Genomic DNA, 144,179 nt, shown 5'->3' on the forward strand with positions numbered 1-144,179 from the left:
CTTTAAAAGACTAAATATTTTATCATTTATATTTCTCATAAACAACCAGATCTTAGGTGTAACCTTTAATTACATAGCGCAAAAAACACATGAGAACCTTAAATAAATTCTACAAATAAACATAAAGAGCCATGGATATGTTCTTTTATATACCCTTCTAAAGAGGAAATATTTCTCAATTATAGAAATCCATAAAACACTTTTAAAGTATACTACAACTTGAAACCACATAACCTAACAATAAATAGGAAAAAAGAGCTCAATAGACCTCCATAAATTGATAAAATGACAATAAGAATCATATTGTTATCTATCTCTTAAAAATTTTAACCTTATCACACACAACAAAAAAGTATTGATAACATTAAATAAAGCAACATTATAGATGTAGGGAGTAAAATTAACAAAGTCCTCAATTATTTCAAACTATCTATTCTACATGAAGAAGGATGGAGTATTCATGAGATACTTAAGAGTTTCAATATTTCCATAGATGATATCATGAGCATTCTTCATTTGCATTCTAAAATTTGAGTTGACTAGTAATCTAATAACCATCGCATTAATGTAAGCATTTACTTGCTCAAATATTCAAAAATCACATGGAATAATCAAACTTGCTACTAAAAGTCTTGCAAAGTCATGCATTCAACCTTATGTTCTTTCAATCCCCATGTACATTTGATGGCCAAGTGTATTTGAAGTAAAAAGCATGAACTCATGGTGGAAGTTTTGAAAGATTCCTTTTCAATGAGATAATTAGCAAATTGCTTTGGATTGTCATAGGTGTGCACAATTAAAGAGAAGCTAGGAGTTGTCATCTAGCATATGTATAGACAATCTATATGATTTCTTGATTAGCATAGGAATCAAAGATAAGGTACATATTGTACTTGGAGGCAAGGTAATTTGTGTCCTTTGCATAGAATTGAAGTGATCAACAATTTGAATCCCTAGAACTAGAGTAGAAAAGAAGTATTAGGACTTGAACTACATGCAAATACCCAAAACCAAACTAGACCAAACAAATTGCATGCATACCTAGCATAGAAATAAAACATGCTTCCCATCTCAGCAAAAAAAAGTGATTGTATAACTTCAAAAGGATGTCCCTATAGAGATAGTTGAGGAGATGTATAATAACAAGCTCGAATATCTTCAACATTTGAACACTTTGTCCAAAGAGGACATAGTTATGAGAAAGTATAATTTCGTTTGACAAAAACTAATCTACTTGTTTCAATTTGAGAATTTCAAGTCTAATAGTACTCCAAATTGCCAGTGAGTAGTATCCAAGGCAACAAATAAGAATAAAATTAAAGATAGATACATAGAGGCACTCAACAATCTTTCAATTTAATTGGGGAGATTTGTTGCAGCATTTGTAGTTGCAATAGCAACCTCCGGCACTTCTTCCACATCAAAAATTCATTGAGTAACAACTATGATTAATTCTTCACAAAATTTAAAAAATTTCACACAAGTGGATTCCTAGAATTGCAACATCATCACATATATCAGCACAATAGGATGAGTTAGCAAGTATAACTTGTCAATAACAACACAATCCATTCATCTGAATTTGTGGTTCTGTAAGAATATGGACCAACATGTACTCCATAAGGAGAATTGCATTCGTTATGGCATCACAAATTTTTCTACCTTGAATAAAGCCATATTGTCATTGATGAACTTAGGAACTAAATTTGAGTTGTCATGATTTCGAAATAATTTTGTACACCACATTCAATATAGTCAAAAACACCACATAAGAAATAGTCCTTTAACATGAATAAGCTTGTAAATATCATCTCAAGTCTTCCTCTTTATTTGAAAAAACTCTATCAATATGCAATCTAGTCCAAGTGACTTTCCTTTCTTCATGCTCTTCATCACTGAGTCTAGCTTATCCTTAGAAAAGGGTCTATCTAGGAGCAATGGTTTATCTAAGAGAAGAGTCTCTTCATCACCGAGGCTAGCTCATCCTTGGAGAGGGGCCTATCTAGGAGCAATGCTTTATTGGCATGATCTTTTTCATGGAGCACATTGAGGAAGTTCACATTGATTTGACTTTGAACCCACAATCACAAATAGATGTTGGGTAAAGTCTTGTGGGTAAAGTCTTGACTAATAGACATGTCATCAAAGTCTAGTTATCCACCGTCCCTTGAGATAATATCCCTTTGATGTTTGGTTCTCAAGGATCTAAAAGAGAGAATGTCAAGAGGGCTTCTTCAATCATTTTACCTTCAATTGTAATTTTGTAGCTTCAATTTGATGTTAATTAATCTAATTGAACTGCTCAATTTCCTAGAGGAGATAGAATTCTTGTTCTGAGTGACCATAAGAAGCAATGGTAAAACAAAATGTTCTCTTGACACCCATAGCCAAAGCATAGGAAAATTGCCTATGCTTCTTGGTAAAGTTAGTGATAGACACAATGCACAACTCCGAAGTTTAGCAAAGGATCTAAGCTAGAACTCAACAAAAAGGTATTCTATCTCTGGTGCAAGATACATTAGTGCTTCCTTCTATAAATAAATATATCAAGGTTTAACCACCATATTCACAATGTTTTTGTCTCATATGTCTGACTAATAGGGTTTTCTAAAAGATTGTATCAACATCACAAGTCTCCCTAATTGTTTGAGAAACTCTATCAATACCACTACTGAGCAACAATGCACCGTTAGCACCCTTTGAGATGATCCTACATATCATTCTAATGTCTCACTCCATGCTATCATTTTGGCTTGTAATCTAGAAGTGCCCTCCAATCTGCAAAACCATCCCTTATTTAATAAGATTCTTATAGAGGAGGAACTACATGTGGCTAGCTATTTTGCTAGTCCTTGGTTACTCATAGATATTACCACTTATTTGTATGGTTTGGCTATGCGACCATTTGACCTAGATGCATTTGCAGAATTGGAGTATAACCCCACCTTTTATACTTGGTGGCTGTCCCCCCTTTCTCTGTCTTTACCCGCCATTTAGTTGTCTTTGTTGAACAATCACTTAAGATGATCCTGTCCAAGTGACTTGCCTTTTTCTCATGCCCTTCCCAACAACTCATTTTTGGAAAGATCTATCTAGGAACAATGCTTTATTAGTAGGAGCTTTTTAATGAAGCACATTGAGAAAGTTGACGTTGAGTAGGGACTTCACTAATGGATATTTGTTCCTCGGTATCATTTAATAAAACGTTGAGAGGGGGCTATTGGAAATAGGCCTCTCTAATAGGCTCCTACAAATCCTCCTCTAATTGGTAGAAAAAGGAGGAGATGTATTTAGACTCTTTTGAGAGAACTAGTTGACCCAGGTGATCTTGACATCATTGATGATGTAAGCAACCCTTGCCTCGGCCTATATAAAAGGCCTATTCTCATTGTAACAAAAACACTTTGGATATGAATACATTTCTACTTTGCAGCTAGCTTGTGTCTTGCTCTCTCTTTTTCTTCTTCACACACACACAACCATGAGCAGTTTCCACTATCTCTATGTCCTCAAGGTCATGATCATGTATGGAAGCACCAAATTCCAACATGGTATCAGAGCACACGACTCTAGGCTTGTGCATGCTTAGTTCACTATTATATTTTCATTAGTCACATGCTTAGGTACTGATCACTCATTTGTACTCTTAGCATTTAATCTTCTTCTTATCATTTTGGATACCACAAGCTTCTCTCCAACTATCACTTCTCTATCCTTAGCATTTGATATTATCTCATATTATTTATTTCACCTACTACCACTAGTGGAATCCATTAATTTCCTTTCTACCTAGCCCTCATCTACTCTCTCCTCTTTTTTTTCTTACCTATATCTCTCCTTCTTTTCTCGCCTACTCACTTACTTTATTAAGAGATAGAGATATCCAATACACAATCAACACACAAGCAACAAAAGCTATGATCTCTATGCCTTCTATTCTTCCGCTTTACATTTATCTGCTCTACATCATAAACTTTATCATTCGATGCTTAGCTCCATATCATCATTGATAGCTCACTTGCTACAAATCCAATAGTAGTCAACCTCCTCATCAACTACCAAAGGTGCCTACTCAGATCAACACCATTATTGTCGATGTCAATCTTCAAACTTAATAAATCAAGGAAGCCCACAAATGCTACATCACACCACCATCTCATGCAACATATAGTTCAGTATAGTAGCAAACTCTACGGCATCAGTCTCAAGCCCAACATCACAAGCACGAATCTTGGCAGGAAGATTTGAATAAAAATAGTGCTCACTATTTTGGTGTAAGGTTTTTAAAGCTTATATAAAGGTTATGAAACCTTAATATCTTTAGTGGCTCCCATTCACACCAAGAAGCTCGCAAAGCTTTTTTTCACATTGGGTTTCATTTCCTTAATGCATATGCTCCTTACCATCAAGAGCAATGATGCAGAAGAGGTTTATGTATCATCAGAGTCTTCAATGAAGTTGTCCAACAAAGAAAACCTTCATTGACAAACTACTCTCATCAGGATCAACAAATTTTGGTTCTTCTATACTCAAGTTCTCTCTTTCATTGAGAGCCACACTATGTGCTTTGCCATTAAGCATAATTAATGATGCTTGGCCTCTTACTTAGATAATTTGAAGACCATTAAAATTTATTTTATAGAGGCTAGGTTTTTATATTGGTAACTCCTCCATACTTTGTATCCTTGGACTTTGTAAGTCCTAGAAGTATTTTCCTTTCTTAATAATCCTTGTAGAAATTACATGGCATAATAGATAGAATCTAAGCAAGCAGTAGAGTCCACACAATAAATATGAGAAGAATAGAGATTGCTTCAATTTAAAAAAAATTGATACAAAGATGGCTCTGTGCACCTGTGCACTTCCACACTTCCACTATGAAGCTTAGATGGCAATCCAAAGAAATGATAGGCAAAGAGCTTAACGGTACCTAAAAGAACTATGACTACATAAAAGTTAGATTAACGATGGCTTTACCATATTCTCTTTACCGTCTCGGGCTAGGGGCATTGCCCCTGGACCCCCATTAGTGGGGCCATTAGCCCTCTTAGACCCCCTAGTTGAGGGCTGCTTCCATGGCCCCTAAACCCCAAAATAGGGGCCCCTGATAGCTCCCACACCCCGCAACTTGATGCATTGTACCTCGAGTTGCTACCAAAATAACTCCTCTATCTAACCCAAAGGCTAGATCCATAAAGGTTACCTTTTTGCCATGTAGTTACTTAGACCTCATCTAACATACAAGTCAGGACCCACCCAATGTTCATGCCCACACATGGCTTCTCCTCATAATGGGGGCCTTACAAATTAGAGCATCATGGATCATTGGTGGCATGTCAACAGGGTGATTGTGGAATTTGACAAGATAACGAGGATAAGTATTTCCAGTTCTAGTGGTCATATAGTCAACATCAATAATTGTTTCAAGGATTAGGATTTCATGGTCATTTGCAATCAAGGGTGATGAGTCATAAATAGGGTGAATAGGAAGAGAACCTTTGAAGGGACGTAAAAGACAAATGTGAAAAGTGTTGTGGATTTTCCAATGATGAGGTAACTCTAATTTATAAGCATTAGGATTAATACAATGGAGAATTTTAAAAGGTCCATAGAAACGAGGAGCTAATTTTACATTCGGGTTCTTTTCTACACTATGGAGTCTACGTTTTTCAACAAGTAACCAAACATAATCTCCTTCTTTATAAATCATGGCTTACCTCTTTTTATTTGCTTGTTTCACATATGATTGTTGGGCCTTTGCTACATCCCAACCCTCAACCCTATGTCAAACTACATGTCAATACTCTTTTAGGAGGGAATGGAAATGCATGTAGTCCTCCCCATCTCGCATTGACGGAGAACCATTTAAGGTGCTCATCCCTTTGCGTAGGTGCCACCTGGCAATATACCCATGGGGTGGGATAGCAATTGTTCTCAATTGCTATTGGCTGGATGTGGAGACAATAAATTGGAAAAAGGTCGCAAATCACGAGCATACATCCATACCCAGTGTGGCAAACATGTTATCTCAAGCACGCTACGAGAATGAAGATGGGATGATGGATGAGGAGGAAGAAGATGACTTTCTTGCAGTTGAAAATGATGTTGTAAGAGTGAATTTAGCAATGCAAGATGTTGCTACAGCTTTAATAGAAGCTTGGACAACAAAGAAAAGGCACTTTAGATGTTTTGCATCTGTTTCAGCTTTGAGTCGTTGCTTGAGTCTCTTGTCAAGTTGGATATGTCCCTCTACCCACTCCTTCAGTGCTTCCCAAAGCAGGGCGAATTTGTTTTAGTAGGTATTTGGGTAGTAAAGAGACTAGAGTTGAGGTTAGAGTGGCTAGCAATTTGACATCCAATGTTTTATACTTGTGCCCACTAATGTCTTGTCTCCATTGTTCATGATTTTGCTATTGCTAAGTTGCATCATTGCTTGGCTCTTGATTAGATTCATCAAGTACTTGATTCCCTCTGATTCAATGTAGGTGGGAGAGGCAGGTGGACTCATACTCAAGAGATTCTGAAACTCATTTTCGATTGTCGATTCCACATATTGGAGATATACTTGCGCTTCTCTTACCTAGCTTCTATCTTTCTCCACTATTTTCAACTATTGCTTGGGTTTAGGGTACTCTTTGACTTTAGCACTTCTTTTTTCTTCATTTTTGGTGCTAGTGGTTTTAGTTCTGTGTCATGGACCTATCTAGTTGTAGTCAACATTGTGACACCATTCGTTTCAAAGGTGAGCTTTGCTTTGGCTCTCCTTTTCCTCTTCTTTTGGTTCTTTTTTCCTATCAGTGATGGATCTAAGTTGCTAGGCCCAAGCATTGAGATGCCAACTTGCTTTGCTTGAGCTCTAGTCATCATGCTCAATGGTACTGGGGTGGCATCATCATCTAGTGTTTCCACATTGAATAGTTCAAGCGGGATTGAAGGCACATCTGTCGAACTAGTGGATGGTTTCCATCTAGGGCAATTGACATATAAATGTGCGACTCCACACTCTAAACACCATGAATCAACCTTGTCTCTGTTCATGTGCTCCTTCTCTAGACATCTCGATGAAATGTGTCTTGGATAACTACAAGTCCAATAGGTGAAGGGTTTTTGAGCTCCCCCAATAGCTTAATCTCTTCCTCTTCACGAAGCCATCACCTGAATTGGACTAAAATCCATAATGATTGGATACCCTTCCTCACCATAGGTGCCATAAGGATTCATGTGAGCTTTCTCCTCCAATGGTTCCTCTAGGTGGGTAGGTGATCATGGGCCATGCAATCTGGGTATTTTTGTTGAATTTATATCAATCCTAGGTGTTGTAGATCATTGCTCCTTGGGTGCTGGTAGTGCCAATAGAGCTCCCCCTTTTGTACTTCAATTGCCTATATTGGATATAACCATTGTGGTCAGGCTAAGGTTATGGTAACCTCCTAAGCAATGCATGGCCTCCCTCTTGGTTCTTATATATAGGGTGGATTGGGTGCCCCGTTTTTTTGGCCCAAAACCAAGACTCCTTTCATGCATGCTTTCTTTGTTTAGTTGGTCTTTTCCCATCTAAAGAGAATTGAAGCTCCATGGCCCCATATCTCATGTTTGCTATGGATGATTGTTCTAACTCAAAAATATTCTACAACTTACATGAGAGCGAGACCACCTCTCTTTCAAAAGTGTAAATAGAATATAATGTCCTTCCAAAACTTATAAGCACTAAAAAATAAAGATCTTGACTCGAAAATAATCTTGGCGTAGGAGAAAATTTGCTTCTGGTGCTTGCACTTTTGTTTCCTCAATTTCTTAAAATTTTGAATTCTTGTTTGCTCGATTTCCATAATTCTTAGAAAGTTGCCTTCCTTTAAAAGAGGTTAATAGTGTATATGTGAGTACTTATGCTTAAAGGTTACCGATGTTTTAAGGTTTCTTATAAGATGCATATTGAAGCTCTTGAAGCGTAGTGATTATTGTTTTTTCATTGTCTTCTATAAGAAGGTTGATGGTAGTTGTAGTATCTTTGTCCAAGTATGGAGATATCATTTTGACATTTTTGTCATCACTAGTACAAGGTGGTCCTTTTGCAATTTAAAAGCTTTACCAAATGATGATCCCATAAATATCTTTGATATGGCAATGATCCCATTATTTGATTAAGGTGTACTACCTTAAAGTGAGGTTTTTGTAGATTTAAAGGTATACTACCTTAATTTGATCTTTTTGCATGTTTTAAATCTTTATGAAGCACAATTCTATAAATACATTTGAGATGGTATCATGAAATAGCCATTAGAAAAAAGGATGCAATACCATTGTTTGATCAAGGTATGATCATTTTTATAAAAAACCATGATTTAGTAGCACATGCCCTTTTCAATAGTAAGTTGGGTTTGATAGAACTACAACCTCAATGAAGACCAACATCAATATTTGCTAGAAAACCAACGTAGATTTGGAAGGAGAAAATGGGCTTTTTACCCCATATCTATTCAATAGAGTCCACTACTATATGCTTATTCTCAAGAATAACTTAACTCTTGAAATAATAAACTAAGATGCCTCTAGTTTAAGAGATCATATAATTGAAAAGTCATCTAATTTTGAGGGAGATTAGTGGATGCCATCTCATTTGCATAGGTTTTTATCTTCGTTTCCATATATTGCAATGGAATGGTGCAAGAAGACCCCTCTATTAATCCAATATATGTGACAAAAAGCTATATCACAAGTAAATGTGTAAGTGTCCATCTTAGAAAAGATGTGAACAACCAAGGTGATAGGTGTGGAATGGTGCAAGAAGACCCCTCTATTAATCCAATATATGTGACAAAAAGCTATATCACAAGTAAATGTGTAAGTGTCCATCTTAGAAAAGATGTGAACAACCAAGGCGATAGGTGTTTATGTTGAATATGTGGTAGTGTGAAATATGGTTAACAAGCATGTTGGCCAATAATTTTGTGATTATTGTAATGGATACCAATGTCCTAAATGACCACTAGACTATCAAGCTCGACCAAAGATATGAATGCCCTATATATTTGTAAGAATGTCATCTCACTATAAATGCATTTGAAGGTCATTTCATGGAGTACTCTTGGATACAATCTTCATGTGTCTCATTTTATTAAATATATAAATCCTTTCTTTGAGAGAGAGAGAGAGAGAGAGAGAGAGAGAGAGAGAGAGAGAGAGAGAGAGAGAGAGAGAGAGAGAGAGAGAGAGAGAGAGAGAGAGAGAGAGAGAGAGAGAGAGAGAGAGAGAGAGAGAGAGAGAGAGAGAGAGAGTTTATGGTGAAGAACTCACAAGGTGTGTTCTAAATGCTTTGGTATTAATGAACTTAATTGGCAAGCACCTAACACAAAAACTATCATATACTTAGAAATTACAAGACATACATAGCCTACTTTACACCATCCAACTAAAAAACAAAATTATCATTTTGCTTCTTTTTTTTTGGATACTATGGCAGAGTATACTAACAAACTAATTATGGACATCCAAAAGTAAGATTTCCATACTCATTAAGATCTCTTACTTGTTTCAAACAATATTAGTAGCATGATTGTTCTTAACAAAGTTATCTCTTATGAGGTTCACATTAGAGATAAATTGATAAGAGTTTATAGGCCAACTTGCAAGTGTTACACCAAACCCAACTTCCAAGCTCACTTTCATTCCTTTTCACTAAGAAACTTGTTTTCCAAATCAAGGCTGGCTGCTTCTTTTTTCTTTTTTGGAACACTTATCCATATGCAAACTACAAAAGAAATTGATTTTCACTTTTCTTATTCATATAATAAAAAAGGCCAATTACATATTCCCCTTATTTCTCTATACATAATCTTTTTTTTTTCATGCCATTTGTGAGGTAGGTATTTTGGTAAAAAATGCTTCACTAGACTTTTGTAGGATGACTTCAATCATTCCACTTTCCTTCCACTTGTTATGTTGAAGGCACAAAATTTTCTAGAGAGTCAATTGGAGTGGATTCTCAAAGTATCCCTCTTTTGGAAGAAGTTCCCTAGAAATTCTCTTGGACTAGATAAGAAGGATCATAAAGTCATAGCAGACAACCCCTTAAACAAGGTTGTTATTATGGAGACTTCTAATGAATAAGTTATATGTTGAGTTAACATTACCATACAAGTTGGTCTCTCCTTTATACCCTTTGTGTAAGCAAAATAAGGAAGATGTGATGCATATGTTTTGGACGTGCTCTGAGGTTAAGCCACTATTGTCTAAGTTCCAAAAGATTGAGTTTTGTTGGCTTGTCTTGTACCTTTGGTGTTAAGCAAATCCTTCCAGCAAGTGACCAAGGTAAATTCAATGGAGAAGAATTGGAAGTCTCGCACATTCTTATGAATATTATTTGGTCGACTTAAAAATGGCTATGGTGTTCTATCCACTTTGCTTCAAAGTTGTTTGATGAACTTTGTAGGGCCTAGGTTGTAAGCCTTAATGAACTAGTTGCCTTAAAGGCAACACTTTTAGATCTACGGTTGCTAATATAAGTTTTTTTTTTTTGGTGACGTAGTTAATACATTAAAATGGTAAAAATTTACATCTACCTACTATATGAGTAAGCAACATGTCATAACATAGATATGCGGTCAATCTAGACTATTTTGCCAAAGCCTTCCAAAAAGCCTTAAAGAGAGTATTTTTCCTACACATCCCTGCAAGGGCTACCAAAATGCCCTTTTTGCATTGACTACATAGAATCTTCTACACCTTCCAACAGCTCTACTATTTCTAAAGGACCACACATAGTGGATGACCACAACTCTTAGAGTGTTTCAAGGCATTAACGAACCTTCATTAAGCTTGGCAAGATCCCCAAATAAAGCTATCATAGGACAAATCTCTACATGAAAAGCAACCTCATTCACTTGTCTAATGTTGTTCCACAATTGCCATGTCTCCATGCAACTCTAGAACATGTGGTGTAGAGTCTCTTAGACTCTCCACACAATGTATAGATCAATGAATGGATCTTGACTTGGCAAGTCTCTCCTTCCTAGGGAAATTATTCTCTACTATTCTCCACATCAAAATTTGATCCTTTTGGAAGGGGTGCTCCTCAACACCTCCAAACTCTCCTCTTCCATGTAGGGCCTAGGCTATAGCTTTGATGAGCTAGTTGGCTTAAAGATAGGCCCTTTATATTTGCAAGCAAAATGCTAATTGAGAGCTTTGTAATGACGTTGAAGATGCACCTTTTTTGTTAATAGAGTATTCATATGCATTTACACATTAAACACATGTTTCATTTTTCCATGTATTTCCATTTTATACAAGATTTATGAGGGGTTTCACATGGGCTCCACTTAGAGTATTAACCACGATTTTAGAAACTTTGTTCCCTTTTGCAAATTGCACCCAAACAGGAAATCATTCGAGGCATCGGGCATAGTGTACAATGTGAAGATGGAAAAACGTTTTGCATTAATTGCAGATATATGGTGGCACTGTCTATGTGCGAAAGGCCTCTCTTCGCATGAATTTTATTCCACCTGCTAATTCTTTGGTTTGCATTAATTGCAGATATATGGTGGCACTGTCTATGTGCGAAAGGCCTCTCTTCGCATGAATTTTATTCCACCTGCTAATTCTTTGGGTTTGGTTCGTATTACATCAGTTTTCCTTTTTCTCTAGGTCTGGCAGGAGTCTTTGAGCGCTCGGTCGTATTACACTACTGCTACTCTTTATTTCCATTTTGTAATCCGCCTACGGGAGCCGGCGCCAGGCCCTGGGCCCTCACCGCAAGACCGTAGCCAATCTTTGTAAATTGTAAGTTAGGTAGGCTCCATGGATGCAACCTCACGTGGGAGAGTCGCAAAAGGTCACAGATTGAGATTAATAGGACCCCGACGTGCTGCTGTCAAAAGCGTCTCCAGGTCTCCGCTTATTCGTCAGAGAAGCGCGCTGCATCAATCGGACCAAGGACTGAACCACCTCTGACATGAGTGGTCGGAACTCGGGCTCAGGCTGGCAACAACAAAACAAACGAGGTTAGAAATGATATTCTCGACCACCTTTCTTATGCTCAAACCATTCCTGCTGGCAAACCTGCACGCATGATGCTATGATGTCTGCAAATCGAGACAAGGACTTCATAGGGCACAGGCCATGGAGAGCTGGGTCCGCCATACTGTGTAGTGCATCTATGTCATGCAGCTGCGGAGTAGCCCACCTCACAAGCGACTTCTCACCTTTCGGCTTGGTGCTGCACTTGTCAGTTAAAGAATGTCAGTCTTTAGGCTCACCATTCTGCTCTTCTCACCCACAATTCGGCAATTGGCAGAAGGCCATTGGCAGACAATCCACTTAACCTGTCATAAGGCTTGCGGCCTGTCATGAGTTCGAGCATGATCACTCCTAAACTGTATACATCGCTTTTTGTGCTGTAGTCCCCTGACGTGGCGCACTCTGGAGCACTGTATGTGAAAGTCTCTGTCATCTGTGGAGTTACCTGGCATGACAACAAGAACACAATTTCTATTCCCTTCTAGGAAAACGGCAAACAGAGCAGATTTTTGCCTTTGCGCAGACAGTTTCAATATTAGACCTGTCTTGCATGAGATGGGGATAAAGCTGCAACACCACTGTCACATAGGTGAGGATTCAAGTCATCATCTAGTAGGACATTGGCCGACTTCAAGTTTTTATGGACTATCGGAGGCGAGCTCACTTCATGTAAATATCTGCGAAGTTGTTAACGAGTATCACAGAAAGTTGGCCACTTGGCTCAAAAATGCAGTGGTAATTTCAATTTTATGGAAATTGACTTACTCGAGTGCTCTCCCGATTCCCAGGGCTATTTTCATCCGAACATTCCATGTCAATCCCTTTCTACTCAAATCATCGACCGTGTGCAAAACATCATGCAGCGTGCCGTTACCAAAGTAATCATAAACAAGCAAACATTGGCCATATTCCACACAGTAACCAACTAGTTGAACTATATTGGCATGACGAAGTCTTGCTATGTCAGAGATAATCTGGATGGCATTTCCTTTTGTGGAGCAAATTATTCTCTCATTGATCTTCTTCACAGCAACTACCTGCAAACCGATACATGAATAACCTGTGAAATAAATTGACAATGGCAGCAAGCATATAGCACGAGTGGGTAGATCTCTGTCTCTCCATCCACACACACTCACACACACGTGTTAAATAATCTGACCATGGCAGCAAGTATATATCACGAGTGGGCAGCTCCCCCTTTCTTTCTCTACACACGCGCACACACGCATGCGTACACACGTGTGTGTGCATGCATGATAAGCAAGGCTAAATTAGGCGACAAATAATGTTAACTATTGACGGATTAATGGCTTAACTGATTCCTTTGAAGAAAGGGCCAAATTTAATCAACTTTAAAAGGTTCTTGACGGGCCATTCTTCATCCCCATGATTCCACGTCATTTATCATCACCTTACTCTGCGGTGACAGACCTCCATGTCAGCTCATGCTGTCCCACCCAACTCCTACTTTTGCCATATGTGCTGTGGCTACTGCCACATCATCCTCTACATCAGTGACTGCTGCCACAACATCTTCATCAACTTCCATGACTAGTGCAGGCACTAGGTGGCATCATGCACATCTGGCTGCTGTCAAAAATGCAGGTTCTACTGCCCTGGCCTAATACAGTGTCATAACTGCCCAGACTGCTGCTTCTGTTTGAAACATAGCAGCATACACCCAAACAACGGCCCTCTGCTGTCAAAGTGCAGCATCTGCTGGTCATGCTGTTGCCCAAAAGCCAAAACACAGATTTCCCTCATCACTGGCACACAAATGCAGATCTTTCCTCATGGTCTAGTAGGCTGTACCCTTACCTTGGTACCAGTGATGACCACCCTTGCTGCTTGTGACATCATCCCACTCTACATTCAGCAGCACACAGCCCAGACCACCTCTTTGAGGATCATTGACCCTTTTGTGTGAACCTAACTACTGCCCTGCTTCAGGCCTTCATACCCATTCCAGCTTCTATAGCAGCTGGCACCTTTACCATCGCTCCTTGTAGTATGTTGTATCTTATCCTACAAGCTGATGACGGAGAGTGCAAAGAATGATGGAGAGAATGCTGAATCTGCGAGTGCTTGAAGAGAGAATGACCAGACAAGTGTGGGGAGGGGCTGCTTAAACAGCATGCACCCCAAAAACTGGATGACCAGCATTCGATGCTGGTCACCTGCACAAACTGTGCAAAATGCTGACTGGGCGGGAACTGAAACCTAATCACCAGTTCATAGTGTGAACGCGCCAGTGGGCAGCATAAATTAAAATGCCCTGGCTGGAAATAAAGGCCAGCATTTGTCTCTGTCAGACTTTGACATACCTCACAACCAACAGATGATAGCATGAAATAAAACAGGCTAGCAACCCCTCTCAGATCTTGGGGAGTATTTGAAGGCCCAACAACCTCATACAATGAAGCATAGAAGCTTGAGAAGCTTGAGACAAATGCTTCGTGAAGATATTTGTTGCATTGTCCATGGTGGGACAATAGACCACTACTAGATCAGAATACATGATCCACTCCCAAACATAATGGTACTAAAGCTCTATATGTATTGTGTGGGCATGAAACATGGGGTTCTTCACTAGAGCTAGAACACTTTGATTATCCATGCATAGCTCTGTGGGTCTTGTTTGTGGAAAGACGATTGTGGAAAGCCAATCTCCACGAACATCCAACAAAGCCAAATTGCCTCTTGAGCAATAGAATAGGGAGCACAATACACAACCTCCATAGAAGTTACAGCTACGATAGGCTACTTATTGCTGCTTCATGAGATAAATGCCCAATCCAAGGGAGAAGGCAAAACCTGTAGTGAAGCGTCGAATGTCGACATCTTCAGCCCAATTTGAGTCACTCCAATGAGCTAGAGTGGCTCCCTCTTTGTACATGATCCCATAGGATCTTGTCCCCCATAAATAGTGGAAGATATTGTAAAGAAATACTCGAACACAGAATACGAACACAATTATACAACAACGCACAAACTGATAAAATAGCTTAGTAGGGTTAGGGTAACTGAGAGACAATGAACATAGAAGATGAATGAAGAATAATCAATGATAAATAAAATGCTCAATGTAATAAACACACTATGCAAGGTGAATACTGAACCTTGAACTCTTGTGTCTTTGAAAGACTAAGGCATAGGGTATGAATTGAAATGTGTGTCGTACTTTGTAAAGATCCCAAAATGCAACAGATAACCTCGAAATATATACAACAACAGCAAACACAGATCCAGGGAGTCTAGATCAAGTTCAACACTATAGGTGCACCTCAACCAGTAGGCTGCCGGCTGAAAGACACAGTGAAGTGGGAGATTCCTATAATCTGAAAACGTAGCTGCAGATGGTAAGAGGTTGAAGCTCTTCACTATCTCCTCTTCTCTTCTTCTCTTATCTTCTCTTATCTTCTCTCGCACGTGTGCGGCTATGGTGGATGCAGCTCGATGGAGGAGGCTTGAGCTAGTATCTAGGATCGTGGAGCTACCGGTATGTGTGAGGGAGGAGGCAACTCATTTCGGCATCGAGGTAAGCTCACTACACTTGTAGGTTTGAAGGCATTGTTTGAAATGATTAATGTCAGCAAGTGAGTGATTGGGGATAGCAAGACCTTGCCCGGAAAGGGATTTAAGGGCCAGGAGACCATAGAAGAGCTCATTTTTCACCCTAGCATTGAGAGAAATGAAATAAAATTAAATGATATATTAACGTTTACAAAAGGCCACAATGACCTATGAGACCATGAGTTACAATCATCTGTATGATGGTACAACTGTCTAGGCAAAATATGTGGCACAAAGCAAAATAAGAAAGGAAACTAACTATGGCTGTGTAAAACATAGAGCTCTATCTAGTAACAATGAGCTCCAAATGGTACAATCTCATGTGGGTATGGAGGGCCTAGTTCTAGCCCGCCGAGCAATTATCCCCTGTATCCGCCTATGAAGGTGTCGTCGGTGTTTGTGTCGAGGCCTAGGACGTTTGGATCGGCTAAGCTGAACGGCTCGATCAATTAGTACTTCTTGTTTGTGTGTGGACTGTGGCAGTGAGAGAGGCTCTCATGTAGACTGTGGCTGTAACTGTATTGAAGTCTTCTGAGTCTCCTTTGCAAAGAAGTCTGTGAGCTGCCTCTGTGAAGAGCCTCGATGTCCTGGAGTAGCTGTACTCTTGAGGCGCATGTCACAAAGCCATCGTATCTCAAGAAGGAAGAGACAAAGGCATTGCTGATCGGTAAAATCCATGACTCTGGATAGTGGTTCAAATCCGTCTCTAAAGAGATAGTGGAAACGACCACGGACCTCATAATACATTGGGTAGCAGCATATATAATGCTCCTCTGTCTCTAGCTCTAATTGGCATATTTGACATACGCGCTCCTTTGGTGGGATGGATCTATATTTGCCAGTCTCAATCTCTAGCTGATGTGAGGAGGTGTGCAACTGGCCAAGAGTACATTTGATCCCATGGGAAAGGTGGGTGTCCATGTATCTCGGGCGAACAATAAATCCATCATCTATAGTATGAAGGAAATGCTTGCGGTAGAAAGCCATCTTTGTCCCTAGCTCCTGCCCTGGTATCAACCATGTCCGCCTGATATCCAACTAGGTAAGATCCATCCTGATGATCTTGCAGATCTCTAACTTGCTCAGATCAAGAGATGGTGCATCAAGGGGAGTACTGAAAGGGGGGTAACTTGTCCATGCTAAAGCCATGCAGCTCAAACCAGGCCGACATCTGTGCAAACCAACATGAAGTATCACCCTCTCTGGCAAGCTGCCTAGAGGACTCAAGGGCCAACCGTGCATATCTATGTCTGGGTAAGTCCCATGTATGTATGCGACCGATCAGGTGAGGGTCTCTACCACAATCGGTGTAGTTGCTAGCTCGGCTCTGATGATCTCATGTGGCATTGAGGCCTCTCATTTGATCATCCTGGATATCATGGACACTAGGGGTTTCTCCATCGACCTCCATCCGTCATAAGTGCGCCCTGATCTACTATGGTGGTCAAGACTGGGCCCCCATATCTGTACTCCATAAAGTAGTGTGGATGTGACCAGTGTTTCGAAGAGCCATAGCTTGGTGCGGGATTCTTGGAATTGCACCTGTGAGCACATCCTCTCCAAACCACCTAGTGCTGTGTATCCGCGAGTCAGTCTAGTGTCTGCTGCCTCTCACATAGAAAAGGTGGGCCCTGTGAATAAGACTCCCAGGTATATATAAGAATCCACATACTCCAGCTCCTCAGATCCATATGTGAATTTAAGTGCTGATCTCTTGACCCACTGTGGTGTAGTATTAAATACCATCACCTTGGTTTTACCAAGGTTCATTGAAAGCCCATTGGTGATTCGATTGGTGATTTGATTCGATCTTGCCATCGGGGAGTTCTTCGCACGCGTCAGGTATATCAAACCCTTCCTCCTATATCCTTGTTGCGATCTGGAAGTTTGTGCGCATTGTGAGTGCTTGGATCACTGGATTTAATGAAATCATCATTGGCGCTACCGTCATCCCGCGCAACTCGGCCTGTCCGAGTGGCTTGGTTTTGGGCCGAGTCCCAGAATCGGCCCTTGGCCCTCCGTCCTCTTGCAATTGGCCAATTCGGTCCGTTCGAACGGACAACTTAGCCAACACCTTTAAATTCAGCCCTCGGCTCTCATGCTTTTGCCCGTCCGAACGTATCATTCGGTCCTCGGCCAACTTGATTCGGCCCAAACCAACTTGGCCATTGTCACTCGGCCCTTTTTGACTCGGCCCGTCTATCCGAATGATCGACTTGGCCCACTAACCTGACTCCGCCCTTAGCCACATCCATTCAGCTGTCCAAGCCGCAAATTCGGCCACTATTCCTATTCAACCCTCGGCCCGTCCGAATCTAGCACTTGGCCCTTGCAATTCAGACAAGTTGGTTCGAGTCAGATTTTTGCAAATTTTTTGGAAAATTGCACTAGACCCAGCTAGATTTCAACTGCGCAAACCTTTGTGAGCCATCCCGACGCCTAGAACTCGATTCTGGCGCAAGGAATAGGTGAATTCGCAAGACACGGCTGCTTAGCAGCTTGAGTAGGTTGTTGAGAGAGTCAGCACCTTAACGGCAGCTAGTGGAGTCATAGACCCCGAAACGAACTTAAAACGAGTAAGATGACGCAACAGGAAAAACCTATCAAGATGGCCGGAAATTGATCAAACAAGCCTATCAAGCCTAAGATGAAATGAGAGTGCATAAGCCGCTTAGACACTTGTTCTTCGCACTCACCTTGATTTCCAGTACTTGAAGTATACCTAAGAATAGCCGAAAGCCTGATTGAGCACAAGTGCAAGGAAAAGAACACCCACATACACACACACACACACACACACACTGAGTGGAGGTAATTTGAGGATTGTATACAATAATTAAGGAACTCACTCAGATAAAAGAACTTGAAGGAACCCACCAATAGGAGAAGATCCCAAGATATAGATAGGCAATCGGAGCCTAGCGTAGGACCAAGCGAACAACGACAGAGACGTGGATCTAGCCGAATTGCTTGACCTTATCGACAGTTTGGTGGAGCACGAGAACGCAACCATATCAAAAGAAAGCTCAGACTGCAGGTAGAACGAGGAATTCAATTTAGGAGTTTTCCCAGAAGCGATCCAACAGTTGGTGAACAACTATGATTTTCACGCTCAGTATGAGCATTGCGGTAGAATGGCAGAAGCCATCATAGTTGACCTAGAGGAGGAAAGGAAGCTAGCCCATAAAGCACTGCAAGGGATAGTAGAACTAACCATGAGAGAGCGCTAGAAGGAGACTTGACACTAAGTGAGCTTCTCATGAAGCGATTGCTAGACAACACAGCAACAGAGCAGAGCGCTGTAGCATTAGCGACGTCACTACTAGCAGGGTTAGGGGTAAACCAAGGCTCCAAGAGCCAATCTAAGATACCAGTTGTCGCTAAGCAACTCGATAAGTACCAGCCCCACAATGATCCATGCAGCTTCATAGAGCAGTTCGAGCAGGTCTGCGAGGCCAACAGTCTCACCAACTTGACTTAGCGCTCTTAAGCATTCGGGCTTTGCTTAGGCGACAAGGGTCAGACTTGGTACACAAGTCTAGATGCCGCAGATTGAGCGAACTTCAATGGCCTAAAAAATCTTTTCATTAAGAGATTTTCTGAGCCTGGATACTTCGACAACCTGCTAGTACGACTTATGAATGTCAAGTAGAAAGAAAAAAAGGACATCCGTGACTATGTGACCCACGTGAGGAGTCTCTTCAAGAGAATCCCGATGGGCGAACGACCGATCGAAAGAGCAGTGTCGACGGTATTCATCAGTGGAATACGAAATGAGAAGCTTTATAAAGCCTTGGCAGGCAACTCGAGCTTGCAGCGAGACACGCTAGCTAGGGTGTTCGAAGAAGTCATTCAAGTAGACGACCAACTGAAGGAGAGGAGCTCTAGGAACTCAAACCAAGAAGAGACCAATTCTAGAAGTTCGGAGAGAGCTTCAGCATCTAGCGAGCGATCAGGCACAAGTACCCAAGATAAGAAAAAGGCCACAGACAACAACCAAGAATTGAGTGACATGAAAATGGAAATAGCTAAGATGCAGGAGATGCTAAGATGCCCAACGTGCCCACACATCCAATGCATGTATTGTGGCGGAAACCACTTGCCAGCTGAGTGTCAAGACCTTAGGTCATGACCTTGTGCTAATTGCGGTAGGTTTGGTCATGACGTTGTGCATTGTAGATTACCTAGAAGACTTCCGTACTCACAACCATACGGTCAACCTTACCTAGCGAATAGGCCGCAACAATTCTTCGGAAGGGGAGCTCCATTGGCTCTTCCCACGCTAAATGACGTTAAGCCGGTTGTTCCTAGAATGGACATAAATCCTACTGGAATACCTAGACTGCATGGTCCCTATGTGACCCATTCACCGAGCAATGCTTCAATCCACTACGTGGAAGAGCCAAATGAGGAAGAGACTTACGTATATCCTTACGTCTCGCACGACGATGAGGGCAACGTAGTCCTTATGGACTATCGACCAGTACCGGTGATGGCATTAGGTAGGGAACGAGGTAGAGGCCTAGGAGGGCAGACCCGAGAACCAATCATATGTTGGACTTGCGGTCACCCGGGAAATGTCTCATTATGCTATCCTGAAAGGGAGCAACAAAATAGAGACAAGGCTGACCTAAGATGCTTTGAGTGTGGAATCACTCATCTCTTCGTTGACTATCCAAAGCGAAAACCATCCTTAAGTTCTGCTAATGTGCCATCCGTCCCATTGGGGCTATTCGGTGTCGAGAATCTTGATGGGGAGGCTACACCTATCCCATTACATGTCATGACCCGTGCACAAACGAAGCAGGCCGACATATCACTGCCAGATTCTAGCAATCTTGACGCGGCCTTGATAGGAAAGAAGAGCCGCAGATGAAGGAAGAAGAGATTCGAAGCTAAAGTCACACTCAAAACTGAGAGTGCCACAATGCTACCTGCTGGAAAGAAAGTCATTGGCGCTGAGGCAAAGACATCAGCCCCAAAGACAACTGAAAAGGGAAGTACTAAGATCGGGGAGTACCCCGATCCGAAGCACCAACTAGAGGCCATCGAGAAGGTGAAGGAGTAGGTAAAGGATGCCCAAGAACACCTGAAAGATGTTGAGCCCATCTTAGAGAACGAGATCAAGGATCTCTTCAGCATAAGCACTAGTCTCACCCCCTCGACCAAAATCGAGAGATGCGATTGCGCCACAAGCAATATCGCTTAGGCAAAGCCTTAATGCTATGGGCCAGCAAATCAATCACAGCCATTGGCTAGGATAATCCGGAATAGGAGAAAGACAAGCAGCCAACGACCTCCTCACCACTCTAGTGACTACCCCTGTGATGCTAAACTTGGGAAATCTGCTCAGGCAGCGTCCGACCCTATGGCAAGACTTGAAGTAGTGGGTTGAAGGATTATGAGAGCAAGCTGCTGCAGACCTATAAGCACATGATGTAGAGATGCAGATACAAGTTTGACGTTGCACTTCGTGCCTAAGTCGTTGCACGTTAATGCTTTTTGGGAAGGCACTGAGATGCATGCGGTCTTTACCGGTCTTAGCCCTAGGCAACACAACAAGAAAAGGGATTGTAGACACAGGGGCGGGAGTTAGTGTACTGAGCCACGCAGTGCTCCAAACTTGGGGCAACCCACCTGTCGAGACTGCTAGGTTCAATGTCACATTAGCTAACAGAATGAAAGCGAATCCATTCGGGGTGCTAAAAAACTGGCCACTGAAAATCTCAAGAGTTTAATTCTCAGTTGACTTAATAGTCATGAAGGGAGTGGACTACGATATCCTATTGGACTGACCCGGATACGCAATGCCAGAGTGATTGAAGATTGGGGGAATGGTCTCATCTTCCTAGGCAGTAGAACAGAAGCCGTAAGGGTAGAAATGGACTCTTGGAAGACTATACCAGTCGACCTCGACTCCATTTCCACGATGCTTAAGGGTGATGCTCAAATCAAGAAATCCTGTGGGCCCCTGACTAAGTATATCCCATGTCCTGAAGACGAGCGAGATTGGATGCATGTCCTTGCTACCATCGACTTGCCATTCTCGGACAATGAGGAGTACAAACATGCCATTAAAATGATCGGCAAGCCCAAGGGTACACCCTCAGTACGGTTTGCATGATGGCAGGAAATCTTCGTAGAAGACCTAACCCTTTCACTTTTTAAGTACCAAACAACAAGAGGAAATTTTAGGAGATTTTGGAGTATTTGACCAACAAGCTAGCAGGCAATCCAGCAGCAAATTTCAAGTCACTTCAAGATCTTAGATGAACCAAGGTGGCAATGGACCAAGGTACATGACCTAAACCTCATGTACAATTGAGCCCTAGTCCTCCCCGATCAAAGACACGAGACATACCAAGACCTAGGAGACGGCGAGCAGTCAGACGAAGATGCTTCCGATGACGAATACAAAAACTGCCGCTCCTTCAATGACGAGAGTGAGGGTGAGATAGATACCATAGAATACGACACTGAAGGACGAGAGATAGAACAGATATGAGCAGACTCCAAGCCATAGAGAAAGAACACCTCCAGGATAGAGTGAGGAGTCATGTGCGTGGATTGTGACCACGCTCGGTTGGAACATATAGGAGCCATAGACTTTGAACAAGTAGGCCTAACCCAACCAGGTACCACGCCAGTGCTTAGAACAATGTCGCCCTCTGAGCTGCGACCACCGGGAGAGACTACCTCTTCTAGCGAAGACGGGGAGTTCGATTCTGGGTCGGAAGTGAGTACAGAGAGTGACTCAGAAATACCTAGGTCTTTCAAGACTAGACATACCAAGGGGGACCTACCCGTCCACCTGAGGCGCAGACGGTTAAAGGAAGAGAGGGCAAAACAGCCTAAGGACGCATGAGTAGATGAACAATGAAAACCGTAGGACCTCCCTAAGAAATTTACGAAGTTCAAGAAGGATGATAGGATAGTGATCCTGTTGGGTGCCAAACGTCAAGGGCAAGCAAGTGAACCCATCGAGGAACTTGCCAAAGTCAAAGAGGTGAACCTAGCCCAAGAAGGGGAGACACCCTGACCTGTCTTTATTGCCGATGACTTGACAGAGGAAGAGGAGACAAGTCTCGTTGCTCTCTTGCGAGAGTATATAGACGTATTCACTTGGTCCTTAGAAGAGCTTAAGAGGGTAGATCCGAGTGTAGTGACTCATAGCATACCCATGACGCCAAACACAACGCCGGTCAAGCAACGACCGTACCCTAAGAATCCAAAACATGCTCACGCGGTCAATGAAGAGATTGACAAGCTGACGAGAGTGGGATTCATCTATGAAATTGAGCACACAGACTGGGTGTCACCCATAGTCATTGTAATGAAGAAAAACGAAAAGATTAGAGTGTGCGTCAATTACAAGAAGGTGAATGTTGCCACTAAGAGGGACAACTACCCATTGCCATATACCGAGCACATGCTCGAGAGGGTGGCGAGCAAAGAGGCCTACAGTTTTCTAGACGGCTTCTCTGGATACACAAGTGTAGGTGCATCCTGACGATAGGCATAAGACTGCATTTGCCACTGAGTGGGATGCCTTTGCCTACATAGTCATGCCCTTTAAGTTGACCAACACTCTAGCCATCTTTCAACGCCTTATGTGTCTCAGGAAAGAGTTAAAAGTCTTCGTAGACGACTTGTGTGTTCACTCGACCTGGAGAGAACACTTAGACAAACTCCGAGCAGTCTTTGAACGATGTCGCCTATATTGTCTCTCTGAATCCCTTAAAGTGCCAGTTCTGGGTAAAGCACGGATGCATCCTAGGGCACGTGGTGTCGAAGAACAGCATTGCCACAGACTTTTCAAAAGTCAGAGTCATTGTTGATCTTCCACTCCCAACCAACTATAAGGGAGTTCAATGTTTCTTAGGATATACAGGATATTATCGGCGGTTTGTGCTGAATTATGCATTGATTGCTAGACCTCTGTACAAATTGTTGATTATATTCAAATGGACTAAAGAATGCCAGCGCGCATATGAGGAATTGAAAAAGGCTCTGACCACAACACCAATTCTATGAGCCCCAGATTGGACCATTACCTTCCACGTGCATATTGATGCTTTAAAATTCGCTGTGGGGGTAGTGTTGTGCCAACCTGGCAAACACAATCTCGACTATCCAGTAAACTTTACTAGTAGACAACTCACTGAGACCGAGATGAACTACTCGACGACAGAAAGAGAAGGTCTGGCCATGGTATTTGCCATGAAGAAATTTCGGTATTATTTATTAGCCATGCCTTTCACTTTCTTTGTGGACCATCAAGCCTTGCTATATTTAGTAAACAAACCTTGTGCTACAGGATGCATAGCTCGATGGCTCCTGCTTTTAGAATTCGACTTCTTCGTGGTTGTACGAAAAGGAAAGCAACACTACATGGCCGACTACATGTCACACATTCCCACGGGAGAGGCCGCTGGACAAGGCATTGCCGATGTGTTGCTAGATGCACACTTGTTTAGCCTATCCAGCGAGAGAGATTTATTTCGAGCCGACTTGACGCCATATTGGGCAGACAACATAGTCCAAGTGCTTGAGCATGGACTACTTGAACGACTGATAGAGAAAGCCGGACTTAGGCGACTTATCCTCAAGATCCAACCCTATCAGTTGATAGCAAGCCAGCTATATTGGCTAGGGCAAGATAGATTGTTGTGTAGATGTGTATGCGAGCATGAGATGCACGATGCACTCTCAAAGGCGCACAGTGAAATTGCTGGAGGACACTTTAGCAGAGATACGACAGCCCCCAAGGTGCTGCAATCTCAATTGTGGTGGCCCATGCTTTTTCGCGATGCGGCATGATTCGTTAAGCACTGTGACGACTGTCAGCGGACAAAGGTCCCGATTTGCAAGGATTAGATGGAGCTAACCCTAATAATTGCATGACAATCCTTCGAAAAATGGGAAATTGACTTCATAGGACCCATTAGTCCTGCGGCACAATACTCGCAAACCATGTATATCATTATAGCCACTGACTATCTAACGAAATGGACAGAAGCAAGAGCTACGAGAAAGAATGACGCTAGAACGTCTGCCAAGTTCCTATGGGAGCAGGTAATCTCACGATTTAACTGCCCCATCGAACTGGTTAGCGACCAGGGTACACACTTCATTAATGAAGTGATTGCGCATCTTCTATCTACCGGAATCCTCGCCATACTACCCTCAAGCAAATGGCCAAGTGGAATCCATAAATAAAATTCTAGTAAACATCTTGACCAAGGTAGTCTCTGCTTCGCGCAGTGACTGGGATAACAAGTTGATGGCAGCCTTGTGGACTTACCGCACAGCCTATAAAACGGCTGTAGGCCAAACGCCTTTTCGGTTGACCTATGGAATTGAAGCAATTCTACCTGTAGAGTTCTTCGTTCCTAGCCTGAGGATCGCACTTCACGAACGATGGGAAGGGAAGGAGGCATAGACGGAACATCTAGTTGAACTCGAACGCCTCTCGGAAACTCGACTTCTAGCTACCCATGCACTCATATGCAAGAAAGCATGACGCAAAAGCTGGTTTGACAAGCATGTTAAGCAGCGCGACTTTGAACAGGGAGACTTAGTGCTCTTGTACTCTGTTAAAGGGCATAAACAAAAAATGAAATTTAAAGGTCTAGGGCCTTTCAAGGTTCGTACCATCGACTGAATTGGTAATGTCAAACTTGAGACTCTGGAAGGCGAGGCATAGGCTTCTTCAATGGCAGTCGCATCAAGAAGTACTACCCTCCCACACATCCTTTGCATGAACCACCAATGTTAAAACCCCCTGTCAAGGTACGAGTAGCCACAATCACGGAGATTGACAATGAAAATGAGGAAGTCGTAGAACCTGCTTACCTCTGCATCACGGGCACTGCCAAGCAGACATGCACTTTCAATGCCTTGATCAATGAGGGAGCAGACTTCAATGGCTTAACCCACGATCATTGGACCCACATTGGCAAACCACAATTATAGCCCAAAAACTAAGCCCATATGGGGGCCGATCATACGCACTCCTAGGGAAGTGTAGGGCCGCAGTTTCTATCTAGTCTGACAGCATACCAATGATCTTTTATGTGTTGCCAAACTCTAAAGATGCAGGCCGGAGTTGCTGCTAGGTCGAACCTTTAAAAAGCAAGCTCATTGCAATGTCGATTATGAGTCACAGTATATCCACCTAGCCATTGGCAATGCTTGCATAGTAGCAGCCTTCAGCAAGGGTTGTGCGACTCCTACGAGATCCGCAAAGCCACCGGTAGAAACACCTGCAGTTAAGTCTAAGGAGGGGGGTTGTGACTTGTTACAACCCACCAAGCCTCTATGCCAGCAACCCGCTAAGGCCAAAGTCAATGCCCATGAACCCCTGTTCAGATGGGTACCTAAACATCAGAGCCTGCCACCGAGGAGCAATCGACCACGCCTTTGCAAGGCTAAGATTGTAACCTCAAAACCTAGGAGGCCAAGACAAAGCTACAGACAACGACGTACGGTCAAGCTGTGATGGGTTCCTAAAACCCTATTGCAAGCGCAAGGCTCTTATGAGGATAATGCCTGGATATGGATCCCTAAGGCTAAAACAGCCAACGACACTAATCAAACGCCGCCCTCACGCTTAACCATATCCAGCCATACGTGTCAAGGCCTAAAGCCGCATAAGCCTCGAGATACCAAGCCCATAGACTCACAACTAATTATGCCCATGAAGACCGACCAAGTCTATCGATCCAAATCTCAGCCTGCTATTCCCAAACAAGAACCACGAAACTCTACCAAGACTCAGGAAGCCGTATTTGCAAGTAGCAGTGCCCCATTAGCAGTCCAGTCCCAGCCCCCGTTGTGCAAGGGACTCAACCGCAATCTCAAGAACAACCGAAATCGCAACCATTTGCTGCCAAACTCTCTAGTTCTATCAAACCCCAACCACCTGCAAGCCTTGGACCCTCCTATGAGCAGAAATCATTCTTGACACTGGCCGCAGATCTAGCCGAAGACATAGGGGATGACGTGATTGCTTGCCTTAGACGCTTAGATGCCACATTCATGTCGCTGGCTTTGAGCTATGACCGCTTGGACTTGGACCTGTTGCAAGAGCCCTTAGCAACCGAAGTTCGTATGATGCCTTGTTCATGGAACACATTCGAATTCACATTCGTCAAAGCACCCCACTCAGCTGCAGAGTTGCTCAACACTGAGATGTTTAAGCCATCAAATAGCATCTCATCACATCATACGATAAGCGAGCTACTTCTGCTATCACCGACCAAGAAATCGAGGAGTTGAAACAGCTTACTGAAACCGAATCTCCGTTCTTATAGAACTGGTACGCTCTTCGATTACAATGGAAACTCGAAGGATGCCAAATAATGACCAACACTGGGCAGTGACGCACAATCAAGACATCAGAGTATGACCCAGTCGCTCCAACCTGGTATAGGGTGTTAACAACTATTTGTGACCGACCCATGGAAGAGCACATCAAAGGACACCCTCAACTTGATCGCCTCTTGACTGAGGAAGAGTTACATATTGCTAGCCGTGTTGATTCCGGTGACTTTCTAACGGATGTCCTTACTTACATTACACACTTAGGCAGCCGACCCCTCAATCTAGAATGCGAAGCTCAGTTGGAGTACAATCCAGGCCTCTATGCTTGGCTCATGCGAAGATAAACACTCGACCCGTACGCTAAATACCCTTGGCCCGCTAACCTTCAATCCTAGGAAGGATTTTTCTCAAATTCGGAAGGGGAGGGAGTAAGGTGAGTCAAATCAGAACCAATTAAAATCAAGCAAACGCATAAACACATAGAGAAAAAACACACCGTCGTGAAAATCCGATTTTACACTTAAACGTAGAAAGGAAAGAAACATGTTAACTTGTGATTGAGGAAAAATGTCACAAAAATTTTGAAATAAAGAGTGAAAAGTCTGAAAGGAAAGTTTATTTTGGAGCTTAAATGTTTTCATTCAATAAACATGAAGTCTTTCTTTTCAACAAATACTTGTTTTGAAAGCACTAACGGAAATCATGGTTCATGATAGGAACGAAAGATGTCGCAGTAAGATCGTACTCACCGACTCCCTTTCACGGAGGAGGAGAGGATACAGTACGGCATCAGCGTAGAAAACCGTGCTTATAATCAGGTGAAATTCCGTAGTATCCACAATCTCGAGGAGGTGGTAGCCAAGGAGGAGGCTGCAAGGAGAGTGGTGAAACAATGTAACCTCTCGAAGTACCTACAGAAGTTTACGCATGAGCCTGACCACACAAAGTGTGTAGAATTTCTGAGAACGTACAACCCCGATCAAGAATGCAGAACGGTGACTGTGGGAAGAGGGGAGAATGTGCAGGTGTCATTGAACCAGGCCTTGGTGGAGAAGGCATTGGGGTTGGAACCTAAGGTGGAGAATAAGCATAAGAGAGATATGCATGCTATGCTAAAGATGAAGAGGGAGGATGTTTTGACAAATGACGGTATCAGCATATAGGATATCCCCAATGCTGAGGCCCGCATACATGTAAAATTGGTACACTCACTCTTCTCCAGCTAGTGCTATAACTCCCTCATGCACCGAATTAGTGTACTTGTGTTGGAGAGTATGGCAGTCCACATCTTGGATGAGGTAGATTGGAACGGCTATGTGTGCAAGACTATAGACCAAGCAGCCAAAGCACTAGCCCTGGGCAGCAGACCAGCAGGCGGAGAGTCCCTAGCCTCTAAAAGTACCGAGAGAAAGAAACCTTCCTTGAAAGCCTCTTTCATCGGATATGAAAGTGTGCTGACAGCCATCATCCAGGCGGCTATAAAAGAAGCTCAGCAAGGAGAAGAAGGAGAGGATGAGACTCTAGATAGGTTGCCGATCCACCAAGAGAAAGAGCTATTGAGCGATAGGACAGAAACTGAGACAGAGAAGGAGGATCAAGAGGCTCAATCCAGAAGGAAAAAAGCAAAGAAGCCCACTAAAAAGGCAGCTCAAAAGAAGAAAAAAAATGAGGAGAGGAAAAAGGAAAAAGAAGATCTAGAGAGAGTCAAAAGAGAATCCCTAAAAGAGGCTGAAGAGAGGAAGAAGAAATAGAAGAAAGAAGCTGAAAATCTAGCAGAAGAATCAAGGAAAACAGAGGAAGAGAGGGAGAGAAGAGTTGCAGAAAAGGAGGCGAAGTTGAGGAGAAAGGAGGAAGACATGGCCGAAGCAACTTGCCCGTTCATAGAACAACCAAGCCGACTCGATGACCTAGGGGCTTTAAGTCCGCCCAGGGGTGAGGGACCTGGCTCAAGTACTCATGTACCGGAAGTCATACCGCTTGTGGTCATCGAAGGCAAGGGCAAGGCTCCCATCCATCCCATCCTGCCCCTCTTGGTGCCCACCAACGAAGTAACCACTCTCACTCCAAGCACCCCGGCCAACGCCGATGTAAACAATTTTGTGGCCTGGATATCATTAATAAGGAACTAGCCCAAGGAAAGAGTGTGGAGACTACAGCCACTAGGTAGAAAAGACCGGCCACAGATGCCAAGTCTAGGTAGGATCCGAAACGCCAAAAGGTGGAAGCTTCGACCACTCCAATCCCTGCTCCTATGACGCCACCAGCAAACTATGATGAATATGTTGCTGAACTACTCTCTCAACTAGAGAAAGCAAAGGAGGAAAGAAAGATAGCAGTGGCCGAGTTGGAAATGGAAAAGGAGTCGGTGGCAATCTTCTAGCTTGAAAAGACGAGGCAAACAACTATGCAACAAAAGGAGATCTTTGATCTAAAACAAAAACAAGGAGGAAAGCTAGCGGCAACGTCTCGAAGATGAAAATCAAGAGCTAGTGAAAATGCAGAGAGAGTATAGACTTTTAATCATGCAATATGAGGATTTAGCAACAAAAACAGATCGGATCAAATGAGGCACGAAAGAATTTGCCACAAGAAGGGAAGAAGAAAGGAAGCAAGAAGAGGAGCAACACCAGAGAGAGATGGAAACCATGACCGAAAAGTTGAGTCTTGAAAGAAAAGAGTAGGAGAGAATGAGCAGGGAATTAGAAGACCAGGAAGAGAGACTCATGGCCCTGGTACAAAGACAAGGAGAAAGTATGGAGAAGATGAAAAAGAGAGTCGACGAGTGGGCAGGCCAAAATGAACGAAGAGTAAACATCTTGGCGCGTCGCCTGGCTCTCGTGGAAAAAGAGAAAGTCCTAGCAGAAAGCAGAGCAGAGGCAGCCCAAGTGGGCTTTAATACTCAACAACAAGCTTTCCTAAATACTCTGATGGATGCTACTCACACGGAGGAAGGGGAGTACCTTGAGGTGGTAAAGAAGAAGCTGAGCATAGCACGCAGAGCTCTGCAAGCAAGGCTATACATGCCACTACAACCTGTTGCAGTTGGGTTGAGCCTTGATGAACAACGCAAGTACTTGTTGGCCAGCCTAACCCCCCAGGAGATTGATGCACTGGGGTTTGTAGAGGAGGTATAGCAAGAAGATCGCCAAAGGGGTAAAGTTGAACTGCAATTTGACATGGGCAGGGCAGATTCGAAGAAGAAGTGATTCCACAATCCCCTTCACCCCACTCTGAAGAACAGCAGCAGTCAACAGACATATCTGCGGAAAGAAAAACCACCCTGGGGGAAAAGAGCAAGAAAATGGTGGAAGAAGCCAGACAGAGATTGAGGGCCAAACCTATGGCATAGCAGTCTGCACCTCTTCCACCATGCTCAGGTGACTTGCCGGCTAGCTTCCATGCAGAACTTGTAGTTTGGGAGAGATAAGAAAAAAAGAAACAGTCTTTTAACTTCAGCTTTCTCCTCCCCAACGGCCTGCACAGAGTCCTTCCCCTCAAAGTAGTGAAAGAGGTGATGGGCATTGGAAGCCGGCTAGACCAACAATGACTGGAAGAAAGAGAGAAGAATCCCATCCTCTCGGGCATCGAGGATGCGGAGTATTGGCAAAATAAGGTTTTTGAAGTGCCTCGATCTGTGCCCGGATACGAGTGCCAGCCACTGTGGCGGAGACGCATTTGTGACGATAATGTGTTCTCTTGGATGGCATTTAGTAATACCCTCAGAGAAACAATCCCACCTTCATGGTGTATCCTCATAGGGTAGGAGTAGATTTTGATACAAACATTCATGGTTGCTACGATTTCCCCATCATATATAACCCCTGTACCTACTACCTTAGCACAAGCCCTCACTTTTACCTCGGATAGCCTAGATGCTACCACGACCAGCTTTATTGCTGACTTCTCCTCCTATCCCAATCCCGCCTTCATTACCACATGCAACTACCTTAGGCTATTAAAAATCTTACTTAAGCAGATCCCACCCCGGCAGAACATGGTCTTCCCTCGCTCTTTTTTTATCCTAATGCCATAGATAGCTGTGCAATGACTTGCCTAATGATGTGAGCCAGCCTTCTACCCTTCCTTTTGTCTAGCTATTCTCGAGGATATGAGTGACAACCAATGCACCCGCTGTAACTGCCCATTTCTCTCCACCATCTCTCTCCATGTCTGCTTGAACCTTAAGGGTTACATGCAGAGCTGGAAATTTTTGAGTCACTCCTTTAAATTCCCTTTTCCACCACGTTCTGATGATTACTAGCAACTAGCTACTGCTCGAATCATGTAATTCAGCAAGCAAAAAAAAAACAAAGAAAATAAAAAAGAATGCAAAATACAAAGACAGTAAACAAATAACAATGAAAGGAGCATACGACATGTCCACATAGCTCACAGTCACTGCATCTAGGGGTCCTCAAGTTAGGCACGTCCGGTGGCCTCAATCGGCCGGCTTCGTTTCTAATCCCCTAGCCCTTTTTGACTCCCCACTTCACGCTTTGGGCACCTCAAGGGCAAGACATACCTAGGGAGGTAACACTCGCCTATGGTTAGACCTGTCACCCTAAGCTACATACCCTGCACCGCCCTTCGCACGAATGAGGTCCTCAAGTGTGGGACATCACCCAGACTTGCCTGTGGTTAGACCCAGCTCCCCGTTTCCACCAGTACAAGCACAAAGCATTGCACAATGAGGTAGACACTCCCCTTAGATAGAGCACTTTCTCCTTTCAGGTACAACAAGATGCTGCAACCACCAACTTCGGAGGCCCCCATCATCCACTCGACATACCTTGGGTTCTCCATCCAAATCATTACCAAAGCTTCCCAATCAACGGAGTTCACATGTGCCATGAGACTGGCATCCGTCTCGAAGGGGGGTTAATGTTAATCTCAATTCGAGATGATGGAAATATGAAACAAAGAGTGAAAAAATGACAGAAAAAGAGCAAAGGCGCAGAGACGGCCCCTAAAGCTAAGTTGAGGCAAAAAGCACAATTTTAAATGGAAGGCGCCTCAAAAAACTCTAAATACTCTTGTAAAAGAATGTCAGGCTCCCTCCTGTGCCATTTGTAAAAGAATAGACGGGTATAGGCTTAAGGCATGAGGCAAGAAGAGAGAAATAGGAAAAAGGACCTTGCCACAACAGCTAGTCATGTAAAAAGGGATGGGTGCCCATGGGATTTTAGGGCATGTATATAAAGTTCAAAAAGTGAATGGAAGCTTATTCTTTGGTGTGTGGCTAACAAAAGTCCTCTCTTCTTCTCTTCTTCTCTTCACCTTGCTTGTGTGTGTGCTCTTGAGAGAGGGAGTGCAAGAGTGTGAGGGAGTGAGTGTGTGGGAGTGGGGGATCAAGAGGGTGAAGCTCTTCACCATCTCCTCTTCTCTTCTCTTTTCTCGCGTGCGCGCGGCTATGGTGGATGGAGCTCCATGGAGGAGGCTTGAGGATGCTTGAGCTAGCATCTAGGATCGTGGAGCTACCTGTGTATGCGAGGAAGGAGGCAACTCATTTTGGCATCAAGGTAAGCTCACTACACTTGTAGGTTTGAAGGCACATCGGCTAGATGAGAGATAGCCATTAGAGCTCGCTTAAAACGCTTGAAACAATAAGTGGTCCGTGGGTCTTGGCGGTTGAGCGTGAGCTCCCTCCACACCTAGCAGGCTGGCGACAACAGTAATCGTGCAAATGCAGGCTGTGGATGCCTGGCTGCAGCAAAATGCAGATATAGATCACTCACAAGCAGCAAATGAAGGCTGAAAATTGCTGCCTGATAGCTAAGGAACAGTCACTAGCAGCAAGCACAAGTATGGAGGGCTGAGAACTGATGCCATGAAGGTTGGTAGTAGGCTCCTAGCTAACAAACAACAAACTTGAAGTGAGATATCCATTGGGAAGGGGTGTGGACAGCAGAGAATAGGGTGCCAACAATTCGCAAACAAGATAGGGCTGAGTGATGGGCAGCCTGTCTATTTATAGATGAGTGGATCTTCCCAAATTAACGTTTGGGTTATGGGACAAGGACTCTCTAGGAAAGCCTTCATTTAATGATAAATTATATTTTGGGGTTATAATAAAGAGCTAATTAGTATATAATGCATTTTTAAGCTCAACAGTGCCTTTCAAGCCCCAGATTGAAACTAGGAAGGGACTACAAAGCATAGCTCAACCCACAATCATCCCAAGATATTCCACTCCAAAGCAGCCAAAGCATTAAGCCAAGGGTGCAAGTCAGCTACCTAAGGTCCTATCAAGACTATAGAGGCAATAGCTACCTTACCAAGGAAGTCCAAAGGGTCACCCCAAAGAGGCCAATGCGTTGGATAAATGATGCTTGTTAGTTGCCAAGTGGCCCACTAGGACTTGCAAAAGTGATGGAACCACTTTGAACCTTTTTTTTTGGTAATTGCTATGATCATATTAAGTATCTTACCCCAAGGGAAATAAAAGGAACGGTTAGATTCAACACACCACAAACAAACAAGCTATCCCAACTACCCATGTGTATCGGTGAAGAAGAAAGATATGGGGAGTATGAATGTAGTGTTGCCATAGAGACTACCTAGGGAGATTGTCATGTGAGTTGTCATGAATATGGTGGATCCAAAGTTGACCACTCTCTAACTGAAAAATTTTGATTGAGAAGGGATAAATATGCACAAATGCATGTTGATAAGAATAGAATACCAATGCATAGGGTAATGCAAAGGGCAATGAAGTATGTCATGCTTAAGCAAAATGCTACAGAAGAGTGCCACTTGGACAGTGCTCTTGGAAAGGAATTGTTCACTTGTCTTAGTACCCATTTACAATCATAATTATCCTGGTCATACAGATATGACACAAAGTACAAAAATAATGTCTCCGCTTAGAAAAACCATTAGGGCAAAACTCACAGCCTGGTTTGTCCAAATGCATCGAACCTTGAAAGATATTTGCGTCTCCACAAACGTCTTCCAATTGTAGAAGTTGGAGTATGCCTTGCTCTTGTATTTCATAAAATAAAGCCACACATAATGGCTGAAGTCATTAACAATCAACATCAAATACTTGCTCTTCCCAATGGAGGCTATGCCCATAGGATTGCATAGATTGGTGTGGACCAACTCCAGTGGTGTAGAAGGCATGCATGAGGCACCAAGTGGATGGGGCTGGCTATGCTAATTGCCCCTCAAGCAGCTAGGGCAAAGAGTATGAATGGAAGGGAAATCGCGAAGTCCCTCCACGACCTGCTTTTGAGAAGCTTGCCTATTAGCATCAAAGTTGAGGTGCCCTCTCAAATTTTGGGAGAGTTTAAAGACCCAACAATCTCATGTGATAAAGCATAGAAGCCTTGGGCAAAGGCTTTGTGAAGAGATCTACCACATTGTCTCACAGTAGGATAGTAAACTACCACTAAGTTGGAATCCATGAGCCGCTTGGTACATAATGGCATTGAACCTCGATGTGCTTCGTGCAAGCATAAAACATGGGTTCTTTGCTAGAGCTAAGGCACTCTGATTATCAACGCATAGCTGAGTGGAACTTGTCTGTGGAAAGCTGATCTCTACCAATATCCAATGAAGTCAAACTACCTCCATAGTTGTGGAACAAAGGGCATGGTACTCAACCTTTGTAGAAGAAAGTGCCATAGTATGTTGCTTCTTATTGCTTCACAAGATAGCATCTGATCCAAGGGAGAAATAATAAGTTATAGTGAATTGTCTTGAATCTATATGACTTGTCTAATCTGAGTCACTCCTTTTGAAAAGTCAAGGCTCCCTATGAATAGGAAAATTGGGGTTTCTTATGAAATTGATTGAACAATCAAGCGTAACGTAGTAGTTGACACTCAAACTCATAAAAGGTGGGTAACTATGACTGTGAGATAACTTGGACGAAATTGAAATATTTTTGTGGCAATTTATTCATGAACAAAGTGACTTGATGATTAGTCGACTTGGGTAACTCCTTTTGAAAAGTCAAGGCCCCCTATGAATAGGAAATTGGGGTTTCTTATGAAATTGACTGAACAATCAAGCATAACGCAATAAACTCATAGAAGGTGGGCAACTAGGACTGTGAGATAACTTGTTGGGAAAAATTGAAATATTTTATGGCAATTTATTCATGAACAAAGTGACTTGATCATTAGTCGACTTGGGTAAGCCAGCAGTGGTGAATTCAACAAACAACCACTGATACTCAACCACTAGTGCACCTGCTACCTTCACCACCTAGATGTGCAAAAGCAAACAACTGAAAGGGATATGATGTGCCTATGTTTGAAGATTCCCCTTGAGTGTGGTTTGTAGTTGTATTGGTGGAATGGTTAATGATGATGTGAAAAAATTGTGGATGCAGATATAGTAGAAGAATGGGAATGGATGGGATTGGAAATTGTGGTGTGGAAGGAATAGAAGTAAATGGAGATGCATTATTTTGTGCAAAGTGATAAGTAGATGATGATAGAAATGATGGGATATCAACTTCAGACTAACTTTTTGAAACAAAACTTGAAGGAAAATTGGAAGAAGGAAAATTTGAGTTTTTCCTATAAGCATCTCTTCTTGTGTTTATGTAAAAGTATTTGTCCTCTTTAGAACTTAGATTGTTATGAATGAGTAAAGAGTATTTTTTTTCTTTAATATCACCGACATCTTGCAAGGAAGTTGAAACATAAGGAATGGGAGCAGATGTAAACACTTGTGTACATGACACTGTAGTGATAAGAGGGGAAGTAAATGAAGGTTTGTATCTCATATTTGTCTCTCCCAATCCCATAAGGAGGTTTCGTCCTTCCTACAAAATCATTAGACTTGCATACAAAATCTAAGGGTGAATAATCAATATTACCTTCCAGTTGTTGTTGGGCTTGATGCATAAGGATCAAATTGTGCTCAACCCATAAAATCTTATAGGGTGTGTGGATACCATAGTAGTTAGAATTGGAATCTCGTAGAGCAAGCTGAGAGACCCACTCTTACTAGCAAGCTAAGAGACCCACTCTTGCTTGATTCTCGGCAAATGTTGTTTGGGAGACTGAAGTGGTGAGGAAGTATTCGAAGTCATCTTCCCTTTGAAATTTCTTGTTTTTGAGGAAGAACTTTTCGATCTAGGGCCTAGGTTTCTCCAAAGAGCAACTAGCTTTGATACCATATAAATAAATAATCAAACACATAATACAAACACATTCATATAACAAAGCACTAACTAATAAAAGAACTTAGTAAGGTTAGGGCAACTTTGCGACAATAAACACAGAAGATGAATAAAGAATAATAAATGATAAATACCATGCTCAAGGTAGTAAACACACTATGCAAAGTGAATGCTGAACCTTGAACTCTCTTGTCTTTGAAGGATTGAGGCAGAGGGTATGAGGTAGAGAGTGTGTCATACCTTATATGGACCTCACAATACAGCAGACACCTCCTAATGTTTACAGCAGCAGTAAATGCAGACCTCATGAGTTTGGATCAAGCTGAACATGACAAGAGCACCCAATGGGCAGCTGGCTGGAAACTGACAGAGTGAAGAGGGTGAAAATGCAACTACAGATGATATCTTGGCAGTTTGGCGACAGGAGCAAAAACACACTATGGATGCGTGGCTTCAGCAAAATGCAGATATAGTTCACTCACAAAGCAGCAGATGAAGGCTGAAAACTGCTGCCTGATGGCTGAGGGACAGTTGTTGGGAGAAACGGAGACCTTGAGGGCTGAGAACTGATGCCACTGGCTGATGGAAGGCTGGTAGAAGGCACCTAAAATGTGAACTGAGATATCTGCTAGGAAAAGGTGTGGACAGCAGCAGAGAACAGGGCACCAACAATGTACAAATAAGATAGGGTTGAGTGGTGGGTAGCTTGCCTATTTATAGATGAGTGGATCCTCCCTTGTTGCATACAACATGGAAAGCAAAGGTTACAGGTTGTATAACCCTTCCATATGCAAGGATTTTGTGAGTAGAGATGTCATATTCTCTGAAAATTCAGCACATATATATGTTGAATTTGATATGTCAGCCACATCAGACTTTTTGGATGTACTTGAAGGTCTTCCATATGCTATTGGTCTGGGGAATGATTGTGATGCAGAAATTTAGCAATGACAGCAAGCTGAACCTACTTCACTTGCCCCAAATCAGCCTCAAGTTGATCCAATTTCTCCTAGGGTAGTGGATGATGTAGTTGTGCAAGAAAAGGCTGCTATACATATAGCCAAAACAGTCCCTAGATCATAGATGGCTGTTATAGACTCTTAAAGAGAGTCATATTGATACTTCTTTCCCTCAGCATACATGTTCAGGTACCGGAAATGCAAGGGGGATACTTCATTGATACATGCCATCTTCTTGATGATGAGGAAGCATATGCTTTTGCTAGTACTCTTTTGGATGAGGATGAGTCTACATGTTTTGAGGATGTACAATTGACATGCATTGGGTGCAAGCCATGACTAATGAGATGAGCTCTATTGAGTAGAACCATGCCCAGAGTCTTGTTGACTTGCTGTTTGGCAAAAAGGCCATTCACTGTATCTCTCTTCCCCCTCCATTTCCAACATGGACTAGGAGAGAGGATCTATGTTTGGGTGTCGATAATGAGGGAGATTTTGTGATTTGGCTTTGGGCAGCAAGGTGAGTAGTAAGGGCTTTTGTTCTAACAACAAACGGTTGTGTTTTGGGTGTAGACTGTTGAGCTTCAAGTACCAACAATAGTTCGTGCAGTATTGACAATGTTTGCAGCAAGCAGAGGTACAAGGATTTGCGTCCTTTACAACAGCTACTAATTGATGATGTCGCTTGATGTTTGGAGGAGTCATGGGGGTTGTTGAGGATGTCATGGTGACAGCCTCTGATTGAGAAGATGACATGGTAGCAATATGATTTGGCCATAAATAGTTCGAGTATGTATATAATTGCACGATAATAACTTTTTAAAGTGACCCTTTGTGGGGCTTTTCTCAAACAAATACATTTGACCATTAACTTATCATAAATTAACATCTTTTGTGGTCTAAAATTGGCTTGCTCTTATTTTTGGCCTAATTTAGCCTTGCTGAACATCCCATCTCAAGCCCAAAAAGGATTCTAAGAGAAGATGGCAACAAGGAAATGATCTCTTTTCGTTTTGTTCTTTGTTCTACCTTGGAAGCTACACAGAAAACCACCCTCAAGGGTCTCGATGAAGATATAGGTAGGAAAGGGAATATGCTTATTTTTAGAAGTCTGTGAAATGTGTTTTGGACCATTCCAAGGGCTCAAATCATCACAAATACAAATGCAAATCCAAGGACATTGCAAAATGAGGTACGTTGTGCAATGGGTTTTCACATGGTAAGGGCCTCAATGGGTTTTCACTTACTCAAATCCCTTTATAACATTCATGGACAGAAATGAAAGTAGAAAAGGAAAGGTTTCCATTTTAGACAAAAAAAAACAAAATGTTGTATGTATGAGGAGGATAAAGTACCTCTCTCCATCAAGCCAATATCAAAGGAGGAGGAGCAAGGCTAATGCTGCTGTGGAGTCACTAAAGCATCAGCTAGTTGAACATCTTTTTGAGAAGACCTGGATGGTTCTTTTCTGTGGGGACATTGTTAAAGATATGGTCATTTGGTCATCCGCTGGACATTTGTCCATGCAGCAATTTGAACAGCCTGTACAGTCATTGCATTTATTGCAGAATGCCATGCCAGTAGTCAGCCAAATTTCCTGCAGTCAGCCAGATCTGGCACAGTTCGCAGTCAGATTTGACAGGCTGACTGCTATTTTGGCTGGCCCCTACTTTTTGCTTTGTATAGTAGATTTCCAGCACACTTTCATATATATTCTGATCGCAGATTCCAGGCTCAGTTCAGGGCATAGATCGTGCTGACTGCTGCAGACTTCGAGGTGTACAGCAGGGTGACATCATCAAAGGTGGAGGTACACAAACATACGAACTGCGCCCCTCCCTGTGTACATATTTGTATTCCTTATTTAGCATTCTTCATATTGCAGATCTGCATTCTTCTATTTCTTTCTCTCTCTCTCTCTCTCTCTCTCTCTCTCTCTCTCTCTCTCTCTCTTCTTTGCATATTCGCTCTATCTCTCAGTCTCGGTCATATGCATCCGCACAGTTGCACTCTAACATGGTATCAGAGCAATGCAAAGATTGATTGATCGTGGGCAGACTTGAAGAGGAGTTTTAAGTGCGACACAAGGCTGCATTTTCAGCATTCAAGGGCGAGCAAGAGGGCTACGTATTGGAATAAGGCTGAGATGAGTGTGGACGTGTAGAAAAAGAGCACAGTTGCTGATTTTTTGTGGATTTTGTTGTTCGGAAAGGAGGAAGGTTGTGTTTTAACTCTTCAATATTACCTTTTCATCACCTCCAACGGGTGAAGAAGTTGTGGGACAAGTGGAGAAGAGCCCCAACAAGCTGCATTCTCGCCTCAGAGGGGGTTGCTTTTGTGTTTTTGCAGGCATTTCAGGCAAAGATGTATTTTGAGGCTGACATGGAGTTTCATGTGATTATGGAACAGAAGGTGCCTATTCTACCAGCTCTTCCATCAGATCAGAAGGTCGATGGCGAGAACTACCACGTTTGGCACGTTATGATGCTTGCCATCTTGGAGTCCTATGACTTGGCAGTGCTTGTTACGGAGGCCATTGACCATCCTGCATTGAGAGACGAGTCCAAACTTTTTGTAGATGATCGTGCGGATTTGGCAAAGGCTCAGGCACATTGGGACAAATTGAATGCTTGTATCCGCTTATTTCTCTTCCTTTCATGTACTACAGCCGTGATTGTCCATATTGAGCACTTGACGGTGGCTAGGGACATATGGCTAGAACTCGATCAGTTGTATAACTGAATGACCGTTATGAAACGGATGTCTTTGGAGGTGTAGATGAGGACATTGAACCCTAACAAGTCATCTTCTATGTGGGACCATGTGAACAAGCTATGACAACTTCAAATGTAGGTTTAGAATGTAGGGAAGGTGATCACATCCAAAAACATGGTGATAACTCTTTTGTCACAATTACTGCCTAGGTTTTGTGCTTTTTACTTTGCCTTAATTCCTTCAGGGTGGGAGTCAACTCTTCTGTGTAAGGAGTTGGTTCCTATGGTCTTAGACCAATAGGAACAATTTAAAGGACAGAATGCTTCCAAGTTGGAGGCATTGTCAAGTCAGTCCTCTTAGAAGAAGGGGAAGGACAAGAAGAAGAAGAAGAAGGATGATAAACCAAAGAAGGACAAAGAGAAGGATGCTACTTGTCACATCTGTGGCAAGACAAGTCACTGGAAGGATTTCCCCAACAAGGATAAGAAGGACACCAAGAAGGAGAAGGCTTCAAAGGATTTCAGAGTAGTGGTTGCTCCCTCATGAGCTGCTTTCCTCCATTTGGAGGTGGTTTAGGCATTGATCCCCCGAAGGCTTTTGATGCTACGTTGATGGCCCCACACCCCCGTGAATGGATTGTTGACAGTGGTGCCTCTCGGCACATGATCCCTTCTTCTGCAAGGTGTTGCCTATTTGTGGCCTTTTCATGGGCAAATTTTCATAAGAGATATCTCTTCTATTTTCATACAAGGTAGGGGTGATATGCATAATGCAGCTGGTTCTAGAAGGACGCAGTGGTACTCACACTTCTGAGGTGCTTTATGTGCCAAATTTGGGTTACCATTTGCTTTCCGTGCACAAGATTTATGCCCTTAGCCTGTTGGTTGAGTTTGATACAGATTCTCTCAAGATTCTTGAGTGTGGCTCGAGAAAGGTGCTTTCTACAGGTTATGAGGAGAATGGAGTCTACAAGTTGAGGTCTCCTTCTGCCTTAACTTCTCTTCTTCTTACTTCACAAACATAGTCCGAGCTTTGGCATGCTCAGTTTAGCCACTTGAATTATGACTACCTTCGGAAGGTGCCTAGGGGACAATTTGTCTGCTGGACATAGTGGTGAGCTAGCAGCCTTGTGTATCTTGCATTGGTGAAAAACAATATCATGATGTCATTCCCGGCAAGGCTTCGAGGCGGTCTTCAGCACCCTTGGAGCCTATTTGGATGGAGTCCCTTAAGGGGAGTTTGCATTTCATGTTTATTGTTGACATCGGACGATTTTAGTAGGATGATATGGGTGTCTTTCTTGACACTAAAGTTAGAGGCCTTCTTCAACTTCAAGAATTGGTTGCTCTTCAAGGAGAACCAATCGAGACGGAAGGTGAAGACCTTCTGGTTAGACAAGGGTGGAGAGTTTGTCTCTAACGAGCTTGCTAGATTTTGTGCAAATCGTGGTATTCACTAGGAGTTTGCAAACACAAACACACCTTAGGAGAACGGCATATTGGAGCAAAAGAACAGAAGCATAACCAAGTACATGCAATCAACTATAGACATTAGTGTAGCATGCCAAGTAGTTGGTAAGCATCAACAAGCATAGGCATGAAGTTTCTCTGACAAAATAGCATTCAGCCCTGCCTATTACAGCAGTAAAAAACCTTTGTAAAACTGAGCAAATGAGTGCTCAAATCAATCCAACGACATCTCACATCAGTGACATATCATCCCCCAAGTATCTGGGCATCCCGAGAAGCATATACAAGCTCCAATGTTTGAGAAAACTCTATTCAAACCTGTATAACAAGAGGTCTGCTATATATGACATCAATGAATGGAGGTTGGGAGCTCCAAAACTCAAGTGACCAATGCCGAGGAGTGTCAAAGATGATTGCCCAAGTGCCCAATGACCATACGGGAGCTCGAGGAGTAGCTGGACTAAGCAGGAATTCAGGCCAACAAATTGGCGCAAATCATGCTGATTTGCTAGTCTTGTTGGCTGCCTTGCTGCCCACAGTAGGGCCCCAAAACAATGCTGAATGTATCAAGAAGAAGGCTTGGAACAAGCATTTGATTACCAGGAAGGAGAAATGTATCAACTCATACCTCTCCAAGATAAGTCATGGTTGCCATTAAAACTGTGAACTGAAGGCATCCCACAAGCTAAAGCAATGCCGGGTAAAGCTAAGCTCTTAGGGAAGATGGCTTTGATACCAGTTGAAGGGAGTGAGCCCTGAAGTGGAAGCACGGAGCGGACGCTAGAGCTATGGTGGAAGGAGCAAGAGAAAGAGAGAGAGACACAAGATGTGGGAACTCCATTAGACACAATGTGTGACTAGCCTTCCCTTTAATGAAATGTCATTGAAAGAATAAAGAATGATATGACAGTGATTGGTGCCCGCCACCTACAATGTACAAGTGTGCGGTTAACTAATACACGGTGCGGGTATTGTCAGTGTAACTAATACACGGGCAGCTAGGCACATGCGCCTTTACCCCCAACAATATATAAGTTGAAGAAGACCCTCTATGGCCTCAAACAGACTCCATTACTTGAAACAAGAAGATAGACTCGTCCTCTAGTAGAGATTGGGGTATCGGTGCTCCACGGCCAATCCATAGCTTTATGTCCACATTTTAGGGGGGACACGTGCTTTGTTTGTGCTCTATATGGATGATTTGATGGCCGTATGGTACCCAAGTCAACTTGCTCTCTAGAAAAATGAGTGGACCTTGGATGCTTCATTTGGTGGGAGAAGCTCCTAGCAAGGGTGTGTTAAGGTACCAAAAAATTAAGCAATAAATTAGTTAAATTCAAGTGACTAATTTATTTGGCTTTGTCATCCCCAAAAGAGTCACAATTTAGAATTAAATTGTTTTGCCAAAAACCTGATTTTGGTAGGACACTAACTCAAAAATCTCTATAAAAGGGGATCACGGGCAGGCTACTTTCCATCCCACACTTTGTCACTTGCCAGATTGTCATCTTATTCGCCTTGATCGCCTACCTACCTTGGTGCTTGCGTTCATCATCCTACATCATGACAGCCCCTAGAGTGAAAGAAATTTTTGTTGCTGCAGTCATCGGTGGCATCTCCCTCTGCTGCCATAATCTGCTACGCTTGGGTATCCTTGTTTTGGAGGGTTGCTGCTGGTTACCATCAAAATACAACTGATCTGCTAGAGTAATGGTTGTTCAACAGACAGAGGTTTGAGTGAATCTCTCTCCTCTCCTTCTCTGTTGTCAACTTGTATCTCATACCGACTATGACAGCAGAATAGCAAATGAGACAGTGAACAACTTGTACAGGAACAAGAATCCACTATGATAGTCAAAGAGCACAATACTCAAATGGCAGCTCATACACTCCATATACTCCCTCTCTCTACACCAATAGTCAACAAGTACAAGGCAATGAACATTAGGGAAAATTTGGACTCACTTTTGGGCCTTTTAAGAATTGCCGTATTATCATCCTATTAAAAGAAGGGGGCCCATGGATTACTATATCCAATGTATCTCAAAACTATATCATCTAATATATCATTGGAAAGATCTTGATGAGAGGATTCTAATGCACTAACCTTTGACAAATTTGGGGTTTACATGCTCAAATTGTAGCCTCCCGTTCAAAAAGTAAACTCAAAATTTTTGTTATGGAAGCCTCACCCTCATTTATCATTATGGAATATTCCCTAGAATCCCAAAGGGCTTACAAGGCCCAAAAGGGAGTCCAAATTTTTCCTAATGTGTAGCCATACACCCTTTTGTAGACGAAAAGGTGGAATGACCTACAAGAAGTAGGTTGATTGAGACTTGAGAAGAGCCACCTACGAACTAGGGCTTGGGAAATTATGAACCTATGGAATGACCACTCTCAATGCCCTCTTGCATAGCATAGTTAAATAGGCAAGGAACAAGAAAATGCACCACCATAATCCCTCTTTGAAGTCAAGGTAGTCAAGCTAGCCAAGTGCATCTATTATAGCCACACAAGCTCCATGGATAGCTTGTTGTGACACCAAGATTCCTCCACTAAAGCATAAGTATGCCCTTTGGGTCTCCTCATGAGACCTTAACACATGCCTCTTTGCTGGCTAGGAGCATAATAACCTTGCCTTGAGCCATTGGTAGGATCAAAGAGAACCAAGATGATAAACCTCCCTGTAAATTATGACAATAGGGACACCACTAGAGGATCAGGACAGAATGGGGGTGGTGGGATTTGAGAATGTGATGCACTAAAAGTATGCTTATGTGAAGTAGAAGGAGAAACAACAGATTACTTGATCAAGAACTTTTGCTTTAAGAACCTCTGCTATCTAACATACTAGTTCCTGCGCATCAAAAGGAACAATAAAGGAAGAAGTGGCTAGTACAAATCAAAATGCATATACAAACGTGCCACTGGACCTGGCTTAGGTTAAGAGATTGGATCACCAATTGTCCCAAAAGTGGTCTGTCCTTCCCCAACTAAGAGCTCTGGAGTTTTACCAGCCAGGAGATGCACCTTTCTCTGACCTTGTTAACAGGTGGGTCAATGATACTAGTGTGAAGAGGGTAGATGGAAGAATGAATATGTGGAGTAGGCCTTATAAGTGAAGTAGTTGGAGACATGGGCCTTCTCATGTGGTAAACTGGGGGTGAGAGTCAATGTCAATACTTGTCCTGCAGTTGCTGATACCATTCCTGATGTTCAGCTACATAATTGTGGCAATATCTTCTGTGCTTACTAAAACTATTGTGCTGCTGACAGCTTTCATGGAAACAGCTTCAAAATTGTGTACGAACATTTGGTTACCACGGTAACTGAATTTTTCCTATCATGATCATTGATTAGTAGTCATCTATTATATGCAAGATGTATTTGCAAATGCAATCTTGTTGAACTCGTAAGCGTGCAACTTCCATCTACAGATGGATCCAAAAGCTAATCAGCGAATTCCAGGTAGGTGTGGAGCATGTGGCATGTGATAAATTCTATGCTTTTATCAGCCTGAAGCTTTAAACATTCCTCATTATTTCTGGCCAAATGACTTGTTGAGATTGAAAACATAACGTGAAAGTTGACACGGTGGTTTACAAATGCTTTGCCTCCTAAGTCACTACACAGCCAGTTGAAATGCAAGGCTGGGCCCTACAGCACACACATTTCTACAATTAAAAATTCTTGTATCAAAATCAAGAGTGAGATTAAAAAATGTTGAGCTTTGGAAATTAACATATGTTAATATACAAGGCCAATTGGGATGCAAGGCTAGGCTCTGCAGCACAAATATACATTTCTAGAGTAAATAAAGTTTCTTAAAGTAGAATTGAGCCTTTATGTTATTGCATTGATAAAGCATTAGTAATCTATACAATATGCTTCTAATAATCTGTAATAATTCAGACACTTGCACAGCATCTGCATAGTTTTCTCCTCAGCTTGTGATCTGAGATGCAAATATCAAAACATGGGTATGTTTGGTTGCACACACGCACTAGCAACTGCACAGATTTCGGACATGAAGCCTATGGAACTCAATTAAAATAACAAAAGTTCTATTTCCTTCAGCTGTTTATTTGAAAGGGAATGCGAAGTGTTACCATTCCGTCAGGCAGCTCACCCCTGTACACTGTGCCCAAAGAACCTTCACCAATCAGATTGTCATGTGTGAAACTGTTGGTCGCTATTTGCAGGTCAGCAATCGTGTAAGCAACAGCAGCAATGTAACTCCTTTGTGCTGGAGATTTTCTTCCTATATTCCTGTCACTTGGAACTCTACATAGTTCTGATGGTGGAGGTTTTAAAGGGACGTCATGAAGAGAGATTTTGACCTTGTTCTCCTCACTGCTCAATGATGCTGTGCACATGATTAACATTCATAGAAATTTTAGTCTGCCTTCCCTACTACCAACCTGCCACCTCCCTTCTCTCCCCCCCTCCCCCAGGGTGCACCCTGACCATCCCTTTTCCCAAACAAACATTCTTACAGTTTTAGTAGCAAATTAAGGCAAAGGTTGAAGCTCAAGAACAAATCATCAATTAGCAAACAAGGGGCAAATACAGCTACATCTCCAAAATGAACAGCAATAAAGAAAGAACACTGAAATACTCTCTGAGCAGAAGTCACTGCCTATAATGTGTTTGCTACACAAGGTCTGTGCTTGCCACCTCCATCACTAAACCAAGCATATCAAGGTCAAGGCCAACAAATAAGATATCTCCACCAAGACATTCTCGAAGGCCATAGGACAGTGCAAAGGCTCTTGTCTGGTTGACATTGAGAGCATGTGCTTTAAGTTTTGTGCAGGCTCTCACGGGCTAAATCATGATGTCTCAGTCACCTTCAACCTGAGAGCTGCTAGTTTCCCAATGTCTTCATCATCGCTAGGCTCAATGGTAGGTTCATATCAAGATGTGACTAGTACTGGTATGTAAGTTTCAATAGAGGAAGCGCTAGAAGCCCAAGAAGTCAAACATGTATAATGTACTGCTACTCAAAGTTTACCTTCTATTTCATATGAGAATAGTTTTGATTCCTTGAATTCTCAGCTCCTGCCCATCCCTTCCTTCTCTAGCTTGTGTCTAGGTTGTACTCTCCTCATTCTAGCAATCTAGGTTTAGACCCTTCTTCTTCTTCTCTGGTTTTTCCTTCTCTTTTCCTCAGGCTAGCTTAGATCCTCTAGTAGCTTCTAGGCCCTCTTTAGCCACTCCTTACTCTCCTCAAGTGTCTTCTACACCCTAGTGCTTTATTGCCACGTGTGCACTATGCACCTCTCATTTTCCTGGTCCAGCATGTAGTACCACTTTGATTCTTGATGCTACTGTGTTGGGAATCCCACTCATGCATTTTGCATGTCGATCACTGGCCACTAAAATGTAGGGATATCCATATCTTGTGCTTATGATGTGCCATCCTCTTAGCCTTAGCCTACTTAAATAGTCAAACACCCTTGTCTAGTCAGCCACTATACACAATTGCTAGATCACTTTGAATGTTTCCCCTTTGCATGGTGGTCACTTTGGGGAAAATTCCCCAAGTATATCCCACTCCTCTATCCACCCTATCCTACATTTAGCACTCACAATCTGGATAGCAATGGCCAAGAATGCCTTTAGTGATCCAATTGGTCAAACTTCATGAATTAGTCAAACCTCACACAACAAGTGCTTGAGTTTTAGGGGCTTTGGGAACTAGTTGTTGGGTTAGAGATTATAGACTATGCCTAATCCTTGACTTGCCTACCCCATTCTAGTCCATCAATAGAAGGCTCAAAATGCTATGGCTAATGTCATGTTGATGCTAGGGCTTTTACCCATGTTCCATTCTCAATTACAACATTTGTCCTTGCTTCAAATCGTTGAAGTCATCTCATTGACAGATATGTAGCTCAAGTATGATCTTGACGTATCAAACTTGCTTGTGACCCTAAGGAGTTTCCCTTGAAGGGGATGATCTAAAAGTTAAGTTGGCTGAATATATCCATTTACTCACTCAATTTGCCACCATTGCCTCACCCAAGCCAAATGACAATCATGTTTTCTCAATAAAATGTCCCCTATCTACTTCAATTTTATCCAGCAAGTTATCTCGTTGCCCACCTTGCCGACCTTCTATGAATGCGATTGACATCAATTGCATTACATAATGGTTACATAACAAAGTCTATAAGATGATTGCTTTTCCAACTTTGTTATCTTCAAAGGGGGATCTAGTTTCCTCTTCTTCAAAGTGGAATTTAGGGGGGGACAATAACTCTCAAGATTAGAAGGCAAGTCCTAAAAAGGGCAACTCCCTCTCCTCAAATAGGAACATATATGGATATTGCACTCACTACTAGCAGTGCACCCTAATCATGTGAAACCTCCTCCAATCCTTCTTAGATCTCCAGCACACCCATAGATAGCCAAGCTAGTACCCTTGGGCAGCTGTGGTCTTGCTCCCACACCTTACTCCACCCCACCTCTATCTCCTAGTGCTCACATGACCTAGTGGAGACTATAGAGTAGGTATGCATGGTGTGGGTGGGTTACTCAAAGCAATATGTTGACTCTATTGTATAGCCACAAAGTCTCTAGAAATGGTTCAAAAATGTTTCGGGAAATGCTGCAAAAACGTTCTTAAACATGATTCAAGAAGCTTCTAGACATAAATGTCTTAGAGAATCCTATAGAAATGTCTCTAGAAACTTGAGAAGTCTTTGGAATGTTATAGGAATATCTTGGAAAATGGTATAGAAACGTCTTAAGAAATGCTATAGTAGTGTTTGAGGAAAAAAAGTACTGTGAAGTCTAGAAATGCTATAGAAATGTTCGAGGAAAATACTATGAGGCCCTAGAAATGCTGCCAAATTGTTTGAGAAAACTTTGGAAATGCTACAAAAACATGTCTTAGAAAGTGCTATGAAGTCTAAAGGTAATCACCAGTCCAAAGAGAAGTTTGGAGAGAAATGGAGGAGAATGGTAATTGAGAAATACTAGATCGAGGAGAGAACGAAATGCTGGAGAGAAAAGTTAGAGTGAGGAGAGGGAAAGAACGCCAAAGAGAGAAGAGAGGGAGCAGAGAGAAAGAAATGCTAGAGAAAGGAGACAGAAAGAGTAGAGAGAGAATGTTGAAGAGAAGAGACAAGAGACAAGAGACAAGAGAGAGAAAGTATAGGAGAAAGAAAGAGGATACTAAAGAGAAGATAGAAGATGCCCACATAGAATATCACAAGAGAGGTGACCGAGAGTGGAGTGAAGTGGATTGAAGTGCAAGCTTAAGTGAGGTGAAGTGGAGTGGGGTGGTACTAAGGGGAGTGGAGTGAGGAGCACGGCAAGGCCAGAGTGAGTAGTAGAAAGAAATCAGACTTTTATTAATCAACTTTACACTTTACAATGGTGTTGCTCGTATTTATATGAAGAAGAGGGCAAGAGAAAATCCCATTTTCTCTATGCAATCTTTCTTCCTCACAAGATATATTGGGAAAAAACCTTGTGGAAAAATGCTCAATCTCCAAAATCTTTGGAGATATCATGTGTGCTAGGAGAAGTAGGTGGGGTAACGGGGGAGGGGAGGAGACATAACTCCACCCAAATGTCCAAGGGGAGTGGAGGCAATCACGGCTTGCTATGGTTTCTTAGTTGGGAGACCTTGGGCATTAGTATGACACTCTTTATCTACATGGTCTGATCTTTGGTAGTGTATGCAAAACCTATTCCTGTTAGGGAGCTGCAACTAGACAAGTTTAGTTTCTTTGGTATCACCCTTGTTTTGAGTTTCCTTCCCAGCTTAAGAGTTCTTGCCACCTCCAGTGTTCCTCTTTGTAGAAGTGGTTACTAGAGCCCCCTCTAAATAGGAAAATGGGGAGGACTTCTTGTGGACTTGATCATGTAGCATCGCAGAGTGCAAGAATTGGCATTCAAACTCATAGAAGATCGGCAATTAGGGCAACGGAATGTTATGTTGCATAAAGTGGAAGTATTTGGAAGGCAGCTTGTTAAAAAGAATGTAACTTGATCGTCATTTGACTTTGGTCAACCAGTAGTGGCAAACTTGGTGAGTAACGGCCTATATTTTGCCAACTTGACTTTTAGATTATCCCTTCCTTAATAGAAAACTCTTGCAGCTTATAATCGAGATTGATGTGTCAAGTTTGGTCTCTCACTACGTAGGACTCAAGGACATGACTCCAATGATCGGATGCTAGGGAGAAGTGTTATAATTGTGTTGTAATTGAGAGTGGAACTCAGGAAGTAACCCCTCCATTAACTCGACATTTGCTATAGCATTGTGAGCTCTCCATTGAAGAATGTGGTTAGGGTGGGTCAGTTGATGATTTAGCCTAGGCTCTAAACCAACTACAAGATTCAAGTACTTGTTGCATTAGCTTAACCATTAGACCATGTGGTGAAATTTGACCAGTTAAAACCAGTCTTAGCCACAAAGGCAAACGAGTCTTAGCCACAAAGGCATTCTTGGCTGTAGCAACAAGAGTGGTAGTGCTGAGGGAGGAATAGTATAGGTAGGGTGGGCAAGGTGAATTTGGGGGGGTGTGGAAGTATAATTGGGAATGAACCCGATAGTGCCCACCATGCATGGGGGATGTGTGCATGGATCCAAAAGTGGGTATGGGCTAATTGGGCATTTGCATGGTAGCAGCATGAGTAGCCCAAGGCAGAGGGATAGGGACCCTGTAGGCAGAGAATGTAAATCCCTGTGTGGGAGTGACCCATGGAGTGTGTGATGATGCACCATAAGTAAAGGATGGATATCCTTGCGTTTGAGAGGACAATGGAAAGGGTGGTGAAGGTCCAAGGGGAGTGAGGGGAATACCCATCACAGACGTCCCACAGTGGACAAGTGTGCTTACTTGTAGGTGTGGGTAAGGGACAATGTCGATGGGTGGGATTTTTGTTAACGATGTACTAGGGTGCAAAGCGGCATTCACCTATGGATAGCTAACATAGGGTGCTAGAAAAAGAAAAAGTGCTAGGAATAGAAATAGAGGTTTCTAATCCTAGTGTACTTAATGCAATGGTGGAATTTAATCCTAGCTACTGAAAGTAAATGAAAGAGAATCAGTAGAAGAGGGTGGGATGGGAGGGAATTGTGAACCAAAAATGCCAACCCCATGCTCAAAAGAAACAGAGGATACAATTCCAAGTATACTTGTAGATGTATGTCTACGTCTAGAGTCTCCTCGATTGAAGTTTACATAATCAAACCTTTCATGATTAGGATCTTACATAACAAAAGAAGCAGGGAAAGGGTTTTGATTCATACAACTCAAAAGGGTTTACGATTCATACAACTCAAAAGGGTTATACGAACTTGACGGGCTTGGCTATGATGAAGAAGATGGGTCACCAGTCATCTTGAATGCAAATTGCAATATGTCCTCCCTGAGAGGAGAGGTGGCTAGCCTCACCCACTGATCCTATTTGATGCGCAAGGCTCCTAGAAGTGTAGCAAGAATCTTTGATGTGCAAGACTTCGTTGAACTCGTCTTTTGTCATGAGCTCTACATCTAGCCAACAAGAAGAAATTGAAGATGTAATGTCTTCCTCATTGAGTCCATAATACCGCCCCCTTAACGCCTCCAAAGATAGAGAAGCCTGATAAGGCATTGTGGGATCCCAAAAGAAAGGAGTCTAAGACATCGTGGATTAGTTACATGTTTCACGTGTATCTCACACAAACCAAGCTCTCCATGATAACAACATGATACTCTTTAAAAGAGCACCAGCTCTAATACCATGTGAAGTGATGCTAGGGTTTGCACTGAGAAAACACAAAATGTATGAACACGACTAAGACACAAGAACTCAAACAAGATTGCAATAAATGCAAAAACATAAAACACAAACAAAGAAGAGAGAGAACTCTGAAGGAATGAATCAATGCTGTAAATGAATGTAAGGATGTAGAGAATGCTCAAAGGTGGAGCAATGGGAGTAGTTTGAGAGTAATGCCCACTGGAAAAGGATCCCAAGGTCAATGACCACAAGTCAGAGCTGAATGTGGAAGGTGCAGGAGGCCGGAAACCAAATCTTAGCGTCTAGAGGGTTGGAACTGCTAAACACAGCAATGTGCTACCTAGAAGAGTGCATAATTGGGCACCTGCAGCAGTGTGAAGCTAGACGATAGCTAGCACAGACTAGTTAGCTGCTCGGTGGCATGTGCAGCAGCCAAACATAGGCTGGAGATTGTTGCCTAGGATGTTGGACAGCAAGGCAGCCTGTTGCAGCAATCAGAGGAAGCAGCAAGGTAGGCACCAACTGAGGGGGACATGGCAGTAGTCGTGAGGGCTGGACATCCACTAAATGATGTGGGCTGATGGCTGGAACCTGCAAAGGAGTGATAACCACAAAAAAGGGATGAACTGATTGGTAGGGCAGCCTCCTATTTATAGATGTAGATCCTCTTGAAATTAGAGCTTTGGTTTATGGGACATAGCAACTTTGGTAATCTTTGAGTTTTGGGGCTGTTTTAATGAGCTAATGAAGATTTGATGTGTAATGTATCTTTTTTTCGCTTAACACCCCCTATATGCATGCCTAACTAGTCATCTCCCTCTAGTGTCTATCTGCCTAGCCATCTCTTGCCGGCCTCCCGCACTAGTAATGGCTTCTATGCCTCCGCCTTAGCAGCATTGTTTTACGTGATGGTCTCTGGCCTTTCCTCCTCACTCCCTCACAAGTGGTGGCACAAGACCAACAAAGCATAGAATACTTAGAAACATAGAAACCCGCACACAATAGCAAGAAGAAAACTAGCCATCTCTTGCCGGCCTCCCACACTAGTAATGGCTTCTATCCCTCCGCTTTAGCAGCATTTTTTCACGTGTGATGGTCTCTGGCCTTTCCTCCTCACTCCCTCACAAGAGGTGGCACAAGACCAACAAAGCATAGAAGACTTAGAAACATAGAAACAAAGCATAGAAGACTTAGAAACATAGAAACCCGCACACAATAGCAAGGAGAAAACTTGACTCATGAGGCAATTGCTGGTCCCTCTTCTACCTCAAGGGACTTCAATGGAGCCTCCATAGCTTTTATGGCCAATACTATCCCACTTATCAAGTTCGATCCGGAGATAGAGTGGCGGCCTTGGAGGCGTTATCTGTAGCATGCTAGTTGGTTTTGGTGGCAGACCACCGGTACACCTATTGAAAGATTGATTATAGGCGGCTCTCACATGCGGCCTGCGAGGTTTGTGAAAGTAACCTCCCTAGGGAAGGCGTGTTTCAGCGTCAGCTTTAGCATATCAGAGTAGTGTGAGGTGGTGCTTGCCACCAGCCCGTTGGATGCTCAAATGACAATTGCCTCCTAGGTGGATGGAGGGCAAGGATACCTCCATGCTTGGGGATGGCATAGCTATCATAGTTCATCTTGTTGGCCTTACGAGTTTTTCTTATCACACATCGCCTAGATTGATAGATCATTAGGTGCATTATTCAAAGATATAGGACCTTTGCAAAGCCGCTTACATGGGGGGACTCTTAGCGCCCATCTTTTAGGTTTTTGGTCACCACTTCTTCACTAGACTCTCCTCCTTAAGCCATCTGGATCCCCTCGTGCAGTACGCTTGCCTCCCAGGGCTGTGTTTCGCCTGTAAAATTGTGGGCCATCTTGTAACAAACTATTGTAGGACACGTCAGAGGGATCGAGCTACCCAACCATTCTGGAGACAAAGACGAGAAAGATTGGGACAGGTGCAACACACCTAGAGAGATGACAGTTACAAGGGATCCCATGCTTATTGCCTATAGAGACGTATCAGCGGCTGTGCCATGGGCATTGTCGGCAAAGACACGTGTGCTTAAGCCCCCCCTCTCCTAGGCCATCGGCCAAGATTGAGGGACAACTTCCTCAGCCACGTGAGATGGCAATAGTGACTATATTGATCAGGTCGTCTATTGCTGATTGACCTTCAGCTGCTGTGGCTGCCTCTAGAAATGCCCCCTTCAGGCCCTTTCCAGCCTTGCATGGCTGATTGCCATGTGGCAACCGGCCCATGCAAACTCAGCCTCAATTATTAATTCCTTACCTTTTTGAGCTTGAAAATTTTAAAGCTTTTAGAAACCTCAGTCCAAGAATTGAATAATCTGATTCTCTAGCACCATCTTCCATGACACCAAAAGTCATTCATAAGGGGATATTCAATGTCTCTAACCAAGATCTTTCCCAGGTACCCACTGGCACCTATCCGCCATAATCTCTACAAATGCCCATTGCCTAAGCTACGGTCGTGTGTCATTGTGACATACATTCAACTTAATTTCACATGTGCACAACACATGCACAACTTAATTATCCCAAGAGCACTAAGTCAAAAATTCACAGCCCTATGACAAACCTTCCCCTTGAATTTTGCATTCACCTTGGATTGTGTTGCAGTGCGACAAAGGTGTCAATTACCATTGGAAATATATGCAGCATCACAATTAAACATCTATAGCTATTGTTTAACCATGCTTATGCCTTCTACGTGCTAAAATTCAGGCACTAAATTCAAGTTACAATCCACACATATGAATCCTAACTACCGACAAAACCAAAGGCAGTAAACTAACATGCCTAAGACCCAAAGGTGTTTTGACTAGTCTAAGACAAAGTAATGCAAACACCTAGCATAAACGATACCTCAATCCAAGACGTGTTTCATGCATCTCTTGTAGCCCATTAATACACCTTATGTGTCCTATGCAAATGTACATCACATACACATCTCATGGATCTCATGCTACCCATGCAAATGTATAGTTTCAAAGCCATGGTACAATCTATACACATTTGCATACCATACCATAGTGACTAAAACACAAAAATAGTGACCCTCCAAGCAAAAATACTATCAGCATGTAGTACCTTAAATGATACCAAAGTACATCATAGACCACTACATACCCAAACTAGTCCACCCTATAGGAGGTGCTATCTCCCCCTTGAGTACCATGCAGTACTTTGGAACCTTTTCTCTGGTGAGCCTAATTCAATATTAACTCTAATTGGTATGCATCAAAGGAAAGGTGCAACATTTGAGCATGATCTAGCATGTCACCCTTCTCCACCCATTTGCATCCATAGGTGAATAATTCTTAAATTTCAGCAATTAGCACTTGGAAACTTTACCTCTAATGTTCCTGGAAACCAATTCTAGGGCTTCTGCCCTTAGAATCAGCCATATCCTTAGAATTTTCAGATTGTTGTGTGTCAACACAATCCCTTGCCTTATGCCCTTCTTATTCACATACAAAGCATTTATTTGCAGTGAACAATTCTTTGGGTTCAGCATCACCTCTCCAAGTTTTGAACTGCGGAAATGCATACCGTGGTTTTTTTGACCCATTCCTCCTCTTTTTAGAATCAACCTTGCTGTCTTTTCTTATGAATTCCCCTTAGAATTCTTAAAGCCGGTAGTCTTTCCACACAACAAAGCATCTACTATACATGCTGTCTCTATCAACAGAGAGATACTACCTACCATTGTCTTTGTGCAAAAATGTCTAATTTCCTAAACCGCAACAATACTTCTCAATTCACTTAGAAAGAGGCATAGATATATAAGAAATGACTGGCAACAATGCTTCTTGAAATTTCTTTTATGTCCTCTTCCAAAGTAGTACATTGTGAAGTATACAATTTGTACCACCACATGGTCATGACATCCACCTCAAAAGTGCTTGTCAATCAAGTTGGAGCAAATACTTGCTTGAACTAAACCCAAGTGCATGATAGTGCAAAGCATTACCCTTGAGGAAAGTTGTGGCCTTTCACACTTTTGATGACTTAGTGAAGTTTATCCCCCGAGTAAGTTGCATCATACTCCTAAATGGAAGTCGTTGCTTTCAAGTTATCTTGAGTACTACCGAAATTGTCAATTTAATAGCTTTGCCGCCATTTCTAAAATCTTTTTCTTTGCCCTTAGGTGCCAAATTATCATTAGGAAGTGTTGAGCTAAAACTTCATTACCCACTGATTAGCTCTTTAAATAGCCCCAAAATTAAACAGGGAGTGGTTCTAGAGAGTTTCTGTGTCCCACATATAAAACCTTTATCTGGGAGGATCCTTCGATGTCTATAAATAGATAGGCTGCCCACCATTCATTCATATTCTTATGTGCACGTTTGTCACTTCCAAGTGTAGAATTCAACCATCAACCTTCCACTCAATGGCTCTCCAACCTTAGCGACAAATGCCACCTCTCCATCAACCCTCCCAGCACCTGACGATTGCCCTCCGGCTACTGCCTTGCTGCTTGGTGACTTCCATCTATTGTGTTTGGTGTCCTGCCAACCATGGCCAGCTCCTCTAGCACCTATTTTTGCTTGCGTTTGCTGCCCCAACACCTAGTATCAGGTTTCCCTCTCCAATGACTTTGTCCACAACTATGTTTTGCAGTCTAGGTTGCTGCCTACATTGTCTTCCATCACCTCTGTTGTCGCCTGGTGCTCCACAGCCTCTAGTGATTAGCATTTTCATTTTCTCTATACTTTGAAAGCTTCGACTGCTGGTTAAAACATTGGGGATTGTCTTTGGTGGACGTCACACTTTGACACTCATTGCTCTACCCTTGAGCAATCTGTACACTCTTACATTCATTTACTGCATTGATTCATTCAGTTCAGAGTTCTCTTCTTTTTTGTCTGTGTTTATGCTTTTGCGCTTTGAGTGTCGTGTTTTGCGTTTAGGGTTTGAGTTTTGCATGTCACTATGAGTCTTTGTGTTTTAGTCATGGTCATACATTTCGTGTTTCATCAGTGCAAACCCTAGCATTCATTCACATGGTATCAAAGCTAATGCTCTTACTGCTGGAGTTGGTGCACACCGACCTTTGCGAATCTATGGGCATGCCCCCCTTGGGAAGGGCAAGTATCTGATGTTGCCAAGTGCAATCTTTCACCACATAGCGGTCAATGAGATGACTCCAACACTCAAATGCAAATTAAAAATGCTGAAAATAAGAGTGGAACTTAAGAAGCAACCCCTATACAAGCTCAACATTGGTTGTGGCATTGTGGGCTCTCCATTGATGAATGTGATTAGGGGGAGCTAATTGAGGGTCTAGCATAGGCTCTAGACCAAAGATGAGGTCCCAAAGTTCTTTAGATTCAAGCATTTGTTGCATAAAGTTCGACCCATTAAAATAAGTCTTATCTTTGAATTCATTCTTGGTTGTTGCAACCAAAGTAGTAGTACTATAAGAAGGATAACGTGGGTACGGGGGATACGATGGGTAGGGTGGTGGAGTGGAGTACACTTGGGAATTAATGCCAAAATGCCCCACAATGGATCCAAAGGTAGAAATAGGCTGATTAGGCATGGGCACGGTGACCACGTGAGTAGCCCATGGATGAGAGATAGAAACACGAGTGGAAGATGGAAATCCTTGCATAGAAGTGACCCATGGAGTGTGTGATGGCACACCAGAGGATGGAAATCCCTCCACCTGAGAGGGCCATAGATGATGAGGTGAGTGTTCAGGGGGGAGGGGATGCCCATCACAACTATCCCAAGGTAAAAAGAAGCGCTCCCTTGTGGATATGTGGAAGGCATATCAATCTCATTTTTGAGTTTCAGTAGTTTTCCATTAAGGAAGGAATGGTCTAAAAGTCAAGTTGGTCGAATATCCGTGGTTCTTTACTGAGTTTGTCACTATTGGCTCACCAAAGTAAGATGATGGTCAAATTACATTCTTTTTTAACAAGTTCCCTAAAAAATACTTCCATTTCATTCAACACATTATCAAAGTAAGATGATGGTCAAATTACATTCTTTTTTAACAAGTTCCCTAAAAAATACTTCCATTTCATTCAACACATTATCTCATTGCCCCAATTGCCGAGATCTTCTACGAGTTCGAGTGTCAATTCTTGCATTACACAAGGTTACACGATCAAGTCCACAAGAAGTCCTCCACACACTCTATTCAAAGAGAGGTCTGGTTGTCTCTTCTTCGCAAGGGAAAACCAGCACTGGCAAGAACTTAGAAGATGCAAAGGCAAGTCAAAATAAGGGTGATACCCCTTTCTCTGACCGAAGCAAAGAACCAAACCCCATCTACCACCAACTCCCTAAGAAAATTTGATTTTGTATATGTTGTCAGAGATTGGGCCATGTGAGCGAGGATTGCCATACCAAGGCCCAAGGTCTCCCACCTAAGAAACCATAGCAAATTGCTGTGAGAGTGCGTAATGAAAAGGAACAGAAACATAAAGACAAAGGAACAGAGAGAGAAACCGCAAGGAAAGAAGAATGAACTCTGTACTGAACAAGAAAGAATACTATATAAACAAAAAAGCGAAAGGAGACTAATCAGTCCTTACACACAGCCCACAACGTCGGTGAGGGCACCATATCAGGCTAATGATGATAGTAGCACCGGAGATGGAGGAAGACGATGGAGTCAGAGTGTGCACCTGCTAGGGAAGAAGGAAGATGAGATGAATGATCTACCAACTGAGTGGGGGAGGCTATAAATAGCAAAATATCCCCAGATCTAACCCACCTAAAATCTAGGGCCAAAATATGGCCGACCAGCATTTGGTAAAAATGCAAAAAAAGCTCATCGTTTAGTATTTCAATGCAGAGCCAACATGTAGGTTTGCATTGGTCTTTCCTAGACTAGAGACATGGGATGTGCACCATTCCTTTCGTGGTTTCATCTTCTTAGGAAATTTGCTCTTCTACTAGCATGGAGGCTTCCCCTCTTGAGGCGGATCATGCAACATCTTTCTTGATGCTAACATGGCAGCGACTTCTACCTTGCTCTTTCACCTGGGGTCCTTCATTATCATCTTCATCTACTATCACCATGTTTCTTGGTATCACATGAAGACTAACATCTTGAGTTGGGCAACCAAATCCTCTTTTTCTTGCTGATTTTCAGCATTTTGGGGCATTGAACTTCCAACTTCATGAACAATGTTGCATTACTTGTTGCCCATGCTGAAGGTCCATTCCATGGTCTGGCAATGCATTATTTCCATTGTCATCTAATTCCTGAAACAATGAGGCATCATTCTTACGAGATTCTTCATTGCTTGAAGACATGCTTGCTGAATTTTGTGGCAGCTGAGAGCAATTTCAACAATTTGCTTGTAATTTGTCTTGCACTCAAAACAAATTAAATGAAATTTCAGTACTTCACCAACTTTGGGCTAGATTTCCCTCATGAAAATAGATGAGCTGAAACCTGAAAGTGCCCAAACAGCAGTCACTTAATAGCAGTTGTCTGCCCAGTTTGGAGCATCAGGAGCTGTCATCTGCAGGAAATCAGTGAATAACTTCTGTCATCTGCAGCAAATTAGGGCCCTGCTGCTGTTTCTGCCCTAGATGAGTGCACAGATCAGGTTGCTTGTTGCTGATTGACCTTCAGCTACTGTCTTTGCCTCCAAAACTTCCCTCTCCAACCCCTTTTCAGCCTTTGCATGGCGCTAATCATGGTTGATTGCCATTGCGGCAAACCTGCCCATGCAAACTCAGCCTCTAGAACTCAATTTCAACAAATTAAAAAATACTTGGCCATACCCGAGTTTTGGCCACTATCCAGCCTCAATTTAAATTCCTAATCTATTTGAACCTAAAAGTGTTGAAACTTTTAGAAACCTTGGTCCAAGACATTAAATGATTTAATTCTCGAACCCCAGAACACCAAAATTCATTCACAGGGGTCTATTCAATGTATCTGTCCCAAGTACACACATGGTCGTGTCCACCACAACTTTGCCAACGTCCCCCACCAGGGTTTTTTAAAGGGTTGTAGAGCCCTTCTAGAGGCATTTTGACCTTCAAAAGAAGTCAAATATTTTTAAAACCTTGTTATCGAAGGGCAAGTAAAAAAAAATTCCCTTCCTAGAGAAGGGCATGATTTACAAACCTTGTCATGGAAGGGTAGTTATGGCATGCATGCTTGGTCATTGTTGCAAGCACAGTTGATTGTGAGAGAGGTTTCTCCAAAATGAATCATATCAAGTCCAATGATCGCAATAGATTCTCACTCGAGAGCTTGAATCAATTCACGTTCCTTTCATACAATGGTGCTAAGGACCCTACATATGTTGATTGGGATGCCATCTATGCAACGTGGGATGGATTAAAAGCTCATCGCAATGTTAATGTGGTAGCAACAGAGTTGATATAAGAAAGTATATAATGATGTGCTTTGATTGTATTGCTATTTCATTTGAGACTATGGATGATTGTAGAGCTATCTTGTTGCCTTTCTAGACTATCTTAATTGATTGAGCTTTAGCCTCAACCTAGCATTGCAATTTTATTTTTGGTGATAGCATTATAATTTTTTAAATGCTTAAATAATTACTCATATGTTGTACTAAGTTTTAAATATTCTATCATCATATCATGTCGGTATTTAATTTTTATAAATTAATGGACACGAAAAACCAACAAGATGGCTTATATAAATATCATAGTTATTTTATTTTTTTCTCAAATACTATTCTATTAGCTAGAAATGCAAATTTTAGAATACATGTCTATCGAATGTCAAAATTTTGAAAAAACCCTTCCACAAGAAAGACACTTGTTCAAGAGCAAGCTAGGGTTCTGTCTCATCGTGACTGAAATTCAACTTAATCTGGCATGTGTGCAAAACCCATGTGCACAACTTAATTATCCCAAGAGCATTAAATTAAAAATTCATGACCCCCTAACGGGGCATTCAATGATATGTTGATTTCTTTGGTCCCTAGAACCTCAACTAAGGGGAGGCATTCTTCTCAAGACGAGAGAGGAGGATTCATAGATCTCGACTACCCACCACCAAGTGCAGGGAGGGAGTGAGGAGGAGATGGATGCAGATTCAGATGATGCCCTTGACTCCACTCATTCCCCCCTCTCTTCATGGAGTTGTAGAGATTGTAATGAGGAGACATGATAGTTTATATTAAGCAGTAGAAGAGCCAAGAATGGGTTGTGGAGCCACATTGGTTGGAGAGACTTAGATGCTTCTCATGAGGATTCTATGATGGGGCATTCAGGGCTTTGGTGAATGATTGTTTCACCAAGGACGGAGCCTCATGAGGGAGGATCTTCATAGAGCATTGCTTGGAGGGTTAGTTGATTTTCTTAAGCTACAAGAGCACCAAATCTTAGAAGAGAGGATTTGCCACAAGAGCACCAGCTCTCAGAGTGGGAAGTTGTTGCCAAGGAGGAGTTTCACCTACTAGGCTCTTACTATGGGCATCTTAGAGTTCAAGCAAGGGCTTGTATTTGTGTGAGCGGGTTCTGGTTACATAATATCCAAGATTGGTGCATCCTAGTCTCAGGGAGGGCCCTATCTATGTTCACGAGGGTAGATGAGGTACTCATTGGACTACTGGTCATCTATGCCCTTGATGGTGAGCAGGAGAGGAGACAATTTTGGACCACCCTTATTTAGTCTCTGCCTCAAGTTGCTCATGGTGGAGGATAGAAGGGGCAAATGCATCAACATTATTAGGGGAGGGGGAAAGCGGGCTACATGGGAAGAATTTTGAATTCCACATTAGGGATAGAGCCCTGGTTTATGGTAGAGTTTGGTAGAATAGTTGGATTCCTTCATTTCTCTAGGAGAGAGAGGGCATTTGGGATTGTGAATTCTCCTTGATTGATAGGTTCTATGTGGATGAATAGGTGTGCAATAGAGGAGGCTTAGTTGGGGTTGTTCCCAAGGCCACTTTATTAGATCATGCATTGGTGCAGTTGGTTCTTTTGAATGGAGTTAGGGAAGCTGCTACCAATATCAGAGTCCCTATTCACTTGTATTACAATCAGGATCTCAAAGAGGCCATTACCATGACTTGGGGACTAGGCTCTTTCAATTAGCAAGGCAGCTAGGACTTGGATTGGAGCCTGTGAGGGATAAATTTTTTCTTCAAAGAGGAGATCAGGAAGAGAAAGGGACCCTTGGAGAGAGAGGCTTGCCAAACCTTCTTTTGTAGCACTTCACAGAATGGAGGAGAAGCAGCCATGTTGCACGTGCATGGCTGAGAGCATGCATGCCGCCAAAGTAGAGATAGATGCTATGATAGAGGCTAGATTAGCACACAAGTACCATGCAAGGGCTTCCTTATCAACACTTGCAAGGAAAAAGGTATTAAAGGACTCTGGAAAGTAGAGGGGTCTAAAGCCAACCTTCCTTCTCAGCAAGGGTGGTTAATAACCTAATTAAGCACTAATTACGGCAATCATAAAATTCACATAAACTGAAAATGCACTAATTACAGCAAGCATAAAATTCACGTAAACTGAAAATGCAAATGTTACCAATCAATCTTGGACATTGGACACTTGGTTGGTCCCAAAACTAGTGCCCCTTGCGGTATTTCTTTAACTTGTATTGCAAAAGGTTGAAGCACAATGAACTAGTGTGATCTCTTTCAATCTTCAATACATCTTGCTTTCCATAGCAACTAGCAAGCCTTCAAACCAAATTGCTCCTTGTTTTGTTTGGTGATTGGCTTTAAATTTGCAACTTGGAAGACAAATTTTGCGCCAAACTTAATGTTGACTGGCTGCCTCTTAAAATTCTCTAAACTCCCCAAATTTCAGTTGTTGAATTTCAAGTAGTAGGCCCCAGTTTCTGAGCACTCTTCCCAAGGTGCCTAGTAATTTTTGCTGTAAATTATGGTTTAACAACAGAAATTCTTCAACTGTACCCTCCTAGGACCGAATTTGGCTAAGATCTCTTAAGGAAAGGTGTGAATTGGCTGAGAGAATAGAGAGGAAGCTAGAGAGGGAGAAGATTTAGAGTTTCATCACCAAAATTGGCTGAAATTTAATTTTGCCCTGCTGTGAATGGCTGATTTCCTGCAGCCCACCATCAATAGGAGCCCCACACGAAGTTACTTGCCCTTGTGGGCCCCAAAATTGTTGTCACTTGCTTGTAGAAAATCCACATGGGCTGTCAACTATTGCTGCCACCAATGGACTCCTGATCAGCCAAGGGAAGCTCTTTGACAACCTCCAATGGTTGGGCTAACCAACAACGACTGGAAAATTGCAGCAGCAGCTCTCTCTCATTCTCTCCCAACCTCTACAATGTTGGAATAATGCTCCACCAGCCTCTAACAGCCTTTCCCTCACTTGCATGGGCAAGTTTTGCGAAGTGGAAACCTTCCAAATGCATTTTTCAGCAATTTTCAGCTCAATTAATTTAATTTTCAGAATTTTAATCCTTATTTATTGCTCAAAAAATAACTATACTAGCAGCCAACAATTGAAGTGGCTAGGCCAATTTGTCATCCAAGTAATCTTGAGCATTTATTAGTCCTTGAATTGGCATTAATTAATTAATTAATGCCTAGTTCATAATGTTACCATTGATATTAATAGACTAATAAAATATTTTAAGCCAAAATATATCACTAAGGTACCACCTAGTACTTGAACTAACATAATTTGTTACAACTTTTGTCTTTGACACCCCACTAACTTCTTTAGGTCATTGGCCCATCATTGTGAAATAACTAACTTACACAACCTTGCATATCACATATGCACTTCACATTTGCACATTTGATTAACTCTTAATCAAACGCTAAGCAAAGCAATAAAATTTCATATCCTTATGATAGGGTCTCTCCATAGAAGCCCCAAGAAGTTGGGCAAAGTCCTAGACACTCCAAACAAGGTGTCAAGTTACTCAAGAGAGTAGATGGATCTCTAGCCCATGGGGCCCAAGAGGTTGGGCTAGTAGTTGTTGACTATTACACTGCCCTGTAGGGGCTCCATGACTAGATCCCCAAGTTGAGAGAGAGACTATTTGGAAAAGATGGGTGATCATAGAGAGTATGAGTAGGCACTTGATGGCCCCTTCTTTATTTGAGGACCTTGCGGTGGCTTTATAAGCCTTGCCCTTAGTGAAGTGTCAAGGGGGGGATGGATTGGACATGGCCTTTCTTTTGAGCTACTAGGACTTGGTCAGCACACGACTCCTTGCAACAATTTAGGATATCATGGCTTCAAGAGATGTGCTAGAGAGGCAATCTGAGGATTTATTCACCTCGTCCTAAAAGTCAACGGAGATAGATTGGAGATTACTTAGTGGAGACCAATCACTTCGCTAGGATTAGCATATAAGATCCTAGCTAAACTGATTGGTCTCAAGACTATCTCTTCTTATGTTAGACCTTATTCACCCCACCCAAACAGGTTTTGTTTGGTAATGTAGCATTTTGGACAAAATCTTTACATCGTGGGAATCCACAAACATAGCACCTCTCCCTCTTCATCAGCTGCCCACGTGTTTCCTTCAATAGGTGACGAGTTTGAGGTGCTCCCTCATGGTGGACATCATCTACATCATGCTGCCTCACTGATCGTTGCACCTCTCCATCATAGCGACGTGATTTCACATCATCTTCAGCTCTGTCCAGCAGTCTGGGAGGTCGTTTGAATATACCTGTGTTTCCTGTTCTGCATGTGTGAGGCAGCCAATCTGCCGCCTGGTGGTCTTTCTACTGCTGCCGATACCTTCCTTCAGTTGTTGACAGGCCACCCAGCATCCCTCAACACTCGTCCTGCTGTCAGCTACTTCTCCAGATCTGTGTTTTGTAGTTTAGAGCCTTCTTCGGGCACCAACTCTTGTGTTTTGCCTTCAGCAGGCCTTTCCAGCAGTCACACAGCCTCGATCCCCTTCCCAAATTGCTGACATCATTCCAACTTTGGTGAGATCTGCATTATGGTTCCGATCACCCTGCATTGCTGCCATCTTCATCAGAGCAGGTTCTCTGAGTTTGCAGATGACACAGCAGTCTTCTTGGATGGGTTGAAGAGAACTTCAAGGCCTTTGTGGCTTCGATGGAGGTTTTTGTAGAGCCTCACGGTTTCTTATCAATTGGCACAAATCCTATGGATTTTGGATTTGTAACTCTCAATAGCCAAATTGGAGGCCACATGAGCATTTCAATTTGGTTCCTCATGTGGCACTTTAATGAGATGCCTTGGTTGGTATTCATTTCACCTTGGAGTAGTAGTTGTCACCCCTACCCTTGAACATAAGGCAAAATCTCTATGTACTGGAGCACAATGAGATGATCTCTAGTAGGTAGGATGGTAGTCTTTAACTAGGTGCTACTTGCCACCGTGTGGCATATTACCTCTTGTTGAGCCTTCTCTAGGTCATGTATTGGCCAGCTAAGGCACCTCGTTAAGAATTTCATTTGATTACATGGAAGCCCGACAAGAGCTAAAGTAGCATGAGATGTTATTATTGAGCTCAGGTCCAGTGGTGCTTTCAGGATTATTGACCTAGATGGTCAAAACTAAGTGCTGATGGTCAATCTCATTGTGAGAGGCCTTCTTGTAGGCAAGGAGGTGTGGAAGAAGTTATTACTATGGAGATTAGAAACTGTAGTTCCGGTTGATGAAGGATTATGGCAAGCTAGCATCCATTGGGTATTTCAACACATTCGTGCTACTGGACTAGGGAATGGTTTTGAGGTCAGATTTGATGTAGCTATTATCTGGGGCTTAGAGGTCAATATCTACAAGTCTTCACTAGATGGGGCTTAGAGGTCAATATCTACAAGTCTTCACTAGATTGGCCTAGCTGTTGTTGAAGAAAAGTTGAGGCAGCCACTTTTCTTTCAACCAAATACTCAAGATGGAGAGAGACCACACCATTAGAGAGAGGATATTCCCTTGGGGGAGGTTCTCCCTACAGATAGCTTCTACACTACGAGAGTGATTTATTCTTATTGAGATTTTGGGTCAATCACAAAAATAGAGGCTTTGCAACATTAGAAGGGCTAGAGAGATGATGGTGAGTATTTGGAAAATGGTGCCCCTAGAGCGGAGGATTACCTAGACACTTCTTAGACATGGATTGGACCCTTCATCAGAGAGGAGATTCCTTAGGATGGGGGCTACTAGTAGAGAGAGTGCGTGTTTATAGGATTCTCCCACAAAAGAATTAGGGTTGTGGAGTGAAAGACCTCTAACATCATATTACATATGGCAGTGACAAGTATAGAGAACTATGGATAATGAACAACAATAGTCGAGAAGTGTGAAAGACCTCTAACATCATATAACATATGGCAGCGACAGTATAGAGAACTATGGATAATGAACTCGTGTGTGATCAAGCCACTACTAAGGTGCCTTGGAAAGATACTAATGTCAATGGTGATCACATTCTCTAGCGTTGACCATAGAAAGTGGAAATAGTCGAATCTCATTGCCTATCACAAACAGCTCCACAAAAAGCATGCCATGAACACGGATTCCTTGTGTTTAGCCATCTTGCTGAAGGGGTCTCCCACGTGACAATAAACTAGGAGCAATCACCAACTCGTTTGTCAACCATCCCATCATGGACTCATCCATGCTCAAGATCCACCACACCTAGATATAGATGAGGCCAACAAGCCCCACCACCACTACCACCTTTTAGCAATGTACATTTTGTGGGTGTTGGGCTCTTGTTAGGCTTGTTATTGGGCCCCTTTTTGGTAGTTAGATAACTTACTTGGGGCTAGTCTATTTGTCTGGAGTTATAGAATACATCTCATGTCTTGTGTTATGGATTCAATTGTCTATTTGTTCATTTTTTGAGTTCTTGTGTTGTCTCTTTCACTATTTATTCTTGTTAGTGTTCAACTGTTGTGATTGTTCCAATTTTGTTGCTCATTCTCACACGGTATCAAATGACCAATGTTGTTGGTTTTGGTGCTATGTGCTCAGATTCTTGCTGTCTTAGATCTTCTACTTAGTCTACTACAAAAGGGCTGTCATTCCTTGTGTTTCGCTGCTAATGTCATCACTCCAGCTGCGTGACCTGCTGTCCATGGTGCATTTTAAGCTGAGTGATCTGATGAGTGCTCTGTTTTCAGCTTGGTGACTCTTCTCATTGCTTGGATGAGCTACATACCCTGCATTTTCTGCTTCTAATGCATGGTATGTACTTCAGCTACTTTGCTTGAGTGCCAGCTCTCTTTGTTTTGCTTCCTCTGCAGTCACCTACGTGTTTGAAACAGCCATCGACATTGCATTTCTACCATGCATGATGAGGTCACTATGTTAGTACTCTAGTCAGCTCATGTGTAAGTTTGGGTCATGCTGGACCTTATTAGGTTATTTAGGCATTTTATTGTGGCCTTTATGATACTTATTTGGGCATTTACTGCTGGCCAACCAGCATTAAATGTTGGTTGCCCTGCTGCCATTTATGGAAATTTTTGCCCTATTTATTCGCTCCCTCCTCAGTTAGTCATTTATCACCTCAGGTTCTGTTGGAGAGAGGGAGCTTGTCCCATTGCCTAGGCAGCCAATGACTCACTATTGTACACGACTATCTCGTGTTTGGTATATGGATTCCATTTCTTGAGAATTCTTTTGAGTTCTCTTCTTTGAATGTTCCTTTGTGTTTTTCTCTTTTGTCGCTGTGTTTGGCAGTCTATTTCAGCACCTGTTTATGCTTCCATTGCTGCATCCACTTCTCACATGCTATCTAACTTTAGGATCTATGCACCTAGTGCTATGTTCTGTTGATTATAGGTCTGCCCTTGCTGATCGTTGACTTTCCCTGACTGCTGCACACTGTTTACAGCCTAACAACAGCTGCCTATTGCCCATCGCCCTGTTTAGAGCCTTTTGCAGGCTGCATTTTTTATCCAACAGGCTGCATTCTCAGTTCTACATTATTTTATTGTTGATAACTTTGTGTTTTGCTGTACGACTGCTGCATTTACTGTATTCAATGCCTTTGTAGGCTGGGTGACAGCATTCTCTGGCTCTGTACAATGTTCGTTGGCTGTACTTCATCTCTTCTCTCTCTTTTTGCAGTTGGTTTCTGTGATCAGCTTGTGACACTATGTGTGAACTTTGTTTAGTGGAATATGTATTGTTGGTTTGGTCGTACTATCTCTCTCCTTCTCTTCGTTCCTTTATTTTCTCTCCACATCCTCTCTAGATAGCTCTCCCTCATTCCATTGATGACAAATTACATAGCCTTGATTACCTAACCTGGAGTGCTATTATGAAACCATGGTTTGCACAAAAGCAGTTACGGTACATTGTGTCAATAGCTTGTGAGTGTTTTAAGCATTCTACTCCTCTTCCAGCTGATTTTGATGAGAACAATTATGAAGAAGTTATGCTCACATGGGATACTAATGACGCCCATGCATATATTGCTCTTCTTTGCTGCATCCCTAAAGTTCGGTCATCTCCTATAGGACCTCTCCAGCGATTTGGGTGAAGCTTCAAATGTTGTACGAGGCTCCTTCACCTATGTGTGCTATCACTCTTTATGGACAGCTCTAGTAGATGAAACTCAAGGTGAAGGACACTATTCAATCTTTCTTACTTTGTGTCGCACAAGTACAGGATCAGCTTCGACACATGCAATCCGCTCTTCCAAAGGCTCATCTTGTGGGGAATGTGCTCTACAAGCTCCCTCTGGAGTTTGATGGAGTAGCCAATGCTTTGAGGGCTCAGATGTCATCAACACTCATCTATTTTCTATAAATATCCTCGATGTTGCTCGAGTATGATACGTTTGTGGTTACAAGGGAGGCTTCCATCGCAATCTGGTGGATCCAGTGAGGCCTTTACACCTTCAAAGAGGGGTGATAGGAAGAAAAACTCAAAGGCCCAATGCTATCACTATGCTAAGAAGGGACATTTGCACAAGAATTACAAATAGTTAACGGCTTCGAGGAAGGAGGAGGAGAAAAAGAAGTAGCAAGATACAGACTCCTCCTCTGAGTCATGCACCTCTTTTGATTTTGACTCAAATCCTCCGGCCAAGGCCAAGGCCAGGGTACAAAAGGTTCATCTTCTTGAGACCGAGGAAAGGGCTTGGCAGCCCCTCCTGCTTTCTAGTATAGGTGATGTGGTCATGCCTTGGAACTCTTCAGTGCCAGAGAGGGAGTGTGAGAGGGTAGTGAGATGGGGCAAGTGAGTCTCATTTGCACAAGAATTACAAATAGTTAGCCGCTTCGAGGAAGAAGGAGGAGAAAAAGAAGTAGCAAGATTCAGACTCCTCCGAGTCATGCACCTCTTTTGATTTTGACTTAAATACTCCGGCCAAGGCCAAGGCCAGGGTACAGAAGGTTCATCTTCTTCAGACCAAGGAAAGGGCTTGGCAGCCCCTCATGCTTTCGAGTATAGGTGATGCAGTCATGCCTTGGAACTCTCCAGTGCCAGAGAGGGAGTGTGAGAGGGTGGTGAGATGGGGCAAGTGAGCCTCATCTATATAGGTATAGAAGTGCATAGGTTCCAAAGAGGGATGTCCTTGACGCATCGACTGAAGTCTGGTAGGTTCAAATCCTGGAGTTGGGATTGACATCCAAGTTCATGACAGGCTGTTATTTGACAGAGAGCAGGATTGGTCTGAGCTTACATAAGGGGATACTTTTGCGGTCTTGGTTAAAGGTGAGGAATCCATGTTCATGTATGTTCAAAGGCATTTTTGACAAGATAATCATGTATGCTACTATGAGACATTGATGATAGACTCAAAGATCTGCTATGTTTTTTCTCTATATTCAAGTTCTAGTACGATTGACTTTGACACTCAAGTTCTTTCCGAGGCACCTTGGTGGTGGCTTGATCACCCATTGCTTGGGTATCCATGATCCTATTCTAGTGGTCTTTGTTGTGTATGGACTATGATGAGTCATTATCATTATATCATTGTATTGTATCAAATCATCCATGATCTAAGAGAGGGTGTTAGTAATCTAGTCAGCTCATGTGTGAGTTTGGGTCATGCTAGATATTACTAGGTCATTTAGGCATTTTAGTGTGGCCTTTATGATGCTTATTTGGGCATTTATTGCTGGCCGACCTATTGTCATTTATGGCATTGTTTTGTCCTATTTATTTTGGGCTCCCTACTCAATTAGTCATTTATCACCTACAGGTTCTGTTGGAGAGAGGGAGCTGATTGCCTACACAACTTGTGACACACTGTTGTATGCGATTGTCTCATGTTTGGATTTCATTTCCCGAGTATTCTTCTAAGTTCTCTTCTTTGCAATGTTCCTTTGTGTTTTTCTTTTTTATCCTTGTGTTCAAGTGTAATTTCAACATCTATTTATGCTTCCATTGTTGCATCCACTTCTGACACAATCACTGCTATTTTGACTTCGTTTGTGTAGTTGCCTGCAAGTCTTATGACTTTTTCATTGATGTTTTTGTCGTTTATGCTACCACCTATGCATTCTTCCATGTGATTATTATGGATGGTGGTAACTTTGATTATAGTTGAGCTTTAGAGAGGGTTTGTGTGTGTCAGTTGTCATGCTCATGAATTGCATTTTCTACATTGTTGTTTCCATCTTCGTGTGCTTTGATTGAAGTGTATGATTGAACTATTGAACTGTTATGATTGTTAGGGCTGGTTGACCATGAGTACCCTAGGTATCTTTTGCTATGTCTATTCTCCATAATCAACTTGCATATCATGGATATTTGTTATGATTTTTTGTTTGAGTGGGTCTGAGCAGGATAGGTTGTGGGTCTAATGCTTGAATGAGCTCCCAAAGTCCTTGGGGCTCTAGGGCCTCCTGTATGAGATCCCACTAAGTGGTAAAATTCAACCGTTTGAAGAAGTCTTATCACTAAATGCATTCTCGGTCATAAAAGCAAGAATGTGAGAGTTAGGAATAGGATAACAAGGAGGCATTGAGTACACTTGGGGAATGGCTCCAAAGTTCCCACCATAAACAGGAATACCTTGCGCATTGGATCTAGTAGAAGCAACATAAAAAGCACGAGTAATGATTAATGGGGGTAGTTGCCAAGTAGATTAATAAGCCGACTTGAGTATTGGAATTTGTGCAAATTGAGTGACCAAGTGAGAGATGAAAGGGGACACAAAGGCATGGGAACAAAATCCATGTGTTTGGTGTAGTGTGCATAAATAGGATGCCCCAACATATAAGATGCAAAGTGTGTGAGTGGTATTTCCAATAAGAACGCACCATATAGCAAATGGGTGTTGGGTGTAAAGTCCCTTCGTCTCCGTGTATATAGTCATAGGGGTGTGAACACACTCTTATTGTACCCTAACATATTAATACATTCTTTCATTCTTTGTGTACCATCACAATCTGGTACACCTATCTCTCGCACTCCATTGTGCACTTTCTCCCCTTCAAACTGGTATCAGAGCTGCGGATAAGGTGTGCCACGCTTCTTGAACCCCGTGCAAGACATCGCCAACGCTTTGCTCACGAGAAATCAGCAAGCCGTCATCTCTACTGGTTAAGCGCAAGAGCATGCGTGAGACAGGCGACAGTGCTTCAGGCTCGTTTTTACTCAGATTGTCACCAGACAAGTCATGCGCAGCCTTTGCAGGCCAATACAGGTCAGGTCGTCACTGTTTTGACACACATGTGTGGCCAAGACAAACAATCGACAGTTCCTAGCCATGCAACAGCACGTGCAAGCTCGTTTTAGCAGGCGACAGCTGATTCTGGTCAGCGCAGTAGTTTTCGCCACTTCCAGCAGTTTTCGCCACTTTCAGCATGCGCAGTCACGAACAGTAGGCAACAACTCACGAGGACAAGCACAGGCAGATTCCTTAGGTGACAGACACACAAAACAGACAATTGGTCAACGACTGATCAACGGCTACTGTTTCATCACATTATCAGCAATTTTCGTCAGTTTTTCATTAATTTTTGCAAGCAGGCCCCTTGCTCACTGACAGGGGTTCGCCCGCGCTTGCACAGTGCTCAGATTTGTGCAGATTTACGCCCAGAAATTTGGGGCTTTTCCAGATTTAGTGTTGTTTATGCATAATTAAAACATCTGCGTCAGAATTTGCAAACATTGTGCGCATTTAAATTGGGGATTTCGCCAAATTTAGTGAAATTTTGCTCATTTCAGTAAAATTTCTCAACATTGGACCGATAAAATTTGGGGCTGGCCAAGAGCTGATCTTGTAGGATGTCAGATTTGTACCTGGCATAAAGAAAAGTCTACAATTAGTTGGGCAGCCTGATGCTAGAGGGTATTTTGCTACCTTTGGTGGTGGATCTTGGAAGGTCCATAAGGGCTCTATGCTGATTATTAAAGGCAGCAAAAGGGGGACTTTATATTACTTGCATTGTAAAGCATTACCTGGCAAGTTCTTGGCTGTGGCTGAAGTCCATTCACAGATGAAGTTTTGGCACAAAAGACTTGTTCATATGATGAAAGGCCTTCAGGTTCTCTCCTCTTTAGGGAGATTTGATGTAAAAGGCTCTAGTCTCGAATTTTGTAATGATTGCTTATATGGAAAACATGTGAAGTCTCCTTATTACTCTAGTGTCATTAAGAAGTCCAATGCTCTTGACTTAGTACACTCTGATGTGTGCACTATGCTTGTTAATTCGTATGGGGGTGTACGGTACTTTGTTACTTTCATTGATGATTTCAGTAGAAATTCATGGGTGTATGTACTTAAGAGCAAAAAGGAAGTGTTGGATGCTTTTAAAAAGTTTCATGCTTTTGTTACCACATAGAAAGGGCTTAAGTTGAAAGCCATAAGAACAGATAATGGGGGTGAGTATGTCTCAAATGAATAACAAGTTTTGTGAGATACATGGCATTAAGAGGGAGTTGACAGCCCCTTATAATCTTGCATCAAATGGCATAGCTGAAAGATATAATCGCACACTTAGTGAGAGAGTAAGATGCATGCTGTCCACAACTAATCTCTTGCAACAGTTTTGGGGAGAGGCTCTTAAAACTACAGTTCATGTATGCAATCGCTCTCCCGATCATGCATTGGAAAATAGCATTCCTGAAGAGGTTTGGTCTGGCAAACCTACTTCATATGACCATTTACATGTCTTTGGTTGTAATGCCTTTGTGCATGTACCTATAGAACAAAAAACCAAAATAGACATGAAATACATCAAGGGCATCTTCATGGGGGATATGGAGATGAGGGAGAGATGGGTTATAGAGTTTGGCTTCCTCAGGGCAGGAAGATAGTATGCAGCTCAGACGTAGTATTTAATGAGGCAAAGTTGCTGAAAAATGCTACACGTGGTGATCTTGACAGAAGAAGGTCAAATTTCAGCATGAATAGCCGGCCATTAGCTGAAAGTTCTGTCCCTTTTAATGCTGAAAATGAGCAGCAACCTATTGTGCTATAGTCAAAAGATCATGGACAGCACGTAGATGCACAAGATGAAATAGGACAAAAGAAGAACATGCTGAAAACAGATTATAGCAACTAGAAAATGCTGAAAATCAGCCACCTGCTGATGGTGTGCACATTCCTCAGGATGTAGGCCCACTGCCTGATAATACAAATCATTGGATAAGAAGGTCTAAACGTGTCAGAAGGCAACCACAGAGGTTTCAGCCATCTTTGGATTGCATTCTGTTGACTGATGAGGGTGAGCCTCTGACATTTGAAGAGACACAATCATGTGAAAACAAGAGAAAGTGGAAGCTTGCTATGAAGGAAGAGATGGAAGTCTCTATATACAAATAACACATGGGAGGTTGTACCTTTGCCCAAGGATAGGAAAGCTATTCCTAATAAATGGGTTTACAAAGTGAAATGTATTGATGGGAAGCCCAAGTACAAGGCACAGCTGGTTGCTAAGGGCTATACACAGAAGGAAGGCATAGACTTCCAGGAGGTCTTTTTACCAGTGGTGAAGATGACTATGCTTCGTGTTTTGTTTGCTCTCATTGCATCCTTGGATTTAGAGTTGGATCAGATGGATGTGAAGACTGCTTTTCTTCATGTGACTTGGATGAAGAGCTATACATGAAGCAGCCAGAAGGATTTGCTATTCCAGGAAAAGAGCATTTAGTTTGTAAGTTGAAACGCAGCTTATATGGGTTGCAACAAGCCTAGACAATGGTACAAAAAATGCGATACCTTTATGCTTAGCCATGGATTTAAATGTAGTCATGCAGATCACTGCTTGTACACTAAAAAGGCTGATGATGGAAGCCTTATTGTACTGGTTTTATATGTGGATGACATGCTGATTGCAGGACAGCATAAGAGTACTTTGAATGCTCTTAAAAGGCAGCTGAGTTCAGCCTTCTCCATGAAAGATTTGGGGACAGCTGAACACATTTGGGCATGTACATTAAAAGAGACAGAGGGCAGCGTTTGTTCTTTCTCTCACAAGACAAGTACATCAGCAAAGTACTTGACAGGTTTAATATGGCTGATGCTAAGCCTCTTGGTGTGCCTTTACCGCCACATACAAAGCTTAGCAAAGCTGATTGCCCTAAGGAGGATGCAACTGCTAGTGCCATGAAGGGTATACCTTATGCATCAGCTTGTGGATCTTTGATGTATACCATGGTTGTAACTCGCCCTGAAATTGCTCATGCAGTGGGAGTTGTTAGTAGATTCATGTCTAACCCTGGCAAGCCACATTGAGAAGCAATGAAATGTATCTTCAGATACTTGAAAGGTACACAAGAAAAGTGTATATGCTATGGAAAGGGTACACTAGAGTTGCAAGGATTTTGTGATTCGGACATGGCAGGAGATCTTGACACTAGGAAATCTACCAATGGGTATGTTTTTACTTTGGCTTGTGGGGCTATCTCTTGGTGTTCAAGATTGCAGAAAATTGTGACACTAAGTACTACAGAAGCTGAATATATTTCAGCCACAGAAGCTTCTAAGGAAGCTATTTGGCTTGGCCGTCTAGTCAAGGTTTTTGGTCTTTCTTCACATACTCCAGTGCTTGGTTGTGATAGCCAGAGTGCAGTATGTCTGGCTAAGAATGCCATGTTCTATGCACGTACCAAACACATAGATGTTCGGTACTACTTCATTCGACAGGTCTTGGATGATGGTCTTGTCACACTGACTAAGATGAAAACCCAAGATAACCCTGCAAATGTTCTCACTAAGTGTCTTGCAAAGGCTTAGCATGAGTATTGCATTCATTTAGTAGGAGTTGGTTAGCTTAAAGGTACTACTTCGGGCCTTTAAGTGGGAGGTTGTTGGGTGTAAAGTCCCTTCATCTCCGTGTATACAGTCATACGGGTGTGAACACACTCTTATTGTACCCTAACATATAAATACATTCTTTCATTCTTTGTGTACCATCACAATCTGGTACACCTATCTCTGCGTCCACTCTCTCTAACTCTCAACTCTACTACTCACGTCTCTATCTCGCACTCCATTGCGCACTTTCTCCCCTTCAATGGGAATTTACTTGAAAAAAAGCATAATGTGAGCTAAGACCTAATTTAGGAACTAAACCTATCTAAAAGTAATGTTAATGACCTTACGGTAGGGAAATAGGCTAAATCTAGTGGAGAAGATGTAAATGAACCTAATGGATCTACACCTAAATGTACAAGATGCAAGTGATCTTAAGCTGAGAACTGACCATCCTTGGTAGTTGGTAGCCCCAGCCGAGATGGACCTTCTGAAGGACTATGGAGAGGACCCATGGCAGTAGAAAGTGATGGATGGACGTATTGATGAAGGTCCCTTAGAGCCTCTTAATGATGGGGAAAGTTGTTAGTAAAGTTTTGGGCTTTAAGGTGAGTGTTTTGGTGATGAAGGCTGAGACATCATAAGTTAGTGTGTGTGCCCTTGCAAAACTCGGGGCTCATAATACTGGAGATCACTCTTACAAGAGCAACGCCTCTGATACCATGGAGGGATACACTCGGGTTTTCTGAAAAAACAACAAACTAACAAATGCTCTTAAAAACACAAATGAGGAATGTGTGAAGGAATGAAGAAATAAACTCAATTTAAAAACTGAGTATGGAGAGATATGTGATACAGGGAATGCTCAAGGAGCAGAGAGCTCTCCAACAGCCACTATCATCAGGTTGAGGGATGCTAAAGGAGTGTCATACTTCTGATGGATCTTGAACAGAAAAAACCACCAAAGTTCAATGCCAAGGTATTCCAACTAGCAACAAGGGCAGCATAAACTGCCAAACGCAGCAGTCTAGGATGGGTTGATGTTGAAGAGGCTGAGGAAACGCAGCAAGAATAGCAAACACAATGATGGAGCAGGCTGGAACAGGAATGCAGACACCAGGTTGGAGACAACCAGCAGCACTGGTGTAGGAACAACAAAATGCAGCTGTCATGAGGGTGACCAGGATGCATGAAGCCTATATGGCAGGGAAGCAGCTGAAATGAAGGCACTAGGTCTGCCACTATCAAGCTGAGATTGTTGCCAGGATGGTATGATGACATCAGCATAGCAGCAAGTGATGATGCTGGACCAGCAGGCTGGCACGATGTGGCTGGACAACAAACAAAGCAAGCTGGTGATGATGGCAATCGGTGAAGATGTGGAAAAGAGGGATAAAGAACGGCCCTGCCCATGATTCCCCTTTATATAACTTGCTGAGCTAGTTGTCTTGCTCAAACTCTCAATATTTCTTTTTTAATAATTTATCTAGAATTTTGTTTCAGGGCTGTACAAGAGCTTCATGTCACATGATCATTTCTTATCCCTTTGAGTTTAAGACTCATGGTAGTGAATAGAATTTAGAATTCTAATTTGTTTTACTGAAGAACAGAAATCTACTAATAAACACTTAGGAGAAAATCACTGAATGAATTGTGGTCAAATTCGTCCATTTGTTATGATAGCGTACAATTTCTTGATTACCTCTCACAAGGGAGGAAGCAATAGTTTGCACTGCAACCTGTTCTTTTTCTTCCTCAGGAATGCCAGTATGTGGTTTAATGCAGAAAGCTATAACAATAAATGCAGCACCGCTGATGGCTAAGACACCTGCAATAGTGATCCCAGCAATTGCTCCCTTCTGCAAAACTTTGTGTGTAGCATCATTAACTGTGCGATTACTTGCTATGCTGGGTTGTTGGTTGGAATTCATAGATGAAGATTCAGTGTTGTTCTTTTGTGCTTGAAAAGGTGGTGGAGGTACATATGGAGGAGGGGGAGGAGCTGGAGATGTGCTGAAATTGTTGCCACCAACCCTGCTAGGCAGACAAAAGATGAACTGCGTAAACAATGCCAAATAGACCAACTTCATTGTAAGGGTTCTCTAACTCTCAACTTACTTCAATTTTGGAATTAAACTGAAAGTAGGTGGAATCCATCCAGTAAAACGATTGTTCTCCACATTTCTGAGGACTCACAAGCACAAATATCAGGTTGTAAGTATGGGTTGGCTCCTGAATAATAGAGCGACACATTAATCTCTAAAACTCTTATCCTTACGCACACACAACTGTCTAGTCCCAAAGAACAGAGCTAATGTCTGCTCCAATGAACTTGGGATTGTCCATTACTGAATTTGAGGACAAACTACAAAATTGTGGTTAGATTACAGTTATTCCTTAAGTTTGGGATAAGAAGCCACCAAGTTGGTTGTAAAACAAAGTACTATGTGCCAATCAAAATCCACAGAAATTCAAATGACAGATAAGTCTATGAGGGACTCACAGATCCTTAAGAGGCAGGTTGGCCAAAAGATTCAGGTTCCCTGTGAATAGATTGTTCTGTATATGTCTGCAATGCAATTTATTAAGAAAAGTAGTCTAGCTAAAATGAGATACATAGGCAAAGGAAACAACTCAGTTGTCCACTTACGTACAATGTTGCAATGTTTGATAAGTTGGACAATGACAGGGGTAGTTTGCCTGTAAAGTTATTGAAAGAAACATCCCTGCATTAAGAACCAAAGAAGTGGTAAGTCTTAAGTACACTTCCTCCAAAATTAGGCACCTATAGCTTATTGTGGAGCTTTTCATAATGTTAGACGTAATATTTAATTCATATTGTGGATTGTAGACTAATCTGCCACTTCCAAACTACAAAACAGATTTCTATTGTGCTTTCCATCTGTCAGTTCTTGAGCAAATGGTTGACATGCACAATCTTGACACAACGTTCTTTATATGGAACAGATTATGTTGTAGTAGCATATTCTGTGTTCACTGGAATTTGCATGGAACATATTAATATAATTTGGTAGCATGTTATGTGCTCACTGGAATCCAGCCCCCCAACCCACTCTCCCACTTGCATTTAAATGACTTTACGGATTAGTTACTTAATGCAGCTCTCTTGTGATGTTTCTTTTAATAACTTAAATATTATTTGAAAGACATATCTTTGGCGCATGCATTCTAAAAGTTCAACATTATAAAGGCTCTGCAAACATTATGTAGCTCCAAGCCGGATAAATCCCATACCAAGAAGCAGCACAGTCATGCTTGAATGCATATAACAAGCATCTTCAGCTTAAAGTTTTTAAGTGCTAATATCGCTTATATGTGATTTAGGTTGTGACATGTTTACTATTTTAATCATGCAGTGGAAAATTTGGGTTTCAGTACGAAGACAAGGCCTTTGAGGAAAACATGGTTAGACTAGATGCTGCCCAACTTCGGCCTTTGTTGTACATCTTAATGCACTGTAGTCAAACGAATTGGGCCTAAACGAAGGTTCCGCAGATTGGGAACCAAGCATACCGTGGAAGTTATGAGACGACTTTGAAGGGGTGCAAAATAGTTTTTTTCTTCAACACCGGTCAAACACCGTATGCATCTTGCTAAGAGATGATGGGATCTTTCAAATAGAGGCAGAAACTTCATCATGTCAAACTCTTGTGAGAAACTTAAATAAATAGCTACTTATTCGAAGAATCACCGAAAAAAATCAATGGTAGTTTAGAGTCAATGCATCTAAGTTGCATATAATAAGCATTGGGAGAGCAAAAAGATAACTGATGTGATTTCGGATAGGCGAGTGAGTTCTTAAGCTAAGAGAAATGAGATTTTGCACTTTTCGTCTATTTTCAGGGCTGGAATGAGCATCATGCATTTCTCGAGTGCTGAACATTTGGCTACTTGTGAGAGTTACATGACTCGAAAGTTCGAGGAGGCAAATTTAAATTTCACACGGATGTCTTAAATCTTTTGCCATGGCTTCGTCACAGAAGTCAAGAGCTAAAAATAACTGAAATCCATGCATCATTATCGTTTTATCAGCCCGGTACACTCTGTAACTCTAAGTTTCTTCAGTTATGGTGAGAAAACTTGTTGGAAAACTTACAATGTTGTAAGATTCTGTAGATGCCAAAATACGTCGCTAAGGGGCCCAGAAAAGTTGTTCTTACTTATGTTCCTGCAGGGAAGACACATTGTTTTTTTGTTTTAATTACCATTCCAATGGGCTAAACTTTAACGAAGAACATCACTTACAGATAGGTCAGCTGGCTCATTCCTGTAAATGAATATGGCAGAGCGTCCATTCCTGATAAATTGTTATTTGCAATGTTCCTGATTCAATCGATTTAGCATATCTAATTAGATGCATCGAAAATTGATCTGCAGACCTATCAGAAGCAGTGATCAGCACTCACAGATGCTCCAGATTTGGTGGAAGCTGGTAAGGTAAACTTCCAGAAACGTGATTGTTGCTGAGATCCCTGTCTTCAACAAAATGATATCAGAAATTCATGACAACAAACTCATCGCGAGATGCTACACAATCCAGTCAACAGCTCACGTACAAGAATTTTAAGGATGTAAGCTGGTCAAGTTGGTAGCCAAGGTCTCCTACAAGAGAGAGGCCTGACAGGTGACTGGATTCAAACGCAAAGTCTTGTTAAAGTCTTGTTAATGGTGAATTTGGGATCGTAACTGCTTGCTCTCATTAATTGTCTCAAGAACGACATACATTTCTGTGACTGACTGTCCCTGGCAATAGACACCTCTCCACGAGTTATCGCAAGGATCTGTGCCATTGGAGCTCCATCCCGTTAATCTCTTCGAAGAATTTAGGCTTGTATAGAGATTTTGAAGCGCTGAAACTGATGAGATAGAAAACAACAAAGCTTTATCTCAGAGTCGCCAACACGCAGGAATCGGCAGTTCGCTCGAGAAGTCGTGTATGTTTTGATTTAGAAGGAGATAGAGAATAGACAGTTGATTACCGTCTGCGTGATTGGTCATCGCCTGTAGTGTGCTGAAAGGGAAGACTGTCATGAACACAGCGCACGGAAGAATCATGAGAAAGAATCGATTGCTTGTTGGCTGCATTGTCAATCTTCTCGGCATTCGCTTCAGCTACTCGGTCTCGCCCGCAAGCGAGAGAGGGATATGTCGGAGAGGCTGGCCAGCAGTATCCTTTTGTGCACCAGAATCGAAGTTAGGGAGTATTCAAGGCACGCGAAAAACTGCGGGCAGCAAGGGAGCAGGCAAAGGACATTTTCTTTGAAGCAAGGAAGCACAGCTGTTTGCGCCAACCCCCTGATTCCTGCACCTCAAAACTGCTTCTCGAGAAGGAGAGGAAAACGAATGGTTGCTTAGCTACAGAAGCATCAGCATCACGCAAGCCTTGCGTGAAGTTGCCTTCGGTATATATCTGAGTGTGCTGTTGCCTGATTCTTAATCCTCTCCTGAGATGGACAAAGCTATATTGGTGTATAAATGCGTGTTTTGGAGTGAGTCTAGCTGTGATAACTATGATCAACGATGAACTTTCCAGTCTGTATCTTTGATCATGTCTGTCATCGGGAAAGAGAAGGAGAGTGCTACTTCGGTGGCTCCTCCTTTTTCCTTGGTGCAATATACGAAGTGCAGCTGATCAATCTCTATCTTTCATCATGCCTCTCATCAGCGGAATGCAGCTTCAATGGCGGCCGCCTCCTCCTCTTGGTGCGAAATGCCTGCAAGTGCAACTGATCAGTGGTTCTCTTCTGCTTTTTGATCATAACACAGTCACTATCTGTCAGAAGCCAGCGCCGGTCCGCTCATATAACCGTCTTTTCCTTCCATAAGAAGCCTGCGATGTGCTCGTAATCAACCTTTCCTAATCACGAAGCCGCACTCTCTAGGCAGGCATAGCCATTAGCTGCAATCCTTCGCAAATGCGCCATGATGATCATTTTTCTTCTTTTTCTTTGCAAAAGGAAGCCTTACAACGGATTCATGGCTGATTGTTGATGACGATGGCAATACTGATCACATTACCGTTCCTGAATATGATTTGAACACTCGTGTCATCGTTCTGCTTTTTTGACTTGTGCGTCTTGGTAATCTTGCCGGCTGGATATGGTGGTGGTAGGAGCTTCATCAATATCCCCAGGGGGCACTTGCCATCCATTGATGAGCCTCTTTTGCAAACAAGTATATGCCTATCGTAAACCCGCCTGCCAACATTACTCGAACCAGAACAAGGTGGTGCTTGTTGGTCAAAATTCCAAATTTGCAAATCACGTAGCTAAATAACTTGCACGTTAAGAAAAGCAATAATAAAATATCGAATATTACCTACAACATAGGAATCCTGTTTCTCTGAACGCTAGAGCGTGAATTAGTTCGGTAAAATGAAGGGGCGTAGATAGTGTATCTACGCGGCAGCCAAATGAAGGGGCGTGCAGCTACGTGGCAGCGTATAATTTGGATTGTAGTATTCTTCAAGTTGTGGATTATTTAGGGCAAGCAACCTCCCCCCACCCTACCCAAGACCAGAAAACCAAAGCCCACATCCAAAAACTAACCTTTGAATTCAGAGCAAATTGTTTAGGGCGGGCAACCTACCCCACCCCATCGATGGCTAAAACCCAATGGCCACATCAAAGTAACGTTGAATTCACTCCATGGCAACCTACCCCACCTCATCGATGGCAAAAACCCAATGGCCACATCAAAGTAACTTTGAATTCAATCCATGGCAACCTACACCACCCCATCCATGGCAAAAAACCAATGGCATCATCAAAGTAACCTTGAAATCAATCAGACTTGAACCCCTTGCCAACAATAAGAGCAAGGGGCCATAACCACTAGGCCACACCACATTTGTTATCAAGAAGGAAGCGCTTCGGCATCTAAAACCGAAGTCTCCCCTTCACCTATTTTTTGAAAAGGGTGGTTGGGGGTGCTAGCAATGTGTAACCGCCCTTGACATGTTACGTTTGGTTGCCTTATGTATTTCTTTTTTTTTTAATATGTGAAACCAAGTGGCGATTTATATAAGTTGTCATCAAAGGTAAATAACAAGCATTTGGGTTTGGAGCTATAAAGGGTTGTGAGTGTTGTCAAGCACATGCATTAGTGACTCCTTAGTCTTATTATTTGTCACACACAGTTGCCCTTCTTACACACATGAAAGGGGCAACGGCGGCTAAGTGCCCTCCTCCTATGGAGGCGAAGGTGAGGGGCATTCCAATAAGTAAATTAAAGGGAAGGGTTACTCCCTACAATTGGAGTATATCAATGTGCTCAAGGGTGAGCAAAAACATATGGAGGAGCTTGAGTATGTGATCGTAGATGAAATGAAGAATCCTCAACTAGTAGTTGTTGGCAAGAAGATCCTTCATGCATTGACTACTTTCTCTTCACTAGATAGGTAAAGTATATTGATTGTTTACTTTTTAGTCTATACTTCTTTCTCAGTAAACCACCTAGTGAGTATGAGTTGGAGTTGTGGTTTATAAACTCATCTGGCCAAGGCCTCCATAGTCCAATATTGTTTTATTGGATAAGGGTTTTATTTTGGCCAGCTTAATTCTCCCATGGAAAGGGATTGGATGCTCGTTTAATCCTTGAAGTATTATTGATCTCATAGAAGACATCGTTATGTTAGTCTACTAACTTTTTCTCCCAAGTATTCTTGTAGCATGAGTGTCTAGTTTGGATCTCATTCCCCTTGGAAGAGGAGGTTGAAGTCTTAGTAGAGGTTTTTGGTACAATTTTGTTCATTCCTAAATATCAATGCAAGAGCACTAGTGTAGAGAGAAGGTCATGCACTAAGGGATATGAGGGTACCTAATGTGCTCCAGGTCTACCAATCAAATGGAATGAAAGGTAATGGGGGATATTAGTGCCCTCTTCAGTATATAGGCGTGCTAGAGAATACTAGGTTGCAATTCTCAACCTTTCTCGATTCATGCTAAATTTGCAAAAGTTTGGGTCATTATGCTAGAGAGTATCCCACTCATGCTACACGGGATAAGTAGAAAGTTGAAACCAATAACCTTATTGTTATTGATGGAAAGACTATTCCCATTAACAAGGGTGCTAGACCCATCAATAGTATAAGTGGGGAATCGGAATAAGTACCCATAAAGAGCAATAGATTTGCCAAGCAGCCTACGAAGGCCTCATAAAAGTGAAAAACCCTATAGGAGTTAAAGACAAAAGGTGGCAACAACAAGGAGGATTTTTTTCCAAAGAAGAAGGTGCAAACTAAGAAAGGAAAGGCTAACGAGCCCCTCAAGAAATTGGTGTGGAGGCCCAAGCTTGAGAAAAACATATTTGTTGCATTGCATGACATCAAGAATGATCTATTTTTGGATGCATGATCCTATGGATTAGGCTTCAAAGAAACTTACAACCCTTAGATTCTAGTAAGGGAAATTTTCCCAAAGTAAAATAGAGCTTATTATTTAAGGGTTGTTAGGAGATCTAAGCTAGACTTTTGTTAGGTTGCAAGAAATTAGAAAGGGAGATAAAGTGTTTGAACTTGTGGGCATGTCTTGCTATCATTACTTTGAGAAGAATGCAATTTTTGGCAGAGGTAGTTGCATGCTTCCAAACAAGGAAGACTTTTAGACATTTTCTTTGGGTGGATGTGATGGGCAATGCAGCTGTTATAGGTCTATTGTGGTTCATATACCTTTGTTATCATGAATGTGTATGCCTCTTATGTTTCAGCAAAAAGGGCAAGAAAGTAGGATGCCTTGAAAGGTTTGGTAGGACATAATCTATCCTTAATGTTCATGGTGGATGCCTAGAACATAATAACATTTGAGAGAATGTGGTTGTTATAGGTCTATTGTGGTTCAAATACCTTTGTTATCATGAATAAAAAGGAAAAGAAAGTAGAGTGCCTTGAAAGGTTTAGTAGGACATGATCTAACCTTGTTCACGGATGATCATAACACAACAACATTTGAGAGCAATAGGTCACATTGCTTTGGCTTGACCATCCATGAGGAGAGGACTGTTGGGAGGCTCTGATATTAAAACATTAGTTGGTTGCCATTGCTATGAGAATTTCTTGCAATCATGACCTGGGATTCACATGGCATTACAAGCATGTGGATATAACATGGGGGGCAGCTAGAATGGATTCATTTTGTTCTCTCACAAGGGTTGGTGGATTGCACTACACAATAAGATTTATGCACTTCATCATGTCCTTAAGCCTAATCATCTCCGACCTATCTCTTTAGTCACTCTACATAAAACCAATTTTAGTCTTTCCTCTTTTATATCCAATACAGCCTTTTTGAAAGAGCAAAAATATTTGGACATTACAAACACTACATGGTTTGAGGCTTTTATTAGCTCTCTTATTAATAGATGGGTTGCAACAATTGAACTACTCATGCTTCCAAAGAATATGGCAAAATGAAGAATGCTAAAAGAAGGAGAGCCATCTCTCTACCTACTGAGGGGAGAAGTTGAATGTCACTTGCTCTTGGTATGCATCCTGATGATCTTTTACTTCTAAGGTTGCTTCAAGACCTTGAAACTTGCATGAAATGGTTCATATTCAAAGTGTTAGCTTCTCAAGATTAGAGGAAGATGTTTTTACAAAATTCCATTTTTATGCCCTCAAAGGCAAACAAATGAAAGAGACAAGTGTGGCCATTGAGAATAAGCATGGTAGTTGATCCAACGTGAGGAAATTACAATGGTCTACTATCATTTGACATCTCTAGTAAGTAGTGACATTGAGGTTGACTCTCACTATGATAGAAGCTTGCTAAATTATCTTGCCATTGTGTGGACTTTAGGTTGGACACTATCACTATGTTCATCTTGGATTGATTTTCTCTCTTGATGTCAAATATGTGGTCTTTGACTTGACAAGAGGGAAGTCTCGAGACTTCTATGGTCCCCATTGAGTTTTTTCAAGTGCATTGAGATATCTATGGTCAAGACCTCTACAACTCCATCAATGCTTCTATATCCTTGACTTCTTTACTAGTAATTCTTAATGAGGGTATGATCGATTAATCCCTAAGGGCTTACGAGAGGAATAGAGGCCCTCATTATCATTAAATGTTGGCTACAAGGTGTTGGATACACTATTGAGAATAAGAGAAGATTCATGATTCTATTCTTAACCTAGTTCACTTTGGATTATGCCTTGGGAATTGGAAACACTTATGTGCTAGTTAATATTTACCTAAGCAAGGCCAATGATTGGATTAGGTGGATGTCTATTAAAGGTGTGATGAAGTGGATTGGATTTGGATCATGAATTCTTTTTGGTTTGGATGCTTTATTTAGTCACATGATGCCTCAAGGTTGTAAGCCAATGGTCACTTGATAAATATTAGTTTCCAAAGGTCGGTCATTCTTTGGCACCCCTATTGTTTGCATTGGTCTTTGATCCCTTGTTGAGGAACTCGGAATCTAAGCTTAATAATGGAGGTCTCGAGGGGCTAAGGCTCCCGAACAGGGAAGTCTTCTTGATCTAAATGTTTATAGATGACAATGTAAACCTACTTAGAGTTGATAAAGATTCAATATAGAGTCTCGTTTCTCTTGGTAGTTATGACTAGTTCGTAACTTTGTTTAGGCTTGATCATTAGCACTCATAAGACAAAGCTCCTATTGATCAATTGTCAAAATAATAATTTGTTTTTTTGTAGAGTTATAACTTCAAGAGGATCAAAGTTTGAGATGTTTTTAAATACTTACCCTTCTTTGTCTTGGGGTAACATCCAAATAGAGAGCAAAATTGAAATGGTCGAACATTCCCTAAGTCTTATTGGCAAATTGGTCATACTCATTAGTATCTTGTCACATTTCTTTGTCCTTTTTGGTGCAATTTTCTCTTTTTATTCTAGGACCTGATCTAGATTTGAAAGGAAAATTTAGAACTTTCTCTGGTCCTTTGGTGATACACATGTCTCTCATTCTATTTCATGGCAGTTTTTTAAACCTTAATGGCAAGTAATAGGGTTGGGGATTAGAATTTCTTAAATGCAAAACTGAAAGAAGGCCTCTTTCTTGGTTGAATGAATGTCAAATGATAGCCTTGGGTTGTTTTCATGTGCTACTTCATTGCTTAAGCCTCCTTACCATCTAGCAAATGGTCAACTGCAACTTCTTACTTGACTCCTCTTGCAAGGGTTCAAAGGAAGGAAAGCACAGATCCTTCCTTGAATGGGGTTTTTTGGATTATTGAAGTCTTTGTTGATGGGAGGTCACCCCTTCTTGCTTGCAACTTCATTGTGTGAAAGCTTTAAATAACAAAGAGGTTTGTTTGTGGATATATATTTTTTGTCCAATAAAAAATTAATGCTTCCTTTAGACTCTTAGGGAAGAATAATATCTAGCTCGCAATTTCTTTAGATAAACTAAAAGATTAGACTTCTTCCCCCCCTTTTCCTAATGTTGAATTATGGATAAGTCAAATGAGTTTGGCGCTACATGAAGTCTCACAAACTTGGGACCAAGTTACCTTGGTAGTTGTGGAACAAAGTTGACGGGGTGCAAAAGAATTTTCTTATTTAGAGTCAAAGTGACTTTGTGTATATTACTAAAAATAGCTTTGATGTTTCCAATAGAGGCAAACATGGTGTCAAAATCTTGTAAGAAACTTAAGGAAATAGATACTTATGGGAAGAGTTATAAAAACAAACTCATTAAAAGATGGTACAAGTAGCTCACTGAGTTGAGATAGTCCCAAGGAATAAATGTGGGGCAATTGCTAAACTTGTAAGATGTGATACATGATGGTGAGGTTTGTTAGAATATAGGCATGGAAATCCACCCTAAGCAAGGGTCTATAAGGGTAGATGTATATGAATGGCCTTAAGGGGTAGGGGAAACCCTAACCCTAGCTTGGCAGAGGCTACATAAACAGCCTATGGGTCACTATCAGTGTGAGAGAGTGTACCCAAGTTGTACTCTAAGCAACTTAGTGAACAAGATTTTGTTCTTGTACTTTGAGCTCTCATCTCCCTTGTGCACATCCTTCTTGCTGAAAACTCTAAGTATTCACATTGTTTTAGAGCCTCCTCTGATCCTTTCAGCTTCCTCTATCCTTAGCCTCACTAAGTGCACATGATTTTCCATCATCTTCATCTTTTCCCTCTTACCTCCATAGCCAAACCTTGACCCCCTGACCTTGGAGGACCTGGGGAAGCCAAAGGAGAGCATTTCAGCTCCTAACTTCTGTTGATGACTTCTTCCCCAACACAAGGCAACCTGGCATGGCACATCAAAGGGCAACATTATGCGTCGTGGAGGGCAGCATTGAAGAAATCGCAGATCAGATGCATAATTCGTAGTCTCCTATTCATCACCATGGCGCAACCTATAGAAGATGCAATAATGGTGGGCATCTTGGGGCAATGATAGCCCCCCAAGTGGGCTTCCTAACCCTAAAAGGGTTTAGCGAAATTCCATCTCTGTTGGCCACACAAAGGCAAACCCTAACTGCCCGTCTCCTAGCAGCCATAGCCAAACCTCAAGCTTGCTTCAAATTTCAAATTTTTCACTACTCCTATCATTAACGATGATTCTAATCACACTAATTGATCTTCTCCAAAGTCAGTTGAAGCTTTGAAAGCTCTATTTCAACTTCTCTTACCCTTAGTGGACCTCGTGAGTTCATTAAACAACCCACATCTCACATCTCACATCTCAAGTGGCATAAACTTTGAGATGAGTGCTTGTAAGCACTAATGTTGCATTTTACAATCGTGTTGCTAGCTGGATATCCACTCAATTTGGTTTTTTTATCAAAAAATAAAATCCATCAAGTGCTTTATGTCATTTATATCTTCTTTCTTAGGATGGATTTCCATGCCTTTAAAAAGGTTTTTCCAACCCTTGTGACTACGCTAACTAACATTCCAAACCCAACCTTGGCAAATACCATCCAATCTTGCCTGGATGAAGAGAAGAGAAGCAATACTGAAGGAACTTCAGCATTCACTTCTTGTGAGCAAGTGTGTTAGTCCATATTGCTTCTACTAATTGCTTCTACTAAGTGCTCCTTCTGTCGCAAAAAAGGGCATATTGTAAGCAATTGTTGGAAGAAATACCCTGACAAAATGAAGTGCAATAAATGCAAAAAGACTGGGCATATCACTAGTAAGTGTCCCATTGTTCCAAAAGTACCTAAGGAATTGGAGGCCAACTTTGCCTCCCAATTCACAGATGACCGACTCTTTTGAGTCTTATAACATTCTCTACCTATGAATATCCTTGTAGCTTGATTTATAAAGACATCCCATTTGACTGAGGGGGGGAACTTTAACATGTCTTGTGATGCAATGCCACCCTGGCATTGAGGGGAGATGTTAGAATATAGGCATGGAAATCCACCCTAAACAAGGGTCTATAAGGGTAGATGCATGTGAATGGCCTTAAGGGGCAGGGGAAACCCTAACCCTAGCTTGGCAGAGGCTATATAAATAGCCTATGGGTCACTATTAGTGTGAGAGAGTGTACCCAAGTTGTACTCTAAGCAACTTAGTCAACAAGATGTACCCAAGTTGTACTCTAAGCACCTTAGTAAACAAGATTTTGTTCTTGTACTTTGAGCTCTCATCTCCCTTGTGCACATCCTTCTTGCTGCAATCTCTGAGTATTCACAAAGTTAGCTTAGGTGCTTCCCACGTTCCTTTAGTGGATATTTGTAGTTAATGCATTATAGTAAAATGAGTTTGTTCCTACACAAAGAATCCTCAGCCTTAGGGCCAAGCTAGCTTGAAACTTGTGGGGTAAAGTTGAATGAGTGAAAAAAAAGAATTTCCTTGTTTAGGAGTCGAACACCTTGTGCATATTACTAAATGAGCTTAGGTGCTTCAAATAGTGGCAAAAACTTGGTATAAAACTTAAGCAAATAGTTAATTGGTGGAACAAATCTTCCAAAAGAGATTCAACACAAGGTGATGCAAGTAGCTCATTGAGCAAACATAGTCCTAAGGAATGAATGGTGGAGTAATCACTAAGATGTGATGTTTGGAGCAAATAATTGAGAAGTGATATGCAAGATGTAAGAAAATCCAAAGGGCAAATGTAATTCTAAATATTTAAATTGGAAGCATCAAAATAAGAAAATTACAAATTTTTTGGTTTTGCAAGTGTGATCAAGCTCTTATATGCTAGAAACTGCATGATTAGCTAACATAATCAAGATTTTTCTTGATGTGCCAAAAATTTGGTCACTTGTGAAGTGATATGAAGTTTAATTATCTATTTTCTTTGAGCTTCCACAATATAACTATAGGGGTGCTCTCCATTTAACTTACATGAGTTAGGCATGCCATGCTACCAACTATGATCTTGAGCCTAGATCTTTTGCCATAGCTAACTTGTCATAGAGATTGAAAGTTTAAAATAATCTACACATCCTCACTAGTTTTTCAGCATGCTACAATCTATACTTCTAAGTTTAGTTGGAAATTGCGAAAGAATGTCTATAGTTTTTGAAAATTTACATCAATGTAAGGTTTAGTAGATGCAAATATGTCACAAAGTGCCCTAAAAAAGTGGTTGCTACTTAAGAAAACAATTTTTGTTTTCATTACTATTCCAAATCTAGCTAAATTCTAATAAAGGAACATTATGTACAAATATATCAACTAGCTCATTCCTAAAAGTGAATACGGTAGGACACCCATTCTTAGTAACTCTTTACTTGTAAGGTTCCTAACTCAATTAATCTTGCATATTCAACATGATGCATTCAAAATTAGATTATTGCACACATATCCTATGCAACAAGTAGCACTAACAAATCCTCTAGATTTGGCTAAAGTTTGTAAGGGAAACTCTTAGAGAGGAGCTAGTAATTCAGCTTTGCATGAGAAGTCATTCAATACAAAACATAAGTCTTGTTATAAGATGTGTACTTGACTTTTTAGATAGAACTTATAAGGAGAAGGTTTGCACCTCATATATTGGATTTACAACATCCACCTACTTCTAATTGATCACCTCCCATCATCGTGGATGCAAGGGTAACATGAATTCTATTTTATGAGTAAGAAATATTGGTCAGTGAAATGTGTTGAGTTTGTAACCACTAATAGCTTGAGACAATCTCTCTCTCTCTCTCTCTCTCTCTCTCTCTCATGCAATTACACGTGGAGAGAGAAGAAAAAAATGACAACTATCCTCAATATTCACTTTATCCTCCTAGGGGTGGGTGCTTTCATCTGGGAGTTCAAGGCACTCTATTTTAGAGGCTTGTATGATGCATGGGCACTTGGTGGTGGAAGGGATGTGAGAAATATTACAAATCTCATTCTGTTATCTTTGGTTACCTATTAAACTCCCTCTTTGGGGGAGGGGAGGGATAGTACATGTAGATAACCTAGAAGATATCATTTGAGGGCATGGTTTAATCTCCACAAAAGCCTTGTATTAGTTGTTGTGTTAAATAAAGTGTAACACAGTGGTTATCTTTATTGAAAATCCAAGCAAGTAAAAAACACTACCCAAGCTTTAAAAAAAGGAATTTATTAATTAGTGTTATCCAAAATAGGTGTAACGAGGAAAAACAGGAATCAATTAGCTCCCCATCCCAACCAATACAACCAATTTTTTTTTTCTTTTGTGTTTCATGTAATCCACAAAAACTTGTGCTGGTGGTTGATTATTGATGATCCATAATCTTGCCAAAAATGGATGGATGTTTGAGTGGTTTAAATAGTTGGTCTTGAAAACTAAAGTATTTTTTTGAATACCAAGGGTTCAAATTCCTCTTCATTTGAAAGTATGGTTAGAATATAGCATTTTAATGTAGTATGTTTTTCATCCCTCTACCTTGATTGGGAAAGCTAGCTTTCTAAGAGCCAAGCCAAATCGCTTTGCCACAATTTGACACCACATCCCTTGAAACCACAATTCAAGTGCAACCAAGTGATGATAACAAGTTCTCACAAAATTCTAGATTTCAATCAATTTTGCAAGTTGTGTAGGTTTTGCACATCATCGGGTGTTATAGACTATGGTATTATAGCATGGTGTATACACAAACATTGGGATTTTAGGTATGCTTGGATTTTTTGTGCATCATCAGAACTTGCATTAAAATTGTATTTGTGTTGTTGCATACAAATGGCTGAGAGCAACTATAATTCCATCATAGATAAGTTGTATAAAAGCAACTACTAGACTTGGAAGTTTAGGATGAGGATTTTTCCGACAAGTAGAGGCTTGTGGGGATATGCAAGTGGAGATGAGAAAGAGCTAATGCTCCCCAAAGACCCAATAGAAGAATAGTGAAAGGCATGGAATGAGAGACAAAAAGGTCATACTTTTCATATCTACACATGTCAAATGGGGTTCTAGAGGGTGATTGGTTGTATGCAATGTCATGGTCTACTACATTTCAATCACATGTACATATGGTATTTCAAAAGCTAATCATCAATCCACCAAAATATCTATTGTTTGAGTGCTCAAATTAGATATTCTCTTTTTGGAGTTGCTAAATTGATTGTAATGTCCCCATTACTTAGTTTATTTTAAGGTGTGTCCACATATGAAAAAACTGCAGAATCTCTACAAGATTTACAGGAAGCAGGACGACTTATTTACTAGAATAGTCTGAAATCTCTAGTATCATGTTTAGATGACTTAATTCCTACTTTAGATGGATCCAAATATATACTATGACTTTTTTTGAAGGGAATAAGTTGTCCAACATAAACGATAGATAAAAATAATGTGATTTACAAAAGTCGTCATTTTACCTATTTTTGATGGATTTTTGCAATTCTGCCCACGCAAACTTGTCGACCATATATGTTCTGATCGTTTTGAGTACCCGAATAACTATATTTGGAGTTCATAGGATGAAGTTATATACAAACAAGTTGCAGGGTAGAAAAGAACAAAAATATGGGAAAAAAAAACATAAGCTTTAAAGCTAAGCAGTAAAAGAAAGTGTTCTCGCTTTGTCATTGATGATGTCATCGAAAATCACTAAAAAAAAACAAGCTCCTCTCTTCTACACCTCCCCCTCTTGCAAAACTATAAATTGACGGCTTGGGGATGACTAGAGAGAGTGACAAGAGCAATCTTGACAAGGATGAGATGCTGATCGAGAAGAAGGACACTCTATTCCACGAGACGAAGAGACATCACTCCGTTCAACCCAAGGAAGGGGATACGCTAAAGGTCTCTCATCATTTTCTTCTCTAATCCGAGAAGAGAAGACACTGAAGAACTCTATCCTATTCTATCATACCTCTACTCTCATCTCTATTCCGTGTACTAGAGAGAGAGTGAAGTATTGCTATTCATGAGGCAAGAAGAATCATCCGCGAGGCCTATATCATTGAATCCTACAATATCCATCATCATCATTGAGAGTCTTACACCCTTGCCAACCGATATTACTACCGTGTTCTTTTTCTTCTTCTTGTACGAATAAAATTTCAATCATGGCCTTGAAGAAAAAGAATACAAAAGCAAAAATCACGAATGACCCTACTAATGTGGAAGCAACAGTTGGAGTTGCGAGCACGGGAGTCACAAACGGAGTCATGGGCACGGATAGCAACCCTTTACAACCGCGATACCACAAGTTTTTTCTAAAAAAGTTATATCTAAATTCAATAGAAATAAGATAAGTCTCTTGAGAAATATTGACTTAAGGCCAAGAAACTTGGTTACAAGAACTGGGGAAGTTAGAGACCCCCAAAAATCTAGATACCCCTAGTTAAATTCCAGGGGGAAGATTTCATTATGTGAAACTCAAGTGCCGATTGCTACTAGAATTAAGCATCACTTGAAAGTTGCATTATTGATTGAAGTTATAAGTGCTTGGAGACATCAATATTGTTTGTGATTTTCTAGAGTAGATCATGATTGAATTAAGAATTGGAACAGATAAGAATTGAGGAGCCCTATACCTCCTCCAAGGATAGGTGTTAAATCTCCATACCAAGAGGGGATGCTTTTACTGCCATGAAAGCATGGACCGGCTTCGATGGCGAGAGGTCTCCCAACAGGGATCATATTAAATAAGTAGGAGGTGGATAGGGTGCCAGGGGGGCTCTGGCTAGTAAATCCCTTTTTGCATCTAGAAACTACTTGGTCCCTTGTATGGCACGAGTTCTACTTGGGATACCTATAAATGCTAGCTATAGGCGGATTTGGTCTTGGTGACTTGTAGATGCGCCGGACGAGGTAGCACATGAAATTGCAATTTTCTCCTTTATGGGCGAGAGAACACACATTATGGAATATAATCAATGAAATTTTTTAATTCTGATTGTATGTCCGTGAGTAAATTACGTAAGCAAACAATTGTGCATAAAAGGATTTTAATTAATGAAGCCATTTTTATATGTTTCACGTAATGTGGTAGGTAATTAGATAACTAAGAACTTCCATAGAGGGAAGCGGGTGGATGGATTCCTGATAAATCCAATCCTATGGCAGGGTGGTCTCGGTTAGCCGAGAGGTTTTCCCAAAAACAAATGCTAGGAAGAAACTCTAAGAATGACCGATTCGCCGACTTACTTAGGGTTTGGTCTAAGAACCTGAACTGTAAATTATCTTAAGGGAAAGGTACAATGGCTGTGCCAGAGCACTGCGAAGGATTTCATAAATCCTTAGTTTGCTACTGGAAAAAAGCATTGTACTCTATGAACCAAGGGTAATGTCAGTTGCTCCTTTTAGACAAGAAGCCTCTCAAAGGACACCTTCGGATATGAGCTAGTTGTTGATAGGTGACTGTTAGGTCAATTAGGAACCTTTAAGTTGGTCCTCCGTAGGTAATGACAGAATGCCTCCCCTGCGGGGTAGACCTAGGGTTAACCAGCCGGACAAAATCCGATCATTTTGGTTAGAGTATGGATGGTGATGTTTGAAAGGCAAACTCTGGGCGACTACTAAAACGTTACTTGTCACGTAAATCAAGGCGGGTACGTTACAAGTGGTATTAGAGCGAAAAGAAATATAAAAAAACTTGGTATTGTAGTCTAAGATATGAGTTGTTTTTCTTGGCCAAGGCAAAAATGTCGAGGTTGAAGTAGAAATATGGATCGAGTCTATGGAAGATTATTTCATTGCTGCTAGAATTACCCCAACTAATCAAGCAATGATCAGTAAGTTAAAGCTAATAAGAGAAGCCTGAATTTGGTAGAAACATTGGTATAAAGACTAAAGAATCTCCGAAGCGTTTGTTAATTGGGACGATTAAAGGATGCATTGCGAGGCCGGTATCTTCTGCCAACATACTGCACACAAAAGATGAATGAATTCTTTATTCTAAAGCAACTTGGAATGACACTGGAAGCCTATTACTCGAATTTTGTAACACTTCTCAAGTATGCACCTTCTATGGACATTGTGCAACAAGTATCCAAGTTTTGCCATGGATTGGATGATTCCTTGAACACACGGCTTGAAGAAATGTGTCCATTCGACCTCCAAGATGCATTGATAAGAGCAAGACCAATTGTACAGGAACTCCAGTCCAAACCAAGAAATGATAAGCCTTGGAATAATAAGTTCCAAAATAGAAATATAACTAGGGCCTTTGCAAAAAGAGCCTGAGGTCAATTCCAATTTGCTAATAACAAGAAGGCTAAGATGTCGGCGGTGGTGAACTTTACTGGTGGTAATAAGGATACTTTCAGGTGCTATTATTGTAACGAACCTAGCCACATCCAAAGTCGATGCCGAAAACTAGGAACAGAATGAACGCCAAAGCAAGTTCCGTAACAATCAGAGCCGAACAGCCCACAACTAGAGGAAGAGTTGCCGGCATAACCCTTAAGAAAGCAGAATATGATGAAGGTCCCACCTTGGAACCGACATGGAGAAAGCGAGAATTCATGCCTCTCTCAACATGAAGGGACCAAATTGACAGTTCTCAGTAATTCAAACACCATCAAACTATAATGGTAAACCCTTTAAAATTTTGATTGATTGTGGAAGCACACATTCATTCATATCACTAAGGTGTGCTAGAAAACTAGGCATAGACACAATGCATGCACTTGGGCTGATAGTTGAGTTAGCTGATGGAAAAGAAGTTTTCTCAACACAACAGACAAGTAAGGTGGAGTTTAATCTGGGTGGCAATCAAACCAACATGAAAATCAAAGTGATACCTATGAGTACATGTTAGAAATGGACTGGTTAATTCCCAATGATGCTCATATTCATTGTGAAAAGGGCCAAGTCACATTCTTGAATATTGTAGGACAATAAGCGACCACACAAGGAGAAGCAGGAAAATCGAAGATTCAATTAGCAAAAGCTTCTCGAATCGCTAAAGGTTTAAGAAAAAGCTCAGATGTATACCTAATCAAATTAAATAAGACTGAACATGATAGAGAAGCCGAAGATGTACTATCGTGGCTTAGGGAATATGCTAACGTATTTCATGAAGCATTAACTAAACTTCCACCACAGAGAGAAGTCGACCATGAAATCAAGCTAGTACCAGGAGTTGCACCAGTTGTGCAAAATGACTATATCAAATGTCCATTCCAGAAGCCATAGAACTAAAGGAACAACTCAAATAGCTCTTAGATCAGGGATACATTAGACCTAGTAACTCACCCTGGGGAGCTCCAGTGTTATTTCAGAAAAAGAAGGATGGGACTCTCTGTCTTTGCATTGATTATCGAGGGCTAAATTAGGTAACAATAAAAAATAAGTATCCGATTCTAAGGATCGACGAACTACTTGATCGATTACAAGGAGCAAAGATTTTCTCCAAGATTGATCTCAGATCATGGTATTACTAGATTAGAATCAAGCAAGAAGATATCCCAAAAACCGCTTTTAGCACAAGGTACAGTCATTACGAGTTTATTGTAATGCCATTTGGATTAACCAACACCCATGCTGCCTTCAACAAATTAATGCAAGATATATTCAAACCTTATCTTGATGATTTTGTCCTTGTATTCTTTGATGACATCTTAATATATTCCAAGGATGAAGGAAGTCATGAGTCACAACTGCGGAAACTTCTTAAGACAATGCGGACTCAAAAGCTGTATGCTAAGGAGAAGAAGTGTGTGTTCTTCAAGAAGTAAATCAATTATTTAGGGTTTATAGTTTCAGTAGAAGGAATTTCAGTAGATCCAACCAAGGTCAAGAATGTACAAGACTGGCCACCTCCAACCACTGTAAGTGAAGTTTGTAAATATTTGGGTTTAATAGGATGGTATTAGGTCTTTATCAAGAATTATGCCTTGATTGTTGCACCCCTCACCGACCTACTCAAGAAGCAAGTTGCCATTAAATGGACCCAAGTTGAACAATCTAGCATTGATAGGCTCAAGCTAAGTTTAGTCCATAGCCCCGATCCTCAAACTACCTGATCTTAGCAAGAGATGTATACTCATGCAGGAAGGACATCTAGTAGCATATTCCTCCAGAAAATTAAAGACTCACAAGAGAAATTATGCTACTCATGACTTGGAATTACTTGCAACTATCCACGCTCTTAAGTTATGGAGACATTATCTACTCGGGAAGAAAATCTCACTAGTAACCGACCATAAAAGTCTTAAATGGATCTTCACTCAACCAGATCTAAATATGAGGCAACGTCGGTGGATCGAAGTCTCGCAAGAGTATGATTTTGAGATCAAATATAGACCGGGCAAAGAGAATGTAATTACAAATGCTTTAAGCCGCAAATAATTTCTCAATGCACTTATCTCAAAAGAAATTCTTAGAGCTAACTACAATGATATCAATGCTTAGCAATCCCGTCATCAAGCTAGCCATGGAGAAGCCGAATAATGATCCCAAATATCAACAAATGCTGAAAGAAATTTAGAATAAAGAACAAATTCTAAGCTTAAGACAAAGTATATTAACTTCTCTATTGACGAAGGGATTGTCTACTTCAGGACAAGATTATGTATTCCTTCGAGTCAAGATCTTAAGAAGAAGAAGATATTATGGGAAGCTCATGATTCCCCATTTTCAAGACATCTTGGATATGCCAAAACTCTCAACGAAGTTAGGAAAAGCTACCATTGGGAAAAACTCAAAAGTGGCATACTTAAATACATAATCGAATGCTTGAGTTGCGGACGAATAAAAGCCAAACAAGTTGAGCTGCCAAGAAAGCTACAACCACTTGATATTCCTCAGATGAAATGGGAATTCATTAGTATGGATTTTGTAGTTGGATTACCCTCAGTTCAAGGAGGATACAACTCAATCATGGTAATTGTGGACATGTTGACTAAGGTTACCCACTTTATTCCAGTTAAAAGCTAGCTACAAAGCCTCAGATATTGCCAAGTTATTTGTCAAATAAATCTTTAGACTTCATGAGAATTATCAGCGATCGTGATTCTCTATTCACTTTGCATTTTTGAAAGGGATTATTTAAAGCTCTCTCTACACAGCTTTGTTTTAGTATAGCTTATCACCCTCAAACTGATGTGCAAACAGAGCGTGTAAATCAGGTCATTGAAGACATACTTAGGGCATATTGTCACAAAGAACCTAGACAGTGGATACAATATCTACATTTGGTGGAATTTTCTGATAATGTGTCCTATCAGCAGAGCATTTAGATGACCCCATTTCAAGCTCTATATGGGCAAGAATGCCTAACCCTGCTAAACTTCTCCAACCCCACCTTGAAGGTTGAAGCTTCTAAGAAGATGCTTGAAGAGATGGACAAACAAGTTAAAACCATCAAGCAAGATATACAAGCTGCCAAGATCGGCAAAAGCCTATGCTGACCTAGGGAGAAAAGAGCGAATCTTTCAAGAAGGGAACAAGGTTTTTATTCGTGTATGCCCAAAGAGGAGTTCTTTATCCTTGGGAAAATTCAAGAAGCTAAGCCCAAGATACTGTGGACCTTACACAGTTATAAAGGCTCTTGAACCTAATGCTTATAAGCTGCAAATTCTTGAAACCTTAAAAGTTCATGATGTATTTCATGTTAGTCTCTTGAAGCCCTATGTACCTAATCTTGATCATATTCTTGATGATCAGCAAGTTGTAATGACAAGCCAAGGTTTACTTGAACTTCAACCTAATAGAATCTTAGATGTAAAAGAAGGAATCCTTAGGAATAGGACCCTTAGAGAATATCTCATCCAGTGGAAGGATTATCCTGAAGAGGATGCCATTTGGATCGATGAGGTAACCCTTATGAAAGAATACCCCCAGTTGCTCTCGAGATGAGGACATCTCAATTTCTCTAAGGGGGGAAGAATATAATGTCCCTATTACTTAGTCTATTTTAAGATGCGTCCACATGTGAAAAAACTGTAGAATCTCTACATGATTTACAAGAAGCAGGACTGGTTTATTAGAATAGTCTGAAATCTCTAGTATCATGTTTAGATGACCTAATTCCCACTTTGGATGGATCTAAATATATACTGTGACTTATGAATATCGTCATTTTCACCTATTTTTGACGAATTTTCGCAATTTTGTGTATGTTAACTTGTCAACATATGTGTTCTGATCGTTTTGAGTACACGAACAAATATATTTGGAGTTCATACGACAAAGTTATATCTAAACAAGTTATAGGGTAGAAAAAAATGAAAATGGTGAAAAAAAAAACATAAGCTTTAAAGCTAAGCGCTAAAAGAAAGTGTTCCCTCTTTGTCATTGATGATGTCCTCGAAAATCACTAAAAAAAGCAAACCCCTCTCTTCTACTCTCCCCCTTCCCCTTGCAAAACTATAAATTGATGGCTTGGGAATGACTAGAGAGAGCAACAAGAGCAATCTTGATGAGGATGAGATGCTAATCGAGAAGATGGAGACTCTATTCCACAAGATGAAGAGACATCATTCCGTTTAATCCAAGGAAGGGGATACATTGAAGGTCTCTCATCCTCTTCTACTTTGATCCGAGAAGAGAAGACATTGAATAACTCTATCTTATTCTATCATACCTCTACTCTCGTCTCTATTCCGTCTACTAGAGAGAGTGAAATATTGCTCTCCACATGGCAAGAAGAATCATCCGCGAGGCCTACATCATTGAATCCCACAATATCCAGCATTATCATCGATAGTCTTACACCCTTGCCAATCGGTATTATTGCATTGTTCTTCTTCTTATTCTTCTATGAATCATATTTCTATCATGGCCTCGAAGAAAAAGAATTCAAAAGCAGAAATCGCGAATGACCCTACTAACATGGAAGCACAGTTGGAGTTGCGAGCACGGGAGTCACAAATGGAGTCACGGGTGAGGATAGCAACCCTTTATCAACCGGGATAGCACAGGTTTTTTCTAAAAAATTTCTATCCAAATTCAATAGAAATAAGATAAGTCTCTTGAGAAATATTGACTTAAGGCCAAGAAACTTGGTTACAAGAACTGGGGAAGTTAGAGACCCCCAAAAATCTAGATACCCCTAGTTAAATTCCAAGGGGAAGATTTCATTATGTGAAACTCAAGTATTGATTGCTACTAGAATTAAGCATCACTTGAAAGTTGTGATTGATTGAAGTCATAAGTGCTTGGAGACATCAATATTGTTTGTGATTTTCTAGATTAGATCATGATTGAATTAAGAATTGGAACAAATAAGAATTGAGGAGCCCTTTACCTCCCCCCAAGGATAGGTGCTAAATCCCTATACCAAGAGGGGATGTTTTTACCGCGCGGAAGCATAGACCGGCTCCGATGGCGAGAGGTCTCCCAACAGGGATCGTATTAAGGAGGAGGTGGATAGGGTGCCAGGGGGGGTCTAGCTAGTAAATCCCTTTTTGCACCTAGGAACTACGTGGTCCCTTGTGTGGATCGAGTTCTACTTATGACACCTATAAACACTAGCTATAGGTGGATTTGATCTTGGTGACGTGCAGATGTGTCGGATGAGGCAGCACGTGAAATTGTAATTTTCTCCTGTATGGGCGAGAGAACACACATTATGGAATATAATTAATGAAGTTGTTTTATTCTAATTATATATCTGTGAGTAAATTACGTAAACGAACAACTGTGCATAAAAGGATTTTAATTAATGAAGTTGTCTTTATATATTTCACATAATGTGGTAGGTAATTAGATAACTAAGAACTTCCATAGAGGAAAGCAGGTGGATGGATTCCCGAATCTAGTCCTATGACAAGGTGGTCTCGGTTAGCCGAGAGGTTTTCCAAAAAACAAACGCTAGGAAGAAACTCTAGGAAGGGTCGATTCACTGACTTACTTAGGGTTTGGTCTCAGAACCTAAACTATAAATTATCTAAGGGAAAAGGTACGGCGGCTGTGCCAGAGCAATGCGAATGATTTCATAAATCCTTAGTTTGCTACTGGAAAAAAGCATTGTACTCCATGAACCAAGGGTAATGGCAGTTGCTCCTTTCGGAGGACAAGAAGCCTCTCAAAGGACACCTCCGGATATGAGTTAGTTGTTGATAGGTGACTATTAGGTCAATTAGGAACTTTCAGGTTGATCCTTCGTGGGTAACGGCATGACGCTTCCCCTGCGGGGTAGACTTAGGGTTAACCAGCCGGACAAAATCTGAGGACAAAATCCGATCATTCTAGTTAGAGTACGGATGGCGACGGCTTGAAGGTAAACTCTGGGCGACTACTAAAACATTACTCGTCACATAAATCAAGGCGGGTACGTTACATTGATCAAAAAGGAAAATCCCAACATTGCTTGAAGTGCTTGGCAAGTTGTGATATGTTCTTCCATGCAATGTTGGGGTTAATAGAGTAGAGAAGCAGGCGTGCATTTTAGGGTATCAATGCAATGAGTCTCCTAAAGTCAAGGAGTAGTTTGATACCGGTGCAAGCTAAATTTTTTACTTTCCTAGGTGCTTGATACATATGTATAGAATTAAGACGTTTTGCTTATGGTTGTTTAAGAAAATTGCCATGGAGGGAAATAAGTATTTAAGAATGTTATTAAACATCCTTTTGATTTCAGTAGTGTGCACTAAGCAATAGCTTCTAACAACAAGAGAAAATAGAAGATAATGAAAAGAGGATAGCAACATAATGGTTTGAGTCTAAGGGAAGAGATTCCAAAAGTCTCCAGCTTAGTGATAGTCTTTGAGCATTAGCAAAGAGGTGGAGCCTTTCCTTAGTAGTGGTTTAAGTCTAAGGAAGAAATTCCAAAAGTCCCCACCTTAGCTATAGTCATTGAGCATTAGCAAAGAAGTGGAGCCTTTCCTTAGAGCTTTATAGGATAAAGTTCCTAGTAATGTGGCTTTGTTCCTTTATTGCCCATTCTCCATAAACAAATGTCACTTTTCTTACTAAGAGAATACAAAGTAAATCACTTATCCCCTATAGATTTCTCTATTAGCATGTGGAATGTATGTGGTGAAGGTATATTTGGATACTAAGTAGCTTCAAAGTTTTAAGTAGGATGACAAAGTTGATTAATGAAGGATTGATTCTTAAAGTTGTTATAAGGTTGAGGTCAAGTCCATGCAGACCCCTAACAAAGCTCAACTTCATACTAAGCAGCTTTAAAGTTTTAGTTAAAATGACAAAGTTTGTAAATGAAGGATTAATTAAGGTCACTCTTAAAGTTGTTATAAGGTAAGTCCATAGAGACCGCTAACCATGCTCAACTTGGCATACAAAGTAATGGCCAAAGCAATGGAGCTCAAGATCAAGTTTATCTTGCTCAAATTATTGTATTCAAACTAATATGGATTCATTTATGAAAAAACATACACGTTAAAGTTATGAATATGATCACGTCGATTCATTATTCATAGGTACTTAGAATCATGTCCTTATCAAAATATGCACTTTAGTAAGGCTTACAATAACTTTGATGTGGAATTATCTTGAAAATTTTGGATGAACTTGGATTTGGCAAATGATTTTGTAAAATGGTTAGAGCCCTCTTCAAGAGTGTGTCAACTAGGGTTAGCTTTGATAGTAACACATCATTTATATTGACTTGTAGAGGTTGATGAGGCAAGGGTACTCATATTGATGGTAAGAGGTCTTATGTATTAAATTGAAGATGTTGATGAGGTGAGGGTCACACACACACACACACCGTCCCCTCACCCTCCCCATTTGCTTTGGTAAAATAAGCCGCTTCTCAAGCTATATTAAGATATGAATATATTATAGGCGTTAGATTGCCCAATGGTCGACAAATTTGTACTCAATATTTTTGTTAATGATATTTTGAATGTAGTCAAGGTGACCCAACATTTGGTCAATGATGTCCTTATAGCATATTATCTCATTTTTTTGGAGTTTTTAGATTATGTATGATGAAAAAAAAGACAAACCTGCTTTATAGGAAGTTGGGCTGAAGCACCCAATGGTTGTTAGATCTTGGCTACAAGCATATTAAAGCTAGGAGAGATTTATGGTGCTTGTTTGTCCCTTAAATTTAGGTCTATCTTTAAAACATAGACTTGACTAGCTAAATGCTAGAGTTCAAAGGAAAATCCAAAAATGGACAAGTAAACTTTATAGCCTACTAGATAGGATTAGGTCTATTTGCTCTTCACTTGTATTTTTTTGCATTAATGTTAACCCTAGCCAAAGTTGTTGGGGCAAAGGAGAAAATTGACCAAATGTTCATTTGTCTTACTACATAGCCTGTAGTCTCATAGATCCAAGTTATTTCTTTGAAGGAGGAAGATGGTAAAGGATTAGAAGGTCTTTTTGAGAAAGGCGAAAGTCTATCACTTACATGCTTATTGAAGGTTCAGAAGGATCAACCATGGGCAATCATTCTTAAATCGTGGATTGATAATTCTTTTGTTAATATTATAAGGATTACCAATACCTCTTAGGTGAAAGGAGAGAAGGATCGAAGCTTGCACTTGAGACCTATGGCGGGAGAGCAAGAATAAGAAAGAGAGAGACAAGAAATGAGAACTCCAACAATCATAATGTGTGACCGGGCCTTCCTTTATTCAAATTGTCGCTAAAAGAATATAGAATAAAGTGACGATGATGGGCGCCTGCCACCTACAGTGTGCAGTGGCAGTGACTGTCAGTGTAGTAATACACAAGTGGCTAGGCGGAGGCGCCTTTACCCCCAACAACCTCCCACTTAAAGGTGAATCTGCCCTAGTGAGGAGTGAAAAGAAAAAGAAAAAGACAGTACAACATGTACACATGTACAACAGGATGAGGAAAGATGTCATCTCATCCCCTGCCCATCAACCTCCTGAGGAAGGCAAAGCGCTCTGTAGAGAGGCTTTTCATGAATGAGCAGATCTGCAAGATTTTGGTCAATCAAGATCTTGACAAGATCAACAGACTTGTCCTCAACGACCCCACGTATGAAGTGATACCTCACCTCAATGTGTTTCGTCTTCGCATGGAAGATCGGATTCTTGGCTAACCGAATACCACTCATAGAATTCGAATGCAGTGTAGGGATAGCATCAATACCAAGGTCAGCAACCAAACGACCCAACCAAATGGCCTCCTTGCAAGCCTCAGTGGTTGCAACATACTCGGCCTCTGTAGTAGAAAGGGTTGTGCATTTCTGTACCCTGGACATCCAAGAAACAGCACCTCCAGCATAGGTGAATACATAGCCGGAAGTGGACTTCCTACTATCTGCATGTCCTGCATAATCAGAGTCACTGTCTCCTGTATCTTGGCTACCATAGCATATGCACATATTTGCAGTGCCCTTCAGGTACCTCATGATACCCTTCACGACATCCCAATGCTTCTTGCCAGGTGTAGCCATACAGCGTGCCACAACACCAACTGCAAAGGCAATATCTAGACGAGTGGCTAGCATGGCATACATAAGACTGCCCACTGCGGATGCATAGGGAATCTTAGCCATCTCAGCCCTCTTCTCATCTGTCTCTACGGACAATCAGCCTATGATACCTTCACATAAGAAGGCAATGGACAGCCAATAGGCTTTACATCCTGCATGCGGAAGCGCTCAAGGACTTTATGAATGTACTCCCTTTGTGACAAGTAGAGGAGTCTTGAATGCCTGTCGTGTCTAATATGCATACCAAGTATGTGAGAGGCCTGTCTCAAATCTTTCATCTCAAAGCTCTCCTTGAGCTAAGCCTTAAGAGCATCTAGCTCATCATGAGCTTTCCCTACTATCAACATATCATCCACATAGAGTACCAAAATCAATAAAGAACCATCACAGGCTTTCTTCTGTAAAGACACGGATCCATAGTGCTCCTGTTGTAGCCCTGTGACTACATAAAGGCATCAAACTTATGATACCACTCCCTAGGTGCCTGCTTTAAGCCATAAAGACTTTTCTTCAATTTGCACACTAGGTGCTCCCTTCTAGGTTTTGCAAAGCCCTTAGGCTGCTCCATATAAATCTCATCATGCAAGTCCCCATGTAAGAAAGCCGTCTTGACATCCATCTGGTATAAATCTAAGTCAAGCTGAGCAACCAAAGCCAAGACTAAGCACAGGGTGGTCCACACCATGCTCCTGCTTAAAACCCTTTGCTACTAATCTAGCCTTGTATGCTGGCTTGGGGTGTCTAAGGGTACTTTTCAGCTTGTACACCCATTTGCATGGCAAAGCCTTCTTGCCCATAGGCAAGGAAACCAAATCCCAAGTGTCATTCTTATGCAAGGAGTCTATCTCAGACTACATAGCCCTCTCCAAGAGTGATTGTCACCCCTGCGCATAGCCTTATCATAAGTAAAAGGCTCTCCTACATCTCTAAACAAGACATAATGCATCGAGGGCTGAAATCTATCAGGTGGATGTTTGTCTCTAGTAGATCGTCTCATGGCAAGCTTTGCTGCCTGCCCAACTGCCTATCCAACACCCTGACCATGAGCATTTGCTGCAGCTGTAGGCTGTCCAACTGGCTATACAGGAGCTCTCGGCTTCTCCTTACCCTGCAGATCTCAACAAGTCTCTCAGGTTGCCGATGCATCTTGTCTTCATGGAAGACTACATCATGACTGCAGATGACTTTCCGCGCCTGTGGATCCCAGAGATGGTAACCCATCTTGCCTGCATCCCCATAACCAAGGAAAATGCATTTGACACTCTTAGGATCTAGCTTACTTCTCTTGTCCCTGGGTACATGACAAAATACCTCACATCCAAAGACACGGAGATGCGCATAAGAGGGAGGTTTTTCACTCCATACCTCCTCGGCAACGTGGAAATCCAAACCACTAGAAGGTGATCTGTTTATGACATGTATAGCTGTACTAATTGCCTCAGCCCAAAAGCTCTGTGGTAGGCCTGTGTGGCTAAGAATACTACGTACATGCTCCTGGATGGTTCTATTCATCTGCCCAGCCAAACCATTCTGGGGGGGTGTAGGGGGCAGTCAGCTAACGCTTAATACCCCTCTCATCACATAACTGCTCAAAAGCACGTGAGACATACTCACCCCCATTATCTGTCCTTAGGCATTTTAGCCTATACCTAGACTAGTTCTCAACCAATGCAAGCCATCTCTGAAACACAGCCAAGACATTGGATTTCAACTTAATGGGATAAGCCCAAACTTTTCGTGAAAAATCATCTATGAAAGTAACAAAATACTTGGCACCACCCATAGACTGACAAGGCATAAGCCCACAGACATCCGAATGTACCAATGCCAAGGGCTCACTCATGCGTGGCCTACCAGACTTCTTATGCATAGACCTAGTCTGCCTGCCATAAAGACAATGCTCACATGAATCAAAACATGCATAATCAAGGGGCGGTAAGTACTGCAAACCAGAAAGCATTTTCATTCCCTTCAAAGACATATGGCCCAAACGGGCATGCCAAAGAGATACATGGGGGATAGAACCCACAGACAAAACATGAACAAGGGAAGAAGTGGATACAATCAAGGGATAGAGGCTGCCAACCTTGGCACCTCTCGCAATCACAAGTCTGCCATGAGTGATCTTCCATGTATACTCTCCAAAAGATACATGATAACCTTCGTCATCAAGCTGTCCAGTTGACAGGAGACTGCGTGTCAAAGTAGGTACATGACGTACATCTTGCATAACGAAACTGCTGCTAGAAGAAAACTACAGCCTAACATCACTAATGCCCACAATATCAAGAGAGTTGTCATCACCTAAGCGCACACAACCCGAAACAGTACGATATGAATGAAACCACTCTCGGCAAGGTGTCACATGAAAGGACGCACCTGAGTCCAAGAGCCAACACTGTGTATACATAAAGTGTATCTCTGTCATCTGTAAAGCACTAGAAGAAGCTGCAAGGATATAATCATCATCAACATCCTCAGGCTGCATAACATTGATCTCTTCAATTTTAACACTGGACTTTGCAGGCACTATGCTGCGATCAGAAGACTTATCCTGCACTTTGTCTTTCCCCTTACCTTTGCGCCTTTCATTGCGCAGTTCATGGCATTGTGGCCTAATATGGCCCTTTTTCCCACAATGGTGACAAGTAATCCTGCCACTGGATTTGTTACGTGACTTCCCACGAGACTTGGACCGAGATTTCTGAGAATCCCGTCCACAGCCACTGCCACTGCCATGCTTTCCATATCCATCATTCCTACCTCTAACTCTCATAGCATGTGACACAGGAGAGGCATCCAAATTCTTACGGTTAAGCTTTTCTTGTAGAAGAGCACTCTCAACATCAGATAATTTCAAGGTAGCAGTAGAGGCACATAATGCAGTGCGGAATACATCCCATGACTCATTAAGAGTACCAAGCAAGAAAAGAGGAGTGACATCCTCTGCAAAAGTGATGTCCTGCGAAGTCAAGTTCTTGAGTATAGCATGGAAGTGGCTCAAGTGAGCAGACATAGTCACATTCTCCTTCATGCGCAAATCCACAAGCTGCTTCAACCAATACATCTGACTCGCTGGACTTTTCATGTTATAGAGATTCTTGATTTTATCCCACAACTGCCATGCACTCTGTTCTTCCTCAAATACATTGTAATGAACATGTTCTGTGAAAGATAATACAATAGTGGACTTGCATAACTCATCAAGCTCAAGCCATTCCTCATCTGGCATAGTTGCAGGCAGATGCCCGCTCAACCTCAAAGGTTTGATCTGCGATTTTTGCACCAACACCTACCAAATCTAGCTCTTCCAATAAGAGTAATTCGTACCATCAAGTTTAGTGATGTTGAAAATAGCATGATCAGTGGACGAAGTTGCCATAATGCAGGCTGGAAGATTGCAGTCAATTTAAAATTGCTTGTTGTTTACTACAGAAAATGACAAAAGAATCACCAAAATTGAGAGAAAAATAGCGAGAAAAGTGTAACCAAAGCCACTGCCCACCAAGTACTAGTGAAAGTACATCATTTCAAAATATTTCAGCATGAAAAATCCATGTCAGTCTGGAGTTATATGCTTATAGTAATAAATGACAGCAGGGTATTGTGAGAGTCAATTGCTGACCAAATCATTGTATCAAGTCAATAAATGATAGCCAAGATATGACCAACCATAAACAGGCATAAATTAGCACCAAACAGTTATCAAGACCCTGAGTAAACACCCAAACATGTCACCAAAGCATCCATCAGTGATGAGTAGGTATACCCCCTGGATAGTAGGGCAAAGTATACATAACACTGGCAAGACCTGACACTAGTAGGTGTATGCTCACTAGAGTGCAAAGCCCAAGCTCAGGTCAAAAGCAATTCCAAGATATCAGTGCTGCATGAACCATGAAACATGTAAGTGTAAGAGATCCCAAAGTCTCAAGTATCTGCAAAATGCTCAGATAGCATAAACCTCCTGCTCAATATCGATCAAGCATACAAGATGCTCCCACTGGCTCAAAAGGCGGATAAACGAGCTCAATAGCTCAAGCAAACCAAGTCAAAGTACCAAAGACAAGTAACCAAGACAATGCCTCAATAGCATCCAAGGTCATAATGGAAAAAGCCAAGTTGTAACGGAAAAATCCAAGTCAATGTCCAATTGCTCAAGGGAATACTCAAATAAATGTCGAGATGAGCTCAAACAACTACCATCCACAGCCAAAGCATAAAGCATTCACCAAGACATCATAACCTGTACTGGGTAGCCTAGGCATAAACCATGCCATAGATGAAATGCCAGCTGCAAAGAAGTGACAATCAAATCCAAATCGAGTTCTAATCTCAGCTCAAAGGCATTCCGGAGCATAAACAAGACATGTTGCATAGTCCAAATACATCATGACATCATACCGAGTAGCCGGGAGTACCCCGTGACCAATAGGCATAACCCAACTGTAGCATAAATAGCTTCAGCTTTGAAGTTTCTAGCAGTATATAACCTTTGTAAATTGAGCAAATCAGTGCTCAATCCAAGCTCAAATCCATAGGCAAAACATAGGCATACATTCCCGTATGTATAGGCACCAACCGGGCATAATCGGACATCAAATGCCAAGACCTATAGGCATAAAATTGAAGTAACAGGTGGCTACCCTCTTTTGGAAAAAATTGGGATTGTTCAAAACAGTCAATGATTGAGCTAAATCAGCTCCAAATGTGTCTCACATAAGAGGCATAACATCCACAAGTGATCTGGTATCAATAGACATCAGTAGAAGCATCACATAAGCCATAGGCATACAAATATATGTTGTCTCAGACCTGAAATCTATTGCAAAATATTTTGTCATCAGAATTTGGCAAATTCAACATCACCATCGCATCCGGAGCATGCCAAAATCCCAACTTAGACTCTTACCTTGCCTGAATCGGGTTCCGAATGCCCAAGATATGACAAAAAGAGTGATTTTTGGGCCAGATTTTGAAACAGGCGCAAAAAAAACGTGAGTTGGCTGGGGGGTTTGCTGTCCCATGTGTCAACAATGGGGCCCAAAGGGGGCACAAATGGGGGCCAAAGAAGGCCTACATCAAGTCTCAGCAAGCCTTGATAGGCTGGAAGCAAGATCCAGGTGAAGGAAGCTCCAAGAGGTGTGAGCTATGGCTGCCCACAACCTGTGAAAACCCTATTTACTTATATCTATGGACTGAAGTAAAACTCTGAAATAATGAAGCAATACCTCAATGTCAATGCCCTGATGGTGCCTCAATAGGCCGAGAAGAAGCTCGGGAAGCCGAGGAGTGACGGGAGCTCAAGAGAATGAGCTATGGCTGTCGGGAAGGAGACCCAATGCGAGTGGGGAGTCAATGGGAAGCTGAGAATGCCACGAGCCAAGCTCAAGAGTTGGGAAGCCGTACTCTGATACCAGTTGAAAGGAGAGAAGGATCGAAGCTTGCACTCGAGAGCTATGGCGGGAGAGCAAGAGCAAGAAAGAGAGAGACAAGAAATGGGAACTCCAACAGTCACAATGTGTGACCGGGTCTTCCTTTATTGAAACCGTCACTAAAAGAATAAAGAATAAAGTGACGGTGATGGGTGCCCGCCACCTGCAGTGTGCAGTGGCGGTGACTGTCAGTGTAGTAATACACGGGCGGCTAGGCAAAGGCACCTTTACCCCCAACATTAGGATGATAACTTTTTAATTTAATGTTTGAAAATTGATGGTTTAAAATCATAGTTAGAGTTTAATAGCCAATCATAAGTTAGGTAGGTGCTTTAAGCAACTTAATATTTCTAAATAAAGAAATATAATCTAAATTTGAAAGATATTATGAAGAGTTGAGACTTGTGAAATTGTAGTTGTGTGGGATACCCCATAATAACTTGTGAAAGCACAATTGATTTACATGTGGCTTGGCTGTATTAAACAATATCACCTTTAGGTAATTTCATTTCTACATGAAAGTTGACCATAGAGGTGGAGAAAAACTTGGGGTAGACAATGTCCATATACAAACTCAAATGATTACAACGTATGCTTCTCGAGCTATTGACGTATCTTTCTAAGAAGGGGTATCCCAATAAGTTAGGAACAAAAAAGTATGCATTTTAACATGAAGGTGCAACATGTGATTCTTAGTCAAATGAAATATCTATCTTTGTAGTGGAGTCTCACATGAAGGAAAGGAGATCATAAATGAGTAAATTTGTGGGCTCTTAGCTAGTTGTTGTGATAAATCAAAATCCTAAAGAAGATGCATGCATTGAGCAATTCAACAACTAGGTTAGTAGGCATTAAAGGTTCGTTCTAGCCCATGTAGTAGGGGACCATATTGTAAAACTAAATATGTTAGAGAACCTTAAGCATTGAACAATTCAACGACCATTTTAGTAGCGTTAGAGGTTTATTCTAGCCCATGTAGTAGGGGACCACCTTACAAGACTAAATATGTTAGAGAACCTTGGACAAAGCAAAGAGACATGCCGTCACATGGCTAGCATCTCTTGATGGATCACCTTGATGTCTATCCTAGGTCATAAGATGTGTACATTATTGGTTCAAAAGTAACCTATGATAATTAATGAATGTGCATAAATGCATGTTTATCTAAGTGTCAACGTCTAGATTTTAGTTAAAAATAAATAGATTCAAAAAGTACATGATGTTGCATTCACATAAATGTTAAGGTACTCATAAAACTTTAAGAGATGCTTTAGTAAACATAATAAAATAATGAAGAATCCATGTTTCTATTAAAATAAAACAATATAATAAGTGATCATTGCATAAAATATTGCTTGCATTTGATGGAAAACTAAAGGTGCACCATATTGGTTGGGTAATTTCCACATTCTCATAAATACCCAAGAATTAAGTGTTATTATTGGTAAAATTGAAACAACTCATATACATTGCACATGCATGCTCTAATCAACTAAGTCTTTGGTGACTCATTGGTTAAATTTGGACATATCCTTTCTTGCACACTAGCTATTTTGGACCAATAAATGCTATTGCTTATCCATGATCCCCCAAATCCATTTAGGTAGAGGATGCTTAAATCACAAGTCTTGGGTTTAGTTTTTGGGAATTCCCAATACATGATAATCTTAGAACAATTAACATTCCCTCAAACTTTAGCACCATAACAACTAGCATAGTGCAAGAATAGAGCTAAGTTTCACATCTCCGTCTATAATAATACAAAGATGCATAGATAATCAAGAGGATTAAGTTGAGTAATTAAGCACTTACTTTAAGTATAGCAAAAAAGCAAGATAGGCCACAACTTGAGTGAGTGAACATTTTGAGAACTCAAAGAAGATTCTAAGACTAACAAGGTCATCATAACTCAAGGAACAATGTACTTGGTGAGAATCTTGAGATATTCATACCAATACCAACTGTCATATCGAAAAGAGAATAACATTAACCAATACCAATGCTAATTGGTCTATATATCAAAGGCTAAGTTCTCAAAGTGCTACAAATATGTAAATAAGCTTAAAGCACCTATTCATGTTATGAGCATAAATATTATGGTACCCATTGTATGTGCCAATATAGTGCTTCTCAATTGTGACAAATGTGTCAATAGAGCATATATAAATGTGTGCACAACACTATTCAAAATAGACTATTGGCAAATAGGCTAAGACATTGATGTATATGTATTGCAATAATCGAATCTTGTGAATTCTTGAGAGTGATGACAATGAGGAGGGTATGCCCTTGTGGATGTATAAATGTTATGATGTAGAGATAGGGGCATCAATCTCTAATATGGTCAAGCACTCAAAGGGCAATAATAGCATTGTTGCTACATGCATTGAAATTTGGATTGGATGTACGAGCCACAAACTATCAAGGAGCATCTAACTCATAGGCTAACTCGGTCCAAAGCAATATTTGATGAGTTGTAGTAGTAGGATGTTGCAATGGATTAGCTTTCAAGCTTTGCATCTCTATTAGCTTTGATTCAAAAAACTTTAAGCTTTGTAAATGATTGGTCCGTGCAAAGTTGTAAGCTTGAACATTTGGCATACTTTATTAATTTGCAGTATGTGACACTTTAACTTGTAGAGTGAAATAGGTTTTCCTTGTGTCCAAAATTAATAAATTTTGAAAGTTGAAAAGAAATACTAAATCAAATAGCTATAGCATTGCAAGTTGGTACCAACAACTTTTATTATTATTCATAATTAAGTATATGTACAAATGAGACTACATTGCAATCATAGATAGGTTTTAATCATTGTAATTCTCAACTAGGTTTTAATGAAAATTCAAGTTTTGGATAGCACTATTAGTGTTCTCGGTTATGTATGAGACATTCTAAATATTTTATACATAGCTTTGCAAAACATGATAGAGTAGGTGGGACACTTATTAGGAAAAATCATTTGTTGGACTAGGCAAGTAAGATGCATATAATGCTCATAAGCCAAAAAGTAAGAGCTTATGGCCTTGTCAATAGTTTGAAGAACCCCATATAAATACTGGTCATGCATGTGGGGGACATTTGGAAAGTGCATGATGGCTTGCGCATGGATTATGGTATCCATCAAGTGGTCTTGCAATAATTGCCCCTAAAAATCACCCTCCACAATGTGGTGTTCCAGATATTTACAGTCTACATAAGCATCTCAACATTCTCCTCAATGCGTGCATGAACTTGTGGTGGTGTTTGGGCTTATAAAATTGTTGGAACTCTTACTCCCTTTGGGAAAGCTTGTTCTTGAAGGCTTCTTGTCATGCACACAAGTCATAATGTCACCCCTTGCAATACCAACTGAAAATAATCCCTAGTGATAGTCACACTTTGGGATTGCTTTGTCTCTAATAGAATGGTGGGGCTCCTATGAAAAGAAGTCTGACCATCATGAAGTGCATATACAACATCTTTGCTAGGTACAAGGGGGAATTGAAGTTGTGAAGAGGTTGCCCAAATACTTCAAGGGTTATGCGCTCAACATTGTCCTTAATGCCTTCATGAAGACGCTTGCCCACTTTCCATCACCCCTTCATTGTCTTTGAATTTGAGCATGGTCACACCGTTTTGACTATGTCAATGATCACCACCTTGTTAACTTCTTTCTAATGCATGTGAGCCAATTTATCCTACTATGAGAGTCATTGGGCATTGGACCTCTCTTCTATCCAATGTTACCACCAAACTGTTTAGGCACTTATATGACTTCCAAGCATGCTCATTGTATGCCTTCTCTTCATTGTCTTTGCTCTTATCCCTTGGTCATTGACGGTATGAGCCCTCTACCATGTTTGTCATTGAGAGTGCTTGGTGATCACTATTTGCAAATAATAAGAGAAGGTAAAGAGGCTACAAGTAACTTCATCCACAACACAATCGGATCTTATGTAGAGATTTTAATAGACAAGGAACCCAAATTCAATTACACAGTACATCTCACAATATTTAATCTCACAATGCTTTGAATTTAAATAAATTAGACACAATTAAATGCACATATTAATATGTATGACATACTAATCCTAACAAACAAAGTTCTAAAGACAATTATAAATATGTAGAAATACAAAATATGTGATAAAGCCACCAAATTCACAATCAAATTACATGATATAGATGACAAATTCAAGGCACCCTTGGACTCATAGAGACAATGAGAGTTACTAAGTTTTATTTCCATAGTGTTTTGTTTTGCGAAAAAATTATGGCTTGTTACAAGGCGGGGGGGGGGGGGGGGGGGGGGGGGCGCGCTATGATTGGCCCAAGCTCTACAAGAGATCGTTATGCCTCTCAAGGTTAGTGCTACATTCTATCCTAAAAAAGACATCCAATTCAACAAAGGATTATCACACGGCCCTATCCTTGATTAGCATGCAATTCCTAGTCTTTAACTCTACAAAGTGCATTATCTTTTTACCCAAGTGTCCCTCCAATCCATACACAATTAAAGGTGTTGGCCTAACCACTAGAACTCGATGAGGCACATAATGAGCTAGCCCAAAGTGTACATGTTGGAACCCCCAGTGTATGCAAATCAGTATAGGGGATCGTAAATCTCTAGTGCAATCCATGGTCTCCTTTCCTAATCCTCTTTTCTTTAGTGCTTGTTAGTGACACGTAGGGGCTCTTCTTGTGTGCCACATTACCAATTGAAGCTTGGCCTTGTCATGTTGGAGATAAGCATTAGATCCCAATCAATTATGCCAATATTGGGGGTATTGTTTTTGGTAAATTCTAGCACAATATTATTCATATGCATATTAGAAAGGATGAAATTGGGGTTATGTAGAGGTTTCATCCCATCCACCAACACATCAAAGATGTATGGCATACTATTAATCGCCCCCAAGACTCTAGCCAATGACTAGCTTTAGCTAGTACTCAATTCTTTTTTTAAACTTACACTCATAATATGGTTTTCATCCCCACATTAAAATATTTTTGAGCATTCCACCATTTAAGAGAGAGAAAATGGTCATCCAAGGGGGACTCATAAGTGAAAGAAATGCATCACATGATTGATATATTGACCTTTTGCATACCTTGCTCCACTTGAAATTGTTGCAATTTTGTGTTGTTAGAGTCCCTATATAACTTTGAAAAAAATATATTAATGTGCAATGGAAAACAACTTATATTATCTATTGTGACTTGATGCATTGCTTGAAGACACCTTGGTTGAAGGCCCTTTCCTATCTTCAATGCATCAGAGGGGATGTCAGTTGGTGGTGTGCACTAGTGATTCCTAAGCTTACACAACAATGTCTTTATCCTTGATGGATCTTCTTATTGTCTAGTGGCACCCACACTAGGCTTTGCATCAATGGCCTTCTTGAGATGATTTGAAAGAGAGCCTCGACTAAACATGTCATTTTCCCTCTTTGTGAAGGATATCTCCTCCCTCCACTTTGTGTTCCATAGGGCTAGCTTCTCCTTTGATGCAATTTTTGCAATTGCTATCTCCTTAAGGTCTTCCACTACCTTTGGGGCATTCCAAGCAACATGCAACAAAGATGGAGGTTTTTTCTAGGGTCCCAAACTCTATTGATAACCAGATTTAGATACCCCTATTGTTGACACATAGTGTGCATGACAATATATGCCTAATTATAGAAGTTTAACAAGTGTAACCTCAGTGCTCAATTGATGTGTAATGTTTGGTCATTTGTACTGGTGGACAAGATGGCTGCTATCAAGAAAATGCACTATGCTTTGGAGACATTCACGGCCACTCTTGCAATATCTCTACAAGAAAGAAAGATAAGCATATGAGCATGGTGGCCAATGCTTAAGCTAACACCCTACAAAACAATTTGTTAAAACTTACAAACACAATCATCAAATGCACATGCCTTAGACAATATTATTAAATGTTTATACCCATGCACATATTTATGACTTGTAGGTCCAAGTTAATACATCCTGAAATGTGATTAGTTTAGATATAATAAGTATTAATTGTTTTGAGTGCACTCAGACATCATTCACCATGACTATTATAGACATTACAAGTCCAAGATAATGAATACAATAATGTTAACTTAACCTCGCTTGGAGAGAGAGAGAGAGAGAGAGAGAGAGAGAGAGAGAGAGAGAGAGAGAGAGAGAGAGAGAGAGAGAGAGAGAGAGAGAGAGAGAGAGAGAGAGAGAGAGAGAGAGAGAGAGAGTGTGTGTGTGTGTGTGTGTGTGATGATAATAAAAAAAGAATCAAAATCTAGCATCTAAATATAATTAGTTTAGAGATAATCAAAGCTATTAGTGGTCTTAAATGCGCTTGGACATCATTTCCCATGACTATTATAGACTCACAAGTCCAAGACAATGAGTATAATAATGTCAACTTAATCTATCTTGAAATGATTGTGTGTGTGTGTGATAATAAGAGAAAAATAAATCAAAATCTAGCATCTAGAGATAATGAGTTCAAAGACAATACAAAATATTAATTCTTTTAAGTGCATTTAAACATCATTCACCATGATTATTATATATCCAATGGTCCAAGATAATAAATATAATAAGCTTAACTTAATCTGTATTTGAAAGAGAGAGAGAGAGAGAGGGAGAGAGGGAGAGAGGGAGAGAGGGAGAGAGAGAGAGAGAGAGAGAGAGAGAGAGAGAGAGAGAGAGAGAGAGAGAGAGAGAGAGAGAGAGAGAGAGAGAGAGAGAGAGAGAGAGAGAGAGAGAGAGAGAGAGAGAGAGAAGCAAAGGCTCATAATGAAATCCCAATAGGCCTTGTAGGCCTTTTCTAAATAGATTTGGGGCCTATCAGGGTTATGATTGGGCTCAACAAATGATATTTATTTTTTTGGGTAGGAAAATCAAAAAGCCAAGTAGGCTTTTTGCCAACTATCAAGCCACTTGTGATTTGCTTTCAAGTGTGAACAAAAATGATAGTATATATGTCAACATGGTAATTACTCACCCTATTTACATAAAATTTAGAGTAAATATGTAATTATATGATCCCTAGGGATAATGCAACCAAAATTTCTAAGTGAATGGGCTCTCAACGTTGTATCTATCATCATGAATCCAACTGGTTCCAAGGGATTTAACATTACTCTTGATCTATCTACACGAGAGGTAAGGACTAGAGTTTGAGAAAGAGGCCAAGAAGAAAGAGCCCAAGATAGCTCTTGATCTATTCATAATTGTGAAAGAAGAAAGGGCATATGATGCCAAGAAAAATGTAAAGACCAATGAAGTGAACACATATTGCTAATAATTGAGTGGAAGTAGAATTTTAATGGGGTGACCCCAAGATCCTCGTATACCCAAAACATAATATAGACACTAGCACACATAATAGAAAACCATAAGTATAGGCACTAGAACACATGGCAACAAACCATAAGTGTAAAATCTGCAAAGTGAAATTCAAGTGAAAGCTCCTACCTTAACATTCACTTAAAAGTAAAATCTACAAAGTGAAATTTAAGTACAAGCTCCTACACATTGATGTGATGACACATTGGTATAGGCTTGTTTGGGCACACATGAAAGACGTTACATTGTTAGGTGACACAGTTCAAAAAATAGTTCAAGACATCATCAATAATGAGACTCCACAAACTTATTTATGAGTCTAGGTCTTAATATTGGAATTTAGCACTTGTTGTCATAATTAGTTTGCACATATCATATTTCACCCACCCATCTAGACATCGATACTTGTGCTATCAATCCAAATTTAGATAGCCATGTTGGAGGGCAATGGTCCACTTGAAGGAAGATATCCAATTTGGCATTGAAGGAAAGTTACATCAAGAAGAAAATTCCATAGTCAAAGTGAACAAAGCTCTATAATTGAAAGGCTATAAATGATATATTTGGTTCATTTATCAATGATGCTTATAATGTATTATGTGAACATCCATAGTAGGGGAAATTGATAGAATATGCCACTCATTTTTGTATAAACAATGTTTGTTCTCTCTAACCAAGTCACTTTTAATACATCCTCATATCTCACTAACTCTTCACCTCATGCACACCCATCTCCATGTATCTCTTTGAATCACCTTGCCCAACCTACCACTATTCTCGTCCTCTCCATCCCAACATGCTTAAAAACTTAATGTAGTGTTTTCTCATTAGAGCAACTATGTGCTCATTAAATAAGGACCCCTACAACTCCAAGTCCCCTTTAATGTGCACTTGTGTGTAGCATCTTTTTTTAATCTTATCAACAAAATTTGTAGACTACCTCAATAATGCTTTGTCAAGTTCACGAAAATGATTTATATGTGCACTTGATGAAAAATATCAAATTGGCATAAAGCTTTTTCTATACAAGATGGTGGTACTAGTTTGATTTTACTATTCACATGTTCCTTCTCCTTTGTACTCACATGTCTATGACTAAGAAAGAAATGGTCATAAAAATTTCTAAATAGATTGTGTGCATTCCTTAATCATTTCACTAAATCAAATGGTTTTATGATGAAGTAATGAAATGCACTAAATATTTGTGCTGAGTTAGATTGGATCCAACTTTGTGACTTAGCTAATGTTGGAATATATATCCCAAAACAACACCCCTCCCCCCCCTTTCATAGCTATAGTTGATGATATTTTAGTTTGAATTATGAAGTAACATCACCACAAATGAACTTGGCAAGATAAGGGTGAATGAAGTTTCATCAATAGGTGGTGAGTGGGTTTAAAGAAGAAAACATGTCTATTACTAGCTTTAGCTTCATTTGTGCTCATTAACTCCTCCTTCTTCCATATGTCCAGACCTTCCATGTAGAGTCCTACATGGGACTTTGCATGCTTGGTGCTACATAGAGCTAGATGGTCAAGTGAGTAGTATGAGATAATGGTTGATGAAAGTGTAGAAGAAGGAAGAAACATTGTAGATTGAGGTAGAGAGCAAGAGCTCTCTCAAACAAAAAAGAGAATATGACATTGTAAATTGTCTTAGCATTGAGATTGTTGAGTTGCAACAACACAACTTATTGTCCCCACTAAGGCTCAATGGCATACTTCTTCTCTAGAGAAATAGTCAAATAGCTTGCAACACGACATGCACCTATGCTTATAAGCTAATCCCAAAGTCATCTTCAAGATATTAGTTGAGTTCCTTGAAAGGAACATGGGGGAAAGAAAGAAGGATCAACAAAGAAGATTATCCTCGATGTTAATGAAGTCTATGCTAATCTTCTTAAATACTAAATCTACTCTAGTGTTTTTCATAGGAAAGATACCTAAAGCCACTGAGATGATGACATGGTTCAACACAATACTAAATCTACTCTAGTGTTTTTCATAGGAAAGCTACCTAAAGCCACTGAGATGATGACATGGTTCAACACAATACTCAAAGGTGATGACATGGTTGAACAAATCTATAATGAAGGAAGAGACTTCTTTGAGGTGGCTTTTGACAAGAAGGAAGCCACGCAAAAGGTTTAAGAAAAAGGGGTGTATTTCTAAGGCTTGGATCTTATTTACATCATGCCATGAAAGCTTATCACTAGGGGAAATTTGAAGTCTCAAAATAGCCCTCTAAGAGAGTTTGCTAAAATATTCCCTTAAAAAATAGGACCATAGTATTTTTTTTTTCCAAATGGGCTCCAAATTTGTAGAATATCACATTTTTATAGCCTATTCTTCAAGAGATTTTTGATGATTTATAAGATGATGGGCTTTCAAGATTGGGTGAGCTCGGATTCCATAAAGACCCTTCTTTGCCCTTCAAAGCTTCTATTATGATAATACTCCCCAGGCAAAAGAGAATCTTTGGTGAAACTTTATTGTTCCACTTCCAAACCCTATCAACCCATATATCATTGGAAATATCTTAAATAGTAGCTTTTCAAAATTAAATATTCGATAAGTTTGGAGTTCATTCAAAATTTTTTTAATGTACCCCCATTTTTGGAGGGAATATTTTTTTCAAACTCCTTAGAGGGTTGTTTTGAGACTTCAAAATTTCACTAATGCAAAATGGTTCATGAGAAACTCAAAAAGGACTACCTAGGTTGGGTCAAGATACTGGATTTATCACCCTATCTATGGAACCTTATCCTAGATATCACCAAAGGCTTGGGTAGACCTTTGTATATTTTTCCATTAGCTAGTCCCTTCACAGGATGATATGTGTCCTTTGGGACACTAGTGAGAAATTCTTGTTATCACTATGGCCTATGGGGACATTACTACAAAGATTGCCCTTCAGTGTAGGATGAAAATGATGAGGCTGGTACCCCTAAGAAGAAGGCATCATGGGATTTTGTGGTCAAAGGGGATAAAAAGAAGAATTTAGGGTGAGGAAATGCTACATACAAGAAGGGAGATTGGCAATTGGTACATGTCCATAGATTAAAGGTTAGAGAAGGCTCCCATGTTAGCTTGTTTGGTGCTAGTTTGAGGAATGACACTCTGGATCCCTGTCATCAAAGCCCATGTATTGTGCTAAGGCCATTTGAATTTTGGCATCAATGGTAGGATATTGTTGATAAAGCTATTTCAATGGCATCTTATTGATATTTGCAAAAGCATTCATCTTTACAGTAGCTTCCCTTGGGTATGGTTGTCTTGCTCTAGAGGTTTTTGATTTGGGGGAGTTTGGTCCATGTGTTCAATGATCAAGGAAACTAGGAGAAGGGAGATAAAGGATTCAATAGACCCCAACACTCAAGAGCATGTGGAAGATGGCCTAAGAAAGCCTTAAGCTTGGAACATATAATGTCAAAGGAAATGGAGAAATAAGAGGGGGCTTTTTTGAAAATGGATGATGTAAGAAGGCCTCACCATTTTCTTAATTCAAGAGCATAAAATGTATGCTTAGAGTGGAAAAACCTTTATTATTGAAAATTACACTTGTTTCTTTAGAGGAGTGGTTGGTTGGAGGGAAATCTAGCTATGCTACCATAATCAAGACAATAAGAGAGCCTCAACTAAAATTTTGTTCTTAAGACAAGAGGGTGCTTGTTGTAAGCATTTCTTGGAATAATGAGTTACTAGATATATTATCTATGGATTGAATTACACACACATGGGGAAACTCCTATGGTTGGTGATTTTAACGTGGTTTTAGGCAAACTAGATGCCTCCTCACAAGGTGCCAAAGTGCGCAAGGATCTAGAGGCTTGGGAGTGTGGAACCAACAAATTTGGCATGTTGGTCATGTATTTCTTGCAAATCAATGAAGGGCTACTAATATACAACCGATTGAGTCATCTTGGTTATTGGGCCAAATGGGATAACTAGTACTACATTTGTGGGGGTGAGTAGCTTCCCTTGGATTTGGAAGTCTTGGGTTCACATGGTCTTTCAAGGAAATAGTTTGGAACTTAGCTAGCGGAAAGTTAAATGTATAATGTGGTGGCTCTAGCATACAACTTGTTTAATGGGTACAATTGTTCACCTTGACAATTTGCAAAGATAAAATATTGAAGCTTTGGAGGTATAAGTGAAAGAGATTGGGCACTTGATGGGAGATGTGCCAAGTACTTTCTTCTTCAGGACCCTACAAGTTAAGAAGGCAAGGGAAACCAACTCAATAATTGAGGATGGGGAGGGTAGGCTCAACAAAGACCAAGAAGTTATTGTGGGTGCTTTTATGAGGCATTTGGCTTTGGTGGTGGACATGGCTCCTCCCATTACAACTAATTATAATGTGAACCTTCATCCTTTTTGGAAGTAAGTCAAGGGCTAGTCAAACTTGAGTAAGCATTGAGATTGGGCTAGGCCCTTCTCCCAAGAGGAGTTAGCCGACGCTCTACAAACCTTGTTAGATTCCTTAATCAAGTTAGAAGAAATATATGTTCCCTAAAGGGGATTAAAACAAGCCTAATCAAGCTCATACCCAAGTCGATAGATAGGGTCAATTTTAGGTGCATGGCGGCCACTTATCATGCTTAACATGGCTTACAAAATCATGGCTAAAGCACTTTCTATCAAGGTTAAGTTTTTACTCAGGTGGCTCATATACCCCCATCAATATGGTTTCATCCATGGAAGGAAAATACATGATGCTATTCTTAACCTAATCTTTTCTATTAGTCACGCATTGTCTTATCAAACACATTTCCTACTAATCAACATGGACTTCGCCTAAGAATGAGTAAGCTAGAAATTTATATTGGAGGTACTATCAGTCATGGGGTTTGGCCAATATTTTGTGGGCATGATCCAGACATTATTCTCCAATGCTCATGTTGTGGTCCAAGTGAATGGAATACGCTTGCAGCTATTTGAAGCAAAGAGGTTAGTGAGATAAGGGTACCCCATTGCACCCCTCGTCTTTGCTATCATCATGGACCCCTTGATCAAAAGTCTCGATTTGAGGGTGCAAAAGGAGCTCATCACCATCTTGGTGGATAAGCAATTTGTATCCTAGTTCTTTGCTAATGACAACTCCAACATTATCCATGCAGAGCAACAATTAGTTCAACCACTCCTAGAATTCTATGATGATTTGTGAACTTTCGAGCTCTGCCACCATCACTGCCCCCAAACCACCGAAGATAGCCTATTTGGGCCTTGCTAAGACACCTTGATGGGTTGCAAACCTAGGATTTTGTGTGGTACCCTATGGACATGTTTTTAGCATCTAATGTGTTTGCTTGGTGTTGGAATCACAATGAGGCAAGTAGCATACTCGCTCACACACGAGGTCAAAGCAAAAGTGGACAAACTGAAGGGAATCCCTGTGAACTAGTTGGGCAAAGTTGTAATATTAAAGGTTATGCTTGCCTCTTTAATCACATTTTTGGCTATGATCTTGAACCTAAGTCAAGACACTTGGATTGTAGTGGAGAGGGAATTTGAAAAATTCCTATGGGGGAAAGCCTTCAGGGAGAAGAGGCTAGAGATCTATCTCTTGGACTCTAGTCACATCCCGAGAAGCAAAAGGAGGTTTGGGGATCCTTTGACTAGCAGAGAGAGCTAAGGCCTTGATCTTTAAATCGATCAAGAGGATGGAGGAGAAGCATCCCTAGACTATCATGTTAAAGCATTGGCTTAGTTTGGTTAAGTCGAGAGGCTTGCTTGAAGGGAGTGCCTACTAGATGCACCCCATTCTTTTCAGGCAAAAAATCAAGTTGTCTTAGTCTAAGGTGGCACAATAGATTGTCAATATGTGGCAGAAAGTTATGGAAGAGGCTAGGTGGGCTAGAGCCCAAGATAGGAGAGGGGATTCCTTGTGAAGGACAAGCCATGCTTAACCAAGAGCATTGTGGGCAAAGGAATTCTGAAGTGTGGAAGGACATCTGGGACAATAATAGCCTTTCCTTTCTTGGGTTGGAAAGAATTCAAGAGCTCTTCAATCTAAATGAGGGGGAGGCATCATTTATGTAGAGAATCATGAGCAAAATCAAGCCCCCATGGCCCACCTCTAGAGTCATTAAGAATGCTAATCCTACTAAATTCTTGAAGGCACCTAATGGCAAGACTTTGTGGAGATGCAGGAACTCCAAGGACATAAGGTGCAAGTCAAAGGAACATATGATGAAAATAGAGTCATATGAGGAGATGACACCCAAGATCTAGGACCAAAACTTGGGAGAAGAGAATCAAGAGAGTTTGGAGTTCTACTCCCTCTAGGAAACTAGATTTTCAACTCTTAAGGTTCGTAATGAATAAGTTTTCCACTAGAGAGAAGTTAGATAAGGTCTTTTGAACCTCCCCCATGTGCTTGCATTGTGGATGGGTGCCATCATTATTGCGGCACCTATTTTGGGAGTGTTTAGAGGTCTATGGATTGTGGAGGAAGCTTAAAGACTAGGTTAGCAAGGTTGGCTTTGACGATAGGATGGATTGCAGGCTAGTACTATTTGGAGACAAAGGCCAAAAGAATGAGGAATCTATGAAGTTCTAGAACATTGCATGTACAGTTGGCATCACGAATGGTATTTGGCAATTTAGAAATGAAAGGGTGTGTGACAGATGCTCCAAGGTGGAAACTCCCATGGATAGATGGTCGTCAATCATGAGTGAAATCCTTGCCTTTTCTAGAGCCTCCCCCCCTTAAAATAGCCATATATTGGCACTTTGTACATGCTAATTTTTTTGTTCTTTTAATATATCAAATACTCCGTTATTTGAAAAACCTTGTTTAATGGGTAACATTAGTAGGGAGGATCTTGCTAAGTTGAGCTCCCTGATCAATTAGCTAATTCCCCGCTGCTTTTGTAAGACGGCTCGATTTTTTCGCTTAATTAGCTAATACCCACTTTTGTAAGACGGCTCATTTTTTTGGTTAATAATAATCGTATAATTTCGCGAATCGCGTCTAAGACAAGAGTGAATGAGCTGTTATCATTTACTCTTGCTCGCTATTAAGGGGAACACTTTAGTATGAAAGGTAGTCCCAAGTGGATGAACAAAACTCATTGTGATGGCGACCCCTACACATATTGGCGAAAGCTCAGATCTTTAATTAGAAAGTTACGCTATAAGAAATGCTCCCCCGTTGTCGATCTAAGTTGTACTCATAGTATACAAGGATAGAAAGGGAGGTCTTTCACGATCTATATATTATTATGTGTTTTGAGAGAGAGAGAGCGCGCGCTCTACTTCGTTAGATAAATCATTCTCCTAGCAATAGAGAACTTACATGCGTACATTAATCATAACATCCACCAAGAAACAGAAGAGCCATGCCTTGAGTTTGAAGCGATGCTTTTCGAGCCAAAAAAAAAACAACAACATACAATACTATCATTACTGTGAAACCAAATCCATGCCCCATTCGCCCTCAACACAAGTCCCAACGTTTTAATCCTACTTGCTCTTACCTCACCTCACTTTAACTTGTCTTTATGCTATAAGTAAGTGTACTAGATTTACAAGGCCTATGACTGAACATAGTCTTTAGGCCTATGAAGTCATAGCCTTTAGGCCTATGAGTGTACTATATGATCTACAGGACTCGCCTCACGAGTCACAAATTGTTTTTAAACGCAAAAGTTTAAAAGTGCATGTCCAAAAAAAGCTAAAAGGCAAACATATTTTTCGATATTCACACAAAAAGACTTAAACTTCAATCAAAATATTTTTACTTTCAACGTTTTAAACCTTCCTCTCATGATCCCTTTCAAAATTTTGCTATTCATTTTGTTCTTTTGTAAACACTAGCCAAAGCTTGGCCTAAACCAACCTTGGCAGTTAGATGCTTTTGTAGGGTATGCTTGGTTAGCAACAAGAGCAGTACAAGCATATAACTAGCTGTACCAACTTGTTTGGTCTATCTAAAATACAATTTTTCACATAATGCTTGTAAGAATGGTGGTTGCCTACTTGGGAGGTGTACATTACTGATGAGTTGTTAGTTCTGTGTTGCTACATTTGGCAACATTATCAAGAAAGTGCATAAGTTAGAAGAAGCATATCTAATTTGTGCCATTTGTGATGTATGGTAAAAAGGTAGCACCATCCTTTCCAAGAATTATAAACACAAACATGGATGATTAATATATTTTAATGCCTTGTACTTGATGAGTTGTTAGTGCTATGTTGCTACATTTGGCAACGTTATCGAGAAATTGCATTTCTAAGAAAATGAAAATTTCATTTTTGCCACATGTGATGTATGGTACAAAGGTGGCATAGTCTTTCTAAGAGTTATAAACACAAACATGGGTTATTATCATATAGTATTGAGGGTGAAAGGCTTGTCCTTAGCTCTATGAGCGATTTGTTAACAACGTATTAGTTCCTTATGCTTCATTTGGACACTACCAAGTATTACTTTGGTGACACAATATAGGCAAGGCATCTAGGTGATTGTCCAACTTAAAGCCTTGTACTTATTGCATAAATTTACAAACTTGAGGTAGAAGACTAGAATTTGCTCTTATCTCTTGATATTGAAGAAGAAGATTGTGCATATGATGGAAGGGCCTATGAAATCTTGTACAAAGTAGCAAAAGTATTTGAGGATTCTTGCCAAAAAAGTGTATAGATATGCAAATATTAGCATGTACAAGACAATGCATTTTCCTTTAACTTAGGTGTGAATAGATAATTGTATTAAAGAAGTAATAGATATTTACAAAGTTGGCGTCCTACCTACACAACAATCTACTCAAGTTGGAGATTAGTGAGTAGTGACTTTTTAGACATGTCCAAGTTGGCCATAAGACTTAAAAACCATTAACTTTGGAACTTGATCTCTTGCCATGAGGGGTCACTCCTAGTGCTAGCAAAAACCTCATTGCACCATGATTCCCAGATTGTTTTGAATGCGAAGACATGGAAGACTTGAAACTTGAATAGACGACTTGGCTCATGTTCCCTTTTGAAACCCCATGATGCAAACACTTGCTTGCTCCAATGTGCTCCACATTTATAGTAGCAGGACACATTTAGGCCTCTTTTCTTTAGCTTCTCACCAGATATGATTGCCCCCATAAGGAATCTCTAGAGAAAGATGCAATTCTTGAGGGGAAGAATGGCATTCTAGTTGTTTCCTAGAGTAGTCTTTAGATGGTCCTCACCAATAAGTTCGCTCCAAGGACTATTGGTCTGGTTGGTTGACCACATTTTGTCCTTATACATCTTCCTCACAGTAGAATAGTTAAGCATTTTCCTTAACTTGTGAGGGGAGAGAGTGTGTGTGTTTTTAATCATGTAAACAAGCATGGTTAATATTATATGCAATGACATCCTTGTACTAGTGACAATCATAGTGTTAACCCAGACCAATCACCATCCATTGTGATTCTAATAAGCAAATGCTTGTGCCATGAAGTCACATTTGGTGAAATAAGTCATAAGAAAAACCTTCTTTGCAATCATTGGCTAGAACATTAGTATCATGGATGTTGACTAGTGTACGTAGCCAAAGTCATTGGGAAGAACTCATCTACTATAGTGCATGCACTAAGGATGATTTGATTAGATTATGTGAACTACAAGGGTCTAATTAGGTTCGTAGCATGGAAAATTTTCCCTAGATCATTCACATGCTTGTCAATACTCCAATTCATACTTTAGATGATATTAAGAGAGGAATTGTCAATGCATTGGGAAATATCTATTTTACCAATACCACTTTTGGCATTAGCAACTTCCCAACTCATATGGAGCATCCTACCAAGTACCAACATAAGTCATTGTAAATGCAATATTCAAAATTGTTTAATCTAGCATGTCCTAAGGAAAGAGCTCAAAAGTGCCTACTTCATTGATTGTATCCCCTCCTATTGTGAAACATGTTATTGATGTACAAGAGTCCATGTGGAGCATTTGCTCAAGTCATAGATACTCCTTTCTAGCTTTTGGGTTGCTCAACTTATTGAGTACTCACTTCTCCTTAGTGTCCTATTTTTGGGTACTCACCTTCCTTAATGAGTACCCCTTTTCTTTATTATTGACACAATGTCTTTTGTTACTATATAGCTTTGTCTCCTATCCTCTTCTCTATCTAGCCTACTTTATGATACATGGCATATGATAGGGCCAAAGGGAGTTTTCATTATAGAGAGATACTTTTTGCAAAGCACAAATAGTTTTTACAATGCCACTTGAAGTAAAGCAAACAATTTTAGGTCAAAATATGTCAAAAGGAACCTTCATAGTTCATCCCTTATGTGTTATAATGCAAACAAAAAAAAGAAACTAAAGAAGGTGATAAAAATCACAAAGCTTACCTTTAAAGTACCGATGACATGGAACAAAGTCAATTAAATTAGCCAACAATGCATGTCATAATGTATCTTTAGTAGTCAATGGGTAAAATGTGGAGATTCAACAAGAATAGTTTTGTAGAGGTGCTACTAATAATTGGTAAAGGTGATCCACACACACACACACACACACACAAAAGAAGCAAGATAAATAATCTCAAAAGACAAAGAAATGTTTAATAAAGGAGCTTCATGAAAGAGAAATCTCGATATTAACTCTTTTTTTGTGAGGAAATGCAAGAAGCATAAGAAAGCAAACCAATAAAACTTTAGTCCTACAAGAAAGAAACCGATTAAAATTTTCACACTTTTGGGCTTCCTTACAAGTCATCTCCCCAACCTTCTAGCATTGTGTGTGTGTGTGTGTGTGTGTGTGTGTGTGTAGTTTGGTGTGATCCCCTTAGCTTGGGGGTGGTTAAGTTTGTAGAGTTGTGCTTGATTTCTGAGGGTTTCTTGTTACTAGATTAGAGAGGTCCTAATAGGATTATGCAAATGATATTAAACACTCTAGCTTAGTTTCTACATTCTTATTAAGTCTCTAATTATTTTATCTCCATAATCGATTATGCCATGATAATATTTACATGATTAGATCCCCAGTAGTAGTCCCCATCTAATCATGGGAGGGAACCTTCCACTCATCCAAACCTCTTGCATTATGTGTTGATCAATGTTTTGGTTAGCTTATTACCAACTCAAGGTGATGGAGCCCCAATGAGGACCTTAGGAAGATGTACCATTGATTATTTTGATTTAGTAGAGTGTAGGGACTTCAACATCTTCTTGTAAACAATCATTTTTCAAGTAGGCATATAGAATTTCCCTTTATTTTTCGCAATTGGATTCATTTAATAAGTCAAATTCAATAAAACTACTTGAAGGAATTACAACAATATCTCTTGATTTCTACTAAAAATTCCTATGGGATGGTGCTTCCCCATGGCTCTCACAATTCCCATTTACCTCCTTGATTAGGTCTTGGCTCTCATTACTCAACATTTGAGCTACCACCTCTTGAAAACCTCAGCTCATTGCTCTAAATCTCAGCATAAGCTCTCAAATCAGCCCACAATCCTTGGAAGTTCATCCCTCAAGAGATCCTCCAACCCCTTTTGGCCTCCCTTTCCCTGGATTGAAGACATGGAGCTCAATATGCATGGATTTTTAGTGAGCAGCCATGAAAGCTCCCTTTGAAGCTTTCCATTATTGAAGATTAAGATCGGGTACAAGCACATGAGCCCCCACCATAAGTGGAAGCATTAAATACTTGAAGGCTTTATCTATCAAAGTGCTCTAATCAATCGGACTTGCTTGATGGAGAAATTGGCATTATGGTGGATCATGCTTCATCTATCTTCCCCAAACATTGAAGAGGTATGACAGTATAATCTTAATCTCTCATTTTAAATCCACCTTCTGAGCTTAATTTCTTTTGTTGGAGAGATTACATTTGTATATGCTCTCTTAGTTAAATCCTTCATTGTATGCATATTACCCACCTAAAACTAGTGATGTGTTTGCCTTCCAATGCATCATGATTAACTCTAAATCAATTTCTTTTGTTAACATTAACTCTTCCCTAATCTTGTATGCTTTGGATTAATTCCAAGTGGATAGTAACTGCAATATTTTCACGCAATTAAAAGTCAGTTGGTTAGTTCGAAAGTTAGTTAGTCAATTAATAAGTTAGTAAGGCTACTAACTAAGGACTAACTAAAGTAAAAACTAACTAACTTTAATAACTAACCATTTTTATTTAATTAAATATTAAAAAAACTAGAGTCATAATCTGACATTTTTCTCGGATTGACAAGGAACATAGCCACCCTTCATGCAAGTTACAACGTGACCGAGAGTTCTAAGCCATATTAATCACTAGTATTAATGTGTTTAGTACGAATGGTCCAAAAATATTAGATTTTTGGGTAAAATCTAGCATATTTTAGATATTTTAGATATTACTTATTGTAATTATCCTAAAAAGATATAGAAATTTCTAGAACTGGATGTTATGTAAAAAAAAAAAGCAAGTGATTTTTAAGCTAGTTTTTGAGATTTAATACAAAAAAAAGAGGGATTTGCGAAATCGCACGCACCGCGATCGTAGTTTATAAGTAGTAAACAACACTTTGAACAAGGAGAAAAACAAGGAGTGATTTGAAAAATTTCTAATCAAGTGTTTTGGAGTTTTACCCCCCTTTCGGAGCCAATGGAACCATCAAATTTATGATTTGAGCATCAGATCACTGATTTAAGATCCCCTCCACAAAGAGCTCTTCTTCTTAGCCACAACCCTTCTTCTCTTGTTTAGCTATGAATATGAGGCATGGGAGGCACAAGGAAGCGCAAGGAGACCTCAAGAGGCACACAGAGAGAGAGAGAGAGAGAGAGAGAGAGAGAGAGAGAGAGAGAGAGAGAGAGAGAGAGAGAGAGAGAGAGAGGAGTTACCTTGAGAGACTGCAAGGGAGAGAGTTAGCTCAATTCCCTCTATCTTGGTCTTGGACTAAGCCATCTTCTCTTACACTCTCCCATCTCAAATTCATTCATTCTTCTTTATCTCTCGAAGCTACTTGTGGACAATGGCCCCCAAGCGAAGAATGTCGCATGCAGATGGCAATCCCACAACCAGCAACGCAGCTTCAGGTGAGGGTATCACTGTCAATACAACTATGGTACCGGATATAACTAATATATTTCTAAATTGTTAGATGCTTGCTTTGATTCCCACATGAGATACATTAGGTCCCGTACTATATCGCATGGGAATGGGTTATGGAAAAGGATAAATTTATCACAAATATTCGAAAGATGGAGTTTGTGAAGTGCATGTATCAAGGGAAGTTAATTGCACCTAGTTGCATATGGCTTATTCATTGATAGAGCAATTACAAGGAAGAATCGGTCAGGGGTTATGAAATGGCATAATCGTAAAAAGAATGACATTAAGAATTGTGCATACAAGTATTAAGTAAATTTTTCATAGAATTGCTCTTTGATCCCAAGGGGGAGAGCGAGTATGCGATGGAATTGTTATTGCGTCTATTCTTGTATTGTTTGGAAAAATACCATTGATTTTTGTTGGTTGATCAAACAACATCCTAAATGCTTTTACATTCAGCTGATTGTTGAATTGTTGTTTGGATAATTATTCCAAACGCTTGTGATTGATGGTAAATTCATGGTGGGGGTTTGTGATGACAAATTGCTATGGGCATAAAAGGATGCTTTTCTGAAAGATGATATTAGGGCTGAATGCCTTGATTGTGCTTGATTCTTAACTGGATTAATTAAGGAAGGATATTTTGCACGGGTGAATCCTCTCCAAGATAGTACCGCGGATTAACCCGAGAAGGGCACTGCTCGATTCATGGGCTGAAGATCGAGTGGTGAAAAGGCCAACCACGAGAATGATATTTCACTCCTAGACAGCTTGCAGGTTAGGTGAAGCTCTGGACACCCCTTGTCAAGGCCAGAACGGAGTTGAAGACCTCTATGGCCCCAACGTCTGTGGCGTTGGAAGATCCTATTCTAGATAAAGGATGGAATTTTGGTGCCATGTGATTTAGACCAATTACTTTTGCAGAGGGTAGAAGGGAAATATAATTTCTCTTGTATGGGCAAGAGACAACGATTAACTTGAAGATAAGTTAAGGAACTTGTTTGTAAAAAAGGATTGCTTGCTCTGTATTGGTGTCTGCGCTATAAATTACATGAATGAACCCTATTCCCTAAAAGGCTTAATTAAGGAAGGTGATTTTAAATGTTACATGTAAATGTGATAGGACCTAATTAGATAACTAAAGAACGCCTATTGAGAGAAGCGGGTGGGTAGGACCCCCGACGGCCAACCCTTAGGTATTGTTAGGTTAGAATCCTGAGTCATGCCGTTTTAGGGGACCGGAATGGGACTATGTCCTATGGGTAGGGAGGTTGAGTAGTGCATCCCTCTCATTTTCCATTCTCTTTGAACCAAGTGCAGTATGGATCTGCTGCTTCAGCTTGGGTATCTCTACATAAAGTAGGATGTCCAGGACCCGACACTAGAATGCTGTCAGGAGACCTTGACCTAGGGACCCAAGTTTCAGGTCGATCCTAGTGGGTTTGGCTGTAAATGTTCCGTTGCAAGGTGGCTCAAGAAACCCTAGGCAATAAATCTCATAACATTTCATGGGAGTGCCGGGCAATGTCGCTTAGATTTGTCTCTCGATGGACCGCTAAAAACATGCCTGGACAATTGATAAGCGGACACGTTACAGTTGGTATTAGAGTGAAACTTCGTAATGATGTGTGAGTGATTAATGCATGAACCATGGACATATCCCAAAAAGATTAACCTAAGTGGTATGACTTGATTGTTAGGCACCTTCTGCACCCACGAATGTTGACATGCAAGAGAAGAATTTTCTTCTCAAGCAAAGTAATGCACCCGAGTTTGGTGGAAAAGGAATAGACGTTGCAACAGAGGCGGAGATATGGATTGAGTCGATGAATGATTATTTTTGTGCCACGGGAAAGCAACGATAGCCAAACTTAAGTTAGTTGGCCAGGCTCGGATATGGTGAAAGCAATGGTGCAAAGATCAAGGTATTTTTGAAGCCACTGTCAGTTGGGCTCAGCTGAAAGATGCTGCACTCATACAATACCTTCCGCCAACCTACCAAACTTTGAGGATAAATGAATTCTTTAAGCTCAAGGAGTTGGAATTAACCTTGGAAGCTTACTACTCGAAGTTTTAACCTTACTAAAATACGCACCACCATGGATATTGCGCAGCAAGTATCCAAATTTTGCCATGGCCTGAACACTCCTCTGAACCACTATCTTGAAGCAATGCGTCCAACATACCTGCAAGATGCATTACTTCGAGCAAAGCCAATCATCTAAGAACTTAAATCAGGCAATCATGACAAAGAGGATTCTTGAGATTAGGACAAGAGATGTGCACGTATGGAGAGATAGAGCACATCCATAGGAGATGTCCCAACCCCGCTGATGCTTCCATTGCAACAAGCCAGGGCACATCTAAGCAGACTGTCCTGACTTAAGTCCAGAAGATATTGAGCCTCCAAGATAACGAAGCTACACAAGTGCAGTCTTTGGATATATAGAGGAATCGAATGAAGACGAAAACCTAGAACCTAGTACACCTCTTCAGGATGATTAGAAATCCTAGAAATCTTATCGACATATAATACAACTTGTATTGGGCTAAACCTTACTCTTATAACTACAGTTAACCCGGGTAATATGAGTTGCATCAATTTTGAGCCTAGAACTTACAAGTGATCAGAAATACTTTAGCAAGGAATGACAATTATAACTTACAATGAATTTCTCTTAAGTTGTTTTCTTCTCAACTAATATAGATTGGGCCTTACTAGAATGTTGAAGCTTGGGAGTATTCTTTAGTATTATAAGCAAAGTTGATTGTCCATGGATCTCAGTCTAAATCTAAAAAGAGAACAATTTAGAAACAGAGTTTTCAAGATAAAGGACCCCTTTAGTTTGCTAAAAGGATCCTAGGGCAATTTGGTCTAAAGAAGAAAATTGTGGCAAAGACAACCAAGAATCTTGTGACCCCAAGTGATAAAGTTTCGCATTGTTTCTATTGCAAGGAGCTAGGTCATTTCAAAAGGGAATGTCCAAAGTACCCTAAACACCAACGCTCCTAGTGTCACAACATTGGACATATCCAAGTCAATTGTCCCAACAAGACTAAAAAAGAACTTGAACTTACAAGAAATAAAGTTGTACAAGCTTCAGTGATCCAGAACCTACCAAGAAATTATCAGATACTTAGAAAAAACCTAGAAGATATTCATGATATATAACTACAATAAATTTTCTCTTGTAATCCAGACTCAGATATATCAAATACAATAAGTTGTTTTAAAGATTGCATGCTTGTGAGTGGTCAGAGTATCGTAACAAATGTGTGATGGGCTTATCCCACATGTTCTAGAGTGAAAACCCTAGTTCTCTCAAGATAATGACATCTTGATTTCTTTAAGGGGAGGAGGATGTAATATTTCCACGCAATTAAAAGTTAGTTGGTTAGTTTGAAAGTTAGTTAGTCAATTAATAAGCTAGTAAGGCTATTAACTAAGGACTAACTAAAGTAAAAACTAACTAACGTTAATAACTAATAATTTTTATTTAAGAAAAAATATTTAAAAAAAATCATGAGTCGTAATCCAACATTTTTCTCAGATTGACAAGGACTGTAGCCACCCTTCACGGAAGTTACAACGTGAATGAGAGTTATGATCCATATTAATCACTAGTATTAATGTGTATAGTATGGATGGTCCAAAAATATTAGATTTTTGGGCAAAATCTAGCATATTTTAGATATTACTTATTGTAAATATCCTAAAAAGATATGGAAACTTCTAGAACTGGATATCATGTAAAAAAAAGCAAGTGATTTTTTAGCTAGTTTTGGAGATTTAATACAAAAAATAGAGGGATTGGCGAAACCACGCACGCCACAATCGCAATTTACAAGCAATAAACAATACTTCGAACAAGGAGAAAGAGAATGAGTGATCTAAAAGATTTCTAAACAAGTGTCTTGGGGTTTTACCCCCCTTTCGTAGCCAATGGAACCATCAAATTTATAATTTGAGCATCATATCAATGATTTTTCCAATATCCCCTCCACAAAGAGCTCTTCTTCTCAGCCATAGCCCTTCTTCTCTTGTTTAGCTATTAATATGAGACATGGGAGGCACAAGGAAGCACAAGGAGACCCCGAGAGGCTGAGAGAGAGAGAGAGAGAGAGAGAGAGAGAGAGAGAGAGAGAGAGAGAGAGAGAGAGAGAGAGAGAGAGAGAGAGAGAGAGAGAGAGAGAGAGAGAGAGAGAGAGAGAGAGAGAGAGAGAGAGAGAGAGAGAGAGAGAGAGAGAGAGAGAGAGAGAGAGAGAGAGAGAGAGAGAGAGAGAGTGAGCTCAATTTCCCCAATCTCGGTCTTCGACTAAGCCATCTTCTCTTATACTCTCCCATCTCAAATTCATTCTTCATTCTTTATCTCTCGAAGCTACTTGTGGAGATGGTTCCCAAGCGAAGAATGTTACGTGCGGATGGCAATCCCACAACCAACAACGAAGCTTCGGGTGTGGCTATCATTGTCAATAAAACTACAGTACTGGATATAAATAATATATTTTTAAATTGTTAGATGCTTGCTTTGATTCCCACATGAGATACATTAGGTCCCGTACTATGTCGCACGGGAATGGGTTATTGAAAAGGATAAATTCATTGCACATATTCGAAAGATGGAGTCTGTGAAGTGCATGTATCAGGGGAAGCTAATTGCACCTAGTTGAATATGGCTTATTCATTGATAGAGCAATTACAAGGAAGAATGGATCAGGGGTTACGAATGGCATAATCGTAAAAAGAATGACATTAAGACTTGTACATACAAGTATTAAGTAAATTTTGCATAGAATCGCTCTTTGATTCCAAGGGGAAGAGCAAGTATGTGATGGAATTGTTATCGTGTCTATTTTTGGAAAAATACCATTGGTTTTTGTTGGTTGATCAAACAACATCCTAAATGCTTTTACATTCAGCTGATTGTTGAATTGTCATTTGGATGATTATTCAAAATGCTTGTGATTGATGGTAAATTCATGGCGAGGGTCTGTGATGACAAATGGGCAGAAGATAAAGATTAACTTGAAGATAAGTTAGGGAACTTGTTTGTAAAAGAGGACTGCTTGCTCTGTTTTCATGTCTATGCTATAAATTACGTGAACAAACCCTGTTCCCTAAAAGGCTTAATTAAGGAAGATGATTTTAAATGTCACACATAAATGTGATAGGAGACCTAATTAGATAACTTAGGAACACCTATTGAGGGAAGCAATGGTTGGGCGGGACCCTTGACGGGTCCATCCTACGGTAGGGTGGTCCTAGAGAACTGGGAGGCTTCTCACAAGGTTTTATCGATGTCCCCAACCCTTAGGTATTGTTAGGTTAGAGCCCAGAGTCATGCCATTTCAGGGGATCGGAATAGGACTATGCCCTACGAGTAGGGAGGTTGAGCGGTGCATCCCTCTCGTTTCCCATTCTCTTTGAACTAAGTGTGGCATGGATCTGATTTGGCTTGGGTATCTTTGCATAAAGTACGATGTCCAGGATCTGAGGCTAGAATGCTATCAGGAGACCTTGACCACTAGGGACCCAAGTTTTAGGTCGATCCTAGTGGGTTTCGGTCGCGAATGCTCCGATGCAAGGCGGACTCGAGAAACCCTAGGCAACAAACCCTGTAACATTCCATGGGAGTGCCGGAAAAAGTCGCTTAGATTTGTCTCTCAATGGACCGCTAAAAACATGCCTAGACAATTGATAGAGGCGGGCACGTTACAGTAAGCCATTGTAAAAAGAGTTTTCTGGGACCAATAAGTCACTGGATTGCCAAGGTAAGCCCAAATAAGGCAATCCAGAGAACTGGTAAGCCAAGGTAAGCCCACCCAAGCTCTTGTTTTCATCCTTGCATCTCATGAAAAGATCCAATGCTTCTAACTAATGCACCTCGTGCTAGTTGTTTAAGTAAAAATGTTTGACATGTATACTCCAATTGAGGAAAAAGGTTGATCCCTAAGCTGGTAAGCCAAAAGAGAGGTGACCCTCCCTTACCACTTAAGACCTTGAAGGGGTGCACAACCTGGCTTGGGAGGAACTTAATGATCCAGAGCGTGATACTTATATGTACATTGGATCCTGTGGACTGCATCTAAATGGATGGCTAGAAAGGCAAAAGTAAGGCCCATGAAGAGGTCCAAAGGGAGATTAGGGACTCCACGAATTCAATGAATGATGAACCTAGCTTGGCACAAGATTATCATGGTGATATCTATGGGGAAAGTGCCCAGTATGGATCCCTATGGCCTGCTCAACTATACTCTATGTCGGCATGAGCTTCGTCACATGGAGAGGCATAATGACATGGTTGCCAACATCACTAGATGATGTCAAAAATTAATGTAGCAAATGAGAAAATGGCTCTCTTGAATACTAGGAATCAACAAATCCTAGATAAATTCACCACTCTTGTAGCTTAGTTAGCTACTACTCTGCCCCAAAAAAAAGCGAATGAATCCAAGTGCGAGTCTCGGACGGCTCCACTATTGGAGCCACTACATGGTCCACAGGGCATTCTTCGATCCAAAGGTATTCATTCTCCCTTCTACCTATGAAATCTGTAAGCCCTCTCATGTTAACGACCTTGAGCTCTCCCATCATTCATGCAACCAACCCTCTAGGGAAATCCTCACCCACTATTGGTGTGGCAAAAGCTCCCCTACTCTTCCTAGGAGCTCCAATGGAACTTATATGGTGCATCCCCATCATGGATTATATAGTATTTAATGGCTAGTATAGCAATAATGGACATCATGGCAATAATGGGTAACATGGCTATAATGGGTAGTATGGGATAAATACACAACATGGTATGTATGGATAGTCAGGTATGTATAGCCATTATGATATGTATGGACATCAAGGTTTCCATGGGTAACAAGGCCCTCATGATCTCCGTGACAAGATCCTTCTCTCTAAGTACAATGGGCAGTCCCCATTGCTATCAAATTTGGAAGAATGGACCTTCAAATTAGAGTCCTACTTCAATATTTCCTTCGTACTACAGATGATCATAAAATTATCTTTGCTTCTCTTCACTTGGAAGGATTTTTCCACACAATCATCAGTTCATTGATTGGGAAGACTTTAAAATGCATATGGTTCAAGTATTTGTATCCCCCATGGAAAAATAGCAATTGGCAAGACGATGGTATACTCTTGACTAATTTAATCTCACTGTATGAGAGTACACAAAAATTTTTATGAACTTAACCATGTATGTGGAGAGTATTAGTGATGATACCAAATTTCACAAGTACATCTATGGGTTGGAACCAAACCCATCGGCGGATGTCATGGCTCAAAAGCCTACTACACTATTTGATACAATTAAATTGGTTGAAAGATATGCAAGAAAGTACTGTAAAAATGAGATTTTTTAGCAAGGTTATGGATAGCCCCTCACTTCATTGAGGTTAGCCCCATATGGGAGTGGTTTTAGAGGCGATTCCATGCCTAATAGCAGTCCCAAAATATCCAATTGCCCCCTTCCATACTGAAAGAAAATAGGGCACTTTTGGGACAATACTTGGCTCTAATGATGAGAGTAAATATATTAAAAATAGACACTACACTACATCACCCTTGAATAGTTCAAGTGGTCAAAGGTTCATTTCCCTGGATGTTATAAAGGAATAAAAAGAAAAAGACCTATGTTTTAAATGTGGGGACAAGTACATTGCCGACATGCCTCCAAGTGTCCTTACAAAAGACAACTTAGGTCAAAGTTCATATCATGTATGTAATGGAAGATTGGCACAATGATAATGAAGAATTATCTATTGAAAATGAAGAGTATGCTGAGGATGTGGACCACAAGAAGTTCTATGACCCGAAGGATGGGTTTCCCTTTGACCCAGGGGCCATCCCATGCTCTTGATTTGATACCCCACCTGACTACCACCTCCATTTGCTCCATCTCCCTGGATGCTTGAGCTGGTTCTAGAAGCCCCAACACCCTACACATATATAAGGCAATATTAATGGGAAGCATATATTTATAATTGTGGATAGTGGTAGTACTCATAGTTTTGTTAATAAATCAGTCATTAACTAGTTGAAATGCACCCTATGGAATTCCAACACCCCATAAAGGTTCAAGTAGAAAATGGCGAGAAAGAAATCAACACACATGTATGTTCCAAAGTTCCCCCTATGCTTGGCTAAGATTTATGTGGCATTGATTGACTTCACTGCATTATGCATGGGCCCCATTGATGTTGTCTTGGATTGCGATTGGTTGAAATAATTGGAAAAATTTGCTATGGACTTCTCTCAGCTCTACATGGAGTGTATGATTCATGGACAGCTTATCCACTTAGAGAGTTCATGATAATGTTAATTTTTAGCTAAGTACAACAAAGCAAATCAAATAGAAATTTAAGAGATGCTCAGAGATCTTTTTCTTGCACTTGAATAAGGATTCAACCCTCCAAAGTATCTAAGGATTCAACCTTGCAAGCTTTACTTGAGGAGTATAGTGATTTATTTTAGATGCCTATAGCCCTTTTCCCTAAGAGGCAAGTGGACCACCCACTTGATTTAGAACCCCATTCCAAGCGAGTGCACAAGACACTTTATAGACTCTCCAAGAGTGAACGTGAAGAGATTGCAAAGCAAGTCAAGGAGTTACTTGAGATGTGTTTCATTGAACCAAGTTCTTTCCCTTATGCATATCTTGTCTTGTTAGTCAAGAAGAAATATGGCTCTTTCTATATGTGCATTGACTACAAAGACTTGAAAAAAATCATTGTAAAGAATTGGGATTCCATCCCACGGATTGATGACTTGTTGGATGAGTTAAAAGGGGCACGCTTCTTTAGTAAGATTGATCTATGCTTTGGCTACCATAAGATCCATATGAGGGAGGGTGATGAGATTAAAATGACTTTCAGGACTGATAGTGGGCATTATTATTTTCTAGTGATGCCGTTTGGGTTGACTAATGCCCCTACCACATTTCAAAGCCTCATGAATAAAATTCTCCACCCCTTCCTATTCAAGTTTGTGCTCGTTTTCTTTGATGACATTCTCATTTAGAGTAAGTCACAAGAGGAGCCCTTGGCACATGTCAGAAGGGTGTTTGATATCTTGAGAGAGCATCGACTCTTTGGAAGTAAGTGTATCTTCATGGAGACATTAGTGGAGTACTTAGGACACATTGTAAGAAAAAATGGCATACAGGTTGACCCCAAGAAGGTGCACTGTGTTAAGTACTGGGCCACCCCATCCACCACTACTTCATTACGTGGTTTCCTTGGCCTCTCTTCATTTTATAGACACTTCATTAAGCATTATGCCAACATTGTAGTACCTTTGACTGATTGATTAAAAAAGGAATCATTTTTTTGGGATGCTATTGATGATCACAACTTTAAGCAATTGAAGAAAATGCTTACTTCAGTCCCCATCCTCATATGTTTTGATTTCTCCAAGGAGTTTACCAATCAGTGTGATGCGTGTGGTAGAAGTATTGATGATGTTTTGCTGCAAGAGCATGGTGTGATTGCTTTTGAGAGTCATAAGTTTAATGATAAGGAGATACAAATGAATGTGTATGATGTTGGCTATCCTACATGCTATTAAGAAATGGCACCACTACTTATATGACGATTGTTTTAGAGTTAAGAGTGACCATAAAGTCCTCTAGCACTCTTTGATTCAGTCTACTTTGACTCCTAAGCAAAGGAGATGGATGGAAACCTTGCAAAACTATGATTTTGACATCTCTCACACTTGGGAAAAATATAACATCATGGCTGATTTACTCTCTCGGATGTGGATATATAGAGTATCCTCCATTTTAGAGTTGCATAGTGATTGAATTGAGGACCTTCAAGAAGCTTATTTATTGGATGAGGACTTCAACCACATATTCTAGAAATTATAGCATGGAGTAATGACTAAAAACTCCTAATATAATCTCAAACATGGCCTTATTTGGTCCCATGGCAAGATTGTCATCCCCTACACTTCTCCCTTCACATAAAAGATAATGGAAGAGATGTATTCTTGCCCCACTACTAGTCACTTGGTTGTTTTCAAAACATATGATAGGATTGTCAAAAGCTTTTGCTAGAAAGGCTTATGGAAGGATGTTAAGGATTTTGTAACCAGACTCGTTGGCCTCTTGCAGCCCTTGCCTATTCCTGAAGACAAATGGACACATATCACCATGGACTTTATCACGGGTCTCCCCGTTACAAAGAAAGGATGGAACAATATATATTCGGTAGTTGATCACCTCACTAAGGTTGCCCACTTTATCCCCACTTAGAGCCAATACATCGCCTCTCAGGTGGCCACTCTGTTTATGGAGTATGCCTTCAACTTGCATGGATTACCACAAGTCATAGTGCATGATTGAGATGCCAAGTTTATGAGCAACTTTTGGCAGACAATATTCACATCTATGGGTACCAAGCATGCTCCATCCAATGCATACCACCCACAAACTGATGATCAGATCAAAAGGGTAAATAAATAGCTTGAGACATACCCATAACACTTTTTCCATGATGTACAACACAATTGGGATACATGGCTCTACTTGGTTGAATTTGCATGTAACAACTCCATCCACTCTACATTGGGGTTTTCCCTTTTGAGGCATTATAGGGGTATAAGGTCCCCCTTCCTACAGTCTTATTCAATGATAAGATCAATAGAGTGAAGCTTAGTTGGATCTCATGCATGCCCTGCTTTAGCAATATAAAATGAATCTTCAAATGGCACAAGCCCACATGAAGCTCTATGCTAATGAGAAAAAAAGGCACTTGGAATTCTAAGAGGGAGAGCTTGTCCTCTTGAAAGCCTGTGTCTTGTTACTCCACTCTCAAAGAAGGTAGTAGTAACAAGCTGGCCAACCGTTTCTATGGCCCCTACTATCGAATCCTCAAGAGAGTTGGTGACTTGGTCTACCGATGAGAGCTTCCCCCTACCATCAAGATTCATAATGTGTTTCATGTTAGCTAGCTAAAGCCCTTCATTGGTACCTTAGTGGACTATGTGGAAGAGGATCCCCCAATAGATGAAGAAGATATCATTTAGTACATCCCTAAGGCAATCATTGGGCAACGAAATAAATACTTAAGATCCATCATAGAATACCTCATCAAATGGCAAGACCTACCCCCGGAAGAAACCTCTTGGCACCTAGCCACTATTATCAATGAATTTCCTCACCTCCAAGATGCCCAATGGGTTGAATACTAGCAAGTTGTATCCCCTTTTGACCACACCCTACTTGCAAATTCCACACTATTTTAGAATAGTTTTGTACTCACCCAAATCATAGCCATGCACTTCCTACATGGACTGAAATTACTCATAAGCTCCATTTCGATATGTGGTATACCCTATTTGGAGTAGTCTATCAAAAGTTATGGTAGATTTACTGTCTTTCTCTCATCTTGCATGTCTTTCTCTCTCCTCTTTTAGTTCTTGTTCTTCTTCTCCTCTCTCCTCTGAGCTTCATTCATTGCAGTAATTTTGGAGGCAAGGGTCTAAAATATGATGTTCATGTTTGAGAGGTGGCAATGAGCTAATATGCATGATGGTAGTAGGGGGGTCTACATTGGAAAAGGAGGGGGAGATCTTGATTGCATCCATGAGGATGAGGTAGGTATTGAGGTCACAAGTTATGTCATTGGTAAGATGCCAATGAGATGGTGGAAGAGGTGGATTTTTTGTTAATATTTGACTAATAGAAAGAGGGAGCTAGTAGTAATTATAACCTTATTACTAAGGCTAAAACTATCATATTAATCTTACTAACTTTAACCTTAATAATGCCAACTCTAATCATAATAGATAAAACAAACTATTTAAGTAATCCTAACCTTAGTATTGTTAGGTCAAGCTAACCTTTCTAACTTTTTATAAGCTAATATTGGTTTATTATTGTCTGATTAACCTTATTAACCTTTAGATAACCCTCATCAACTTTAATATTAACCTAATTATGCCAACCTTCATATTTAGGGTAAGTATTATTAACCTTAGTGAGGAGTTTGTAATGTATTATGGGTACCAAATCGTGATGTTTTTCGGTGGATTTCGTAAAACTATTTATTTGCCAGGGCTCGTACACAAGGTGGATTCCTTGTGCGAGAAGCTGATGGGGACGCATGTCCTTTTCGGGCATCAGATTAATTTAATGTGCACGTGGGTGATTCCACAGCAGGTGATTCTATAAAATACAAATTAAATTAATGGACGTCTGAAAAGGATAGGTGTCCCCATCAGCTTCTTGCATCTAGGAGGCATATTCCATGGTGGATTTCATGAGGTTTTTCAGTGGATTCTGTAAAACTATTTATTTGTTGGGGCTCGTATACAAGGTGGATTCCTTGTGCGAGAAGCTGATGAGGACACCTGTCCTTTTCGGGAGTCAGATTAATTTAATGTGCACATGGGTGATTCCGTAAAATACAAATTAAATTAATGGATGTTTATAAGTTTAGAGTGCGCACTCGAATTAAATTAAGGTTAGGACAGAGTTCCAACCTATTTAATATTTTGCAGTTGAAGACAGCTAGGTATTCACTTTTGTTGGGTTTTATTTAATTATTTTCTAACAATTGTGAATGCTTCAGTTGATGTGTAGAGCAGGCGGTGGTGGCGTTGGGTAGCACCGTGCGATGGTGTGAATCCAAATGCCTAGAATAATTAATATTTTTGATGGGTGCGTGCATTATCACTAAAGGCATGGTGCCAATATTTATTTAAGTGCACTTATTTATTAAAGCAATTAACAAAACATTTATTATCGAGTATGCGCATAGGCGCTCGGTTAAATACTTCACTATTTGATATTTGTATTTGGGCACAGCCCGACTTTTGGATGCCCAAATGCCTTACTTTATATTTGGGCAACCACAAACAAAAAAGCAAAAGCATGCTATTTGTAAAGTGGGCTATTTTTGAGCTTGAAGATAAATAAATCTATAAATACATGCCTTGTGAAGCACTCACATAGGGCATGGCGGGGAGATTGCACCCAATTTGTCTCTTTTGTCTCATGTTGTGCAAATTTGCTTTTGCTTTGTACTTGAAATTATGAAGGTTTGTAGAGTTCTTTGTTTTTGGGGACCTTCCGGCATTCATTACGTATGCATACATCATCCGATCTGCGCACCAGGCTTGCATACCTTGAGGAAGAATTTGCAATTGATATGCTTGCATAGTTATGATAGATGCTTTAAGCTAGAAATGGTCTTAGGAATTTTTGATACACCTCTTCAAAACTTAACCCTAAGAAGAGGAACTTGGCTATGTTACATTCTCTTTCCCTTAAAAGGAATTGACATGTGCTCATCTTGAAATAAAGTTGGGATATTCCCTTTGAAGGGTAAACTCTTTGATCCAAGTTCTTGAGATAATCATTTCATTGGACTAGATATTCTTGGAGGGTGTGACACATGAGAGGTTTCTCTTGATCTGAAGCACTCTTTCTAGTTGCATCTCAAGGGTTCCTTGAGTTGCATTACAACTTGTTCATCATTGAATCAAGGTTAGGGACATAGGATTTTGGGAGACTTGCATGGAAGACATCATAAATTTTAAGATAAGAAGTTTTATCTTGTATTCATGTCTCCTCAAACTCTTACAAATCCTATGTGGTCTAAATGACATTGGGCTTAATTATTAGATTTGCTAAGGGTTAACGAACTCTTGTTTGGTTGAACTCTCATGACAACCTTGTTTACTTTCTTGAAAGTTTGAGTTTTCCTTTTTGGATCTTGACATAAGCCTTTTGTTGGCCTAATGAAAATTTAATGTCTTGCTTTGCCTGAGTGCCTTGGCTTGTTCCTCCATGTCTTTAATATCTACCTAGAAGCTTCAACATTCAAGCTATAGTTGGAAAGTTTAGTGGAGCTAAATAATCTTGATTGTTTAATGCTCTGAAAGGTGTAATCCCAATACTTTTGTGATAGAATGCATTATAGGAAAACTCCACTTTGAGATACCTTCAATTCACTATTTTGAATCTCTACTGCAATAAATCCTTAGGATCTCCTCAATGACTCTATTTGTCTAGCCATTAGTTTGAGGGTGCCGAGCTATCGATAGCTTGGAGGTAAAGAGAGCATCTTTATTTTTGACAATCCTCTTGGGAATTCTTGTAACAAAAAAAAGATATCTTTGATGAAAAGCCTAGTATTGTCAAAAGCTTGAAGGTTCTATTGATAAAAATGATGTCGGTCATCTTAGTTGACATGTGCATAATGAGTAGAATGGAATCACATCTTCCTTGTAGAGTTTGTAAGATGATGACAAATTTCATGGTAATATACTTCCACTTCATTTGAGGGATGTTGAGAGGCTATCATTCTCATGGAAACTTAACTCTCTTTACATTAATCCTTTGACAACTTAGGCATTGTATCACATACCTAAGCACATGGCTTTCATTATTAGCTAGATATATATTTTCTTAATTGCATTCAAAGTCTTGGCATTTCATAGGTGTCTAGCAACATGTGCTTCCCTCACAAGTTTTTCTTTTTGGCTTCCCAACTCCCAAGAACACATAATCCATACTAATAGTGCAAACATTATCCTTCAAGGTGATAATTATTGAGCTTCACTTTCTCCTTAGGAGCTATCATCTCTACCTTGAACAATTCTATAGTATCAAGATGCTTTGGGTCCACATGGATTTTTGCAACCATCGTTCCCAAAGTGGGACTACTAGGCATGGAAGTTAAGCTTGTGAAGATCCCATGCACCTAAGGTTCTTCCATTAGTAGAAAAATTAAGATAGCCTTTTTGCTAAGAGCATCAACAACCACATTATCATTTCCCAAGTGGTATTTGATCTTAGTCAAAACCTTGAAGCACTTCAATCCACCTTCTTTGTCTCATGTTCATATTAGGCTAAGTGAAGATCCATTTGAAAGTCTTGTGATTGGTAATAAAGGTAAATCATCTTCCAAGAAGACAATGATACAAGAAATTTAATACATGTATGATTGTTAATAATTCTAGGTCATAGGTGGTATAATTATTCTCATAGGGTTTATGCTAGCAAGAGGAGTCTTCCACCAGATGTCCTTCTTGAGGTGAGACACAACCTAGTGCAAGGATGTTGGTATCCATTATGGCTTCAAACTCTTGGTGAAGGCAAGCACCTTCAAGATTGGAGTTGTGGTAGTATATTCCTTTAGTTTGTCAAAATTTTCTTTCTATTGATCCCTTTAGATGATTTGAACTTGTTTCTTGAGTAATTCAATGGGAGATATTATTATCAAGACATAATCCTTGATCAAGATACTATGTCATCTTGTAAATCTAATAATGCCTCTTATTTCTCTTACACTTTGGAGTGGAGGACAATCTCACATATTTGGGATGTTGGAAATATAAAAAGCTATCCCTTCTTTAGAGATGATGAAACTTGGATACATGATCTTCTTCTATAAGAAAACACTTGCTCTTCTTAGTATAGAGCTAGTCCATTCCATGAGTCTCTAGAATAATTTAAGGATAGCCTAGTTTCTCCTCATGTATCTGAAGGTAGCTAGAGCATTGGTTAGACCAAAGGACATGACAATGAACTACAGTACCTATACTTAGTGTTGAAGGAAACTTTTGGGATGTATTCTTCTTTGATCTCTATTT

General features: G+C 40.7%; 1 protein-coding gene and 1 long non-coding RNA gene across 4 annotated transcripts; one reads left to right on the top strand and one right to left on the bottom strand.

The window, feature by feature from the left end:
• Positions 1 to 11,302: 11,302 nt before the first annotated feature.
• On the bottom strand, positions 11,303 to 80,245 carry LOC148036109 (protein STRUBBELIG-RECEPTOR FAMILY 8-like). Of its 2 annotated transcripts, XR_015690899.1 has the most exons (17): positions 79,071 to 80,245; positions 78,815 to 78,947; positions 78,648 to 78,719; positions 78,498 to 78,563; positions 78,337 to 78,414; positions 78,188 to 78,259; positions 76,725 to 76,796; positions 76,574 to 76,639; positions 76,189 to 76,254; positions 75,773 to 76,104; positions 45,311 to 45,567; positions 12,784 to 13,055; positions 12,560 to 12,695; positions 12,324 to 12,463; positions 12,061 to 12,217; positions 11,594 to 11,979; positions 11,303 to 11,504 (listed from the first exon to the last, which is right to left on the bottom strand). XR_015690899.1 is itself a non-coding variant. In XM_087678099.1 (16 exons), the coding sequence occupies exons 1-16, from the start codon at positions 79,192 to 79,194 to the stop codon at positions 11,848 to 11,850; spliced, it is 2,175 nt and encodes a 724-aa protein (XP_087534225.1). In that variant the 5' UTR covers positions 79,195 to 80,245; the 3' UTR covers positions 11,303 to 11,847. The 2 variants fall into 2 exon arrangements, 1 of the variants encoding a protein (XP_087534225.1); XM_087678099.1 differs by having other exon boundaries at positions 11,303 to 11,979.
• On the top strand, positions 76,042 to 78,792 carry LOC148036110 (uncharacterized). Of its 2 annotated transcripts, XR_015690901.1 has the most exons (4): positions 76,042 to 76,161; positions 77,448 to 77,741; positions 77,935 to 78,127; positions 78,469 to 78,792. It is a non-coding gene; the product is annotated as an uncharacterized LOC148036110 (long non-coding RNA). The 2 variants fall into 2 exon arrangements; XR_015690900.1 differs by lacking the exon at positions 78,469 to 78,792 and having other exon boundaries at positions 77,935 to 78,407.
• Positions 80,246 to 144,179: the final 63,934 nt, after the last annotated feature.

The sequence above is a fragment of the Lygodium microphyllum genome, chromosome 5 (assembly GCF_053477565.2).
Source record: "Lygodium microphyllum isolate KBCC chromosome 5, Lygodium_microphyllum_v1.1.10, whole genome shotgun sequence".
NCBI classification, from domain to species: domain Eukaryota; kingdom Viridiplantae; phylum Streptophyta; class Polypodiopsida; order Schizaeales; family Lygodiaceae; genus Lygodium; species Lygodium microphyllum.

What these genes read in the sequence shown, in the direction of transcription:
- LOC148036109 (XM_087678099.1), bottom strand. Translation starts at nt 79,194, where the DNA reads ATGCCGAGAAGATTGACAATGCAGCCAACAAGCAATCGATTCTTTCTC. An exon ending in CCACCAAATCTGGAGCATCT is followed by an intron (nt 78,415 to 78,497) that starts GTGAGTGCTGAT and finishes CGATTGAATCAG; the next exon opens with GAACATTGCAAATAACAATT. An exon ending in AACCTGCCTCTTAAGGATCT is followed by an intron (nt 76,255 to 76,573) that starts GTGAGTCCCTCA and finishes GTGAGTCCTCAG; the next exon opens with AAATGTGGAGAACAATCGTT.